General features: G+C 42.1%; 1 protein-coding gene and 2 long non-coding RNA genes across 4 annotated transcripts; 2 read left to right on the forward strand and 1 right to left on the reverse strand.

Annotated features, from left to right (window-relative positions):
• Positions 1–14299: 14299 nt before the first annotated feature.
• Positions 14300–20772, reverse strand: MAF (MAF bZIP transcription factor). 2 transcript variants are annotated; one of them, XM_033219095.1, is made up of 3 exons: positions 20099–20772; positions 18771–19918; positions 14300–14519 (listed from the first exon to the last, which is right to left on the reverse strand). In XM_033219095.1, the coding sequence occupies exons 2-3, from the start codon at positions 19880–19882 to the stop codon at positions 14426–14428; spliced, it is 1206 nt and encodes a 401-aa protein (XP_033074986.1). In that variant the 5' UTR covers positions 19883–19918; positions 20099–20772; the 3' UTR covers positions 14300–14425. The 2 variants fall into 2 exon arrangements, with proteins under 2 accessions (XP_033074986.1, XP_033074985.1); XM_033219094.1 differs by having other exon boundaries at positions 18771–20772.
• A 9526-nt stretch (positions 20773–30298) lies between these two features.
• Positions 30299–39417, forward strand: LOC117088091. Its single transcript, XR_004438994.1, has 2 exons — positions 30299–30449; positions 37971–39417. It is a non-coding gene; the product is annotated as an uncharacterized LOC117088091 (long non-coding RNA).
• Positions 39418–64634: 25217 nt separating this feature from the next.
• LOC117088092 lies at positions 64635–116172 on the forward strand. Its single transcript, XR_004438995.1, has 3 exons — positions 64635–64659; positions 114820–114925; positions 116106–116172. It is a non-coding gene; the product is annotated as an uncharacterized LOC117088092 (long non-coding RNA).
• The last annotated feature ends 24367 nt before the right edge of the window (positions 116173–140539 follow it).

The following is a 140539-nucleotide window of genomic DNA, read 5'->3' on the forward strand; positions in this document are numbered from 1 at the left end:
TTATTATTTCCCCCCTCTCTTGAACAGAGTGACATTTTGTCACGCCTCTGTAAAACCTCCTACTCTCAGGCAGAAACCAAGTGTATTTTTCTTCCAGGGCCAGGACCAAAACACTCCAACGCTAACCCTATCAGGCTGATTTGAGAACTGGGTCTATTATGTGGCCACAGATCTGCGGGGATGGTTTGCAGCACAGGTCATGTGCTATTTCATAACCACAGCCTTTGTTGCCCTTAGACTAGGGTCTCGTCAGGATGCTACCAAGTGATCGAAGATCAGAGCAAACAGATGGAGCATTTTAAATAACGAGGTTCCCCAAACTGCGCACGCTGACTAGAGTGCCTAGGACACACCAATGAACAACTTTATCACTGACAAATAAGATGAGGACAGGCTGAAAGCAGTTCTGAAAGTTCTGATTCTGTGGTTCTGGTGGATTAGAAAAACACCGAGGATGCCGAGGCAGTACGTTGGGGGAAAGAATGGGATGTCAGGCGGCTTCGAAGGTCTAATGAGTCTCCAGATGCTCCTTGGAGGGAGAACAGCTGAGAGCCCTCAACCTGGGCAGCCGAGCGGCCCCAGCTCCACGGCTTACAGAAATCCTGGCCCCATCACGAATTCTTTCTCCTCCCTTACTGTGACAGCTTCAAACCTCCAAATCTGCTTGGTAAAGCTCATGTAGCCTGTGCCCTTTTCACTTTCATTCTACCAGGCAATGGTGAGAAACTGTTCCAGGCTTTAAAAGGAGAAAAAGAAAAGAAGAAAAATTTAAAAATAAGAAGTCTGGAGAAAACCAATACCAAATAAACAAAACAGCCTTTGAGCACTGGGACAGAACTTCAAGTATGTGCTACCCACTGAAGCAAAGAATGAGAAAGCAGTTCTTAGTTTGGGTCAAATAGGTCAACACGGGTAAAGGAATTTCTGATCTCTCTTGGCTACCCTTACTGCTGAGAGAAGAGAGATGCCAAGCATCTCTTCCAGCAGACTCACACGCCTTCTAAAATGCAGTGCTTGATTTCAACACTATTAAATGTACAGTGAGTACATTAAGATTTTTTTTTAAGAATTCTAATCATTCCATTAAAAAGAGAGACGAGGAAAAGAAGTAATGGAAGTTAAACAGAAAATTCCATTCTGCTATTCAAAATTTTCAGCCCAGTAAGAGACCCTCATGTTCGCTTTCTCCCCCAATTCCTGTTCATCAGGAATGAACCTCCTTTTAAAATATAAACAAGCCAGAGGCACACCACAGCAGTATAGACTCAGCCCTTTAATTAACTACCACCAGTAACAAAAGGTCTCTATTTTGATTAACTTTGCAGAGGGGGGAGTCAATCCTTGCGTTAGAATCCCTTTAAATAATTACAAACCCCAACTCAACTCTGCTGCTGGCAGCACGCAGGAGCCAGGGAAGAAGAAAAGAAACTTTGTCTGTGGAACCCAATTTAAAGGAAGAGCGACCTCAGGGTCAATTTCTCGGAGCATTTCAGATCAATTCAATTCTCACCTCCACTGCCTACCTGCTAGCAAATGAACTTACTGTGCTTTTCAATAGACTGAGAGGACTAAAAAGAAATCGTCACCAGCTGCATGTGAAAAAAAACACATTATTAGATGATGCTTGCCGAGGGAAAATGGGAAAACAAAATCCTACCAACAAAAAAAATCTCCCTTCGCCTCTCTTTTTGGACTGTCATGCTCACCCTACTGATGATTAAGTTGTACAATGCGCCCCTGGATTGTTAATTACGTGTTAATATCATTCCGCAGGCTTACACCTGAGGTCACTGCGCGGCTGACACCTTGTCTCTATTGAATATACCTGTAAATCTCTCAGCTGGTTGGATTTTCCCACTGAGCACCTGACACTATATCCTTCCATCTGGTATTAGTTCCTATCTGAAATTTTATAAGTGCTAATAACTTGACTATATTTCCTATAGATACAGAAAAGAGAGGCGTACTGATTTTTACCACTGTCTTACTGTTGTGCTACCATTTTCCTAATAGTGCAAAACAGAGACCAAAAACCCACAAAACTCAACCCTGCTGCTTTAGCTCATTTATTGCTGATAACTTCATTAGGTGTCAGGAGAAGCCAAAACTGCAGACACAAAACAACAACTTTATAGTGATTTTTGGATGGGGGAAATAAAAGACTCAGCAAGCAGCAGGTGAAGGGGGTTTAAACATTGGCATCTGTGAACGGCAGCAGTAAATCGGAGATTTTGGCAGGTGACTGAATGTGAGCTTTTGGAATCAAAGCTCTACAGAAGCATCATTTTGTTTTAAGTAATGAGTGCTGCACTTTTGCAGAAATTCCTTTTTTTTTCTTAATGCTTAATGTTTCTTTAAGTTGGCTCCTTCAATAGTACCCCGGAGTTGACTGAAAATAATACAAGTTTATATGGCATAATTAGGCTAGTTACGCTGCACATGCTCTGCTATAATTAATTGATTAAATCGGCTCAGGAGTACGCCACTGCTCATAGAAAGAAAAACGTTAGCCAGCCTGTATGGAAAGGGGGTGCTGTGGTAGTTAGGGAGGAGTATCATCCAAATAAACAACAATAACAAAAAAATTAGGGTGAGTCCAAATAATAAAACACTTTAAATGAAATTGGCCTTGTTTTCTCAGTGCCAACAGATATACTGATGTAATTCGCTTGAGACATACTTGTGGAAGTTGGGATAGATGGGTTTCTGCTCCAAATCTGCAGCCGAGACAGCATTCTCCTTCCCTTGTTGTGGGTGGGGGATTTACTCTTAAAACCGAGTATTTACAAGCCCTGAGGGGCCTTCAGTGAAGATGGGGTCAAGACCAGCCACCTGGATTTTTCAAATAGAGGCACCAAGAAATCAGAGCTCACAGTGTTGGTTTTCACATGTCTTTTGTATGCGACCACGTGGTTCACAATTTCTGTTAAAATATGTTGATGGGTTCTGCAAGGGAAATTTGGTTATGGCTTCTTTACTTTTATATTTGAAAGAAGTAGCTACACACAGTGCACTAAGGCACCCGCACCAACACTCAGCATCAGGAAACCATATTTGCATTTTATTTCTGGATGATTACGGGCAACACAGAAGGACAGGTGTGCAAGATAGAAGCAAGATTTCTGAGTACTTTTCACTGTTTTTGTTTTGCTTTGTTTTTTCCCAGCTCACAAAATCATAAAGCCTTCCTTAAACGTTTGACAACTGTTTGAATTCATGTCACTGGATTAGGTGCAGTCAGGATAAAAGATGTCCACTCTGTCCACCGATTTTAAGACTAGAAAAAAATATGGATGGGTACTTAGGGCTCAGGAAGTGCTGTTTATACCAGTTCCATCAGTTTCTCCCTTAGATGACAGGAAAGCTACAAATGGGCCTCTCCCCTACGTAAGTGTCCCACCTGCCCTGCCCTGAGGCAGCTCTGTAAGGCTTGGTTGCATCCGGATAGATCTTAGCCAGTGTCAGGAACATCTGAAAGGGGCAGAGCATAGACATGAGCAGGCTAAGGTCCATCCCCACCTTCTGATTGGTTTTCCAGTGCATAAGATGCAAGAACATGTGTTGAACGCCTACTTTCCACCTTAGTGCAAACCATGGTTAGTTGTATTGTCTCCTTGTCACAACTCAAGATAGAAGACAGCCTCAAAGGCAGATTCAAAAGCCACCCTTAGTGGGAGGTTAAAACATCATCATCATCACCACGTGTTTCCCTGGCAAAGATGGTACCATGGAAAAATTTACATCAAATAGCCAAATCGGTTGAAAGGCATACAAGTAGTGTGCAATTGTTCTCTATTTAATCTTCATATTAGAAGCCCTGTTTTAAGAAGGCACAATCTTGGCGTAGCATGCATGCTGGTTGATTTGCGTATGTTAAGCTGTAACATGCCCTAATGAAAAATGTTAGTCAGGATCAAGGGATGCTACTGAAATAGAGATTTTAATCTTTTTGAGATACCACTCGGGATGAATATTTTGTAATATGTCCAAGAACCATAATATAATCTAAAATGCTTCTGAGAATACATAAAGGGTAATTAAATGACTCCCCAAATAGCTTAGGATTTAGTTTTTATATCCTAGCCTAGAAAATTGTCAGAAATAAGCCATGAAGCTGTACATGGTTGAAATTAGCCAGAGAGCAGAAAAGCTAGTGGTTCATCATTTTTGGCTTCCATGACTGAAATCCCTTAACCAAAGTGACATTCTGAAAATAAACTAAGTAACTCCCCCAAGAGTACCAAGTATTGAACTTTTCATATATCAGCTTATAATATCTAATATCACAGAGTAACTTCAAGGAATTGTCCTTCTCCTCCCCAAATTCCCCATCTGACCAAATGCCTTTGTCTTTCTTGCTCTCACCTGTCAATCATGTTCACAGCTGAAATTTGATTTCTTTCCCACCAGTAACCTTATATGAAATATTACCAGGGGGTAAGGACCAGTGTGAACCTTGCCTTTCAAGTTCATTAACTCTTTGCTCAAAATGGATGGTTTCAATGTCACGAAATCTGCCAGTGGACCTAGATCATCATATTTAATAGGTGGTTCTCACATTGTAATGATAAAGGCAGAGACAATAAAGGAATAAAGCATCGGAACTGCATGCATATACTCAGACACACAAATTAACCCCAAAGGTATACACTGAGTTTAAATCTATGTATGGGAACTATTAAAGAAAATGTTAATTTCATCTAAGACTAGAAAATAAACAATGAAATATTCACAATCCAGTTATTTAAAGTAAGACTCTCATGGTAGCACTGTGTAGAGGTAAGTAATCAGATACTATTTTTAAAAAGTGGGAAAAAAATGAAGCTATGTTTTCCCAACACTCTCAATTCACTGGATCCTTAACCTACCTCCTTTGCAAAGAGCAGCAATTTGAAAGTGTGATTTTTGGCCCCTCAGTTTCACTAAAACCCAAAAAAATATATTTCATGCAAATTTCTCAGCAAGCAAAATTTTTAATTAAAAAATCAAATGTTCCATGAGCCAGTAAGAGGTGATAAGAATAAATAAAAAAACTATGATACTAAGTAATTATTACTAAGTAATAATTGGTGTAAGAATGTTGGTCTAGCTTTCCAAATGAAGAGGGTTCATAATAAAATTCATGCTGGGACACTTGTCATTGAAAACCCATTTAAATAGCTCAATTCCATTATTTTGATTGATGAAAATCAGGTTTCAGCTTCCCATTCATCTCCTCCTTCCCCTTCTTTCTTGTATTGAAGTGGGGAGGGGATCCATAGTCACATTTGGACACAGAAGTGGGGACATACTGTGCTTTGAAATTACACTAAAATGTCCAAATGTGAGCATGAACGGAATTAGAAATGACTGTAAATTTGAAATGTTTATGAGGCCCCAGCAAAACTGGCTAAGAGCAATGAATACTAATTTCACAGATTCACCCAAATTATTTGACATTCAAGTACAAGAAGTAGCTCTTTGAGTGTCAATAGACTCACGTTGGATAAAGCTGAAGATCTGAGATCTACCCAAACTGGATTAGTAACTTGACATAACACATGGATGTAATGAAATAAATACAGAAAAAATAAATGCATGCTGGTTTTCACATCTATCTCCCATATCACTCCTCTTTGGCATCTAGCGTCACCATTTACATGACACGTGAAACCCAAGTACTAAAACTACTGAAACAGGAACTTTTCACATCTAAAAAGTTAGCAGCATTCCTTGTTTGCTTCCTTGCTTTTCCCTTCATTAAAAAAATAATAATAATAAAGAAAAAAAAAACTCAAGCACATGCAAATCAAAAGTCAAGATGTACCTCTTTGACTTCAGGCAACTGGATTTTTTCACATCACTGATGCAGAGGATTCCCTTGGGTACCTGATTTAGTAAATATATTAAAATAAACAAAGGGTAATTAATAACCACGAAGAATGTTTCAAGAACAGTATGCTACAGGCAGCCTAACTATCTATCAAAAGGGCAGAGTTACACCAAAAGAAGAGTGGTTTTTTTCCATTTGCTTTTGTGTAGTGACCTCAACCCTGCCAAGCCAGAGGAGGAGTTGATGTGGAAGGGAATGGCCTGCAATACAAGTTCACTCCCTCTGAATACTGCTCCCCAACCAGGAGGCTGAGATAGCCATAACCCACTGTCTGGCAGCCTGGATCAGCTTTGAAGCTGTCCTCAGTTCAAAGGGAGTGAAGAGATTCTGGGTTCAGAGCAGGGAAGGATTAGAATCATTTCTGATAGCTTCTCTCAGGTGCTCTCAGGCTGCTCAGCCCTCAAAGAACCACACTGGCCCAGCTTCCACTGGTGTGTGCTAGGGTTCCTTCTCTTCCATCTCCCCCAACCTCCTCTGTTGCTCTGCCTATTCTGCCAGCACCACTGACCTTAACTGCAAATGTTCTTTTAACAAATGGAACCACTTAGATACCGCCTCTTTATTTATTAACTTCTGCCCTGTTTAAATTAGTAGCAGGGAGTGCTTAGAACGGTGATATGAAAATGAGGTTGCTCAAAAAAAATCTTTTTGCTTCACAGTGAATAACAAAGCACAGTAATTCAAAGTAGTTAGCTTTCTATGGTTCAAAAAACCTTATTGCTATTAGCTGTACTAATGTAAGTGGCAAAATAATTATCATTTACTGTACAGAGTCCAATATTTTCCAGACAGCAGTTTAATAACAAAGCAGACCTGTCATTTCTTCCTATAGTTAGTCACACTATACAAGTTCAGACTGTCAAAATATATTTAAAATCTAATTTAAAAAATTCAACACGGTCACAGAAAATCTGTGTACAATAATGGCGATAAACTAGTAAGTCAATCTAATTCTTTTTCCAACATGGATATTCAGTTATTTTTCTTTAATCCCCCACACTTTTATTTGGATTACTTTACAATTGGTGTGAACAAATATGCTATGCTCATGCACCTGCTGAATTCTCTAGGCTGCTGTAACGGAACATATAATCTTTCTTTACTTACATTTTCATTCAAGTGTAACCCTCTAATTCCTTCAAATGCCCTTTATCTAAATGGTAAGACTATGCCCAAAGCACTCAGATAAATAAATTCTTACCCTTGTATCTGTCAAAGCTGCCCCAAATACATTATATGCATTTATTCACATTTTGTGTAGAAATGCTTTTCAAATCTTAAGGTAGAAACTACTCTCCTTCATGTATTGGTATACATTATTTTTTGCCAAATATATAATTTCTATGCAAAAAATAATAGGAAAGAAATAAGAAACAGACTGAAGTGATAAAACCTGGAAGTGTATCAGTATCAGTTGTTCTCCATTTGAAGTTCAGATGGCTAATCTCCTTTAAAAAAAAAAAAAACCTTCCCCCATAGGATTACTTTTTTTAATCTTTAGAAACAACAGATTCTTTTAGAAACGCAAGTAAATAGAGTTTAAAAGCTTAAGAGATTGTGGGGAGAATATTTTTGTAATTCCTTGGGGGCACTGCAAACATATGTTAAGCTTCGGCAAGGAATATTTACATGAGATCATATCCTTGTGAGGCATTTTTCAATTTTAGAAAATTATTACAAAGCAATAATTGGACGTAGGCTTTGCAAAATGCCCCCTTTGCCTTCCTGGCCATATCATTGATAGTCTCCGTTATTTTCGAAGAAAAAAAAACTAGGCCTCATTAAATGTGATATTTGGCATCTTGCCTGAAATCTCATAAAGTAGATGTCCTTTTTAGATCATTGGTGTCATTTTCTTCAAGATGACCTCTACTCTCTGGCCACCTGGGGAACCCATCCTGTTATCAAAGCAAAAGAAGGGAGGCGAGGTAGATTCTGTCTGCACACCTGAATAGCGTCCAAAAGCCATTGCAGTTTCTGTGTTCATATTACCTTCCTTCAGACCAGTTACTGGGGAAAGATGGTGGGGGAAAAAGAGGTCTCACATGGGGGTAAGAGAGGAGATTTTTGAGCTGGGCTGCGAAGAAGTAATCTAAGCCAGATGTCTACCAGCACATAGCTCTTATATTTGGATCTGTTTACCTAACAATTGAAGAGTTCTTTAAATAGCACAGGAGCGTGCACTGATATTCCAGGGAAGATTTTAAAAGGGCTCATTACCTGCACAGTGCAGTAAATTAACATGGGGATCGCAACCTGAAAATGTGTCGCGGGCTGTCAGCATGTGTCTCCACACTGCTCGGAGTCACAGAAAGTCGGGCAAAGGGAGCTTACCTGCCTTTTACGTGGGAAGATTGCCCTAAGACAGCAGTTTCAGCTCAGGTTCTGTGCATGCCTACCAAAGGACAGAGTTGACCGATGAACTCTGCCCTTCGAATCATTTTTATTTCATAAAGTGGGAACTGTAGATTTATCTCTTTTTTCTCTTTTCCTTTTTTTGAGATGGAGTCTTGCTGTTTTGCCCAGGCTTGAGTGCAGTGGCGCAATCTGGGCTCGCTGCAACCTCCGCCTCCCAGGTTCAAGCGATTCTCCTGCCTCAGCCTGCTGAGTAGCTGCGGTTACAGGCACGTGCCTCCACGCCCGGCTGATTGATGTATTTTTAGTAGAGACTGGGTTTCACCAGGTTGGCCAGGCTGGTCTCAAACTCCTGACCTCAGGTGATCCGCTCGCCTCGGCCTCCCACAGTGCTGGGATTACAAGCACGAGCCACCGCATGGGGCCAGATTTATCTTATAATAGCTTTCCCCCTCCCTAATGTGTTAAAGGGTTCCAGGAATGAATGAATGAATGAATGAATTTTTTTAAGGCAGATGAAAAAATACATTGGAGTGAATGCCTGAAGATGGAAAGACACAAACATCACGTTTTAACATATTTAATCTTAGAATGATTATCGAGGGTTTTTCCGTCTTCTATGAAAAACAAGATTTACACAAAAAGCTGACAGTGTAAAAAGCATCTCAGATACTGACATCTTTGTTTTAGTTTCAATATGTTTATCTGTTTTAGTTTCAATATATTTATTTATATAGAGAGATACTAATTTACATATAAATCCTTCCCTAAGAGAGAGGGAGAGAGTAAAAAGGAGTTTTTTTTTTTTTTTTAAGTTGTAATGATACTTGCCTAACTTAAGTATTCTCACAAACCGAGGGTCCCTCTAAGAAAAAGTTCCCTCATGGAAAAGATCCGTTCTGAAATTAGTGCTTTTAAAAGTTTGTCCTCTTGAGACAGTTCCTGGATGCCTGAGATGTGTCTAGAACTGTGTGAAATCCAAGAATGCAGGCAGGACCCTCATCCCGGCGCTATTGGAGCAATCTTCATAAAGTTTGCTTGACTGACTTTGTTTTATAACGTGCATCAAACTACACTACGGCAACCCCAAACCGTATCGAGATTTCCATAAAGATTTTTAAACACGCTATCTGGATTTCTCTCTTGCCTTTCTCTTTTTCCCTCTTACTCTGTCTCTAACCGAAGCAGGAAAAAAAAAAAAAAAGAAAGAAAGAAAGAAAGAAGGAAAAAGAAAAAAAAATCTGGAAAATGGGCCGGAAAACTAATAGAATAAAAATCAAATGATTTGGAGCCGATGTTCTTATTTACAGAGGGTTCCTGGGGCTGCTATCGGGAATCTCAAGGTGAAGGGCGGAGCCTTGCGGGGACCGAGTCTTCCTCCCTGCAGGCGCCCACCCAGGAGAGCGGCGCACCAGGGAGTTTTTATATCTCCGGAGCTCGCTCCGCTAGGGCAGTCCTCTTGACTTTTTAAACCAAATTTGAACACAATCCGAGCTCCTGCAGGGGTGCGGGAGCTTGGGTGGGCACGGGGCCCTGGAGCGCGCTGCGTGCGGCCATCACTAGCGCCCCCGGACGTCGGGCGGCGTCGTGGGCATCTCCGAGGGGCGCTGTGTTGCTGGCGTCTGAGCGCACTGGCTCCCTGGGCTCTGCCGCGGGTCTGGGACTGCAGGCCCTGCCCAGGACTGAGGGACGCGGTAGCTTCAGGCAATCTTCGGGACCCGCCCCCTCTCTCTGGGTTCCAGTCCCTGCGCACCTGCTGTACACCGCTCGGCACCCCAGAGGGTGGGGAGCACACCCAGCCCCACGCAGCTGCAGCCACCAGGCTCGGGCAGTGATGCCCAGAGCCACTGGGCCCCGTAGAACCCATGCATAAAGGACTGGAATGCGGTGTTCCTTTCTGGGGCCCGCGGGGGATGAAGGGTGCGGTGGAGGGGGATGCTGGAGGGGCATGGAGGGAGGGTTGTTCTTAGAAACTGGGAGAGGCGACAAACTCAGCATCCTCTCTGTCTTCATCTCCTTCATTCCAGGCTTCAAGACCATTGCACCAAAAGCTCTGGCCAGCTTTGACGATTGCAGCTGAGCTTCCAGTGCTGCTCCCCGGACGGACCTTCTCCCCATCCCTGTCTGTGTCTACACTTAAACAGGGGCGGAGGTGACTTATTGGGTCCCAGACCTCACCTTCCTCCACTTGTTGGCCTGAGGACAGTGCCTTCTGAGGCTCTTTCGTGGCCCTGGATGACCAGGCATGGGAGGAAAAGGTGTCAGAAATGATGGAAACAACTCTGAGATTGGACAGGAGTCAGGTGGCAAGGGTGCAGACCCTGGTGCTAAAGACCTCACTGTTGTTTCTAGGACTCTGTGGAGAGCTCACAACCTGTCAGTGGCTTGTCAGTCACACTGCAAACAGATCCTTCTTGGTGGAAGGTTTTGGGGGGACTCTGAGAATGACCCGGAGCTGACCCCTGGTGACTGGAGGTCATAAGTCAAGGTTGGCCTGTTAGTCCGGGCCATACTTTCCCAGCCTCTGCATGCAGGTCCCTTCCTCTCCTGTGCTCTCTGGGCCTAGTTTGGGGTTGCCTATTGTCTTGGGATCCTCCACCTGCTTTCCTTCTGCAGAATCCCTCCAACAAAGTCAGAAACCCACTTCTACAGGCCTCAAGAAGTGGTTGAGGTCATACAGAAAACCAGGACAACTATTGGTTGCAAAAAGGGACTCTGAACTCCTGACCTAATTTTTCAGGCCAGTGTTCCCTTTACACCTATCCTGGTTGGGGATTCTGGAAGGAGAGTGATTTTCACTCCTTCCCACCCAGTTCTATAAGGTTTCATCACTTCTCCTGTTCCCTAATGGAAAGCACCAACCACAAGGAAAAAATGGCTCTTTGGAATTTTCGCTTGGAAACAGTCAAGGCTGGTAATCAGAATATTTAGAATAGAGAAATTCAGAATGCGAATCACCGGTTTGCAGCTCACACCAAGGCCTGGGTTGGGGGGTGAGGGGCAGGTCGAGGAGTGCAGGGGAAAATACAGAAAACTATTTCCTCTCTTTTCACTCTTTTTCCCAAAGCTCAGCAGACACGACTCCTTCATCCTCCTTTCTTGCATTAGTGCTCCTTCTAATTGTCACTAAAGATCTATCTAAGGTGCATCTCTGTAGAAGGGAAGAATGTGATTTTGCAATCCACAGTTCTAATTGTTGGGAAAACTGTTATTTAATAAAAATGAAGGAAAAGAAAATTAATTGCGTTGAACAAGAGAAGAGGTGCTCAGTAAATGCTATGATTTGTGTAAGGAACTGTGCATTCCAGTCATAGTCGAGGAAAATGTGTTTTGTGAGTTTCTTAAAACTGTACGACTCTGATGAAAATTCATATAAAGATCTTATTTCTGTGTGTTGTTGGTTTGCTCTTCCCATCTCAGCCTTTTTCGTTTGGGCATACTTATGGAAAACACACAGAGCGCCTTCAAATTTAAACAATCAAATACTGTCATGATGTCATAAAACTATTGCAGTGACCGTTTAAATATTGGCACATTATGTCTGGCTGGTCCAAAATGTCACCATCATCAAAGCACAGACTGATAGATTGATAAATACTCAAATGTTAAGACATTAACGATTTCCTCAAATCTCTCCATTGGGGTTTGGTCCCCAAGATTGTTTTCAGAAAGGAAACATGTGAACCTATTTTAAAGAAATGGACAGCCGAGCCTAGTTTACTTCTGGCATACATGCACACTAGGTCTGACTTTAGCCACGGAGCAAGTGAAATTCACACTGGTAACAGGGATTATTCCTGGGCCTCCTGCTTTTAAAGTTCTCCTTTCTCTTGTTTCCCTCATTTCTCACCTCCTACAAATGGTGCAGGGGACAGGGAGCCCGAGATTTTATTTGCTACACCTTCATGCAAAGCAATTTGATTTGTTTGTTTAGTTTTGTTTTGTTCCTCTCTAAAGGGTAAAGATGCTCCAAATTTGTGGCAGGACTGTGTTTCTTTCTGCCCCAACAATCATGAGACAGCCTGGGAGACTGAAATTTTCTCACCCTGTCCCCTACCCCAGCTAGGGGAAGAAAAGCTAGACAGAGCTGGGTTTGTTCAGGAGCTGGGGCGGAGCAATGCCTGGAGAGAATTCCCCTTTTCTGGGGCTGTTTGATGTTTGAATTTTGAAGATTTGTATCAAAAGCGAGAAAAGCAGTGTTATGGGAAGGTAGGTTAAGGCTCTTGCTCTGCTTTTAAGCAAATGCTTCAAAACAAACAAATCCTGATTGAGGTGGCTGGACCTGGACCACCTCCTTTATCACTACTGTATGGCCTGCCTGAACTTGGGGTATCTTCTTTTAGATTTAGGGTGGGCTAAGAGTGAAACCAACTTCCAAGTTTCTCTTATTTTCCTCAAAACAACAAGGAAGGCACAGGCCCCAAATTATTCATTCAGCATCCTGACAAATAATCAGAGGAGATACAAACTGGAGCCTATCACTGCTGATAAAACTTCTCTAAAAAAAAAAACCAAAACAAAAGAACTAAGACATTTCTTCAAAGAGAGGAACAAAATTATTTTTGAAAAATCAAATGACAGAGAATCGTAGTGGGGAACCTTGCAAATCAGCAACGTGAAGCTGGTAAATCTCACTTCCTATCCCCTCTTAGTGAATGTTTATATTAGCAGCACCAAGAAGAGCTTGGTTGTGTGTTTTACTGGCATGGAAATCAGATGGCTGAAGGTTGTCACTCATGTACTCATGTATTTTAGTCTTCCAACCTATCTCAGTCTTTACTGGCAGGCAAAACAGAAAAAAACAAAGAGAGAGAGAGAGAAACAGAGAGAGATACAGAGAGAGAGAGAGAGACTCATGTGGCAATCAGACTTTTAAATAGATTGATTGGCTTATAGACTGGAGGAGTGTATTTCATAAAGCCAAGAGTATGTGAATACGGAAGTAAGTTGGCCTAAACAAAAACAACGGCCACAACAGCAAAAGACTCCCAATGTACTGTGCTTGGGAACCTTTGAACGTGTCATGGGCAACTCTAGATATTTAGACCAGGACATGCTGGGAATGCAGCTACCGAGACAGCTGTGTGCCATGTTTGTGCGGGTGACCATGATTTGCCTTCTGTCCACTGCTTTTAGCAGGAAAACTGGTGGTGTGGCAAGGGAGAGGTTCTACTTCAGAACAGAAGTATCTAGAATTGGTGTTGCTAAGTAAAAGTGACTGGGGTAAAGGCACAAGGGAGAAAGGATCAGAGCATGAGCATCCTGCATTCAGTAATGAACACCATTTCCCATCGGAGGGGTCTGTGTTGAAAGGCGCCCAGGTAGTTATGGCTTTGAAACAGAGAGGAAATGATGTCTCCATAGCAGATTTATCTGCTAGGCAAAAGTAGAATCCCCGCCTATTCGATGTCAATATATTAATGTGTCAGATACACTGTAAAAAATTATTACATGGTTTTTGAAAAGGGAAATGTGCAAGAAGCCAGGGAAATTTAAAGGAGGTGATTTTTTTTTTGAGAGTTTGTGAGCAAAAAAGGAAAGGGAGCAAAAAAAATCACACAGAGGGTGTGTACTTAACTAACTTTGTATTTTGCCACACATTGTTTTCATTTACAGCTATGTCTGACAAATGAGCAGGTTTGACATCACTGATAAGTGCAACCCTGTCTAGGGCCTACGAGAAAACCAGGGGGCTCGGCTCCACTGGAGCCTCTGCCCATGCATTTGTTTAGGGAAGAGGAGTCGAATATAAATTTTTCTTAGTAAAATTATCTGCCAGAGAAAAAATGAAGCATGAAAAAGTACTATTTAGAATGTGCATGCCTATATATGCTTTTAAAATGCTAATTGTTGCATTCTGGGAAGCTTTCCATTATATATATGCATATATATGTATCTTTGTAATTTCAGTGAATTTTTAAAACTAGTCTGGCAGGTTGAAACCATCGCACCTGTTCACTTGCACACACCATAAATCGAAAAGCAGGAGTGTGCTTTTCTACGGGTCTCTATGAAACCCCCAGACAAGAGGCATAGTTAATTACTATGGAAGTTATACATTTAATAGCCTTCTTCTCTAACACAGTAATTTTTATTTAAAAAGGAGACTAAACAGAAGTCAGGGGTAGGTGGTTCTCCATGACTGCAAATAATAATGATTTTTTTTTTTTTTTTTAATGTACAGCTCTCACACAAATTTCATTTTGTGAACACACTGGTAAGTACACGATGCTGGGGCTTCCAAAATGTGGCGTATCCCACTGATGGCTCCAACTTGCGAGTGGGCTCAGTTCTGTAATTGGAATGAAAGGAATTTTAACACTATTTAGACAAAGACTCAAACGCAGCATAAAGGGGAAAGCTAGATTTCCTCATATGTTTTTTTTTTTTAATTTAGAGACTTATTTGTAATGAACGGCACTTATTCGGGATTTAGGAGTTCTTTGTAAAAAAACAAAAAACAAAACAAAAAAACAACAAAAAAAAATGTATTTGTGTGCCACTCCCACTATATACTTCAAAGTTTTCAGTAATTGTTATTTCCAAAAATGCCTTTTACTAGGAGTTAACCTTCTCTTACAGCCAGCCGCTCAAACCTCATTTTTGCCAGCACCTCTGCACTTGCTTTTCTAAAGTTTATTATATTCAACCACCTTGTAAATTCCTACCAAAATGCTTAATTCTACGCAACTGTATTTTTCTCCCAATCCAGGCCTCATTCGTCATAAGGCAACTGCAATAACTACATCCAGAATATCACTCTTATTTTGAGAATGTGTTTGCCTAAAACCTTTCATCAGATGCTGAGATTTTTGTAAAAGCGTTCTCTCCATTTCTGCTTCTTCAGAGTTTGTGTATCTCTTAGTTGTGATTAGGGGGAAAAAAAAGGAAAGAAATATCTGGAGTCAAGAACACTGACTTCAAGCTCATGAGGGAAGGTTTACTAGTAAGACTTTTGATAAGCAAAATTAAGTGTGGATTCAGGAGCCTATCTAAAGTAGCACATAAAAGAAGGTCAAAATGTCGAGGTTATACACTGTCTTCATGTTCTGTGTAAAATAGGCAGGAAGGCCAGATGATAAACTGGCCAGAACTTAGCAGCACCAAACACAACCTGTTTTCTTCAAAATAAGTCTTTCAGTCAGACTTGCAATATTATCTTTTTTTAAGAACTGCAAAAAACAAAACAAAAGCCATCGTGTTTGGCTCTATTTTCAAAACAGTGCTGGCTTTGTCTAACATTCTATTAGTGTGCTAGGGGAAGTTGACTAAGAGTGCAAACTGCATGAATTTGTAACATTAGTTTCACAAATTTGTGTCATTTAAAAATAGGTCAATGCTTAGGAGTCCTGCTAGTGAAGGTAGTTTTGAGTCTTTCCAAGTGATCTTTAAGTCAGTTCCCATACACAGCCTATTTTGGGGTAAATACCAATATATGAAAACCCAGCCTATATTCCACACAGGTATTATGTTCTGCTTTTATTTCCGGGGATAGCATGATCTGAAATCATTACTAGCTCATCTAAGTAGAGAAGTTCTCCACTGAATATTCATGGCGAAATATGATTTGATAACACAGTTTAAACCAGATACGTACTTGGAACTATGAAGTAAGGAGTAGATTTTCTTTTTCCTATTTAAGACAAATGACCTTCAATGTTAAAGAGAAAAGCAAAACAAAACAAACAACTTTGATTTGTGTAAAGTGTTTATGTTAAATCTTGTCAGGCCTTGCTAACAAGAAAATCACGGTGTGTAAGAGAAGAAGGAAAAATAATCAACTTTAGTGAAAAGGCAAGCGCTGTTTCTCTTTACCGTTAAATGCCTATATGCCCAAGCCACCTCTGAGGTGCCATATTTGTCCGGTTCCTCTGTCTTTGGATGGGCTTGCTTCTGATCAGAAGCGTAGGGCCATGTTCAGGAAGCCTAGTTCTACTGTTTTGTTTTGTTTTGTTTTCCCACCAAGGGCAATTACAGCTCAACTCATTTGAAAACTGAAAACTTCGGGGAGAAAAAAAATGAGGTCATAATTTACATCTATATTAAATATTGCTAATCAATATATGGGGCCAGCCTCCTCACCTCAAAAAACAGCCTATAATTTCACCCTGAATTACTGCCTCCCTATTCCTCCATGAATCCTTCCACTGGAGAAAAGGATGCATTTTACACTTTTAATGAGGTTGTTGGGCCCAGTTAAACTGTACACTAAGAAACTGAGTACAGAATCAAAAAAAAAAATGCCGTTTATTATTGTAGATTATTCTTTTTCTTGATATAACCAGAATTGAAAATGAAAGAAAAGCACATAGGAACATCACGCGTGGTTAGTTAGTAACTCAAGATATAAAACAATTTTGCACAGCAAAATATGTAAAAGAAAAGTAACTGACAAGATTTTTTTATATTTATTGTGGTAAGATTTACTTTTCATTTCTTTTTAAAGACAGGATGTCAGTCCCTGAAAATAACATTTACTGATTATTGCCTTTAAAACTGTGGATTTTTTTTTTAAGTTACAGAAAATCCAGTTCTGCACCACAATACAACTGTAAAAAAATCTGCATCATCTTAAAACTGTGCAGTAATGCCATTTTTATAACTGCATAAATTTTATTAGCGTTCTAAACAGTTTTGCAATTTTTTTTGTATTATATGCTTGCAGGTTATATCTTAGTGCAATTCAGTCCCAAATACTTTAATTTTGAAAAAAAAAACAACATACATTTCTGAATGTAAAATACCCCTACAGATATAAACAGGGGCGTTTCCCCTTTTAATACTTTGGTTTTCAATACAGTCAGTGGTATAGCAAAGACTACACATACCCAACTTATATTTAAGTTGCAAGCACATGCTGTATAAGCTACTTTTTTTAAACAGTCCCCTTGCAAACTCTACCCCCCTTAACATCACAACAGTAAACAATTTAGTGCATCAATCTTTTAAAAAATCTACAGCTAAACAGACCTAACTCTTTCAAATTTATCTATAACATTCCTTTATCTGTAGCATACATTTTAACTGGGCTAACAGATTATAAAAACTAGAATTAAATTATATACTAGAAACCCATAGCATTCCACATTTGACAATGACCAAAAGCCAAAAAATATAAAATAAAAATAAAACAAACCAAAAATAATGGGGCAGATTTCTCTTTTTAAAAAATAAACTTTAGACTGCTTTTCGGCAATAGCACAATTTTAGTCTCCCAAATGGGGTGTCATTCTTATTAAAAAGAAAACATTAAGAGTTCTTCAATGTTTGCCAGGTTAAATTTGTAACCCATTCTGGTATCTTTCACAAGGAATGCCTTCAGTGCATTGGGAGGTTGAAGTTCTGAGTAACTCAAAGCAGTTTTGGAGCAGATGCAAAATTTCATGGGAAGAAGGCTCTATGGTTGCACTTTTTTGTTCTGAACTCAAAAAAGTCATGAGGCAATAAAACAAAAGTATGAATGCCATGCTATAAGTCTTCGAACGTCCATTTCCAAGCCAAAAAGAAAAAAAAAGGAAAAAATAATTATACCATACATGTCCAGCATGCAGGCTTTTTTTTTTTTATTAATATAATGTCTCTTTTCCATAAAGTCTTTGAAACAGTTATAGTTCATTGTTGCTAAGACAAAGTAGCAAGCATAATAATGCATGAGATGAGAATGAGTTTTTTTAATGGCAGACTAAACTCTCAGATTTGGCATCACAAGGCCAAAACTCACAAGTCACACCCAGAAGGTTGATGCAGGCTTGATTGTGGAAGGTTCATGAGGATTTTTTTTCTCTATTTTAGCATAACAATGCTAAAAAAAAAAAACCCGATGGAACTCGGCACGCTGCAAGTCTATAACATTTCACATTTTTTTTTTCCTTTGCAAGCTCAATCTCACATGAAGAACTCAGGAGAAGAAAAAAAAACTTTGCTTTTTTTTCTCTTTCATCTCGGAAGAGATGGTTTGAGAGGGAGTGAGGGTGGAGGTTGGAAAAAAGGTGGGCAACACAGCAAGCTCCAAAAGTAAAATAAAAAAAAAACCCAAACAAAATAAAACACACACACACACAGAAAATGAACACCAGTTCATGAACTGAAGGAGAAGAAGGAAAAAAAAATATGTGAATGATGCAGGCTTCAAAGGTGAGCAACGTTTCACATGAAGAACTCTGCTGAGATCTTTGAACATTGTGCAAGTCCGGGGGGTGGGGGTGGGGGTGTAAAAAAAAAAAAAAAACAAAAAACAAACTAGCAAGTTATGGAGAATTTCAGATTGGCAATCCATGAGCCAGACACCCATTCCCTCCCCAGTTTAAAACAGCCACCACCACCACAAACTCAAGCAGGGTGTGGGGTGTGTGTGTGTGTGTGTGTGTGTGTGGTGTGTGCATGCGTGTTTGTGTGTCTGTAGGGGGGCAAGGGGGCCAAACTCGGTGGGGGTGGGGGTGAGGTGGTGGCGAGCATGGCTCTGGAACTAGCAAGCCCACACCCGAGTCGGACCCCCGCGGAGCACTTATCAGGGTGGCTAGCTGGGATCGCGTGTCAGACTCACATGAAAAACTCGGGAGAGGACGGGTTGTCGCTGCTCGAGCCGTTTTCTCGGAAGCCGCTGCTCACCAACTTCTCGTATTTCTCCTTGTACGCGTCCCTCTCGCGCACCAGCCTGGAGATCTCCTGCTTGAGGTGGTCGACTTGCTGCAGCAGCTGGTTCTTCTCCGACTCCAGGACGTGTCTCTGCTGCACCCTCTTGAAGCGGCAGGACTGGGCATAGCCGCGGTTTTTCAGGGTCCGCCTCTTCTGCTTCAGCCGGATCACCTCCTCCTTGCTGACCCCGCGCAGCTGCCGGTTCAGCTCGCGCACCGACATGGTCACCAGCTGCTCGTCGGAGAAGCGGTCGTCGAAGTGCAGGCCGCCGGCGGCGTGGTGCGGGTGCAGGGCGCCCCCCGCCCCCGCCGCGCCCCCGCCGCCTCCGCCGCCGCCGCCGCCGCCCCCGGCGCTGGCCGGGCCACCGCCGCCCGCGCCCCCCGCGCCACCGGCCGAGGCGGACGCGCTGCCCGCTGCGCCGGGCGCGCCGGCCGTCGGGTGGTGGTGGTGGCCGGCGGCGTGGTGGTGGTGGTGGTGGTAGTGCGGGCCCGCGCCGCTCTGCGCGGCGGCTGCGGCGATCACGGCGGACACCACGGCGGCGGCGGGGCCCATCTCCTCGCCGCTGCCGCCCAGGGAGGCGCCGGCGCCGGCCCCGGCCGCCGCAGCCAGCTGCTGCGCCCCGCGCGCGTAGCCATCGAAGCCGCCCTGGAGCTGGTGGCTGTTGCTGATGAGCGCCTCGACCGCGTCCTCGGGGCTGAAGCCCAGCGCCTCGGGGTTCAGCTGCTGCGGGTAGCCGGTCATCCAGTAGTAGTCTTCCAGGTGCGCCTTCTGCTCGCTGCCCGAGCCCGGGCTGGGCGCCGAGAAGCTGGGGGAAGGGGGCACCGAGCTGCACGGCGTGCTCATGGGGGTGGAGGACAGCGAGCCCCCGGCGATGAGACGGCCGCACTGGCTGATGATGCGGTCGGTCTCCACCGGTTCCTTTTTCACTTCAAACTTCATCAGATCGAAGTCATTAACATATTCCATGGCCAGGGGACTGGTGGGCAGGTCGGAGTTGCTCATTGCCAGTTCTGATGCCATTCTCCTGCCGCCGCCGCCGCCGCTCCGCCAGATGGGCTGCAGGAGAGGGGCCAGCGGGCTGTGCTGGGTGGCCAGCGGGTGAGCCAGCTTGCCGGGCTGGGGCGCTTCTAGCTCGCGCGGCGGTGGCTGGCCCGAAACCTCCGAGCGCGCTCACACACACACCCCCCCCCGCCCTGCCCGCGCCCCCCGCGCCCGCCCTCCCTCCCCCCTGCTCACGCCAATGTGCTCCCTCGCTCGCCCCGGCCCCTCCTTGCTCGCTCGCCTCCTTGCGCGCAGAGCCGGCGGCTTCAGGCTCGGGAAGGTCCTCCGCGGGCTGCGGTGGCGGCGGCGGCGGCGGCGAAGCTGGAGGAGCCCGGCCCGGTGCGCGGCGTCCCCCGCTCGCCGCTCCGCTGCGCGCTTTGCATAAGGAAGGGCTCGCCTCGCCGGCCCGGGCTGCAGGCAGGGCGCGCGCGGCGGCCGCTCGGGGCTGGAGGCGCGGCGGGCGTCTGTCCGGGCGGCGCGGGCCTTGGCACCGGGGAGTTAACACTTCATGCTTCTCGCCTCCTCTTCTGCTTGGCTCTCTTTATTATTTTTTTTCTTTCCTTTCTCTCTCTTTCTCGCTCTCTCTCCCTCGCGCGCTCTCTCCCTCCGTGCAAAGTGCAAGGCAGAGGTGCAGCCCGACTAGAGGAGAGGGAGGGGGGAGTTTAGTTCTTTCTTGCCTTTTTTTAAAAAAAGCAAAATAGCGAAGTCCTGGGGAAAGACAAGGCAGGGAGCAAAGGGGGGAGGGGGAGGCCAAGCCGACAAGCAGCCCGAGCTATAGCTCGAAGATGAAAAAAGATTTTAAAGCCTCTGATCCAGCAAGAAGAGTTTAAAGCAATTGCTGAGTTTTATAGCACTCGTGACGTCAGGTCCAAATGAGAAATTGACTGGCACTCTGGGCCAATGGGAGGCGGCGAGAGCGGCCGCGATTAGCATAATAGTATAGAAACAAGGAAACTTTTCGGAGCTGTCAATCAGGGCCCAATCAGCTGACTGTCAGCTGGGACGGGCTGGCTTAACCCTTCCTGCGCCGCTGCCTACCCGGGAGGGAACGAGGCCCGGCGCAAAGTTTGGTGTAAGAGGGGAAGGAGTTTTTCCAGAGGGGCTTCGGCAACCCGGGCAGACTTGGAAGGACGGTTTGCTTTTCTTTGGAGCGCGAGACAGGCCTTCTATCCGGAGCCCCAGCTCGCCGGAGGCTCACTCGCCTGGGATTGGCCTGATTCCGCTCCCCTGCCTGCCCTCTACTCCCAGAATTATCAATTCGCCTCCCAGCTTTTCCTCCTCGCACCACCTCTGGCACCCAGGTGTCTGCCGGGGGACCTTCCTTCCCTGAGCCTGGCCGTGCCCGGCGCTCAAACTTGGCCCCAACTCTTTGTCCCTTTCTCGGGCGCCCAGGGAGGGGAAGGGACCGGGTAGTGAGGGATGCGCTGGGGTGTCCGGATCGGGGCTGCGGGCTGGACGCTGCCCGGCCGTGCGCTTGCCCGGAATGCTATGAGTCTGTGGAGAGAGAAAGCCCATTTTATCACTCTCTTTAAAAGGAGGTAAAATAAGTTGGTTAGAGGCCATTCTTCACGGGGACTGGCTGCCCGCTGGCGTCGCGTGCCCTTGGACGGACCCAGCGCCTATGCGAGATAACTCCAGGGAAGCTCAAAGTCAGGTCAGCCGGGCTCAGCCCTCCGGCTCCTGACTGGCCAGAGTTTGGCCTTTGAGACTCAGATTGCGCTCTCTCTCGCTCTCTCTCTCTCTCACCCATCCCCTTACGAAATCTGACCTCTGTTTATCAGGGTCAGGCGCGCCCTTTGCACTTTTACATTTCCTTTATTTATTTCGGACTTGATCGTGGCGGGGAGGAAGGGGGGAAAACAATACCCCAGCCCTCACCAGCTCCCCTCGAAGGGTTAAATTTTAAACGGCGGTTTCTGGAACTAGCCCGGAAACCCAGAGTAGGGGGGTGGGGTGGGGGAGGCTGTTCCCCCCACCCCAGTTGCAAATGCTAATAAGTAGTTCCATTTTCTAGATCGATTCTGTTAAAGTGTATGCAAAAAAGAAATAAAAAAGAAAGAAAAAGAAAAGAGAAAGAAGGAAACCAACAACTAACTCTGTTTCTAAGATTTTAAAGCGATAGGCAAGTCGAAGAAGCAGAGATTTATTTGGAGAGAAAGCTCCTGAAACCGACCCGGCATTTGGAAGACCAGTCCGCCTGCTTAGAAGTTGGGACTGTTGATTCCTTTAATTAATGAAATGCATTTGGTGTTGTTAATCGTATTTATTTTACTTTATGGGGGGGGAGACGCTAGGAGGGTGCATTAAAAAAAAAATTCTGAAAAGCCTGCAAAAAGATCGAAGAGTGGAAACTATTGTTGGAGCGAGTTGGTTTTTACCTCAACAGCGCCACCTTTCGGCAAAGGTCAGTTGAAATTGATCCGTGTCCAGTTTTGTCGATGAAGTGAAAAGCAGCTGGTTACCCAATGTGGAAGGAGGAAAGAGGCACAGAAAGTTAGTTTGACTGAAGTGGGACAACCCCACTCTATAGGAAAGGGGCCGAAGAAAGTGCTGGCAGATGCAGGGATCATTTTTGCCCCTCCTCTTCTTGACTGTTGACAAAGAGGCCCGGGGATACAGACACCCTCCGGGTGTAATTTCTGGCTGAGACCTTTGCAAGCGGATCCTCATGTAACAGGGCCCAAACCCTTTAAAAGTGCCAGGATGGATTTTCAACGGGCTTTATGGCAACATCAATAGAATTAAAGTTACTTGTAATTCAGTGATAAATGAGATGTCTCTAGTAAGATTAAGTGCAGTGCTATAAAGTTGTTTATCTGAAAAGTAATTCTCAGAAAACCTGACTTCTGACACTTAGTCATATATTAAGCCAGCGTCTTGAACATTGCACTTCAGAATGGTCTTCCCCACCCCGTAGCATACTTTGCTATTTATAACCTCAGGTGTCTCTCACTCGCTCCTTGCACCAGATTAGACCTGTGTTAATTTCTCTGATCCTAGTAGCCTTCAGTTTCAGCAAACCCAGGAATCCTTAATGGGAGACTTCCCAAAAGATTTGTAGGCACATCCTAATCTGAAAAGGGCAGCGCTGTCGGTGTTTTTCAGACAAGTAGTGTTTCTTTTCATCGAGACTGCAGAGAAGTTGTTTATAAGGGTAGTTTTGGTTTTATAGGAGCATTTTGTTGGGGGGAATAAACTATGTCTATTACCAGTTTGGGGAAGAAAGAGTGAAGATTATGTCAATAGTTATGCAACCTAGCAGAATTCCCTTGTTTTCCTTCTCTTTAACAATATTTTACCTAGTAATGAAGTTAAGGGATTATAGTTTATGTATTTAGAGGAAAATCCACACTTTCCATTACATAAGCATTATGTCATTTAACATTGCCCATAACAATAGTTTTCTAGGTTTTTTTAAGAGTCAGTAGTCACAAATGTCTGAAGTTTATATTTTTCATGTAAAATAGGAATTTAAGTATATTTAGAAAGAATTTATCTTTTGTTTATGATATATTTTTAATCCCTTTGCATCATATTTGTGTTAAAAGCTGTAAGGTATGATCACTGCCTCTGAAAGCAGTATTATAATAAATAATAATATTTTATACACAAAATTTGCTAATGGTGAAGACTATGCCGTACACATTCATGGCAGAGTATCTAATTGTTACATTGTTATATATCATTTCTAGAAATTAAAAGCCCATGTTTGGGCAGCTAAATACATTATTATCTGCACATTTTTATGGTTTATTTATGTACACTGCTGTCAAGACATGGTATTTTTATTTCTCTTATTGCAAGGTCTTTTATAGTCTCCCATTTTCTCCTGGAAAAAAAAAGAGAGGATCAGAATTATTTTTTTAGATGTGTAGCAGTAGTGCTCTCAGGCTTGCAACTTAATTCTCATTTTTATCCTTTTTACGTTATTATTTAGTGATTCACAGGGGTGTCTAAACATTTACAGTTCTCTGTTAGCAGCATTTCTTTGATAACAATTGAGCTCTCTCATTTTAATTAGTACTATTCAGGTTTTTGATTCTGTACAATTATAGTGGGCCACATTTCTTTAGACTTCTTTGCTAACATTGTTTGTTTCACTTCTATCCAAGCCAATCTAATCCAAATACAATGTGAACTGTGTTTTCTTACTGCTTAACATCTCCTTGCTATATATACTCTAGTAATCTCTGTAGAACAATATACAGTAATTTAGAAACCATGCATTTGTCATTACTGACCAATGCAGACCAGTCGTATTAAAGTTTCTGAAAGCAATGAATATTTATAGAAGATTTTTGAGGGGGAGGAGGGCATGGGTTGCACCGCATAGAATATTGTGACACAGTAACATCAGAAACACAATTATAGTTTCACGTCAGTACATACATAACGACTTCATGCAAAAGTGAAAAACAAAACCCCTGTACATGTCCAAATTACAAAGATTAAAAGCTGAAAGGAATATATTTTTCCCGATTGTGAGTTACAGCAACTCAAATACATCATGCTGGAATCAGACATCCATAACCTAAATAGAACGGGATGCATCAGGTATAGTGTCTGAAGTCTTTGTTTAGGAGCTGATTTTATGGGGCAGAACTAGCCAGTGTCCACTAAATTTCACTATGAAACCAACTAAATTGATTTGAGAAAGAGTTCTTCAGAGTAACTGAATGATAAGGCGTACCCTGTTCTTAGGTCTAGTGTTAGATAAATCCTTTTAACAGTCTTCAGTTAGCAGGGTAAGTAAATCACAAATCACTGTTAGCAGATTCATGGAAGAAAATTAATAGAATCAGACGAGATAATCTGATAAGGGTAAAATTGCTGAGGAAATAGTCTTGCCTCATATTGGAGGATGTGAAACAACAGTCTGATTACTAGGAGTCGTTATGAATAGGTGAATTATGTGCTAAATAATCATCAGAGTAATTCAGCATGTATTAATTCTTTTCTCTTTAAGCAATTCACAGTTGTAAGTTAAAGCCGCTCTCTCTTTCAAGACACATCTTTTATAATTTTTATTAGAGGTAATTTATTATTTGCATTACCTGTATTTACTTCATAATTGAACATTTTGCATTCAAATTTATGTAATGCATTATGCTTGAGAATATATTTCTGCCTGATTAGCATAAATAGTCACTTACCTCATGAATTACTAACAAAGTTTATCTTAAAATATAGGTTTTTTTATTAAGTGGAACACAAACGTATGTACAATAAATTCTGATTTTCCAGTGCAGTTAGAGAACAACTCACATTTGGTTACAGGGAGGCGAGGGAGGAAGCAAAATATAGATGAATGAGATGTGTAGGTTTCTTTCCAAGGGTATCATTTAGATGGGGGCGTATGTGTAGGGTGGGGTAGGGGGCAAAGTGAAGGAGAAGGCCCTAGGCTTTCTGTACACTGTTTGGATTGGATGATCTTGACATGAAATGTGTATTCTGGAAAAACCTGTAATTAGTGATCTCTGCCTTTGTAGAGAACCATGATAACAAGTAAACTAGCATTGGAAGAATTTGGGTTTTTTAAAATCATATTTTAGTTTCATTTATTTGCTTATCTGTTTTTGTCTCTGCAGGGTTCTTCCTTGGAAAACAATATACATCACTTAATGAAATCTGTTTGTTTTGCACAAGAGATATAAAAAATCCAAACGTTTTCTTCAGTGAGAATTCCTGGGAAGGTATACCAGCCTTCTTCTCTTTCTTCACCTGACAAAGACCCAACACAGCCGCGCAGACCGGAAGTGTTTAATACATAGTTTTGTGCACACCTGAACGTGGGAATGAAAGGGCTTCTTTGGTTTTAAACAATAGATAGAGCTATAAAATTATGACGGGGCCTGTTTTCCCCCACTCTTGTCATTTTCAGTCAATAGATTTCCCGGGTTTCTTTTTTTGTTTGTTTGTTTCCACTTTCCTTTTTCAGGGGATGGGCATCTCCTTAGATTTTTGTTTTCCTTCAGTTAGGGTCAGCTTTATGATTCATTCTTCCACTGTTATCTTTTTTCATCCTCTTCACAGCCTGTACCGGTGAGGGAATTTGTCTCAAAAGCATTCAGCCCTTCGAAGATTTTTATTGTGGTGGACTCAGAACTGATTAACAGGAAAGCAGAAACAGAAAAAGGGACCTGATATGAGGGCGATCTTGATGCGGGTTACGTCTCTCATGCATGGTAACTCCTCGGTAGTGCTATTTCTGTGAAGTTTTTCACCCTCCTTCCTAGCCCTGGGGGCGGGGTGATTCATAGCTCCTGTTCCAAAGGCATTCAGCAGCCATTTGACCTGGGAAAGAAACAGAGTTTTAGAAAATACAGACCAAATGTAGACACGCCTGTGATTACCAGGATGAGTATGTCAATGCAGGTGGCTTCTGAATTTCTGTTTCTGAGTTTGTTTGGCTGACACCTGAGTAAAGGGGTCCCTTACAGCCCTGTTTTATACCTTAGTTCTTGGTGGCAACGTGGATGTTGCTGATATCTCTGATGTGTTTTTCTGTGCATTGAAAACACCAGACATGCTCTGTGACATTCTCACAGCATCCCCCATCACAATGGAGTATTCCTAATCTGAGAAAGAATAGAATATTGGGCGAACCTCCCCATCCACTCAAAATAAAATTATAGTAAAATTTACAGACCTTCTGTTAATAGTTTTTATTTAGTACCTTTATAACAGTGATACATGCTCCTTGTTAAATATAAACATTTGAACAGGGCAGAAATAAGAGGATATCAAATAAAAGAACTGCTATTCCTCATCTCTACCCCAGTCTTTAAACCTTGGTCTCAGGGTTTACCATCTGTAATAGTTGGGGTATATGTGTGTAGTCTTTACAGAATGGCATCGAAGCATGTACATGGTTCTTTAACTTGTGCTCCCTTTAAAACACATTCATGTTAACAATCTCAAAAAGAGATTTTGGGCACTCCTGTCTTCTTTGGCAGAATTCATCTTATGGAACCTCAGACTGGAGGAAGTTTGGAGATCTGATCTTAACACCGTCCTTCCAACCAGTATAGGAGCTTGAATCTGGTTTAGGTGAGCTGGCTGCATTCAGGGACAACTTCTCCATGAGGCCCAACAGACACCTTTCTTGGAGCCCACAAGACTCTTGAGGGTCCACAAAAACGTTTTTAAAAAAACTTTAAAAATAGAAGTACAAGAGGAATGTAGTATAGCATGGATGATGTCTGTCATCATACCAACACAGTTGTAAAATATAATTTAAAATATTTTTTAATGGAAAAAAGGGTCCACAGAAGCCACGGTGCCCAGAGCCCACAAAACTCCACAATATGACTGTAACTCTATGTACCTGATCACCTCCAATGACAATGGCTGATCTCAATTTTACCTCCCATTATGTCCATCTGTATTCCCACAGTTCTTGAGATTGTGAAGAAAGCTCTTGTTTAACATGAAGTCATACTCCCTTCTTCTAGACCTTAGCCCTGACTTTACAGACTCATGAAGCCATGTATGATAAGTGCTTCTGTGCCATAGAGTCTTTGGGAGTTGGAGAGAGCCAATATGACACCCTTTCCCTACTTTTTGTTTTTCATTCAAAATACAGCCAGCGTCTTTAACTTTTCCACGTTTCGGTTTTAAGTGCCAACTCCTTCTGGTTACTAACTCCCAGGTGGGCGCACCTGGTTCTTGCTGCCCTCTGAGGGTTCAGGTCTCAGAACTGAACGCAGACACCCAGGTGTGAGCCTCCTATCATAGGGAGAGCACCTATGCTCCACCTCCTTAAGCTGCAGTTTGTCTGCTCCTAATACGGCCCACAATTTCACCAGCCTCTCTGGCAGACTCCTAACACTGGTGACTCATCATTCATGGACAGTGGACTCAAGCCCAGGCTTTTTCTTCTCACATTTCCCCCATCCTGGATTTGTGTGCTTGTTTTTGAACCCAAGCACAGAAATTCATAGCAATCCTCCATAAGCTCCATGTGCTTAGATTCAGTCTGTTCTGGGCTTGTCTAAATCGGTTTGGATCTAGAATGTGCCATCAGGTAGTTTTAATTTGTTTTTCAGCTCAGTGCCAGTGGCAAATGAAATTGATGGGCTTTTTATATGACCTAGCCTCACGGAGCCAGGTCTGTCATCTGCAAATTGGGTATTGTCAGGATTAAAGATTGTGCCTCTGGAGTGTTTCCTATGGTGTGGGCCACAGAGGAGCTCATAAATAGTTGGAAATTTTCTGAATTTCCTGCTCTTCCCCTGAGTTGCTGATAACAACATTGGAAGGGACAAAGACCTGTGGCATCTCAGTGCAGACTGTCCCTCCAAACTCCCAATGATTACACAAAGTGAACCACGAAATCATTCAAGTCCCCTAATGGACATTTTAAATGGACTGCCTAATTGGTAATTGGAGTTATTTTAAACTAAATGACCCCATCTGAAAGTCCTACATATATCTTTCTAATGAATTCTAAAATAACTTCACTTTTTTTTTTTTTTTTTTTTTTGGAGACAGAGTCTTGCTCTGTTGCCAAGGCTGGAGTGCAGTGGTGCAATCTTGGCTCACTGCAACCTCCGCCTGCTGGGTTCAAGCGATTCTCTTGCCTCAGCCTCCCGAGTAGCTGGGACTACAGGCACCCACCACCATGCCTGAATTTTTTTTTAAAAATATATTTTAGTAGAGATGAGGTTTCACCATATTGGCCAGGCTGGAATAACTTCACTGTTTTATGGTGTAGGCAAATCTTTCTGTTGGAGAAGACAGATGACTAGATAATTGTGTCACATTTCACACCTGCCTTTGTCTTTGTAAACCTTTGCCCTGTCAAAATACATAGTAGTTGTCCAAAGTTGGGATCTCAGAGACTAATAAAGAATAGATGTAACCTAGAAAAGCTAAGCGGAAGAGCTGTGTGTGTGTATACATACAAACATATTTGAGATCAGCTCTTTCCTCCCTGTTTTATCTCTGGTTTAGATCACCAACTTCCCTGCCATTTCCTGTCGCCAATTTTAAAGCCGGGGAGCTCAGAGGCATTTTCTTCAACAGAAGAGTTCAGAGTTTCAGTGTCCACCTTTGAGCTACAACTAGTCCCTCAGTGATGTAAATATGCAGGCTGTTGCAGAATCTCCTGTTCCAGGATGCCATCTCGACCCCTTTCAGAGAAATCTGAGAATGAGAGAAGGAACCAGCCCAGAAGTGGTTTATGACCTGCTGTCTGTGTCCTGCCTGAGGAAGCATGGCTCTGGCTGTTTCAAGCAGACTCAGCCTGGGATCCTCAGAGAATGGAAGGAGTGGTGGAGACCCGTCAGGGAAACATCACTGACCATTGACTCTCAGCTCAGCTTGAAGCTGCTGATGAGGGGCTAGGCTTGGTTGCTGTCACAGTGATGTGAGCTCAGGCAGTTGGGGTTGGGGAAGAGGGACCGACCAGGAGACACAGCATCTGAGGTCAGCACCCAGGTCTTCCTCTGACTCACCCTCTGACCTCCGCAAAGCCCTTCACTCTCTTCCTTCAACTCATTTTTCAGGCTGCAAATGGACTGAACTGCGTGAAGCAGTTAAAACAAACCTGCTTGCATGGGAGGAATGTTCCTAGCCATTTGAGGCTGAATATAGGGTAGATATAAATAGGGACCAGACTCCCATAGAGAGACGGAAGCTGGCATGTCGGGCTGCCATGGAGCATTGATGGGTCATGGTGGCAACTTTGGAACATCTTCAAGGTCCAAACAACAGATACAGCAAGGCAGGGTCAGAATGGCACAACCAACCCCTCCTGCATCTCCAGGCCAGAGGATGCTGTTGTTTTAGGTTGCCATTGTTTAGAGCCTTTGGTGGCAGCACAGTGAGGAGGATCACCGGGCAGGGAGACATACCCAGGAGGTGCCTGGTGCCAAAATGAGGATGTGAATCCTGCTCTGCCCCAAGTGTAAGACCTTAGGCAAACTAGCTGACCTCTCTGAACCCGTCTTTTTCTTAGTGAGAGGTAGACAAGGATTTTGTGATAATCCTTGTGATGAGCATGTATACCAAGTGTTTGGCAAGGTGCCTGCCCCGAGTGAATGCTCAAAAGAGCAGGCTCTGTTAAGATGTGTCAGGGACTCTGCCCACACTCTATACACGTCATTTCACAGTACGGGGCCAGGGCATGCTAGGAACTTGAGAAATAGAATAGTGTCCCCTCTTCTGTCTGCTCTGCTCCTGCCTTAAAGTTGTATTTACCTCATAACCTGGCCTCTTTCTCTCCTCTCCTAAGTCTTTGCACGATTTTGCTCCCCTTGTAAGGAGGGATTTTGCTCCCTCTTCCCGCTTCCCCTGACTTCTCTTTTATTTTCTGGCTAATTTTGACTCTTCTTCAGGTCTTGGGTTTCCTCTTAAAAGTCTTAATTGTGTTCTCTTTGCCCACTGGCCCCCAAGCCAGGCCAGGTGCCCACTCTGTCTGCTGGTTTGTGTCTGAGTCCTCACAGTGCCCCGGGAGTTACTACCCACCTGTGAACTGCTTAAAGACAGGGACACCGCCTCTCTTCTCTCCTTCTCCTTCGCCTGCTACAGAGCTCAGCATACAGTAAGCGCTCCATAAATGTTTCTTCAGTGGAAATGACCACACTGTCTGATTCCTTGCTTCTTTTTTGAAGCTCGAACCTACACAGAATGTCCTGCCAAATGTCCCAGAAAACATGACTTTGAAAGGGGCAGGGTGGCTGGCCGCTGTGTTGCAACACGGCACTTCTTACCTTCGCCTCTCACTAGTCTGACTGGCCCGTCCTTCAATTACCAGGACGCTTATCTTGCTCACTCATTAGCCTATATCCCTTAGCTGGAATTGAGTAGACAACATGGTTGAGATATACGAGCTCTGGAACTGAAGTGATCTGCAGTCAAATCTTGCTGGGATGGGTTTTTGGAGGAAGGGAGGCTTAAGATTAAGTGGCTGAGTGTAAGTGGGGCATCCTATTTCAGCACTGCCTGCTGCTGCTGGAGAGAGCTCTGGTGTAGCTTTGAGTCACAGCTGCTTTTCCCAGGGCTTCAAAGTGCACAGACACTATTTTGTAAGCTTCAGATAAGAATGCAAGGCCCACCCTCATTTCCACATGTACAAATCATGCCTATTCTTCAAGGCACAGCTCATATGTGATGTGGCGTTGCACCTGAAGCTCTGAGCAGAGTGTCTGGCATCCATTAGTAAAAGTTTGATGCTAATACTAAGCCCCCAGCTCCAGAAGCCCTCTTGCATTCCTGTATCCTCAGGGTTGTAGTTTGACCTCTCTTTGGGAGCCTCACAATGTATCCATTAGGTAGGGTATCACCTTGCTGATTGTGTGATCTTAGAAGAGTTTTTGATGTGCTTTTTGAGTCTCATTATCTTCATCTGTATAATGGAATGGCAATTCAGCCTCTTTGGGTTGCAAATGATCTTTGGGTTGCAAATGAACAACACTTGACTTGAATTTGTTTAAGCAAAAAGGATTCTCATTGGTTTGCATGGCCCAGAGGTCTAGGGACAGAGCTAGTTGGGGTCAGGGGTCATATAGTGTCACTGGAACTGGCTTCCTTCCATCTGTGTGGACTCCAGACCAGGGCTCTGCGTAAGAATGTGATAATTGTAGTAGTTCCAGCCTTTAATCTTCCTATGCTGAATTCATGGGAGCCAGTTGGAGGCCCCAGTAGAGCACTCAAAGTCACGGTTTGGGTTGCATGGGTCTAGTTCATTTGACTGCTTTTATGCCCACTCCTGAGCCAACCCCTGTGGCAAAGAGATGAAATATCTAATTGGCTCAGACGTGGGTTCAGAAATGGTACGGCACAGGGGCCTGGAGAATTCTCTGAGTCTGTCTGAGTGTGATGGAAAAGCCGTCACCCAGGGCGACACTGAGGGACCTGCCATTAAATGGGAGCATTACTAATAGCCAACTCAGACATGATACTCACCTGGGCCTTGCCCTTAGTTTTAACTTATCAGATTGTCACAGCAACCGTATCAGATATGTGCTGCTGTTATTTACATTTGACAGAGGATGATGCTAAGGTACCCCCTTAGCTTCCCTTTAGGCACGCGTTAGAGGGCTTTTCCAAGGCCACATGGCAGGTGTGGTACAAGATGTAAATCCAGGCATGGCTGCAAAGTTTGCACGCACAACTACTTTCCTTTATTATGTATTGTAGGAGGGAGCCAGTCAAGAAATGAAAGGTAACAAAATAGATAACTAACATATATTATGATGTAATGTAATATGATAAAGTATAGTATCATATAATATAGTATATTACTATAAAATATGGTAACATGTGTTGTATTAGATCATATGGTATCATGCCAAACACTGGTAAATGGTCCATCTTTGTATCTGTCAGTAAAACATCTGCTGTGAGTGTGTCTTAGGGAGGTGTTGAGTGCGTGTTGACCAGCTGACCAAGTGACTCATTTTATGTGCATAGTATGAATCCTTAGATCCAAGAAGCTTGCTTCTGTCATGGCAACATCATTATTATAACAATCTTGTTTGTTTTGATTTCACAAGAATAGCAAATTGTTAAAGAATGAAGTTCAAGGAAAAATCAGGTAAACCAATTTCTAGAAGTTTAGTTCTCTGGTTTCCAGTGGCGGTGGGTGTTTAAAGATGTTAGGCTGAACCTATGTCCTTAAGACTATCTTACTGGACAGACATTATTGGAAAGGACTGTTTCCAAAATCTTTCCACTGGTGAAAAAGATCTGAGCAAGTCTGTTTTACAGACAGGTGGAGTAGGAATGAGATGGCAAATGCAGATGATACAGAGCTTTTGAACTTATTACCAGCCCCCCACACCCCCACCCCTTAACCTTTTTAGAAAATGCCCTTAATTCTTTGGGAATTTCTCTCACTATCTCTAAATTGGTATTTGCTACACACATAAGCGGCGGTGTGTTTGAAGGTTGTTTGTGAGTGTTAAAGCACAGAGGGCAAGCTGAGAAGTAAAGATTTTGTGCTGCATTTGATGATCAAACATATGCCCTCTTTGGCCTTCTCAGGGCGCTGGCATTAAGGCTAGTAAATAACCTTGGGTTTCCTCGTGTCTCTCCAGCCTCCCATCTTGTAGCCCGGTATTACGTGAGGCACTTAATCAAAGCATAAAAGCAATTATAAAACGCCTCTGAAATTACATTCATATCTGTAATCAGAATTGCTAATATCTCCCCTCCCTCCACCATCCTGGTGTCATCTGATTTTCATTCCCTTGAGGTGACTAAGAGTCTAGTCATTAATGTAACACCCACCAACTTTATTGGAAGTTACCGTCAGAAAGGTCTGTTTCCAAAAGCTCTCTGAGCTGAATGCAATTACAGTGCTGGTTCTTCTTGGCCATTGCACAAGTCTGTGCATACTCTTTGTACTAGAGTCTCTTTCTAAACTTGAGCACCAATGTGAGTTTGCTGTCCATTTTCTATGTCACAGGGGAGTTTGCTGTTATGAAGCTTTAATTCAAATGGATAATTTGGGAACTTCCCTAAGACAAATGTTCTGGTTTCTTCAACAAACAAATGACCTGTAAAAGGGAGGGGGCAGAAGGGAGTTCTGTTATAGATGAAAACAGGCCTTCTTTTAGGTCTAAAAGGAGTGGTCTGAACCCAAGGAGGTAGCAGCAGAATGGTGGGAGAGCTGGCTTGCTGCGGCAGGGCTGGGGACACTGTCCACACTGCACTTTTCACCTGCCTCAAGGGTCATACTATCAACCCAGCCACAGTGCCTGTGGGTCTGGGCTGCCTGCAGCCTGGTGTGTCCTTTCCTCCTCCCCACCTTTTCAGCCTAGCTGACTCACATTGATAGCTGAGACTTCTCTCCTTCCTTGAGAGGCCCTTCTTTGACTACTACTTTCTCATCTAAGTGGGACAATGTATCTCCACTCTGCTCTCAGGGCCCACTGGCATGGCATTGGTGATTGTACATTGTAATTATATATGTATTTTAATTTTTTAAATTTTGGAGTAATTGTAGATTCACATGCAGTTGGAAGGAATAATACAGACGGATCCTGTGTACCCTTCACCCATTCTCTCCCAGCATTGACAGTTTGCAAAATGAGTACAATAGCACAACCAGGAAATTGATGTTGTTATGATGCAACCATCTTACACAGATTTTACCAGTTTTGCATGCACTTATGTGTGTATGATTTCATGCTGTGCAGTCTTATCACATGTAGATTCCTGGGATCACAATCAGCATTTTCACAGTCAAGATACAAGGCATTTCCATCACAAGGATTCCTTGTGCCACCCTTTTGTCACTGTCTTCTTACTTACCTATTTCTCTCATGATTCTGTGACTGTTTTGAAGTAGAAGCCTTATGTTTAATCTCTTTCTTGGTTCCAGCAAACTCAAACCAGCACCTGGCTCATAGGGGTCCTATAAATACCTGTGAAATCAATTAAAATTCTACCAGAGAAAAAGAGTAGGCAATCCGGGATACTTTCTAGAAAAGTTTTGGCTGAGAAGGAGAGAAAAACATTCCCAGGCACAAAGCACTAAGAAGACACAACGTTGCAGGACTTTTTCCTCTAGAGGACTGTGAAGATCCTGGTGATAACTATGGCTTTGTATTACCTTTAAAAACCACCTACTCATGCGACCCCCAGAGGGAGCAGATTTCTGTGCAAGACCAGGCACAAACGCCAGACTTTTATTTTGTGGTCTCAGTGTGGTTCCTTTTGTATCATCGTTCCATGTGTATGGGGACTCAGAGGTTATTGTATTTGGAAATCGAGACTTCATCACATACTATACCTGCATGAGGCTTCACCTGGTCAGAGGTCAGCCTCCCTTGTATCTGGCAATGATTAAGGACATGGGGACATATCAGGTCTGCAGGGGAGAGTGACTTGAGCAAGGAATTTGGGTGCTCAGACAGAGTATCAGGATTTTTCTTCTCTAGACCATCTCACGACAGACTTGGAAGGAAGAAGGCTTGCTTTCAGTGGTTGCTAGCCCCACTCCTGAATTTCAACCTACTAGTGGCAGAGTTTTCAGAAAATATCTTACAGTAGCAATGCTCTTAAAATTACCCCATATAATGGTCATGCTCTCATGAGACACATGAAACCATGCATGAGACATCAGAATCTCTAGGTTTTGACGAATGAACAGATACTAACATGTGTCAGATGCTGTTGAGTTTCCTCCAAGCCCAGGTCTTAAAAGGCCAGTGACCAGCTGACCTATTATTAAGATATGAGAGCTACATGTCTGTTCTTCACTTATTAGAAGCTTGTTGTAGGTCAGGCTTTGTAATAGTCTGGGGGATACAGGGATTTAAAAAATCCTCTTATTCATCCATATATCATTCCATATATTCATCCATCCATCCATCCATTTTTATGTACATAGTCCAACAACATTTTTTTTTCCTAGTCTCAAAGAACATGTAAAAGGACACTAAGACAAAGGTGGCTTTTTGAGCTTCTCTGCAATATCTTCCAGACACTAACATGTTTTTGCCTCTTAGACACACGGACCCTTTAGAATATATGTGGAGCAGCCTACTGGTGACAACAAGAACCAATGTTATTTGTTATTTTCTTTCTGCATTAAGTAGGAAACAAACGAGTATCTGAACAGAGAGTTAAGCTGTCGTTGTGGAGATGACCCTCCACCCTCTACCACATCACTAAACTTTCACAAGGCCTCATGGTGCTGGAACACATCTCACAGATAGGAATTGGGTCTATACTCTCATTCTCATTGGTCTCCCTGTTGTTTCATGAGAATCAACTCATTTGCATGGAATTGAATACTCTCTTCAGGGTCTAAAGGTGTATCTTGAGCTAGTTGAGGGACCCATGTGCTCATCTGAAATAACAGATCAGGGTGCTGAGCTGTGTTCTGAAGTTCACTGGGATGGAGTAGTTAAGGCTGGAGTTATGTACATATATCCTTACATAATGTGTAGGACTGAGGAATAATTCATGCCAATAAAATCAGAGATTGGGCTGTTCTTATTGTGTGAAGGGAGTCAATGCTGACCCTTAACCAGCACTTAATTTTTTATGTCTGTGTTTTCCGGAAAGAATACAAAAATGTTTTATTCATACTATATATGAATCTCACACATACATAATTATTTTTCACATATCATATATGTGTGTGTATATATATATTTTCTTCACTGGTATCTATTTAGATCTCTAGGGCCTTGTATCGTGTATGGAATGCACTATGATTATTCGGTTTCACGTGAGAAAGAATACAGTTTCTCCTAACCACTTCACTATGCATTCACAAGGCCTCATGGTGCTGGAACACATCTCACAGATAGGAGTTGGGTCCATGTTCTCATTCTCATTCGTCTCCCTGTTGTTGCATAACCAACTGATTTGCATGGAACTGAATACTCTCTTCAAGGTCTAAAGGTGTATCCTGAGCCAGTTGGGGGACCCATGTGCTCACCTGAAACAACAGAGTGTGTCAGGTGAGCTTCCAATGAACACTCCCATCATTCTGCACCATGGGGATCTCCTCCAGATATTAGAAATAAAATCTGACTGGCTGGTCACCCAGTTTCTTCAAATACAGGGATATGTCATAACTGAAAGTGTTCCTATTGCAAAATGCTTGTCTCTACAGCTTTTAGACAGGGTTCGTAGGTTATGGAACCAGAAGTCAAGAAGGGAGAAGGCACACTGAACCAATGAAAGAGCAGGAGCAAAGATTCAGGAGAAAATAAGGCCAGTGTTTAAAACTGTGCCCCTGCTGCTGTCTCCTAGGCACAGAGAGCAGGGACACTGAGATGGGTAGGAGGAATTGCAGCAGAGCTGATCAGGGTAATGAGCTGTGTTCTGAAGTTCAGATGAAGTGGTTAAGATTGGAGTTAAGTGCATAAATCCTTACATAACATATAGGGTTGAGGAATAATTCCTGCCAACATAGTCAGGGATTGGGCTGTTCTTATTGTGTGAAGGGAGTCAGTTCTTAGGTCTTGTCTTAACTAACCCTCAGATATTATGAGTCTCTCTAATGGATCTAAACTTCAAAGGATTTGGGGAGAATTGTTAACTCTGTAAGCTTCTCTTTTTTCATCTAGGCTACGTCAAGGAACACTGAACTTCCATCCTAAAAATCTGCAATTCTACCCATATCTTTTGAAGCCATTTTTATGAGCAAGCATGTTGGCAGCGCCTCACAGGCTGCCTAGCACATGGTAGCCACCAAGTGATGCTTGTGTGTGTTTTTTTTTTTTTTTTTTTTTTTTTTTTTTTGTGGTGGGAGGCCTCAACATACTTGCCGGAGTATCTTTCTTGTTGCAGAAATACTTAGTTTAAATTAAATCATCCACCAACATATATTTTATTGTTATAGCTACTCATTATTTTATATAGTGCTTGGAGATCTCCACTGAGAAAGAAAAAGTCTTGCCAAAGCTCTGATGTGTTTGGTAGGGCCAGGACAAGCTCTCTGCATTCCTGACCTCTGCCTATATTCTGTGCATTGCCCGTCTTCCTTATTCTCAATGGGACATAGGTTAGTTTTATAAGAAACAGCCTTCCCATGTTTTGGGGGGTGCTCCATGGCAGGCGAGATCTGTAGAGTCAGACACCTGTACTCAATAAATAGATACAGCTACTGCTATTATTACTAATCATTGGCTCACTGAGAGAATTCATAGAAATGTGTGACTTGGCTTGTTTTGCTTCTGAGAAATGGAGGTTCATGCTTGTTCCTTGCAGGAAGTTCTGTGGCTTAGAAAGAGACAGAAAATTATGTACCAAAGTGACCTTTTTCTCCAACTGTTGTGCAGTGCACAAAACTAATTAGCCAGGTTCTACTTGGGTTGAAGTCTGAGAGTAATGGAAAAGTTGCCCGGTGAAGATCACATAGTCCACAGGGTTCCCTATTTATTCTCTCTCGGTGACTTCTGTATTAAATTTGTTCAGTTTGCTAGTCACAAGCTGGTATTTCAGATGGAATGGCTTGGCAGCTAGCTCTTCTGGACCTCTAAGCTCAGCTGTGGTCTCCAGCCAGCAACCAGGAAGCTGGGAGGGGCTCTGGGATGGCAGGGGAGACCATGGCTTTGAGTTCCTATCTGATGCATGCACCCCATCTTTGCTCAAGCAGGGAGGTACAAAGCACAGATCCACTGTTAGGCAACCATGATGGGCCACCTGCCAAGGAGATGGGAGAACCAGGGCCTGGAAAAGAGGAACATCTGCGAAGCACAGCCTGAACCATGAAGACTCCCCAGGCGTCAAGTCACCCAGGGGGCTGTGGACTGTGGGGGAGTATTGTGGGGTGAGGAGCCTGGGGCTCAGACCAGCGTGTGGTGAGCATCCTCCTACGCCAAGGAGCCAAAATGACTGCACAGTGTGAGGGCGTCAGTGCAGGCTTGGAAAACAAAACCTGCCTCCTCTCTGTCTCCTCTGATGGGAAGCCAGGACCAGTGGAGGGGTCTGGTTCAGGGCCCAGAGCCACCAAAACCACTTGGCTCTTGAATGATCTGACTTGAGGGCTAACCCAAGCCTTGTGAAATCCCAAGAGAATAACTTCAGGTTCTGTAATTCTAGTGCAGACTGTAGATGCTGTTGGAAGAGAAGAAAAGGAAATAATGACCCAAGTCAGTAATTGTACTTTCCAGTAGTCCCAATGCATAGTTTATATGAGCATCCTATAAGAGGCCACTGGCATCTTAATAAAGGTAGTTAGTAGTACACATTGCTATTCAGTAACAGCCACACCTTGCACCCCTTTGGTAGAACCCCAAGGGTCAGAAGATGATCTACTGAATACGGCCCAGCAGGGTAACACGAACTGACGGGTCCTTGAAGACAGTGTTCAGCCAGGGCATCCAATCTAGAATCTCCCCTCACCTACAAATCTCTGAGTAAGATAAATATTTCATTTTGCAAGCTCTGTGTTTTGTTGCTTGCAGCTAAGAGCATTCTAACTCACATAATTTCTTCAGAGACACTTCTGTAATATGCCTAGTTCTGAATGAACTCATGCTTCCCACACTACCCTTTGAGTACTTCTTTTACAGAAGTTACCATTGCCTATTTGTCTTACCTCTGTTGTACATCTGTGAGCTCTTTGAAGACAGGGACAGTATCTTATCCTCTATCCATTCAAATCCCCGAATAAGTATATATAAATGGATAAATACATGTCGTCAATTACTTTGGAAATTAGATATTGTTGTGAGTATAATAGGATGTGTTTCTCGGGTGGCCCTTAAGGCCAACAGGGAGATTTCCTTGCCCCAGATTTCAATGAGGAAGGTCGACTTCTGCTCCAGCCTTGAAAACTCTTGTGAGGACAGAAGCATGTTCGTTATTTGTCAGTATACTTTAAACCAGATTAAGGTGCCACCTCCCCCAAAAAATGACACAAGGAAAGCTTGGTATCTAATGCTAATGAATTATGTGTTCCTGGGTCTTTTTTCCCCCCATCTTCATTTCTTATCTGCATAAAATAATGTTCTTTTTGTTTTTGATTGACTTTACCAGAAGTCACACTTGTATGGGTATAAAAAGCTAATAAAAGTGTCTATATCAAGGAAAGACCATGATTCTCTCTCCATGCATTAAATACTGCCTGGGGAAGCCATCAACCTTAAGTTGTACTCATCCTTTCCGTGCAAAACCCATTGAATGTTCAATGCTTTGTAGACCTGAGCTTGCTCCATCAGCATTCCTGGGGTTAAAGGTCACAGTCTTCTGGCAATTTGGAGTCAAAAAACTCATCAGAAAGAAAGTTTTTTGATTTATCTAAGGAAGCCATCCATAAGCCTTTTCCCCCTTACACTTCAATTAGAAGAAAGAGGCAGATTTTGAAAAAAGTCATCATGCATGCAAGTGATACCAAATATAGCTGTCAAGAGTAAGGACAGCCGCATCATGGAGAAACTAGGCAGGTGGTCTCCATTGCTCTTTCCCTCCTCTCTCATCCTCCCAGCCCCTAAGCTCTGCGGGTTACACCCTGAGCGTAGTTTTACCTATACTAGTGCATGCACCATCTTTTTAAAAAACAACTTTGTTGAGATATAATTCAGATACTATACAATTCTTTTGTCCTAGGTATACAATTCACTTTTTAAAAACATATCCACAGGGTTGTGCAGCCACCAGCACTATGGAAACCCAGAGCATTTCTATCACCCCCACCCAAATCTCCCTGCTGATTAGCAGTTATTCCTGTTTCACCTTCTTCCTGACCATGGGCAACCACCAATGTGATTTGTGTCTGTGGAGATATGCCAACTCAGGACTTTTCCTATAAATGAAAACAGGGATGGTATCTTATCTTCCATCCATTCAAATCCCTAAGTAAGTATATAAATGGATAAATACATGTAGTCAATTCTTTTCTATAAATGAATCATGCAATATGCAGTCCTTTGTGACTGGCCTCTTTCACTTAATATTATGTTTATCATGTTTTTGAGGTTCATTCATGTTGTAACTTACAATGGAACTTTATTTCTTTTTGTGACCAAGTAATATTCAATTGTATAGATGCAGCATATTTTGTTTATCCATTTATCTGTGGATGGACAGTTGGGTTGTTTATACCGTTTGGCTGTTTTGATGCTGCTATGAAAATTCACATATGAGCTTTTGTGTGGGGTGTATTTCCATTCCTCTTGGGTATAGCTGGGAGCAGAATTGCTGGGTCACATGGTAACTCTAGGTTGTCTTCTGTCTTTTCCATATTTGCCTGGAGACCATGCAATAGCCTTTTGATTGTTCTCTTTGCCTCCAGTGTTGTCCTTTCCTTCTGGTCAAGTCTTTTCACCACAGCATCAGGGAACAGAGTCTCTCACTCAACAGACACTTTCAGAGCTTACATGGTGAATAAGAAGAGGATGGTACTGTCTAGTAAGCTGGCATTAAAACATAAACTGGGTCATGTGACTCACTGTCTGAAATTGTTCATCACACCTGGAATAGAAGCTCAGCTTCTCACTGGGATCTACAAAGTCCAGAAGTCCTCTGCTTTGCCCTCCATTCTGATTATTTTTCAGTCACTCTGGTCTTCTTTGGACATTGCCTCTTTCCTGCATTAAACCCTTGTGCATATCAATTATTTTCTTTCCTCTGCCTAGATTGGAACACAGCATTTTTCCAAAAGCTGGTTAAATGAATGAGTGAATAAATTGAATTCAATATGCTCAGCGTATTAACCTGCTCAAGGCCACAGAACTGTTTGATAGCAGAGTCCCTACCAGATTCTTATATCAGAGGGTTTTTGGCTTGTTTTTAATCTTTGTTCTAGATGATTAGCTAATATATTATAGACCCTCTTCTACCTCTGTATGGCAGTTTCTCAACCTTAGCACCGTTGACGTTAAAGCTGGATGATTGTTTGTGGTGGGGGGACTGTTCGGTAAATTGTAGGGTGTTTAGCAGCATCTCTGGCCTCTACCCTGTGATTAGCAACCACTCTCCACATGTTGTGACAACCAAAAATGTGTTTAGACATTGCCAAATGTCCTTGGGGGACAAAATCACCCAATTGAGAACCACTGCTCTACAGCTATTGTCTTGTTCAATGAATATTGGTGTTAGAATAGCCCAGGGCATTTTCCAATCCCTGCTCACCAGAGAGAGACTTGTGTCTGATTACCCTTTAATAAGTTGGGAAATGAGACCAATATTAATTTAGAAGGAATTTTAACAGTATAGTCAAACATACAAAAGGGTTTTATGATTAATTTATAGTTAATGAGAGTATTTAGTCTATCAGATTCCCTGTTCTTCCAGAATTTTGGTCAATTACTATGAACTGAATGAGATTCTCAACCACACTGGGTCAGGCAGGTGGTGAGATCTTCCCCTTTAAGGACCCATTTCCTCAAAGTGTTTTTCTGGGCTGCTTGGGGCATCCATTCCCAGGATCAGAACCTCACGGCAGTCAGAGCAACAGGAAGGGTGAACAGAAAGAGACCCTATGACAAACGGGGTCCATTTTCAAGTATTTCATGTTCATTTCAGCAGCTTGTACCTCTCCCCATCCAGCCTTAGGACTCAACCCGAGAAGCAGAAATGAACACAATTGCACTGAGCCAGTGACTTTCCAGATCCACAGTGCTCCTTGGCTCCTGCAGTGCTGTTCAAACTTCGGAAGTGGGGTTGGAGGCTCCGTTAATAACTCCCGTGAAAATATGAGCGATCTTAGCTGGAGATGTCTAAGTACAAGATTCATCTTTTCCTTCTTGGCAGAATCAATAAATTTGCATGATGCATATTAAATGTTTAATTAAAGCCCAACGCTAAAGCGTTTTCAGGAAGTTATATAAGCCCTTTGGAGGGGGGTCTGGAATCCAGGGGTTCTTCCGAGTTTTCCAGGCGTGCCTCCATCCGTCAGACTCCAGTGTCCACCTTAGTTCTGTTTCTCTTTGGTGCCTGGGTTGTTTTGCAGGTATGGGAGCTGCTTGATGTACTGGTGCGACGACATTCAGATGACTGTTAGGATTTTAAACATTGGAGCCTTTAAGGGCAGAATCACCAAACTCCTTCCTGTCAGGATCCATGCTGGTGTCCACCTCTTGTCCCCTCCCACATTGGGAAGGGAGCTGGGTATTTAGGACAGATCCTGTGTTGGAGAAACACAAAGATCCTAAGAACAATTTGAAGCTTAAGGGGAGAAAGTGCTTAGAGACAGAATTTTGCTTTTTTGGCTCTAATTGCCAGCCAGACTGCCTGGGGTCTTGGCGTTGGATGTAGTCCCGAGCAGAGAAGCCAGGCTCAGATGACGTGCCCTAGGTGCCCTCACACTGCAGGATGAAAACTTATTTAGTAGCTGTATTAATTGAATCCTCACTTCGTGTGGATTGATGGAATTCATATCAGAATGGCCCCTTGCTGTTGGAGATGTCCCTCGATTATTTCCTCTGCCCTCCAAAACAGGAACTTTCATTGCTGAATGTTTTTTCTGTTTGCTTATTCATTCATACATTTGCTCCCCGTTCCACTCACTCACCCATTCCACAAAAGTCTATTTAGAACCCACTTTGGATTTTACAATGCATTTGTTCTAATAGTTGGCTGTTATAGAGCATCTACTAATGCCTGCCACTGCTGTAAACAATTTAATTACATCACCTTCTTGAATCGCCGTAAGGACCGCAGAAGGTGGGGAGGGTGGTCATTTCTCCCACTCTGCATCAATCTCTCTGCTTGCTTTTCTGTGTGCTTATGTTTTCCCAGTCGTCCTAGTTTCTTTCACCTCCTATTTCCTTTTGCTTTATCTTCCCTGTATCCTTAGCTGACCACATTTTAAAATGGTGGTTGTTACATTTTGAATGCACATTCTGTTATCTTTTCTTCTTACATTTAAAATCCAGTCCCTGACTCTGGCTCCAGCATCTGTTTGAGCCACACCCATGTAGCTGTCTGTTCCAGCCTTGCTAGTTTTCTTCTTCTGCCTCTCATGCTTGCCCCCATCTCAGAGACTTTTCACATTCTCTCTACTTCCTTCCATCATCATTTTCCTGAATCCTGTTTGCACTATTGACGTTGTTTTAGTACACCTTGTGAGCCAAGAACATTTTTTGTACTTTAAGGTTTTTTTTTTTTTTGTAGAAGAAGAAGGAGAAGGAGGAAAAAATGGAGAGGAACACCAGTAGTAGCGGCAACAAAGACTACAAGATAAATAAAGCTTAAAATAATTGCTATTTGTTTCTTTACAGAAAATGTTTGCTGTCTCAGTGGATGTCTCCATCATGAGACTGTGAGCTCCATATGGAGGGATATTTCTTGCTCACCATTTTTTCACATGTGCCTAGTGCAATGCCTAGAACATGGCAAGTCCTGAATGACCTGGTCAGATGGCAGAATACATGAATGAATGAATGAAGAGCTCTCTTCTCACCTTTAAATCTCCCAGTGCTTTGCTCTGAAGTCTATTTGATGTTCACAGCCACCTCTTAAGTGATGGACTTCTTTCTCAACTCTTACCCAGTGATACTGCCTCTCAACTCATCTCTGATCCATCCAATATCTCTCTCCAAATTTTCCCTCATCTGTAGCTTTTCTGGTCAAAAAACAAACAAACAAACAAAAAAAACAGAAACAAAAACGAAAAATGTTTGTAAAATGTGTTGTAAATTCACATTTTACAAAATCAAAAATATGTTGTAAAATGTAAACCTTATCTTGCCTCAGTCCCTCTTAAAATCTGTAGCTCTCATCATCTTCAGGGTCAAGCTCAAACCCCGTAACAGGCACACAGGGAGGCTCACAGTCAGGTCCCACCAGTACCTCCAATGGCTCTGCAGCCTTGCTCCCCTTCTGCAGCACATGGCTCCCAGCCCCTCAAATCCTTGCAGATCCCAGGGTGTGCCTTCTTTCTCTCACTTCTGTGCATTTTCATGTTGTTCCTTCTGCTTGTCCTTCTGGTGAACTGCACTGCACAATGGCCTTCAGGACACAGCTCCACTCTCACCTCCTCTGGGAATCTTTCTCTGACTCCTCAGGCCAAGCTGAATGTGCTTCCTTCCTGCCCAGACGCCTCCCTGACTTACATCTATCCAAACACTGACAGTCCCGGGCTGTAATTACTTGTTTGAGCATTTCTCTCTCCCTTTAGTCCGGGAATTTATTGAGGACAGGACGATGCCTAAATTCGTCTTGTGTTCTTTGCACCCTTGATGGTCTGTAGTCTATACTGAACGCTCAGAATTGCAGCTGACAAACTGATTGGACGAATAAATGAATGAATGATGACTAAGGTAGTTTCCCATTAACAAGGTGAGGATGGAATCACAGGTTTTTATTATTATTATTATTATATTTTTTAAATGTCTAAACTCATTTAGTCTTTGCAACATCAAAACACTGTTGGCAATTTCCTTTACAAGCCATGGCTAACTTACAGAAGGAAATTTTATAAAAATGTTTTCCTTCGTTCCCATGGATGGTCATGCTACCTGGGGGGCAGGTACTGAGGTAACAGCCATCTGGGTGGCTTTCAGAGGTCCCCAGCCTTCCTTTTGACTAGCTCCAAAGCACCATGGGAGGCTTCAAGAGTGGAAACCCTGCTGGCTCAGATTTCAAAGTTTGCTGCAAGTAAATTTCAAAGTTTTCAGTAAGGTGCAACCCTATCTACATGGACAAGCAGTAAATAACCCTAAAAAATTAATCCAGTCCAGGGTGGTGCAAGAATTGTGAGCTTGTTATCCATTCATTTTTCTGTTTTAATTTCTGGAACTATTATCATGATATTGTTTGGTCAAGAAATAAAATCAATATTTAGTGGTCAGAGGCATCTCTACTTGGATGCCTAGGTTGGAAATCAGTTGTGTGAGAAAGAATATTTTTCAGGCCAGTTTCTGAGAAGTTGGAGATATTGGTAAACACTTAATGAACATCTCTGGTTGTGGGGTAGTGTGCATCAAACAGGTGCTACAAGTAGAGTGGCTGAGAGTTTTAGTGGTCTGAGTTAGATGAGGATTCAAATTCAGCCTGCTAGAAACCAACTGTGTGATTTTGGACAAATGAACATGCTCTCCCTAGACCTTGGCTTCTTTGCTGAAAACTCAGTTGTGGCAAATGTTTAATGAGATAATGCATACACTATGCCCTGCACAGTGCCTGGCATGCAACAAGTGCTCAGTTTCTATCAGCTACTGTGGAAAGCAGGCTGGTCTGAAGCAGCCTGCTTCAGAAGTGTTAATGATCTGTTATCATCACTCATATCTTTATTGTCCTTTTCGTACTTTCTAAATTTTCTGTAATAAACAAAAAGTACTGTCATAATTAGAAAAAAAAGTAATAAATTTGATTTATACTGTTAGGGTCTTCAAGGGCCCCCAAATGAACTGATATCATGCACACACACCTACTGCAAGGGTCTCATGAACTCGCTCAAACTCTCAAAGTCATCCATGACTCAAGAAAAATTTTCTCACTGATGTAAAAAGAAGGCAGGAGAAGAAATGCATCTGGGCCATAGAAGAGAGTTCTGTTATGGTGACAGTGCCTGCTGTCATCTCCATAACTCACAAGGTACCTGGTCAGCTAAGTTCTATGATCTGTGGGGAATGCAGGACTAGAGTTCCTGAGAAAGGTCCCAGCTGGAGAACATAGACTCGGGGCCACAAGAGAAGAAGGAGGGAATGTGGGAATGGAGGTGCCATCAAAGGAGAAAATTTAGAAAAGATATGAAGGTCAGGAGGTTAGGAGATTCTAGTTTTCAACCTCTCTGCACAGTCAAAGACACATCCCCAAAGCTCAGAAGTGACAGCAGGCACTGTAATGGACCACACACTCTGAGTTTTTAGGAGAATAACCAACCCTTCACGTGGTCTTCTGATGCCACATCCACCTGGCTGTGTTCCTCACTGTTCCTTCCTTGGGGTCAGAGGTCATGCAGCAAAGTGAGTTTTCCTGTAACCACAATGCAGCTACCCTAACCTTTTTGGGGCAGATCCAACTGCATTTTGAAGAAATATTTTGCTAACAAAAAATGACCGGGATTCTAAAATTTGCCTTCTTTGGCATTTTTATAAATCAAATTTATTACTTCTTTTTCTGATTATGACAATACTTTTTGTTTATTACAGAAAATTTAGAAAGTACGAAAAGGACAATAAAGATATGAGTGATGATAACTTAGAAACAATGGTTATCCATAGAGTTTTCTTTCAAGTTATTTATTGGAATGCATACACAAACATATTTACACAAATATGCAAATGTCTAATTAAAAATATTTTTAAGAGAACTGAGATCAAATTGAGTATACCATTTATATCCCACTTCTATATGGCATTATATATCCTACTTTCTACTTCATGATATACCAACCCATACCTTTCTGAGTCATTAACTACTCTTTGAAAGCATGTCTTTATTGGACACATAAAATTTAATCACGTGATTATAAAAATAATGTATTTGATTATTTTGCTTATTTGGGGCCATTGAGATCCTTTCCAGTTTTTCAGTAATACACCAACTGCTTTGATCCATATCCGTACACACGGTTGCTGAATATCTGATCATTTCCCTAAGATAAATATGAAAACTTTGGGCAGCTAGGCAAAAAGGTATAAATATTTTAGGGATTTAATATGACAAAGTTATTTTATAAAAAACTTGCATCTGTTTTCTACACTGTTGCTAATGTAATGTGATGCACAGTTTTTAAAAATCTACATCAATTTGAAAAACAGTATCTCTCTTTTAATAGCATTTTAGCAGTCAGCCTTGGAATGTTTTCCCTTGACATCTCTGAATTCTTGTTCAAACCCAGGGGCACCCCCTAAAAGTCTCCCAAGTAGCAAATAAGGGACTAATTAGGCAACTCTGTAGACATATCTACATTTGTTTTTCTGGAAAGATAACCATATGCGTGTTCACCTAGTTACATAGTACATATGTCACATAAAGAACAACAAATGCCAAATCCAGTTCACTTCAAAAGAGAAGATGAAGGGCATCTTTTGAGAGTCCTGTTTAAATCGTTAGTTATATAAATTAACGACTCAGCCATAAGCTATGGTGTCTGGTCCACAGCCAAGAATAGCAGATCGTGTTTAGCTGAACCTCTTTCAAGAACAGAAGATAGAAAGAAACCTAAATTGACTGAGGACATACCAGATTCTGTATTGGGCTCCATTGTGTACATCCTTTCTTTATGCCTCACAAAGAATTCTTTCCTCTAGTTCTATGCATAGAGAAATCAATGTCAAGGCTAAGACTTGCCAGGGCCTGCAGCAAGGCCTCTAGGGCTTGCAATATGGAGACAGAAGATTTGAACTCTGGTCAGCCTGCTCCAAGTCACTGTGTTTTGTCACCAATTCCTCTAGAAGCTGTCCCTAAAACAGATCTCTGCCCACAGCAGCCACCTGGACAGCACATCCTTTTACTGACTTTTCCTTCTTGCTCTCTTAGAATCGCCACTCCTTCCTTTCTACTTCCTTGGTTCAACCCCCAGATAAACTACCTGAACATACATGCTTATTCATACTTTCCTTTTGGGGTCTCCAAACTAAGACATTTACTTAAAATACCCACAGCTGCAGAAGGACCCAGTGGGGCAAGGCACTGTTCAGGTGCAGGCTTTCATTTCCTTCTTAGGTCTTCAAGTTCCCCAGGGGCAATTTCACTGTGTCCTGCTGGGCTAAACCTCTCCTGGGAGCTACACCTGACCCGGAGGTTTCACCTTCTTCACCTTCCTCACAGCTGGGCCTACGCATGACCACGAGTGAGTCACAAGTGAAGAATGGAGACATTTCCCCTGGCTGCTGGGCTCCGGGTCCTCAAACCACACTTATGTTTTTATATATGTGTTGGGATGATTCAGCGGAAACTTCTGGTCAAACGGATCACCATAGCAACTTTCAATAGACATCCAGCATGCAAATTAGAGAGTGGAAAGAGACACTTTCTCAATAGCCCCAAACCACCATCCTCTGAACCCTTCATGGATTGAATAGTAGACACTTTGAAGGTTTAAACACAGTCAGCTTAAATGCAGGGTCAACACCTGGCTGGGTCTGCTGGTATCTTCAGATGCTAAAACAAGAAGAACCAACTGGCTCCTACACTGAATTGTGTGTCTAGCAGGGAAGACATCCCAGCAGAGTTGGGGACAGTTTCACATGTGCCCTGTGTCATTCATAAACCTCAAGATCTTGGCCAAATTATGAGTTTGTAGAGTAATTTGGCCACAAATATGGCCAAATTACTCTAAAACTCTCCAATTTGTATGCTTTCTTTCGCAAAACTCAGCAACTTGCATTTTCTGCTTATTTACCCCATGCCTGCGATTGTCTTGCTTTTGATTGCACAGTTCCTAGCTTGGAACGTTCCTGTTTCTCTAAGATCTAGGGCTTTACAAAGCTCCAGGCTTTGCAGACTTTCCTTTTGGGGTCTCCAATCTTACAATACCTGCAGCTAAACTTCTTTTAAATTTCTTTAGGGATATGGTGTGTCTGAAATAGTGATTAGAAAGTGTTTCGCATACGTTAGTCTCTCAATAAATGGTAGTTACTGCTAATATTTTCTTTGGAACTTCTAAAGTCTATTTTTTTCCTTTGGGCCTCAGTCTTTTATTGAATGTCAGTTGTATGAAAAATGTGATGTCGATATCCAGGGATACAAATACCAACATGGCGTCTGCCCTGAAGGAGCTCCAGGAGTGACTGAGAAGAATGGAAAGCAGTTATGGGTCTTAGGCATGATTGGGGTAACTTGGATTCGAATTAATCTAATGCAGGCCTCTCACTTAAAAGAACAGTCTATGGTACACAGATTTCAACTTACAAAGCAAATGGAGTGTTGGGGAAGATGAAGTTATTTCAACATCTTATTCACTGTGTTGGATAAGAACACCTATGGTTACAAGCAACAATCAATTAACAGTGGCTTAGACAAATAAAGATTAATGCCCCCCCCCAGCACACACACACACACACACACACACACACACACACACGTAAAAGTATTTGGCTGCTTGTGTTAATTCATTGGGTTAATAATATCAAAGCTAGCATCTAAGCAATTGTCATATCTTTTCCTTCTTGCTTATCACCTTACCTTCCCAGTGTGGCTGTTGAAGTTCCAGCCATCGTGTCTGCATTCCAGGTAATAGTAGAAAAAAAAGAGCACAAATTGATGGTAGCATTGAGCTGCTTACATTTTATTGGTGAGAACTGAGTCACATGACTATTCCTGGCTATAGTAGAATCTGGAAAAGTAATTGTTTTTTGGTGGAAACGCTTTGCGTACATCATAAGCTCCCAAATGCATGGACCTGGAGTAGATCCTATGGATGAACAGAGAACTAGGCACAAGCCATTCCTGACCTAAGGAACTCCTAGTCTAGCTGAGGAGGCTGGATGCCAATCAAACGAGAGCACATGCCTTGATTTAGAGCATGGCAAGTGTCAAATTGTCTTCATCTATCCTTCAAATCCTTGGACAGCCTGATGAGAAACCAGGCTTGGGCTATCAGTTTGACTTGACCAGTGATCCCTAGGAGAAAGCATGTGTGTGACCCAAATTGAAAGGGTGGGAAAGGAGCTATACCAGGTTTTGCCTACAAGCCTCCTGACTCTTAGTCCAGCGCTCCACCCTTTTGCACAGCTCAGCTCTGATGCAGGGGTTCAAGGGAAGTGGGTTGAATATGGAGGGAAGCAAGACCCCGATAGGCTGTTTATGACCCTGGCTTTGTCTCTCCCAGGAGGAGTAGAAAGATCATTCACGTTCTTCGGTACATGGGGTCCAAGGAGAGACATGAAGAACAACAAAGAGAGTCTACTCCATTTGGACCTCCAGGGCGCCCAAGGAGAACCAACTCCCTTGTGAGTCTATTTGGTCGACACATTTTGTATCGTTTGTGTCCTGACAGGAAGGAGTTCCCCCGGGTAATATGAGGAACATTTTGATCACGGGGATGTTGACAAAGGGTAGCCTCAAGTGTAAGAAAAACCTAAGGGAAAGTGTGATTTTCTAGGGCTACCATTTTCAGAGCACCTGAACCACCTCCTGCTGCTGGGGGAGGTAAGGAAAGGGAGGGAGTCCAAAATTCAGAGAGAAAATGAGAGGAGAGGAATTGAGAGAGAGTGAGAGAGAAAGAGAGAGAATGAGAGAGAGAAAGAGAATGCTGGCTAAGTTGACAGTGCAGCCCACCCTAGTTTCTGATCTCCTTCCAATGTCTCTTGTAGGTCTGACCCAAATGGAAACCCGGCCAAAGGGCCTGGGGAGGCCACTGATCACAAAGACGTGCCTCCTGGAGCACAGTGCTGGGTGGAGAAAGGCAGAGGTTAGCTCTGGAGAGAGGGACAAACAAAAGACATTCAACACAAATTTGCGTGAGAGCAAAAAGGTTGTGAACACACCCTCAGTCCTTTACGCCGTCACAATATCCCCACCAGTGAATGTTCCAGAAGCTTCCACAGAGCACTTGAAAGTGGGACTTAGGACAAAGCCCTTTTGCCATGGGGTGCTCTGCTTTTGAATGAGGCCTCTGATTGCCACTGTCCTCATGCAGCCCAAGGTCTCCACTCTAGGACAAAAGATAAGAAATACACTATGGTGTATTTCTCCTTTAATATCCTCCCGATAGTTATGCTTTGGTGATAGACACTCAGGGCCAGTTTTATCGCTGTATTCTTTTCATCCATAAATGATATAATTGAAACTGTAAGAACATACATTTCGCTAAGCGACTTGGGTTGAATGACAGACACTTTCCATACATTTTTAGGAAACTAGTTCAAGTCTTTCATCGTAGTGTAGCAAAGAACCACATGATTTGCAGAGTCAGCAGATGTTTAAAACAAAACATCTACAAGAGGAAGGAGAAAATGTATATGCATATCAATTATATATATGTATTATGTGTGTTGATACACATGTATGTATTCATTTACTGACTTGCCCTAATTGACCAATCAACTCAGTCAAAACAGAAGTTACAGTAGCCACATCCACAGGATTAATTTGTTTCTTTCACAATACCGGTGAAAAGTGGTGTCAGAAGCTTCTGTGCCATTCTCCAGAGCTGCGCCTGCCCTAAGGACTAGGTGTTGGTTTTTGCTGCTTGGGAAATACATTGTTAGGAGTGGTCAGGCGCACTCCCAGAGACACTTCAGGCTCCACTTTTCAGAGGATCATTGTTAATTCCGACACCAAGTTTCAGGTTTGGCAAGAGGTACATAAAAATATTCTCAAGGTATAATAATAGAAAAAAATCCAAGCTTCAAGGAGGATCAGCTTTGCCTCTCCCAACTTGCCTCTGCAGACATAAAAAGGGTGGGACTTTTTGGGAGAAGGCGTTGTGCTGGCAGGAGACACAAGGCACCAGATAGCATCATTTGAGATATTAACACAGTGGTAGAGGGAGAGAGAGAAAGAGACCAGTTTATGAGGAGATGTTTCCAGTGTGGCACACACCAGCGAATTGAGACGACATTCTACAGGAGCAAGTTCATTTATCTCATAAGCATTCACTGGGCACCTTCTATGTGTCAAGCTCCGTGTGGCATACCATTTCCTGCCCTCCAGGAGGTGTTAAACAGGTGGACAGACAGACACCAGCAAATCAGAGATCCCAGTGTGAGTCATCATGTAGCCTGTGATACAGGGAAGTGCAGGGCGCCCCAGAATCGGTGCCAGGTTGCATCACAGGCAGAAAGATCTGGGCTTCAGATATCGGCAAAGCATTTCTCCCTCCCCCCACTCCAAATAGCTCTGTAGACAGCAACTTAAAACACAAATCAAAGTCATTATCGTGGGAAAAGCTGAACTTCATTGGATTTTGTTTACTTCTCTTAAGTCTGATCTTGTTTCTATTTTTAATTACATGGAGGGTGACCATCTTTCATCTTCCAGTTCTTGGAGTCTCTAAAAGGCTGAATCCACCCACATTTGGAAGCACAGAATCCCCTCTGCCTCCAAACCTGGGGATTTGGGGAAGATACTAGAGAGCGGGTGATACCTGAAATGTATCATGCTCCAAAACAAGATAGACAGGGTATGCTGAGGGCAAGGAACAGTGATGGAGATGCCTGGGTATTAGCATCCTTGACTGACAATCCTAGGGTTTCCAAGCTCCCTCTTCCCATTTCACATCCAAGTGTCCTTTGGATAGGAAACAGGAGGTGACAGCTGTGGGTCAGTAGTGTTTCAGTTAGATGGCACTGTCTAGCCCTCAGCTTAAAGTCTGGCCTGGAGTGAGGGCTCTGGAAATGTACAATTATTGTTGCTGTTGCCGTTCATCTTCTTATTATTGATACTTATCTCTTGGAATAGAGAGCATCAACATTCCTGCTCCACATTTTAAGAGGCTGCGTGGTACCATCAGGATTCACGCTCACACACAGATTCACTCACTGAGCATTCACGCAATGAAAACTCCTTCCGTGGTGCTGGGTCTTGGAGCAGAGCCATGCTGTGGGCCTCACCTGGACTTCAGCCTTCTCCCTCCAGAGGAAGGCACTTAGGCAGAAGAGTCCGGGTGTTACTTTCGACATGGGACAAGACCTTGGAGAATGAAGATGCATAGGAGAATTTCACCAGCTACCCAGAAATTCCTTCACACAGCGAAGGAATCCCATGGTTGTCTAGCTACCTCGCAATAAAAATGCCCTCCACAAACTCTCCCAAATGAATCTTACCCTGAAACAAGCACATCATTTTTTTTGCTGTTTGCCAACTTGCTTTCAGGCACATTACTGATAGAACACTAGCAAATGCCGAGGAGTCAGACAGGGAAGTAACATTTATGGCATGTCTGTTATGTGCCAAACCCTGGCATTTCATATACATGATCACCCTTCATCTTTAAAACTCTAGGTGTTAGGTGGAATTGCCTCCTCAAATTATAGATGAAAAACTGATACCCAGAGAGGTTAATTCATTTCCCAGACATCACAGAGCACACAAGAGCCTTGTTAGAACTTAGCTCTGCCCTGCCTTATTTGGAGCTTTTCTTCTTCTCCTATGTGATGCAAAATTGGACCAGGAAAATTGCCCTGGACTTCTGCCAATGGACCTCTAAGAAACCACACAGGAAATAGGATATATGCTACCTCCATAAGCTAGCTGCTTTCCATGGGTTTTTAATGGCATCTATGTTATTATCGGGAGAATTGCAAGTATACTTTTAACCAGATAGACCTCAGACTTTAACCTAGCGGGTCTGGAGATTGTAGCAAGACCTTAGGTTGGCTGGGCCAGGGGAGGTGATAACACCAGGTAGGTGGATGATGCCAGAAGAAAGCCAAGTAAATATTTGCTAAGGCAAGTACTATATGAGGATGACTTAGAAGGTTCTAGTGGTCCTGGAGCAGTGGACTATATGACCAGTACATCATTACCCATTTCTGGATACCACAGATCCAACCAGATCGCCTTGGAAGGAAACCAGCCTGTGTTCAGAGTAAACAGTTAACTCTTCTGGGCTGGAAGAAATGATTATTCAAAAGTTGGTCCCCACATACAAATGCAAATGACATCCTGAGACACATGAATGCTAATTTCTCCAACGAAGTCTGTAGACAAATGCTAGTCATTAGAAACATTTCCGTGCATTTATATTAGGCTGTCCTCTAAAAGACTTTTTAGACAAATATGTCATCAAGATATTCAAAACCATGTAATCTTATCCAAAGTTTCATCTATCAACAGTACAGTCTTCATCTCTTGCAGCTGTGTGTCAGAATGCGTGGGGAGATTACTCAGCTGATGTGGCTGAGCCGGGGAGGGGCCGTAGATTTGGGGGTCCAGATAGCGCCCCAGCAGGAGGGTCTGGGTTTCCAGGTGGGCCAGGCCTTTTAGCCACAGGTGAGTGATCTGAGGTGGGTGAAGGATGACCCCTAACAGATAAAGAGAAGGATTCGGGGGAGAGTCCTTCTCGTGGGCATCTCTCCACCAGGCTGCCCTTGCCTATGAGTGCTACTGAGATGACAGATTAAATAAAGGCAGAGTAGCTGGGAGTTCCAGATCTTGTCTTCGCCACCTTCTGCAAGGCAAAACCTCAGGCTTGTAGACTGCTTCCAGGGAGGCTGGAGGTGAGGGGAGATGGTTAGACTGAAATGACAGCACTTTCAAGCACTCGATGGGAAGGCTGGGCTTTAGGTCATGTCTCTGTGTTTGTGCCTGTTTACTTCCCTCTCCTCTTCCCTTCTCTTCTGCCCTCTCCTCCCCTCTTCTGCTGCCTTCTCCCACCCTCTTCCCTTTCTTCCTCTTCCCTTTCCTCCCATCCTTCCTCTCTTCTTCTCAGGAAAGGGTGTTTGTTAAAACAGGTGCTCAGAGGAAGCCTTTGTGATATTCCTGGGGATTCAGATGTTACTCTTACTTGGTTGTTTCCTGAGGTTGGGTCACTTTATTTAGTGTGTGAATGGATGGTGGCTTTTGGTAGTGAAACAATAACATTTTTCTTAATTAATTATGTGATAATATAAACCCATCAAATAATTTATTTATCGGTTAATCCACTCATTCATCAACATGAATATTCATCTACTTATTTGAACATTTATCCATCCATCCATCCATTTATCCTCTACCTATCGATAATAATGTCTGAAGAATGCAAGAGTGTATGGCATTACTATTATCCCATTTTGTGGTTGAGGCATAGAGAGGTTAAAACATTGGACCAAGACTGCCCAACTAATAAGGGATGGTGCTGAGACTGACTCATCTGTTCTCTGGTTCACTGCATTTAATCCATTAACAACCATTTCTTGAATGTCTGCCTTACATCAGTTATGATGGGAGGGTAAAGTTTTCTCAGACTTGTCCCTGCCCTTGAGGAGTTCACAGTCATGAATCAGAGCCAAATATCATGACTCTGGCTATGAGGCTGGCAACGAGCTGCATGTCCTGAAAAGGTGTGGCCCAAATGCAATGGCAGCTGTAAGCTGGTGCAAAAATCCACCAGCTGAGGTGCCTGGAGTGGAAGTGACATTGTCAGGGGTGGCCAAGAGTCATGGTTCTCACCATCCAACTTCCATGGAAAAACCATCCCAAGGGTACCTTCTGGTTACAAACTCATGGCCTGTGAATCTCATCCTAACAGTTGCTGCTTTGCAAGGGGATTCAGGAAAGGACAGGCCTGGATGAGGCCCAGTTCCTCTGTAGATGGGCATTGTATAGCTACACTGTTCTTCAGAGAGCACTTCTTAGAGCTGAGGATATAATCTGTGACTGTTGGCTCGTGCCTGCCAAGGGCACGGATATGTCTAGAAAGCATCAGTAAATTGTGGAAGGCATCCTGAGTGGAGGAAACAGTTTCTTTGAAGACACACAGGCCTGAGTGATGATGGCATGATAGAGTAAGCTGGTTTCTGTTACTGACACAGGTAACATATGATGGGGTGGGTAATGGAGGGGCATGGGAAATATCCCATGGTTAAAGTTAGGCATCCCTTGTGAAGGGTTTTACATGTCAGCTGAAGAATTTAGAATTTAAAGAAGTCATAAAGGTATTTGGCCAGGGGAAATATATACCCAGATTGGCATTTCAGAAGGATTTCCCAGCAGTGGATAAGCACACTGGGTGGCAGGAGCACTACTTGTTAGTCGGTTGCTGTGATAGTAGAGGTGAGGTTCTATTGTAGACCCAAGGAGTAGGAATGTGATACTGACAGCAGATTCTCAACATGGTTGAAAAGTAGAATGGAAAAAATGTGTGATCGATTGGCATATTGGATAAAGGAGAGGGAAGAGCTAAGCTCGGCTTTCGGGTTTGTAGTATAGAAACTTCAGTGGATCTGAGGTCAAGACTAGTCTGGCTAACATGGTGAAACCCTGTATCTACTAAAAGTACAAAAATTAGCTGGGCATGGTGGCAGATGCCTGTGATCCTAGCTACGCAGGAGGCTGAGGCAGAAGAATCGCTTGAACCTGGGAGGCGGAGGTTGCAGTAAGCCAAGATTGTGCCATTGCACTCCAGCCTGGGCAACAAGAATGAAACTTTGTCTCAAAAATAAAAATAAAAAGAAAAAAGAAAGAAAAAGAAAAAAGAAAGGAAACTTGTGTGGATAGTTATTTGTCAAACCTGGTTAGGAATCATGAGAGAAGAGGCCAGCTTTGAGGAGTCTGAGATGCCCAAGAGACATTCTAGTGGTGACATCTAGTAGGTAGTTGAAAATCTGCCTCTGGAGAACAGAAGATAAAGTTCTGGCTACAGTGGAAATTGGGCAGTCATCAGCAAATAGGTAGCATACATGTCATTAATGGCTATTTCTACACCCATAGCAGATATCACTGATCGATCTTGGAATTTTATTGTCTCGTTGTGCCTGGCTGCTTAAGCACAATGATTCAGGCCTCTGTTACCAACAGACTGGAGCTGGCATGGCATTGAATTCTTTTTCATGGCTATTATAGAGGCAAGGACCGAAGCACTGAGGGACTGGGAGTGCCCTATGTGATGAGTGAAGTGCATTTAGGAGACACAGCTGGCTATGATAAAGGATGACCTGCGTTCACATTGCATTGTCATCACTTAGGGCCTATACTCTCTGGGTCTTATTTATTTGTAAAACATGGATAACAGAATAGTACCTCCTAAAATTTCGGGCAGGATTACAGTCACGTAAAGTGTTTAGAACAACACAACCCTCACTAAATACTCAATAAGAAGGGCAAAAGAAACTGAAAATTAAAAGGGTTCCTCAGAGACTATAGAAGTTCGACTTCCCTGGCACATCTGAACTCAGACAGCCTGATTTGAAATACTTCTCATCACAGGAGATCAGCCGGTACTGGGGAGAAGGCTAAATTCTTCTCCCATTCCACACTGGGTCCTCTGCATAGGATGGTTGCAGTTTCCATGGAAGTTTTGGTACCTTCTCAAATCCAAATATGGTTTGGGGGTCTGAATTCACGCATTTCTAGAACTTCACCTCCTAATTTTAACAGTGCCTCTGTGTGCAGTTTAGGAAAAGGGATGGATACCTTGATTTAGCATGGCGGCTGCTAGGTCTGAACTTTCTCTGCTCACCAAGAATGGCAGATGGACAGGTGTTCACTTCCACCCAGGAGGAAAATGAATAAGAGTTCAATTCTTTCAGATCAAGAGGTTACTTTTTATTTCAGGCTACCAAGCACATGTTACCATAGTGAGGCCTGGTGGCATGTCTAGAAAAGCATGTTACAAAAACAAATACATATAATTTATTTATTTCTCTGGTTTGCTATTTCCCAATCATTCTCCCCAATCTAAAGGCACAGTTCCAGTCCTTTGGGTATAGTACAGCATATAAAGTGTTTAAGAAAGAGCCCTCAAGTTTATGCAGCAAGTATCAAATTTATCTGGGTAAATAAATGATTATGTTTTCTGAACTGCGTCTCTGCCTGCTCAGCGAGCCTTTAATAATCTTGCCAAGAGCTGGGAACCACTTTCTATGGGCTCCAGAGCAAGAGTGGTTGGTTCTTTTTGGAGTAGAGGGGGTGAACTTTGAATGCTATTTTTCTCTGCAAATATGCATTACTCTGAATGCAAAGCATGACACGATTTCTTAGTTTGGACTCAGAATTTCTGGTGACCTTGCAGTGAGGACACCAAGCCCTCAAGTTGTGACAAATCACAAGAAATGCCGAGACCCTGGCAGGCCCGTTGATATTTCTGGTACGATCTGTGTCCTGGTGATCTCTTGTTGGATTTGCATGGGTTTTGTTTCTCAGAACATTGATTGAGTCAAGGCCATGTGTTTAGTCTTGACTTTGAATTCCCTGCTAGTGTGTTGGTGGGTATGAGTGTGTCTGTTTGTAAGAGTAGTGATGTTTGTGTTTCTGTGCTTGAGAATGTGTGCATATATTTTGGTGTGGACGGAAAGAGAGAAAAGGCTAGAAAGACAAACATGGAGAAATAAGAGAAGGTAAAGGAAAGAGGAGTAAAGGTCATGGTTTAAACATACCTGAAATGATGTTGCTTGGTGGACTGCAGTGTGGGATGGGCGTGTGTCTGCTCTCAAGTTGAAAATACGCAGTCAGGTTCTCTAGTTCAAAAACAGGGTGTGGGGAAGGGGTTGAATTTCCGAAAGCCAACTGTGAGGTTTCAGGGCCTGTGATACTTACAGCTGGATTTACAAGCAGGCATTTTCCATTTACAAACACTGTTATTTTGGTATTCAGTCTCTGCCTGCTCAGTGTGGAAGGAGGTGGACCAGTAAGATATTTAATACAATTAATCGTGTGGTCATACCTGAAATACGTTGAAGGCTATTTTCAGGATGGGGAAACCATTCAAAGTCCAGCACTTTCTGTCTGGCACTGTTGTAGGCTCTGGGAATACAGCGGTGACCCCAGTCCACAAAGTCCCTGGTTGCATGGGACTTTATCATCTTGTGAGGACACTATCATTAAATGAGTGATTCAATAAGGAAATTTCAGAAAAATTGGCTAGTCCAATTACGGATTAAAATACAGCTGCTTTCTTCTCAGATGGGTTGATTTGATCACACTCCAGGGGCCAGCTTCCATCTCTGAATATTCCTTCCTGGGGAATATTCATCTCTGGAATAAAATCTCTGTACAGAATGCCTACTCTTATCAGACAACTCCATTCCATTTGAAGTTTGTTTTCTTAAGTTCTCTATGTCAGTGGTTCCTAATCAGGGGTGATTTCGCCCCTCCAGGGGACAGTTGGTAATGTCCAGGGATACTTTTATTTTTCAGTTTTTAAAATTTTGAGACAGGATCTCGCTCTATCACCCAGCCTGGAGTTCAGCAGCATAATCATGACTCACTGCAGCCTTGGCTTCCCAGGTTCAACCAGTTCTCCTGCCTCAGCCTCTTAAGTAGCTGACACCACAAGCACAGGCCACCATGCCCAGGGGCACTTTTGGTTATCTAGACTGGGAGATGCTACTAGAATTCAGCAGAGGCCAGGGATGCCGCCAAACGTCCCCCCTGCCTGTGCACATCCTACCATGCCCATGACAGTCCCCTTTATCAAAGAATGAGCAAATTCCAAGCCTTCGTAGTATAGAGGCTGAGAAACCCTGGTGTGCATGTTTACTTTCTGTTTCCTCCACAGTAAGAAGCTATACTTTCTTGTCTCCTGTATCCATAGTATTGACACCTTGTAGCTGTTTCATAAATATTTGCTGGCTAGCAGTGCCTATACTAATGCTCAACACACAGAAAGTGGTATGACATGTTTGCTGAGTGAATATATGATCAGCTCGGTGACTTAATAGCCTTGTGACCCTGGTGAGTCATCTAACCTTTCTGAGCTCCCACAACAACCCCCATCACCCCCAACAAAGAATGATCAAGCCCAAATGTCAATAATGCCAAGATCGAGAAAGTCTGAACTGGAGGCTGAGCTGGGGCACTCATAACCCCAGGCTTGTTAGTGTGTGTTTATGTGTACATGTGTGTGAGATTTGCCAGGAAACCAGGAACTACCCCTTCGAGAAAAACCTTCAGCACAATGGTTTGTCTCTTTCCATAGGAAAACTGCCCCCTCTGGACAGTGAGTTTGGATCCCACACAACCTTTTCTGGGAGCCACAGGCAAAGGCTTTTGCCCAGTGGCTTGCAGAACCAAGGCTGTGAAGAACCAGTATCCTTGGAAACTTGGGGCTTACGTTGGTGATTAGTATTCTCAGAAAGCCCCACCCTTCCTGTCTTAGAGCATTTGTTCAAAACATATTTTCTAACAACATACAGGATCAGCCTGAAATTTATTCTGCCTATAAATTCTGCCCCCTGAAACCACTTCTCAACTCACTCATGAACTCCCTCAAAACAGGATAACAGCACACTCAGTACCTGAATGAGTTTACTATTAGAGCCGTCTGAGGCAAGGGGTGTTGGGAAGAAACACAGAAATGAAATATCTGGGAAATCTGAGACATTGTTTTAAAACAACAGTTTTTTAGGGTGTTTGATTTACTATTCAACTGTGCACAGCTGCCGCTCGGAAAATAGGATGCGTGCCAAGCCAAGATAGCTGGTGGAGAGGGTCGGGGAGGGGGAACAAAGGAACCCACAGTGTGTTTGCACACTTAACATGTTAACTTCACTCCAGAAAAATCATTGCAGCTGACCGTTCCTGGGAAGCCATCAGCTCGTGCCTTCATTGCTGTTCATCTGTGGAACTGCTATTTCCCCACTGCTGTTGTCTTCTTTGTCTTAATTAAAGAGATTTAGGGGACTGCCCTGCCCTCAGGGTGCAAATTTTTAATCAGTGCTTTGACAACTACTGACTTCTGTTTTCTTCATTCTGGCATCAAAATCACCTACACGTTGATTTGGGATTTCTTTTTAAATTGAAGTAAAATTAACATAACATAAAAGTGATCCTTTTAAAGTGTACAATTCAGTGGAATTTTGAACAGTCACAGTGTTGTGCCACCATCACGTCTATCTAGTTTCAAAATATTTTCATCATCCCATAAGAAACTCCATACAGTTTGGACATTAAGCAGCCACTCTTCATTTCCCCTTCTCAGTCCCTGGCAACCACCAATCTGCTTTCTGTTTTGTGGATTTGCCTATTCTGAATATTTCTTAGAAATGGAATCATATATGGGACTTTTTTGTTGTTGTTTTGAGACAGAGTTTTGCTCTTGTCGCCCAGGCTGGGGTGCAATGGCGCGATCTTGGCTCACTGCAACCTCCTTCTCCTGGGTTCAAGCGATTCTCCTGCCTCAACCTCCTGAGTAGCTGGGATTACAGACGCTCGCCACCACTCCCAGCTAATTATTGTATTTTTAGAGGAGATGAGGTTTGACCATGTTAGCCAGGCTGCTCTCAAACTCCGGACCTCAGGTGATCCACCTGCCTCAGCCTCCCAAAGTGCTGGGATTACAGGTGTAAGGCACCACGCCCGGCCATATGGGACCTTTTGTGTCTGACTTCCTTCATTTAGCTTAATATTTTTGAGGTTCATCTTCACGTTGTAGCACATGTCAGTGTTTCTTTCCTTTTCATATTTGAATAATATTCTATTGTATGGATAGACCACATTTTGTTTATCCGCTCATAGTTGATGATCCTTTGGGCTGATTTCACTTTTGACTATTGCGAATAGTGGTGTGTACAAGTATTTGTTTGGAGACTATTTTCAGTTCTTTTGCATATATACCTAGAAGAGGAATTGCTGGGTCCTGTGGTAATTATGTTTAATTTTTGGAGGTATTGGCTAGCATTGGTGTACAATCAGCTAACATGTCCGTCACCCACGACACGGCCAGAGTTAAAGCTGGGGCCACAGAGTGGGACAATGCTGGCTCTGTGCCCAGGAATAAGAACTGAAGGGACTCAGAGACCTCCACAGAGCTCCTACTTTTTAAAATGAAGAAACAGGGATTCAGAAAGGGTTAGCCACTTGCCCAAGGATACAGAGCTCAGAAGGAAGAAGTAATAAACCTTACGAGGTCTAAAAATCCATCTGTCTCCTTGAAATGTGCAATGGAAGCCGTTTTACCAAATTCAAAAGGCTGTTGGTTACCTGCCTAAGAAAGTAAAACCTTTCAAAAAGAAGTGCCCCCATCTCAAGGAGAAAAATCCCCTCCCTTTTAGGGGGAGCTTACTTGACCCAAGGTTGACTACAGGCAAGGGAAGATTTCCTGCAGCTTAGATGACACAGGAAACAGGAACTGGCTTTCTCTAAAAGATCATTTGGTGACCTGTGTTACTGGGAATGAACCTTTCTCTTAACAGTTACAAATTCATTGCCTGTGTCCATTCTCCTGGCCTACTGTTTTCCCTAGGGGGAAAGTAGCTACCTTTTCCTTCCGTAAGATATTCTCCATTTTAGAGAAAAAGTTGAAGCATGATAAGAAGCCAGCCATCTCTAAGCATTCACCATGCCTGATATAAATTCTTACAAGACTATTCACCCAGCATATCTGTGAGTTCAGTAGTGGTGTTATTTTCATTCTGATGGGGACCTGACATTTAGAGAGAGCAAGAAACTTGCACAAAAGTCTTCAACCAATAGGTGGAAGAGTCTAGGTTCAAACTGATAATTTGCTGAATCTAAAATCTATGAAATGCAGGCATTCCATCAGGCCGATCATTTATCAATCTCTTCTTATTATTGAATGCCCTAGCACCTTAGGCTCTGTGCTTTCCCATGTGGTCTCATTTCTTTTTAAAATTTAAGCTTATAGAAAAGGACCTTGAGGTTCAGTTAGGTCACACAGCCAATGAAACTGAAGACAATTATTGTAGGACCACCCAATTTCAAAGGCTGTTGAGTTGACCTTATTATATACTATCACTTTGTCCAATACGGTGCTGGGCTCATCCCAGGGTCACGGCCAGGAGAAATGGCCTCCAAGGAATCCTGCTGGTTGTATCATAAATGTCTGACAATTTCATCTTACCCTGACTCTAGCCACTCATTGGTTGTATAGTTAGCAGATTCTCATATTAGGATGGAGGTCTTGGAGGGATATGATTTTCTGAATAGTTTATGGTTAGTGTTTTTTTTCTAAGATAAATTAAAAAGAAAAATCTTTTGATGGGAGAGCAGTTTGTCTCAGCAAGAGGCAAGGTACAGTATCTCTGTATTACACCATGTAGGCAACAGGTATGTTTGCAAACATATATGTTGTCAAGCAGGTGGGTGCAAGTTTGCGCATGTGGACTCATTTGAGTGTTTGCCCAAGTATATTTGTGAGTACATGTGTAGCGGGTGGGACTGTTAGGGGAAGAGAGAGTAAAAGATGGATATCAGAAGCAGGTTCCCTACTACAGCTAATTCCTGCAGTCTTGGATTAGAAGAATCATCTCTGGGGTCTTTTGGGGGTGGGGTGAACCTCTATGTGTCCGCAGAGACTTTAAACCTGGATGCAAACAACAATTTCCTTGTGCCTGTGCCCTGGTTCCCTGGAAAGTGTCTCCATCTGGCCTCAGTTACTCCATGACTCGCTTGTCATTTGCAACATCAGCCCCTTTATGGGTTGGGAATTTGGCTGTGACCTTTCCAGCAACCCCAGAGCACTGGACCTCCAAACTCTGCAGCGTGCCTGGGAGCACCTTGACAAGTGTTGGAGTCTCTGTCTCCACTTGGAGAATCGGACTGAAATGATTTGGAACTGCATTTCAACAAGCTCCCTAGGTCGTTTGGAATGTATATGATGTGGATGGCACTTGGAGAATCTCTGGCTTAGAGAGTGTGCAAGGATTGACTGCCATGTGTCCTTTCTGAGCATCTATCTTCAAGAAGGCACCTCCAACATGTTCTATGATGGTCAGAGGGGAGGCACGCAGCTTGGAACTGGCAGTGACCTGGCTAAGTCTGAGAGTCATTCAGTGCAAAAACTGGATTCTATTTCCTCATTTAGCTGAGCAACTCTGGACACATTCTCAAATTATCAACCCATTTTGTAATAAACCCTCACCTTTCAGTAAAGAGATAGCAAATGGTTTAGTTGTATGTTTTTTCTCCGAAACCAATGAAATAGCAAAAAGCAGCAAAACATGTATTACAGATGACACTCAGCAAATCCCTTTTGTTCTGAAGAGTGTAGAATCCACTAAATTCAAGAATGCTTTCAGATTAAAATTCCATCTTGCCAAATGCAGACTATGGTCTTTTGCAGCAAGGGTTTGCAAACCACAGTGAATATCTCCTTATCCATGAGAGATGACCTTTTCAACTTCTTGTGTAGAATCTACTCTGACTGGAGAGGGTTTTTGTTGTTGCTTTGTGTTTTTTGTTTGTTTGTTCATTTTTGCTTCTTTTAACTTCTCTAAGTAGGTGAAGGGAGGCTGACTTGCCAAAACTACTTGGCAATCCTTGGCTTCATCCTCATCAAGCAAATTCTGATTTCATATGACATTGGAATGCAGCTCACAGCCCCTAAAAAAGGTGTGTGTGGGAGGGGGATGGGATGGAAGACTTACTTGACAATGTTACAAGGATTCAAGCTGGAAGCAAACATTTGACACTCCAGCCCTGGAATGCTGTAAAAATTTAATTAGGTGGATCCATTAGTCATGCCCACATGGAGGTTTCATACAGGGCTTAGCAAAAATGCAGGCTACTGAAGGAAAGTTTCAGACCTTCCTGTAAATGCCATTTTCCTCATTATTGGGAAATGCAGTCTCAGTGGGACCACTGAACCAGCCTTTGTATTTACAAAATATGGTTAGGACGAGATTAACATCATGTATTGAAGGAGGTTTTTGAATCCAAATAAGAGACTACTTTTTATAAGGGAGTTGGCCCAGCCAGGCTGCCTCTGAGTCAATTGGGCTGAGAGATAATTTGAATACCCACTGCCTGAGTCAAATTTTCAGGGTTAAACATACCTGAAATGATGCTGCTTAGTAGACTGCAGTGTGGGATGAGCGTGCGTCTGCTCCCAAGTTGAAAATACACAGGTAGGTTCTCTAGTTCTAAAACAGGGTGTGGGGAAGGGGTTGAATTTCAGAAAGCCAACTGTGAGATTTCAGGGCCTGCGATACTTACAGCTTGATTTACAAGCAGACATTTTCCATTTACAAACACTGTTATTTTGATTTTCAGTCTCTGCCTGCTCAGTGTGGTTGGAAGGAGGTGTACCAGCAAGATGTTTAATACAATTAATCATGTGGTGATATCTGAAATACATTGAAAATTAACTCAAGACTCATAGCTCTTAATGAGGTTGAATCATGTGATGTCACCCCACTGACCATGGACAATGTTTCTTCAGAAACATTCCATGTGTTTCAGGCTTATATGGTGCTCAATATTCAAATGAAAATGAAAGGGTTTCACATAGTATTATTATTGCAGGGCCACTGTTCCCTAGAGATTGGCCGTGAACTGTGTCTTCATCTGTATGCATTCATTCATTTATTCATGCTATTATTTCAATAAACATGTATTTTTTTTTTTTTTTTTTGAGAAGGGGTCTTGCTCGGCCGCCCAGACTGGAGTGCAATGGCCGGATCTTGGCTCACTGCAAGCCCCGCCTCCCGGGTTCACGCCATTCTCCTGCCTCAGCCTCCCGAGTAGCTGGGACGACAGGCGCCCGCCACGTCGCCCGGCTAGTTTTTTGTATTTTTTAGTAGAGACGAGGTTTCACTGTGTTAGCCAGGATGGTCTCGATCTCCTGACCTTGTGATCCGCCCATCTCGGCCTCCCAAAGTGCTGGGATTACAGGCTTGAGCCACCGCGCCCGGCCATAGACATGTATTTCTTAACACTCTGGATTGAAACATAAAATTTAATAAGGCACAGTCCCTCCCCTAGAGGAGCCCAGAGTCTAATGGGGAACATGGACTTATAAACAAGTAACCAGAGTACAATGCGATAATAATTACAGTGTTGCTGTTTATTGAGCAACATGACATTGTGCCCCATGTCATTTACATACATTAGTTCATATCTTTTTAGAAAACAACCCAAGACAAGACTTTTATTTTCTTTACGGTGGAAGAAACTGAGACCCAGAAAAGTTTAAGAACTTTCAAGATACATGGTTAAAGAATGGCAGAGCTGAGATTTGAGTCCATGATGGTCTAACTCCGTTAAGCTATGTTGCCCCACAGCCTCAGGTACGTGCAGAGAGGAGGTGAAATGCCGACCAAATCAGTAAGTGGAGATCTTCGAGGGGAAGAGTCAACATAGTTTTGGGGGCTCCAGAGGGAAGAATGGGAGCCCACAAATTAAGCGTGTAAAGTGGAGTCTCGCAGGGGAAACTCTGCCAGATTGAACCTGATATTTCTTTTTCTTTTTTTTGAGATGGAGTTTCACTCTTGTCGCCCAGGCTGGAGGGCAGTGGCGTAATCTGGGCTCATTGCAACCTCCGCCTCCCGGGTTCAAGCAATTCTCCTGCCTCCTCCTCCCGAGTAGCTGGGATTACAGGCACGTGCTGCCACATCGGCTATTTTTTGTGGGGTTTTGCCATGTTGCCTAGGCTGGTCTCGAACTCCTGACTTCACGTGATCCACCCACCTCGGGCTCCCAAAGTGCTAGGATTACAGGCGTGAGCCACCGCGCCCAGCCTGATTGTAACCAATGTTTCTTGGTCACTGCTATTTCTAATGAAACCTTAGTTTGAGATAAAATATCCCATTTTATATAACAAAAGATACCATGTCCCTAAAGATCCTTTGGCTTGGTCAATTTTTGGAATCCTCTGTTTTTCTCCAAATTTGTTGCACACATAAAGATTTCAAGCATCAGTCCACGACCCTGTCTAGATTGTTACATGAATTAGAGAAGCTCTTAGGTATCTGTGAGCAGGGAGAGTGCATAGTTTTGAGAAACCTGAACTCAATGGGAGGAAATTAGCGGGTAAAGCAGAAGTGAGGAACTGATACAAAGAATGCCTGTGAGCAAGGGCTGCAGGTATTCGGACAAAATGCATCATCCTGTTTGTGTTCTGGGTGTTCTGGGATCTGAAAAAGTCAGACTTCGAGTCTTGACCATAGAGATCTTTGGTGCAAAATCTAGTCACTCTCTTGGTTGAAAGCTCATTGTTTGGGGGAAGGAAGGGAAAGAATATATTGCAGCCCAGTTGGTCCAAGTTTCACTCTTCTATATTTCCTGAGAATTTTGTAAAGTGAAATATATTTTTCAGACGCCAGGGGGTAATTCTGATCTCAGTCTGTCACGCACATTCAGCCACATGGGACAAGGCTTCTTCAAGCAGATTTGCCAAAGCAAAGGAAGACTCCCATTGTGACCTTAATACTTAAGATTAGGGCCTTCCATTGCGTTCCACATCTACGAAATTCCAAAGAGTGCCTTCTCAGTAAAGATAAAACTGGATCTCCTCAAAAGGCAATTGTCACAATCCGGGACAAAACGACCCATTGTCCCCTGTCATTAGTGTCCATCTCTGGTGAACGAGTATTAATTCCCCCTTCCCTTCCTTCTAGGAAACCCAACCCTCTTACCCCATTCTTGAGGTTTGCATGAGTCTGACCTTCTAGAATCCCGGCTCCAGAGGTGACTCAACCCTGACCAAATACTTAGTCCACAATGCTTGGATACAGGGATAATCAGTGCACTGCTAATTCAAGCCAATGAGCTTCAAATCTAGGACTCTTTGGAACTATGTGAAAAAAGAAGCTTATTGTACAGGGAATGCTCATGGTACAGATGATTTATGGCTGGAGTTTCCAGTGGCCATACTTCTGTGTCAGGGGGATCCACAGAATGAAGGCAAACACAGAATTAGGAGAATTTTGGAGCCATAGAAGACCCTGGTAACTCAATTGATATGTCTGGATACAGCCAAGCCAAGACAGAAACCAGTGTTGCTATTGGACTTTTCAAAATGAGAACCAATGAATTATTTTGTTATGTTCTTAAGGCAGGTTGAATAGAGTGTCCTGTCACTTACAGCCAAGAATCTTGTTACCATCTCTATTTAGGGTGCCCCAGGTTTTCTCGAGATACCTTAAAACGTGTTATAAAATTCTCAAAATATACGTAAAACCTACCGGGAATTCATGTTAAAATAGGAATGTATTAAGGGAATAGCAATGCCATTAAATCCCAAAGTCAGTAACAGAACAGAGCAACTGATGAGAATGAGGAATCATTTATTTCACGCTGGCTAAATCACTAGAGCTTCGCTGTCTAGTACTGGAGCTCCAAGCCACCTGTGGCCACTGCCGCGGAGTGCAGGAACGGTGGTGGCTGGTCTGGATGCAGGTGTGCTGAAGATGTAAAGCACACATTAGGTTAGAACTGAGTACAAAAAGAAAATGAATGTAAACTCTCTCATTAATAATTTTAATACCGATCACATGTCAAAGAGACAGCATTTTGGAAGGATTAGGTTAAATAACAGGTATTATGAAAATTAATTTCACCTGTTTCTTTTCACTTTTTGTAATATGGCGGCTAGACAATTGTTATGTATGCCTCGTCTTATTTTTCTATTGAACAGTGCTGCACAAAAGCTGCAATTGTTACAAGATTCCACTTCATGTTGAGCCCAAACCTTTATCCCTGACACTCCTACCCCCGCTGCTGTCCCTATCTTGAACTACCATGGTCAAACTTGGAGAATAAAAATGTAATCAAATCCATTTTTCATGGTACAGTCCCTCAGCTATTTAATGGCAGCTCCCACATTCTTCCCATAACTTCTTTTTTTCTAGGCCAAATGCCCCACATTTTCTGACTCTTCTCTAGACACCTTTCGGTTTACCAAGGACCCCTTAAAATGTGATGCTTAGCATTCTTCCTGGCATGCCAGTGTAGTCTCTTGGTATTGAGGTTCTCACCTTCTTGGACTAGACACCCCATCTCTATTAATGTGACCTTGTTGCCATTAACATCTTTGAAAACTAAAGCTGATACCAGTGGTTTTCAAAAGTTGATGCCCAAACTAGCCCCTTCAACATCACCTGAGAAGTTGTTAGAAATGCAAATTCTCTGACTCCTCCCAAGATCTCCTGAATCACAAACACTGGGGTTGGTATCCAGCCATCTGTGCTTTAAGAAGCCCTCCAGAAGTTTCTCATGTGTGAATGAGTGTGAGATCCACTGATTTCCACTCAAAGCCTTTTAAAAGTCTTGCCTTTCAGCCAAGGGTTCCATTCTTTAATGGCTGGATTTATGGGAAGGCACATAGTGTAGTAGTTTGCATTTGATCTCGTTAGTGCATTGAAACTTTGGCCCATGGTTCTAGCTTGTATAAACCTCCTGAAATACATTTTTCTCTGTATTGCACCAAGTGTACATCGAATAATGCTGCCTTTAGTGTTTATCCACAGCACGGATATGTATGTTAAACAACACAGACCCCAAATCAGAATCACACTTCCCTCCTTGCCTTGGGTCTCATTGTTTTCTCCGCCTCAGATATGTTTCCAAGACCCTTCTCTCTCACCTTCCAAACTACTGCTTCTGCCTAGTTCTGCTAGGGCAAGTATTTCCGTTTAGACATCACTTCTACCAAGAAAACTGAGTTTGGGGCTGGTCCTCCAAGTTCCTTGTGCTGACAACTGTCCGTGTTTGATTAATGACTCTCCTCCTCTCCTGCAGTGGTCCTCAATTGCAGTGAGTTTGCCCCACAGGGGGCATTTGACAAATTTCTGGACACATTTTTCGTTGTCACCTCTTGGGGTACACTATTGGCATCTAGTAGCTAGAGACCAGGGAAGCTGATAAACATCCCTTCAGTGCTCAGAACAGGGTCCTCCAACAAAGAATGATCCAACCTGGAATGTCACCAGTGCTGAGTTTGATACACCCTGTCCTGAATTGTAAGTTCTGTCTCTTTCCATCACTGATTTTATTCCCAGCTTCAACAGAGTGCATGGCCCAAAGGAGGCGCTGAATACATTTATTTGTTGAATGACTAAGTGACATCTCTCTTGCTGGGAGGAAACATAAGAAAAACTAATCAAGATTACCTGCAGATTCATACTTTTCTGTTTAGGAAATACCTTGTCTGGGGGTTGATGTGATGAAGGACCTGTGGAAACAGTTTTTACCGAGCTGATCAGCTAGCTTTATAATTAGCATATGCATTGCCAGTTAATACATGTGCTTCTAAAGCACTGGCCACTAAAACATTTTTGCATCTCTAAGGTGAGCTGAGTCGTGCTCACCTTTTACTATCTTATCGTCCTACTTATTTGCTGTGTTAATTTTCTTTCTTTCTTTTTTTTTTTTTTTTTTTGAGACTGAGTCTTGTTCTGTCACCCAGGCTGGAGCTCAGTGGTGTGACCTTGGCGCACTGCAACCTCCGCCTCCCAGGTTCAAGCGATTCTGCTGCCTCAGCCTCCTGAGTAGCTGCTATTACAAGCACCCGCCACTACGTCTGGGTACTTTTTGTATTTTTAGTGGAGACGGGGTTTCACCATATTAGTCAGGCTGGTGTTGAACTCCTGACCTCAAGTGATCTGCCTGCCTCGGCCTCCCAAAGTGCTGGGATAACAGGCATGATACCTGTGCCTGTCGTTAGTATGATTTTTACTAGTTTTGTGAACTTGGACCACTTAAGTTCTCCAGGTTCAGATTTCTCAAAATGGCATAAAGATGCATGCAGTTTCTGGAGACCTGTGACGGAGATGATAAGGATGGAGTCAGATAATACTTGTAAGTTACTGAGAGCATTGCTTTGGCCTGTCTCCGTAGTCATCCTTTTCTTATTTACTCTTCATAACCATCCTCTGAAGTCAGTAGCAAGTATAATCTTGATATAATAGACTATGAGTTTGAAGCTGTTAGGATAACTAGTTGGATTTGTATCCAGTTTTTCATTGATGAGTTATGTTAACTTGTGTCAATAACTGATTCTGACTGCTCTGAAGAAAGAAATTTCTCTCCTGGATAAAGCTTTTCTGGAAGCTTCTAAAATATTGCAAAGGCTGTTTTGGACCCAACGTTAGTTTCTACACTTTTGCATTCAAATTTGGCCATGACTGAGAGATTTCCGGATGAGCGGGGTTGTGGAGGGGAATCACACTCACTTTTAAACTGATTATATTTGAACCCTTGAAGAAAGTCGTCACGCATGGACACAGGAATCCTGCAGGAGGGGTGAGGCTGAAAGACTCACACTTGAACCCTTCTCCACGTTAAGTTTGTAAGCTCACTGTGTAGCACCCACATCAGCCTGGAGCCAGATGGAGGCTGCCCTGCTGCTTTTCCGGGAGAAGGGCCTGGCTGAGTGTCTCCCAGAGTGAGGCAAGGCCTGGGAGCCAATGAGTCATTCTGTCTTGGCACGGACTCCCCAGGCTCTTGGGGGAACAAACAGACTTTGTTGAGAAGGAGCTCTCCTGCCTATGAATGGCCGCTAGTCAACTCTTCAGAGGAGCCCTGTAACCTGTGCCTGCCCGGTCTTCGCCCCTCTTGGCCTGGAGAAACCACAATGACTTGGAGGCGGGGGTGGATTTTGGAGCTCAGATCTTTGTCGTCAACATGGAACAAAGATGTCAGACCCTGGCTAGAGAGAAATTTCTTGGGATCCCATCTGGGGTGTGAGCTTCTGATTCTCACTTCAGCTGTCTTATCAATGCTTGAGCAAAAAAGAGTCTGTTTTGACACCCAATTCCTGAGTTCTTTCTTCATTTGATTCCGCATTTAGCAGCCAGGCATCTCAGGCATCTTTGTCTTCTTTTTTTTTTTTTTTTTTTTTGAAACAGAGTCTTACTCTGTTGCTCAGATTGAAGTGCAATGGCGCAATCTCGGCTCAATGCAACCTCTGCCTCCCAGGTTCAAGTGATTCTCCTGCCTCAACCTCCTGAGTAGCTGGAATTACAGGTGCCCGCCACCATGCCTGGCTAAGTTTTGTATTTTTAGTAGGGACTGAGTTTCACCACGTTGGCCAAGCTGACCTCGAACTCCTGACCTCAAGTGATCCTCCCACCTCAGCCTCCCAAAATGCTAGGATTACCATTGGTGCCACTGTGCCCAGCCAGGCATCTTCTTCATATTGAAAGTAGTCTCACTTCCAGAGCTCCCTTTTCTACGTTTATTCATCTTTGTCTGAGGAACTTCTCTGGTGAACATGCAGCTTTATGGTGTGATGTTTTAGAGGATATTTTATTTTCTTGGCAGCTGTTATGAGAATTTCTTAAGGGCAATCACACACTCTTGGGAGAGGAGAATATTAAAAAAGGTCTCTTTGGGAATGAGTGATGGTAGCCAGTCTTCCTCGGCCTGAATGTGTGAAAGCCCATGGAGAGGGAGAAAGAACTGGGAGTTACTCCCAAGAGGGAAGGAAGAAGAAGATGGGAGGTGAGTGCAGAATTGAAGCTGGTGGGACACAGGAAGACCAGCCCCAAGCCCCTGCGATGTACCCCTTCCTGTGATCACAAAGCTTTCAGTAAAGTCACTGAATTCAAAGTGTTTCAGACAAGTGGGTTTATTTTGGAAATTCTTTTAAGTAGTGGGTTTTTGTTCAGCTTGATGGGGATGGAATTTGAAGCCACTTGCAGGTGCATTCAGAGCTCCAAAGCTAAGAGACATGTGAGGAATAGGTGGAGGAGTTCACAGCAATTCTGGGGACAGCTTGGGATTATTGCAAGTCTGTGGAATTAGGTTTTGGACTAATTTTAACCAAATCTCCCAGGAGTGGGGGCCATGGAGAATATCTGGGTTACTTTATTAACATCCCTCTGACAGCTTGCCACACTGATGTCGCCATTTTTCTCCTTCTCTAGCAAGGAGTAGGGGCTTGGTCTATGTCTGTTGAGGCTTGCTGTGACTGAGGGTATGCAGTGGTCTCCAAGGAGGAGGCTGTGCAACCAATATGAGGTGTAACCTTGTTTATTAGCACCTTGGAGCAAGTCAATGAACTGGGACAACATGGTAGGCGCATGGTGAGTCTTCCACTCATTAACCCAGATGGAGGTCACAGCTCCATGTTGGCTGCTGCCAGGAAACAATAACTTGTCAAAACTTCAGGCAAAAGCACCAGGTTCCAGCTCATTGGAACCCAATTCCTAGATGAGCACAGGCAGAAGAGGAAGCTGTGTTTGAATAGCCCCAGATAGGCCAAGCAGATGTTGCGGGGGACTCCTTTCTGCAGAGCTGGAGAGCTGGCTGGGCTCAGCACCCAAACAGGGCCCCTGGGAGAGTGGCTGATGAGGGCCTCACAGTGCTAGGAGCTGCCAAGTGCTTGGCTCTGCCCCCCAACCCCGGAGATGGCTTGGCCTCCCGCCAGCTGAGTTTGAAAGGGAGGGATAAGGATAGGCAGTGAGTCTCACATGGGGAACTCTTGCAAAAGACCCAGCAATGCTTTTGGATAACATCCCATTGTCACAGGCTGCAGAGACTCCAGTGGGGCTGGGTTATAGGGAGAGATAGAAGCCTGGTGCAAGGAGAGGCTAAGGCACTCCTTTTCTGCACCACCCTTACTCACGGGGAGGGACGTAGATATGAACGGTGTAATCCAAAACAGGTCTCTGAGCTGCCCTGCCTGCTGTGGCTGGGAGAATAATCACAGCCTCCCTCAGGCCAAACAAGGGCCTGCCTGGAACCCAGACACATTCCAGAAAGAAATGAGAAGTCTGCATATGCATGATCAAGATGTGTGTGTGTGTGTGTGTGTGTGTGCGCGCGCGCACGCATGTGTGCACACGTGCACTTTGGCATGGTCCACTGTGGGTGCCCTCTGTAGGTGTATGTGGGCTTGTGCATGTAAATGTGTGAGTGTATGTTCAGTATGTGTGTGTGTGAGCATGGATATGTGTAATAAGTGGGAAGGTGTGCATGATTGGTATCCTGTGTGTACACATGGACAGTAAGGGTGTCCTTTCTTCATGTGCCTGTGTCTTTGGTGCCCATGGTGTGTGTTTTGTGATGGTGTGTGTGCCTGTATGCGCCCAGTCAGTGTGCACATTGAATATGCATGCTTGTGTGTGTGTCCTGTGTGTGTGTATGTTTGTCCACATGCTTAGTGTCATATTTGTTTTGGGCACATACATATGTGTCCCATATGTATGTGCTTCTGGATGCCTCCTGTGTGTGCTTGGACCATGAATGTGTATGTATACAAGATGTGGGCCCCAAATGCATCTGTCATCCTAGTAGGCAGGTTGTATGTACATCGGATAGATATACATGTCCCAGGTGTGTGGATTTATTGCCAAACCGCTGTATGTGTCTCATGTACATGTCAGTTTGTGTGAATGAATGAAAGAGAAAGAGCAGAGAATCAGAAACCATGCAGTGTTGGTGCTACTGATTTGAGGGATACCCAGCTTGTCAACCACCAACTTAAGCTATTAGAGCGCCTTAGCAGGGCACACAGGACCTGCTCAGTCACAAGCCCTCCTACCACTCCACTGCAGCCTTATCACCTGTCATGTCACAAACCCACCCCCCAACCCATTGTCCCCTTGGTTCTAATCCTATAAAACTGCCCACAGCTCCTTGAATGGGTTAGGTGGCTCCATGCTTCTGGGCCTTTGTTCATGCCCTTCCCTCTCCTGGAATGCCTCTTGCTTTCTCCCACCTTTCTGACACCTACTCATTCTTTAGAATTAGGCTCCAGTCTCCACACATCTGTGAAGTCTCCTTGAACCGGCCATTTCCTTCTTTGTCTTTCAACACGTTTTTCTCAATGCACCTCTAACATTTGAGGGTCTTGTTTGCCTATATGTCTCTTTTCCTATCCATGGTGGTAACCACTAGGGCAAAGACAATGCTATCACACTGCAGGGCTCCCACGAAGCATGCTCTCACCTCACAGTAGCCGCATTAGACAGGGAACTTTATCCTCACCTGAGAGATAAGCCAAACTTAGAAGCACAGAACTGCTAGGTAACTAGGCAAGAAATAAACTCTGTTTCTGACCCTGGGGCACATGTATGATATTGTCACACCATTTCTAGGCTGAAATTTATTCGTCTGATTGATTGATTCCATAAGTATTTATTGAGCACTTGCAGTATACCAGGTGCTGTTCTAAGCACTCAGAATATTGTTCAAAGCTGTCCTCATGGAGCTTACATGTTAGTTCTGGTCCACTCATGGGGGGTTGAAATGGTTGATGATGATGTTGATGATGATGATGATGATGATAATGATGATGATGGGGTGTGTGTGTGGTTTGGGGGGAGGCAGGAAAGTCTCAAGATCCAACATTACCTCAGAGAAATTGTTACTTGAAGTTTCATTTGTGCAACTTCCAACTTGAGGGGAGGAGATAAGAACCATTCTCAGAAGAGAAACTGGGCAATCAGAATAATGGCTCCCAAAGATGTCCACATCCTTTGGGAGGTTACACGGCCAAGGGGAATGAAGGTTGCAGATGAAATGAAGGTTGCTGAGCTAACTTTAAAATAGAGAGGTTCTCCTGGGTTATCTGGGTGGACCCCATGTAATCACATGGGATCTTAAAAATAGAAGGGAGGGCACAAGAAGAAAGAGTCATGTGATGCAATTTGAAAAGGACTTATCTACTATGGCTGACTCTGAAGATGGAGGACGAGGCCAGCTAACAGGCAGCTTCTAGAAGCTGAAAAAGGTAAGATATGGCTTCTCTTCTAGAGCCTGCAGAAGGAACGCAGCCCTGCCAACGTCTTGAGTTCCGCTCAGTAAAACCCACATTGATATTCGAACCTCCAGAATTGTAAGAGCATGCATTTGTGTTGTTCCAAGCTGCTAAATTTGAGGTTAATAGTTATAGCAGCAATCGGGAATGAACACAGGAGCCAAAGTCTCAGGGCAAGAGAAACTGGTTCTTGCATTAAAATAGAATCTAGATGGGGGCTTGATGGGATAAAGGCATAATAAAAGGTGAGGTCTGCTGAATGAGAGTCATCAATGAGCAAGTTCCAGCTATATACACTCAGGTTAACGGTCACAGTGCATGCACACTGGGCTTCTGGTTGGCCTCGACTGCAGTGACAGGTGCATTTCACCAAGATATAGGGAATTATTTAAAGGAACACCCTGGGCTAATATTCCTGCTGCTAATTTTAGGAAAAAAGCAAGACCACCAGGGACCAATGGAACAGTCACTGCTACTGAAAAACTGTCCCACAATGTGAACTTAATCCAGACCCAAACTCCCAGGATCTCTGCAGGCAAGGCTCTGGTGATGGTGAGCCCCAGGCCCTGTCCTGAAAGAAGGTCAGTCTGATTCCAGACAGACCCCCTCTGCTTGATTGTCATCCCTGCTGCCTGAAAGCCCTGGGTGGTGATGGCCAGTCAGCATTGGAGGCATCAATAGCTATAAAGTGAATAATTACATATTTCCCACTTAGGCTCCTAGTATGGGGCTGAGAGAAAGATCCACAAATAGGGCTGCTACTATGGAAGCTCATGAGGGAAACTGGCCTGAAGCTGAGGGACAAGGAGGGGTGGGTTCCATTACCGCAATTAGCTCACTGTGTAAACAGCACTTAAGGGCTCTATCTGGGAGTTTGCAGTAATCCATCTGAAATAGACAACTATTTTATGCAGGGAAGCATGAGGGGAATTCTTTCCAAGTCAATTGAATAGTCTAGTCTGCAAACAGTCCTCCTCCTCCTCCTTCAGGGTCTACCTTGCCTCCCCCTCCTCCATAACAGCTGTGTTCCCTTGAATGGTCAATCAAGCGCCCTAAGAACCTGGCATGTGGGAAACTTTCAGCATTGCCTGGGCTCTGTTTATCCCATGCTGGGGTTTTGCAGAACTTCTTTCTTCCTCGCTGACAATCGCAATGCTGTTTGTTCTGTCCGCTGTGGATTTGGGTGTTGCGGATACAAGGGGTAAGGGAGCTGTGTTTGCTGTAGAGGGAAGACGCCTCTGCACGGAGTTAAGAGGACCAGGGAGATTCCCACCCAAACCTTCCCTAGGTTTCTCATTCTTCCGAGGATCCGCAAGTTGTCTGTGTGCAGCTCCTGAATGTTTCTCTCTCTCTCTCGGGAATCATGGTTGAGGCCACCATTTTATCATCAGACGGGACTCTGGGTAAAGCAATTCTGCTCAGAACTAGGCAAATTCCAATTACTAAGTTTTAGAAATTGAAATATATTATACCTTTTCTAGCAACCTATTCTTGTATTTCTCCTGTTTTGGCTCTTTGGAAGGAAATAGCTAAAAATTGTCATGAAGAGATGTTAACCAGGTTAAAAAATATAACATTGACATAGTGACTCTAGCGGGCCATGGTTTACTTGCTTCCTTTCCCCTACATCTTGGTCTATATAATTTGAATTTATACACATTTTGTATAAAGATGTTGAAACAAAAATGAAGGTCTGAATCTTCACCGTTTAGTGACTTAAGGGAGTCACATTAAAGTGCCATATTTTTCTATAATGCCAAATGCCACGTAAAGAATGGTAAAGAAGGCCAGGCGTGGTGGCTCACTCCCGTAATCCTAGCACTATGGGAGGCCAAGGTCGGTAGATCACAAGGTCAGGAGTTTGAGACCAGTCTGACCAACATGGTGAAACCCCGTCTCTACTAAAAATACAAAAATTAGCCAGGCATGGTGGTATGAGCCTGTAGTCCCAGCTACTCGGGAGGCTGAGGCAGGAGAATTGCTTGAATCCAGGAGGTAGAGGTTGCAGCGAGCCGAGATTATGCCACTGCACTCCAGCCTTGATGACAGAGCAAGACTCCATCTCAAAAAAAAAAAAAACAAAACAGAATGATAAGGAAAGCACTTGTGACAAACATATATGTCCCCAAACATGGCCAAATGGTACCCTTGGTGGGTGGTGGTGCATAATGGCCCCTCATTGAAAGCAACTTTCTTAAATGAATGAATTTTTATAACTCTACAAGTTGGGGGTTTCACCTCAGAGAGGTGCAGTGTCTTGCCAGAGACCACCCAGGTACTGAGAGTCAGGGTTCAGGCCCCTTCCATAGCTCTGCAGCTGTGCCATGGATTGTTTCAGAGCATTCCTTGCGGCCTGCAGCAGGGGCGGACCTTTCTAAGTTCCATCTAGTGGACATAGTACAGTAGGCCTCCTTTCTCAGCATACAGAAGCTTTCTAGATCTGGCTGCGAAATGAACAACACAGTCTCTGTTATAAAGAAAACCACAGCTTGAAAAAAATTGTAGGGACACGGCTGATTCATCAGGGTGACTCATACCTGGGATCACGGCGCCTCAACTTGGCTTCCCATGGCCTGTCGTGGCTTGCGAAGGACCATGGCAACATGAAAAGACAGAACTTTCCCCTCGAGTGCTGGGGACGGATCCACCTGGCTGGGTACAGGGTGAGTTCCACGCAGACAGCCATCAGGATAACTCCATCAGGGACGCGGAATCAGATTTCAGAGAATACAGTGGACAGCCTTGGAAGGCACTTGGTAGTTTCCAGTCCTATCCCGGCCAGTTCAGTGCACCCCTTCATGAAGAGCTTATGGTCCTTGGGAGCAGTGGCCAGTTACAGTGTGCACAGGAAGTCATTTCAATAATCATTTAGCAAGTCAGAGCTGGTGCGGGAAGTGGGTCTTCGCATGCAGGCAGATAAGGGTGATAATTATCCTGGAAAATGCGTCACGTGAAGCTGCGGAGTTCATCTCTTTACATATAAACCCACAATGCCACCGTGATTACATCAGGCTTCTGGGAGGCCACGTGCATGGTCCTCTGTTATCTGTTGATAGATTACTCTGTAATTGCACTTACATCGTTTTCTTGGGGACAAGAGGGTGTACTTGTCTTGTTTTGTGTGTCTCACATTTCTTGTTGTGCACTTAATCCCCCTGATCTGGTTCGCCGAGATACTAAGTTTACAGAGACGTGGGTGAATTTCCACTACCCCCATTAGGGGTCTTTGTGCCCCTCGAGCATACGGTTGCCCGAATTCCACCCATTAGAAAAAAGAATGGGCTAATTAAGCCTGGCAGCCTAATTTTGTGCTTTCTAATTTTGCCCTTTAAATGCATCATAATTATCAGATGCAAAATACATTTTCAAATGCAGAGCCACTGACGGGTGTATTTTTAAATGTGCGGGACTAAGATGGGAGTTAGCAAAGAAGCAGGCAATATTTTTAACTTGTATCATCGGGCAGGAAAAGGCCATTGTTTCTCTGATTCCCACCGCTGCATTTGGAATGAAAATAACATTTATTCCATGTGTTACTGAAATGCGTGTTATTGTGTTGCTGCCACTGGAAACACTGCTGGGTGACACGTTCTTTGGGATGTGCTTGGACAAAGGAGGTGAGATCACAGCCTGAGACTCGTGGCTTCACGTTAAGGCATGGGGTACATGCCTCTACAGAGGCTGCAAGAAGTCAGGGTTGGTGTAGGTAGGAATTTGGGAGAGCCCTTGGTGACCACGTAACACAAGTCCTTTCTTCTTATTTTTAATAGCTCTTAAAATTATTGACAAAAGCATGTACCCAAAGCCTTTGATTACTGGAGCTTTTGGATATAACTGTTTTTACTTGTCCCCACCCCCCGCCCAGAGGTATTTTAATATTTTATTCAAAGTGAATGCTGAAAATAAAAAAAGTCATAATGACATATCATATTACATTTAAAATATGTGTGGATCTTGCTTAATGTGTGCAGTCCATATAAACTATATACCCCATATATCAATGTAGCATAATGCATTTCAGTGGGTCTAGCATCAAAAATAATCATGAAGGAGAAGTTAGCCTGAGACTTGGCTCCATGGAGTGGTTCCCTCTGCAAGTTTTTAGGTTTCTTCATTTCATGAAGCCCTTTGTTTTATAGACGGAGAATCTTCTCCCACTTCCCCTTTGGGAAAGAACAATGTCCTCTCTGCACATGAACCCACTGCTCCTTCTTGGACCCTGGGGTACATTCCAAAGGGGTGTCGACATCTCACCACAGAGACTTGGACTGTAAGAAGAGCAACTAGCTCACAGGCCTCTATGCCAGTAGAGCTCCCTGGAAGCCACTGGATCCTGTCTGGAATCCCTTCCAATTAGGTACAATAAAACGGATCACATAAATGTTCATAGCAGCATTATTCCCAAAGGCCAAAAGGTGAAAGCAACCCAAATGGTGACTGGATAAACATATTCATGTTATGGCCCATGATGGAATACTACTCAGTCTTAAAAAGGAGTGATGCCCTGATGAATGCTGCCACATGGAAGAACCTTGAAAACATGATAGGAAGTGAAATGAGCCAGACACAAAAGCCACATTTTGTATGATTCGGTTTCATTATTGGCTGATTTGAGAATCCATGTTTTTATGTATTCCCACACTGCCCAATTCCAAAAAGGGTTTGGAGGAGCTTACAAACATGCCCACACAAAGGGAGCCACAAAATAATGGCAAACTGACAATGGAATGGAGGATGAAGGAAGAAATGGTGAATATTAGATTTGTGGTGGACAACCTAACACGGCAGGCTCACTTGGGACAGTAGAAAAACCTGATGTGGCTGCGCCATTCTGTCTGATCCCATTTATATGGAATGCCAGAACAGGCAAATTCATAGACAGAGAAAGTAAATTCGTGGTTCCAGGGGCTGGGGGAAGGGGATCATGGGGAGTTACTACTTAATGGGCACAGGATATCCTTTTGGAGTGTGATGAAGATTCTCTGAAATTAGATGGTGGTGACGGTTGCACAACCCTGTGAATATACTAAAACCATTGAATTGTACATTTTTAAAGGGTGAATTTAAGGATATGTGAATTGTATCTCTGTAAAAATATTGGGTTACATTATAAAATTGAAAAAAAAAAAGAAAGATCAATGACCTCTTTACTTCTGTGTTTTCCCTTAGAAATGGAAACCAGATATTTGTTTCAATATCGATTTGGTGATGCTTGGTTTCTTTAAAGGAGACAAAAGTTCTGTGGATAAGTCACAAGGTGGCTTGAGAGGCTGTCCATGGGGCCAGCAGTATGGGGGAAGGAATCCCCCTATGGAGACAGCACCAGTGATTGTCCAGGCCTGAGAAAGGCAAAGGCTCTTGTTGAGCTCACAAAGGTCAGTGTAAGAAAATCAATGGGAGCAGGTACACATTACCCTTGGAACCAGACAACCTGGGTTCACATCCTGGCCAGACCACTAAGAGCTGTGTGACCTTAGGCAGATGGCCTAAACTCTCTGTGCTTAAATGACCTCATCGACAAGATGAGGACACTAATAGTACCTACCTTGATGCCTGCTTTTGGGGATTCAATGATGAATTGTCATCTGTAAAGAGACCCAGAGTTCTGTAAACTGCTATGTGTATTTTTATCAAACAAAGTAATCTAGTAATTGTTTTAATATCTTTTTCCTACTGTAACAAATTAGCACAAATTAAGCAGCTTAAAATCACTCAAATGTGTGATCTTAACTTTCTGGCAGTCAGAAGTTGGAAATGGGTCTCTGGGGCTAAGATCAAGGTGTCGACAGGACAGTGTTTGTTCTGGAAGCTACAGGGGAGAATCAGTTCCGTTCTTTTCCCAGTTTCCAGAGGTCACCCGAGTTCCTTGGCTTGTTGCCGCCCACCACACTGACCTTTGCCTCCGACGTGACTTCTCCTCCTCGGATTCTTACCCTATTGCCTTACTCTTATGCGGACCCTGTGAATATATCCGGCCCACCTAGGTAACTGAGGATGATTGCCCCATAAAAACCCTTCACTGAATCACACTTGCAAAATTCTTTTTACCATGGAATAAAACATATTCACAGGTTCTGGAGTTTAGGATGAGGAGATCTTTGGGGGACCTTTAGTCTGTCTACTACAGGAATCTATTAATTTATGGTCCAGACAGTTAGACCTACTTGCAGTTAGGTAGGGGCTTAGGAAGTAGTTGAGGCACTCTGAGACTTTTCTTTAATTCAAATACACCAAAGGGTCATGGGTCAGAGGAAAGCCAGGCTGGCATCCTAGACCTTTAGCCATCATCATTCTAGTCCCTTCTACATCAGCGGAGGAAAGAGACATCCTGCCTCCTGCAGATCCTTGAACAAAAGGTCATATAGCACTTTGCTCCCCGTTGTGTAGACATGTCGTCCACAGGCTCCCTGGCTTCCCATGCTAGCTCACATCATTTTATCAGTAAAGATTACCCAGGCCATCCTATTCAAAATCACCACACGGCCTCTATCTCAGCTCTTCCCATGCTACTTCTCTGCTGAATTTTTCTCCATCTTACCATCTAATGCTTCATATAATGCATGTGTATGTAAATAGGACCTGAAAATTAAGCTCCTGTTAGAGCAAAAACAGTGCCTTGCCTGAGAGAGGCTCTCAGCATGTATTTGTTGGGTGACTGAGTAAATGAATGAGTGAGCTTCTACGGGACATTTGCACGCTGTATTCCATTGTAGATGGAGACTTGTTTGTCTCCCTCACTGAACTGAAAACTTCTGGAAGGCAAGACCAAGTTCAAGTCTTCTCCCAAGGGTTCTTTGCAGAGGGTGTGACATACCAGGAGCACTGCTAATTGTTTGGTGAATGGCTGAAAGGGTCAGAAATTGGCATTTGGAGACAAAGGGCAGAATGCATGGCTGTCTTGAGGGCCCGTCATGTGTCTGGACGGGAACTCTGGGAAGATCGCATCACAGGCAGGGACCAAGGTCATTCTGTCCTAAGGTACAAAGGCAGCAGAGCCTCCTGTTCACATGATTTGTAACTTCCAACATTTCATTTACCTTAATTTGTATTTGCTTTGACTGAAGGGTTCATTCTCAGACGATTCCTTAGTAGATATGTCACTGCATAGAGTGCCTGTGCCCTGACCGGTAGCTTGCAGACCAACGGGATCTGGAATGTGCGGCCTTACCCGGCAGGGTGTGGTGCAAGGCAAGTGTGAGGCAAAACATCAACCCCACTGTTTAACACCGGGCTGGCTAGGTACATTTATGGGACCAGCACAGCCTTGGGAGGCATTCGCTTTTGCGAAATCTGGTAGAAGCTTAGAACTTCCATCAACACCTCCTGTAGTAAACCTTACAAGCAGCATCCACAGTAAACACTAACAAAAAAAATCACAGCACTGACCATACCCTCCTCTATCATCATGACAGATGAACATGCTGAGGCTCAGAAAAGGGGCTGATTAATCCTATACCACAGAAGAGCTAGTGGTAGAAAGGTGACGGGAGCTCCACTCACTTGGCTTTCAAACCAATGCTCCTACATAATTCCCAGTGAAAAGGCAGGGAATATTCTCATTCACTCATTGATTCATCGAATCATGAATTTAATTAGTCATCCAATTGATCACTCATCCTTTCTTTTCTCTCCAGCCCTATCTTGCCTCCTTGCTCCTCCCTGCCAGGCCACACTACTGTGCTCTTTCGTGTTCCAGCAGATACCATGGCTTCTCCTACTGCAGGATCTTCGCACGTGCTATTCCTTTTTTCCTGGAACACATTCCTCCCCACTGCTTGCCCAGCTGTTTCCTACTCACTCTTCTTCTCTCCTCAGGGAAGTCTTCCCTAACCTGTTTTGGTCGTATCTCAATATTCTGTACTCTCAGCACATCATCTCCCTCCCTCCCTATTTTACAGCACAACTTGATTACAGTCTACCTCACCCATTAGATTGTGAGAGAGTTCAGTGAGAACAGGGACTGACTATGTGCTCAATTAATACTTTTGAATGAATGAGTAAATTATTGAACAAATGGATTTAAAAATTGACAACACACAGGTGCTGGGGACAGAAAGAATTAAAATGAGAATGGAATGAGCAAGTAAGAGAGCTAGAGATAAGACGCATGTGTAAACAGTTATAATTCAACTTAGAAAGTGGTTTCCACTAGAAGTCACAATCCATACTGTGGATTTTGGAGCTAGAAGCTCACGTCTGGGGTTGTGGGGGAGGGCCTAGTTTTGGAAAGCTTCCCAGAGGAAGTCGGCTTTTAATCTATATTTATCCTAGGGAACCTCACAATCTAGCAGACAGGATACGGCAAACACCAGAGCCAGAGAAGTGCTGTGAGGCCTGGTGGCCTGCCATAGATTGTGCCCAATATGAATGTCTCTACCAGACAACTTTAGGGGCCCACGCCAAAGTCTATTCCTAGGGAGCTATCAAACCTGTGTGGGATGGGACTGTGGGCAGCCGAATTGGCAGGTGGGGCAGCTCCCACTCCCTCGCCATGTAAATCTGGAGACGCCCAGGTTTTCTCACATGCCAAGGTCCAGCAGCCTTCTAGGGTGGGGTAGGGTAGGTCCCTCCAGGGAATACTCCATCCCCTGACCATCTGGATGGCAAAGAACTTGGCACAATCCTTGCCTCCCCAGGGAGGCTTGACATCCAGTAAACCAACTGGTTTGACAAGCAATTAAACCTGCCTTAACACAATGAAAGGCATTAGTAGGACACTGTCTTACTTGGCCATAGCATTAAGGTTCATAGAAAGAATGGAGAATCATAGCACCCTGGAAGTGCACAGTATCTCTCATATCCAATTTATCTAGGAGTTTCTCCTGTAATGTATTTTGTTCAATGTGTTATTTATTTTCGACAAGGTCTCACTCTGTTGCCCAGGCTGGAGTGAAGTGGTGTGATCATGGTTCACTGCAGCCTTGACCCTCTGGGCTCGAGTGATCCTCCTGCCTCAGCCTCCCCAGTAGCTAGGACTACAGGCACTTGCCACCATGTCTGGCATTTTTTTTTTTTTTTTTCGTAGAAATGTGGTCTCACTATGTTGCCCAGACTGATCTTGAGCTCCTGGACTCAAGTGATCCTCCTACCTCAGCCTCTCAAAGTGCTGAGATTACAGGTGTGAGCCACCAGGCCTGGCCTTGGTCATTCAGTTTATGCTTAGAGACCTCTGAGGGTAGGACAGTTAACCTATTGTAGGTAGAAAGTTTCCGATTTTCAGAAATTTATTTCTTTATTTCCTTCTGATTCTGTCCCTATCATGGAATGTACTATTGAGCCAGTTTGGCAATTTCTCTCATACTAGGTCTGACTTTAAGGCTGGGCTGACCACGGAGGAGGAAGATAAGATGATCACCTCTGTTGCACTGGAACATCACCTTCTGTTAATACATCCCAAATCTGTATTAACTTCTTCATCAGCCAGATGTCACCTTTGCTTTATATTGACCATTCTTGTTGACTAGGACACTGCTGGCTTTTTTTTTTTTTTTTTTTTTTTTTAGCTTGTATATGTTCCTGCTTAGTCTTTTTTTCTCCAACCTATTTTGTGTTTTCAGTTTTTTCTTCTAAATCAAAGTGAGAGTGTTTTGTATCTATTTTTGAATCAGTTTTAATGAGATGTTGCCATTATTGCAGCCTGATAAATATGATCAAACCCTGGTCCTTTCATTGTTTTGATTGCCTTATGGTCTTCCTGCCATCCACGAATTTGTCTACCCGACACAACGCTGCCACCTTGGGGATCACATTTCAACATGAGTTTGGGTGGGAACCAACCATATATTCACACATAGCAATGGGTCACGTTTCAACTCCTTTTGGGGAATTGTGAAATTTGAGGTGGGTAAATGTAGAAACCAGATTAAGTAACTGAAGCCCCCATATGGAGAACCCACTCCTTGGGATAACCCAGAGCCTCCTTTCATGAGAAATTCCACCTGGCTGGGTAATGGACTCATCTAAGAACTAGCCAAGGGTGAGTGGGTTTTCTGTGCATTTGCTCCAGATGCTCACACCAGGTCTTTGGTGTAACTGTGAAGTGCATGGGAGGGGTATTTCAGACTCCTATCTTCTTTCCTCCAAAGTCAACCAGAGGGTGGGTTCAAAAGTTTACCCTAACCTAGGGGTCTACATGAGAGAAGCTTTTCAAGAGCCTTTGGAAGCAAGCCAAAGAGGAAGAGAGCCAAAGGGGCTCTTTCCTGCCTAAATCTATGCAAATTGGTGGTTTGCCCTCCAAACATGAGTGTTTATCTCAGTTTCCTTTTTCAACTGATTGAGAGATTGGAAAAAGCAGAGAAGTGGTGACCCCACCTGCACTCCACCCCTTTGAACTGCTTTGCTCCTCCAAAACCTGGAATTTTGACTCCATCACCTCTTTTCAAAGGAGGAACCCAAAAGCCCTGGTCTGCTTTGCTCCTTGCCCAATCCTGAGAATGCCCTCCCTGCACGCTGTTCCCAGACCTTTCTTTGCACTGAAGTTGACTTCCGGTAACCAACTTAAGTTCTCTTGGAAGTAAAAAGCAGAGGCCACTCTCCTTAATGCCTCTGGAAATGAAACGCAGCTAAATACATTGATGCTCACCTGAATTTTATTCCTATCATCGAAGGTGGGGAGCACAGAGTCAGAATGTTAACATTTGCAAAGTTCGGGTGAACACGAGGTGCAACTGTTTTGTTACAGACAAGAAACGGTCCAGAAGAGAACAAGGAATTTGCCTCGAATGATCTAGATGACCACTCAAAGGGCATATTTTGAAGGTTGCAGACTCATAAGAGTTGGAATAACCATTCCGAAGCTCAGAAAGCTTGCTGCACAGGCCAGATGATTGTGCAGCAGCTGCAGTGCATTCTAGCTTTCTCAGGCATTTTACATACGTTATCTCCATCTTCACAAAAATATCTAAGGCCACAGTGGTTTCTTATTCTCTCTTATTTTTTTAAAGAAGTTACTGACCTAGTTAACGAATCTGATGAAATCTAAAACTCTTTCCCTCATAACAATTCATATATATAGACAATTATATTCAATTTTAAGGGCACCTTAAGGTGCCTTTAAGGATCCATGGACTCCAGGCTACAAGTCCCTACTTTAAGTTCAGTATTATTATTTTTCATGTAGAAAATGAGCAAACTGAGGCTCAGAGAAGTTACATGCTATACCCATGCACAGTATGGCAATGTGTGCCCTGAAACAGATTGACTGGGCTTCAAAGAACAATTGCTTTCTTGCCCAGAATACACTGAGATGCAATGCCACAGATGCCAGAAGGCAAATGTTCATTCATTCTTTACTCGACTATATTTTTTTTAAAATACATCTACTAAGTGTCTGGCATTGTATAAGAAATAGCCCTTTGAAGCTTACACAATGTCTTACACAGCTGATAGCCGGGTTACCTATCTTTAAGAGACAGCTTTCAACTGGGAGCATATGGCCTGCCTTCCCACAATTTGTACCTTCAGTAAGAGTGGACGTACAGGAGTCCATAGTGAAGGAGATAGGGGTGGTTCCCCTACCAAGGACTTTATTGTCTGAAAAGAAGTAGCCAAGGAACAAAATCGGCCATTACCCAGAAGCATTCCTTCTAAGCTGACATGCAAGGAATTGAGATCACAGGGGGATGATTAACAACTGATTTTTTAAGAGTAAAAATTTAGGTTTTTGTCTCAGAGTAGTGTCATGGTTAAACAGTATCCCTTTTGTACCTTGGTGAGAGGTGATGGGTCTCGGGACCACATCTTACCTGGTTGATCCTTTCCTGCTACTCTCTGGGGTATCCAAGTGACATGTGGTTGAAGTAAAGAGCAAAGAGCCAGCAATGGGATTGGAGGTCCCCACAAGGAGCCTGAGTCTGGTAAGAGAGATACTGTCTAGAACAGAGCAAGTAACCCAGTCTGTTTTGTACAGATAATGGGACGGAATGGCCCGATTCCTCTCCTTGCTCCATTTCTTGCCCAACTCAGCGACCTCTGGCCAGTCTCTATAGCAGCCTGGACTTCTGTATCTGATCTTATTATATCTTTCCTGATTTCTGGTAACCAGGGTTTTCTCTACCTTTCTTCTGAGTCACTGAGTTTCTCTTTTGGGTCTCTGCATTGGCCCTAGGATGACCTAAAACCTAGAGCTCCTATATCTAGAGAGAATGCAACTCTAGTTTACTCTAGTTAGTTTAGCTCTGCCCTAGTATTCATGAAGATAAAGCTTAGGAAATCATCCACCTTGGTGAAATACCATAAGGAGTTGTGGAATGGTACGGAGCAGAGTAGGGGGTGGGTATAAGGGCACACTAGGACAATTAACTGATAATGTCTAAGCAAGGGGACTGTAGGGGTGAAGTACTGGATTGTTGCAATAGTGGTTGCGGTTCTGGCCATTACTTTCTTTTTTTTTTTTTTTTTTTTTTGAGGCGGAGTCTCGCTCTGTCGCCCGGACTGGAGTGCAGTGGCCAGATCTCAGCTCACTGCAAGCTCCGCCTCCCAGGTTTACGCCATTCTCCTGCCTCAGCCTCCCGAGTAGCTGGGACTACAGGCGCCTGCCACCTCGCCCGGCTAGTTTTTTGTATTTTTAGTAGAGACGGGGTTTCACCGTGTTAGCCAGGATGGTCTTGATCTCCTGACCTCGTGATCCGCCCGTCTCGGCCTCCCAAAGTGCTGGGATTACAGGCTTGAGCCACCGCGCCCGGCCCTGGCCATTACTTTCAACGGCAAAAACTGCAACTACTTTTGTACTAATGTAATAATTCCAAGTATTTCCATTCTAAGGGATCATTTGATGAGGTTCCAAACTTCTTGCACAGTAACGGCCTTGCATTCTCGTCCTGCCTCAGCCACTATGTCTGTGCAATATTGAACATGTCACTTCTCCATCTGGGGATTCAGTTTCTTCATCTACACCATGAGTGGGACCTTCGGATTTACTCAGCCTTCTTTCTGCCCTAAAAATCTAGACTTCTCTTTGAGACTTGAGAGACAAAGCATCCAAAATGACTTTCTTAGTTTGAGGTATAATTTGCATACAATGACATGCTGTTCAGTGTGCTGTTGACTCAAATTTCAACAAACACATATACTTGTGCAACCTCATTTACCAACCAGGACACAGAATGTTTCCCTCACCACAAAAAGTTCCCTTATGCCAATTTCCAGTCAGTTCTCCACCCCAGAAGTAACCACTGAATTGATTTCTATCACTGTAGGTGAGTCTTCTGTGAAATTCTAAAATTTTATATAATGACATTGTACACTATGTTCTTCTGTGTTGTCTGATTCTTTCACTCTGTATATCATTTCTGAAAGTCACATATATTGTTTTATGTATATAATTTATTCCTTTTTTGCAGATTAATATTCCATTGTATACATATATCACAGTTTGTCTGTCTATTTTTCTGTTGATGAACATTTGGCTTCTTTCCAATGTTTGCCTATTATGAGATAAGCTGCTATGAACATTCTTTCATAGAATGTTTCATAGAATGTTTTTTTAGACCTACATGTTTTCATTTCCCTTGGATAAATACCTGAGAGTAGAATTGCTGGGTCATTAGGTGGATATATGTTTAACTGTTTGAGAAACTACTCAGCAATTTTCCTAGGTGATTTTACCATTTTACACTCTCACTAACAATGTATGAGAGTTCTAGTGGCTCCATGTCTTCTCCATCATTTGATACTGTCATTAATTTTCTTTTTAACCATTCTAGTGATTTTCTCATGGTTCACGATAATTTCTATGTGCATTTGCATTTCTTCTGCTTCCATTTACTACTGAATCAAAAGCATATTAGTATCGAAATCATCTAAAAGAATCAAAGAGACTATAAACGCTTGTTGAATACTGCATTCTTTTGCCAATGTGTGGTGTGCCAAACTATGCCTCATTTAATGAATCCATTCATTCCAAATAATTCCACTCCATTTCTTTTCGCAAATATGTACTACTTGCCAAATATGTATAAGCTCTGGTACTAGATTCCTGTCAGGATGATAAGGAAAAGTAAGACTTGTTTTGTGCCTTTAAGAGCCTTGGAGAAGAGGTGGGCCCTAATATTAGGTTGGTGCAAAAGTAATTGCAGTTTTTATCATTAAAAGTAATTGTAAAAAACTGAAATGATTTTTGCATTGACCTTTAATATCAAAGATGTTGTATTGTGACTACAGTGAAACCTGAAGGGTGTTCTCCAATTAAAGAGGCGAGTATTGGGAGAGTTCTGAATGGGGGGAAAAGAATTCCTGCCACCACAATCAAGGAAAGAGACAGATGTGATTTTGAAAACTTGCATGTAAAGCAGTATTAGTGAATCCTGGTTTAGAGGCATCAGAAAAAGGGTAAACAGGGAGGTTAAAATCTGAATGCACCTCCCCATTTTCTCAACTTGGCATGCGGTGGGCATCCTTAAGACATGGCACACTTCATTTCACTAGTGGAGATTGGGGCAGCCAGTCCAGTGAGTTTCAGGATTGCACCAACAGGCTGGTGCCTGGGAGATGTGCAGGAGCTGGCTTGTAAAATGGGCAATGGTGTCCCAGGGGTTGAGTGCAGAACATGAAGAGACAGGAAGTGGTGGTGAGGCTTTCTCTCCAAAGCCTTGGCCTGAAAAGCACATTCACCATCTGCGGGAGGAATGCCTGGGCCTTCTTTGAGGCATACTTCGCAATACCCAATTGGAGGTTTCTGTTCTAGGTGAGGTCAGTGTTTTCCTAGGCCCCAGAAGAGTCATATTTTTTGGAGCACAGTGAAGAGCCCATCACAACTAGGGAAGTGCTAGATAAGGTTTCTTTCTCTGTCCTGGCTGGAGTCACCCTAGTAGAGAAACCTAACAGAGTGGGCCTTTCAGAAAGAACGGTACATTCTCTTCCTGTTTTCATGCTGACTGAGAATGGTGAGCAGAGGCAACCGCCTACTCCTTCGTTACCATCTTCACCTCTATTAAGTACTGTATGCAGTACATGTACGAACTGCTGGGGATATGGAGATGAAAGTTGTGGCCCTTAAGTTTAAAGTTTAATCATACAGAAAGGTAAAATGATTATTGGAATACAGGGAAAGAAAGCACTACAACATTGTATTAGGTCATTTTTGCACTGCTATGAGGAAATACCCAAGACTTGGCAATTTATAAAGGAAAGAGATTTAATTGACTTACAGTTCTGCATGGCTAGGGAGGCCTCAGGAAACTTATTATCATGGTGGAAGGGGAAGCAACACATCCTTCTTCACATGGCAGCAGGAGAGAAACAGCATGGGGGGACCACCGCCATCATCTAACCACCTCCCATGAGGTCCCTCCCCTAATACGTGGGAATTACAATTTGGATTACAATTCAAGATGAGATTTGGGTGGAGACACAGAGCCAGACCATACCACATATACTTGGAACTTGGGCAGGGACACCTAATCTAACTTGTAGGTATCAGGGAATATTTCTCTCAATAAATTCTTCTTAAACTTAGATGAGAAGATGGGAAAGATTAGCTGGTAAAGGGAGAAGTGCACGCCTATACTTGGAAGAAAAAGAAATCCTTGCATTCTCGGGGTATGAGCTAGAGTGGTTCACTGGGGCTAGAACATAGACTGTGAGGGGGATGCAGAAGTTTGCAAATCCTGATCCTTTGGAGCCACTGAGCTGGATAGTCACACTTGTCAGTTTCTCTGAGTTTCTTTCGGGATAGCTGTGTCTGTGTTACAATGCAGCTCAGTGTGTGTGTGTTGATTCTGTAAATTCTGCAGCTGCAGGCTCTAGCAGTTCTGAGTGAATGCAGTCCATTAAGTTTTGCTCCCCACAGCTCATGTTAAAGGTCTATTTTCTGCTGCTGGGCCACACCTAGTAGCTTTTTCTTTTGTGCAAAGTTTGAACTCACCTCTGAGGAGGAGGAGGAAAGCAAAAGACAAGGGATCGCACAGAAAGTCTAACACAATTATCTGGGTTGCTACAGGGTTAGGGAATGGGGGCAAGGATATTCTATTAGAAGTTTTGGTCGTCATTTTGGAGGTGTCCACCAAGCCAGCTCTCATTCATGCCAATAAGTAGAAAAGACTCCATGGGCTGAAATGTTGAGGGTCTTAAGAGCCTACAGAGAGCAGGGATTTAAACTCCCAGGATAGTACCATGCCAAAATGACTTCTATGCAGGCCAATCAGAAGTTAGCCCAAAAAGCTAGTCTGTTATAGGTAGACCAGTGGTAAAGCAAACTTCAAATGAAACCTTCATACATTATTTGAATAACAAGGCAGAATGTCAACGCATCAAGGTTAAAGGTAGCTTATTAAAAAGGAGGTGTTTGGTGCAACCTCCCATACTGGGAAATTATGACTCAACTGTCTAGAGACCATAGCACTTGGAAGCTGGAAGAAAACAGGTAGCACTGTAGGAGACAAAGTCTGGCTGTACAACCCTAGTTCGTCTGAGGATGAGGGTCATGTTTGGCTCTAGAGCTGCATTATGACCAACCACAAGAGTTGAGAGAAAACCTCTGCTTTAGTTCATGAAGTTCTGGACTTCTGAGGGAACAATGATGAATTGGGACTCCAGGAATGGACAGGAAATCAAGGTGTTAGCAGAGAGGAAGAGTATACTCCCTTTCAACTGTTCTACTTCTCCACACTTCAAAAACTCTACCCTTCGATGGAATGGTCTCAGGACCATCTTATGTCCCTACAGCCATATTATAAGAGTTACTGCAGTCCTCTCTCTCCTTCCCTTTTCACATCTAACCAATCCCCAATATTCCCAAGTCTTGCTGATTCAACCTCATAAGTAGTTTATGAATTCACTGTCTCAGTTATAGTGGCCACAACTCAAGCCCTCTGTTGCCTGGATCATTCCAGTGCTTCTCTAAATAGACTTCCTGTCTCCAATTTTGGACTCTTCCAGACTAACTCATGATCTAGAGTCAGATACTGTTCTAGAATTTGAATCCAATTCTGCCTCAACATGACTTAAACCCCTGACATGTGTAGAGGATACAGGTGAACCTCCATAGCTGCAGTCACAAGATCCTCTCTGATGGAACCTGGCCCACTGCTTCAATCACCCCAGTCACAGCTCCCAACCTCTCACAGCTTCTTCACCACACCAACTGCCAGCTGTTCCTCACAAGCTGTTCCTCATTTGCAACACTGGGGAAACCACTAAGTCTAATCCATCTTTGTGTTCTTATCATCTATCCTAGTCCCAGCGATGGGGTCAACATGTAATAAATAACTTTTGAATGAGGGAGTGACTGTGTGTGGAACTCATCCTTAACCTAAACTCATGTGGTTGTTAAAAGACTTTACAGACAGGAGTTCCAACTCCCTCCCTGTTACTTTACAGTGATGTGACCACCTTGTCAGCCTCAGTATCCTCATCTGTAAAATGGTGACAATAAATGGATTATTATGAGAATTACACAATAAAATGTCTGCAAGCTGTCACCATGGTGCTTCGAATGTGCTCAGTAAGCAGTCCCACTACTGTCATTGTTATGATCATTATCATTATTATTAATAATGATTAAGTATTATTAATAGCAGTACTCCTTCTTCAGTTTTATTATGGGAGCTATTCACTCCTGTTTTGGGCATTGATTTCCTCATCTTGGTATCAAGGATTTGAGTGGGGATAGCCCAATTCCTCATCATCAAACAATAGAAATGCACTACTCCCTGAGATCACATGTATGTCTGTCACTATTAAGGGGTGTGATTGATAGCAGGCATTTTGAGGGTGTGTGTGGAAACCAAAGGAAGAAAATAGAGCAAAATACGGACTCTAAGAAATACATAATATGTATTATCTGCTTTGTGTGTGTGTGTGTTTTCTGAATGTGTTACATCTAAGCTATAAAAGTCTGGCTTTGGTCTCTGGTTTAAATTGGGGCTATGACCTCATTATCTGAGGTTGCAGGCTCCAAAATAAACTTTACTCCATAATTTAGTGAAATTCAAGAAAAGATTATGTGTAAGAATCTCAGGAAGATCTCATTCTATTTCCATGTATTTCCACATCCAAAGCAAACACAGTAATGCCTCTGAACATCCCAGGTGTCCACCGGTGTGGGGGGACATTGGAAACTCAGAAGTTACTGTTGGCAGTTTCTATCAAGGCCAACTATACTTAACTTGTCAGGAGAAGTTGAAAGATTTACCCAATTTAAATCCCCTTCATGGCCTTCTGGTCTACTGTTGTTTTCTGACCTACCGCAGACCAAAACAGTCATTTCATTTGTCAAATTCATGTTTGGCTGTTGTGCAAGAAGAACCCGCATTATGCACCAAAGATCTCCAGAAATGATTATAGCAAATCCCCTGTTATTGTTGGTTGTCTCTTGTTTTTGCTCAAAGCCTATCTCAAACTTCTTCTCTCTCTTTTCTTTTAAGTTCTCACAGTGTCTGATCTAAAATAAGATGGACTTTTCTGGGTTTGTGAAACGATACAGGGGGGTTGGTTTAATTTTTTTTTTAAATGGAAGGAATAATCGTGGGATTCAACTTGTTGCCAGGGATTATGCTAGATACCTATTACGTTGTAGGAGTCTCACTTTATCATCATGATAACCCTGAAAGAATTTTACCTCAATGGAGAAACTGAGGTTCAGAGAAGTTATTTAACTTCATTAATATCACAAAAATAGTGAGCAGTGGAGATGGAATTAAAAACATTTCAGAGCTTAATCCAAATTCCACACATTGCATTACCCTGACATTTTTTTTTTCTTTAAATACCTCCTGGAATTTTGTTTCCTAGTCACAACTCTGAATTTTTCCACAGTGGAGAATATAGTCAGGGAAGAAGTTACGATGGTAAACGGGAAGAAGGTAGAAAGCACCCCCGTCTCTCTATAGGCTGGGAAGACATATTGGTGGGTCAGATATTAAACAGTATCTGCTCCTCATCAAAGAGAAGAGCTTTAAGATTGAATTAGAGAAAGCAGCCTGTAGACTTTCCTTTTGGGGTTGTAAAATTGAATGTTCTTTATCTTAAAAATATAAAATCCATTCAATTACAACACAGAAGGTAAAATTTCTTTCCAAGTGTACCCAGAGATTGTTGAAAGAGGAGAATCCTCTTAAAATCATCACACTTTGGCATTTTGCATAAGCACCCTTGTTCACCATAGGCGTCGTGGTGCCCCAAGACTTCTTTTGGGAACGTGAAGAGTCTCCCTTGAGTTTCAAGTTTGCTGCTGCCAAATCTGGGCCCCTCCTACCCAGAAAAGACCTCTCCCAGTTGGGATCAGTGTGGATGCTTCTGTGCCAAGAATTGCCGAGAGATTCGAATAGTTCCAGAATCTGGAATAGCTACAAATTAATTGCATTTAATTACACAAGGCTAGATCATCCAATATCTTCTAGGTAGTTTATGCTTTCTTTTGGGTACTGATGTATAATTTAAAGCATAAATAAAGTGAATTTCCCTTTTGGAAATATTAACTAGTGCAGTGTTCTACCTAATGGAGGTTACTATTTTATTGTTTGTGAAATTAAATTTTCCTATCTGCATTGAAGTTGTAGGTATCCAAAGAATCACTCTTGCATTAGTGGAAGGTATTTTGCCCCGAGGAATCTGAATAGTCAAACTATGAGCACAGCTACAAGTTCTAAAATATTCAAATATATATATAGCAATAATTCTTCCTCCCATTGGAGAAGGGAACTAGACCAAATAATTGTCTAGACTTAAACCTCCTTTTCTCCAAGTCATTTTGATGTTTACTCTGTTTACAGACCAGTGCTTAAGAACTGTCTTTCTCTATCAAGCTAGCCCAGACTCAGTATAACTTAAAAACAGTATGATTTGGGGTTTGCAAAATCCCCAAATCTATAAAGAGGATGGATCTGCTGAACAAATAGTATGGTTTAATGGAAGACTATGGGTTCTGTACCTCACTTGCCAATATTTGTTGAGGGGCCCTGGGTGGAACCCAGCATATCTCTAAATCTCACATTATCCTTTTATAAAAGTAGAGGATTGACCTACTTAATTTCTAAGGCTCCATTAGGGCTAAGGTTCATGTATCCATGGTGAAGTATAGAAGAACTCTGAACTGTTCCAAATATAATGGGCTTGGAGTAATGGAGAACTCCAAGGGCAGGAGGTAACCATTAGAGAGAAACATCATGTAGTGTGAGGAGGCAACATTTCACACTAGAGAGCCCTTGGTTCAAGCTTTGTCTCTGCCACCTACAGATTTTGCAACCCTGAGTAAGTTACTCTACCTCTCTAAACCTCCAGTTCTCTGATAAATATAAAGCCCTTGGTGCACTTTTGAGGCAGAATGAGCTCTTATTAATTGCTAAATGTAAATAAAAATTTAAAAGAAAAACTGGCGCATAGCTTATCCTAGATGTTTGTCTTCTGGGGTCTGTTTATTCTTTTTTTTTTTTTTGAGACGGAGTTTCGCTCTGTCGCCCAGGCTGGAGTGCAGTGGCCGGATCTCAGCTCACTGCAAGCTCCGCCTCCCGGGTTTACGCCATTCTCCTGCCTCAGCCTCCCGAGTAGCTGGGACTACAGGCGCCCGCCACCTCGCCCGGCTAGTTTTCTGTATTTTTTAGTAGAGATGGGGTTTCACCGTGTTAGCCAGGATGGTCTGGATCTCCTGACCTCGTGATCCGCCCGTCTCGGCCTCCCAAAGTGCTAGGATTACAGGCTTGAGCCACCGCGCCCGGCCCTGTTTATTCTTATGTCCTCTCTTCTTCTCACTCTTCTTTCACTTTTTCTGCTAAAAAGGTAAAATCTGCTTAGATTTCTGTTTTTTTGTCCACAAAGCAGTGCCATGTATTTGCTAATTCTTCCAAGTAGGGCTATCTAAGTTCAGAGCACATCTCTCCTTGGAAATTAATAGGGACACTTGTTTATTATTATTGTCTTCAAGCTGGTCTCCCCACTGCTTGTACCCATACTTTCCAGTCTATTGTACACACTGTAACCAGATGGTCATATCCCTTCATAGTGCAAATTCCTTAATAGCTTCCCCACTGATTTTATTTATTGATCAAGCCAAAATTCTTAACAGAGCCCTACTTATTATAGACCTTGCTAGTTTCATCAGACTCACTCTGTATCTTTGCTTTCCTCAATAAGGAGTTTTCTCATGTCATCTTAAATATTAGCGCCCTCCAAATATATCTTTGTTCACCATTCAAAGCCCACCTCAAAAGCTTCTTTGTCCTGGAAGCACTCCTTGATCTCTATTCTGACTCCATTCATCCAAGACAAGATCACGTTTTCTTGGTAAATGTTCACATAAGAAGCCTATGCTGTCCAATTCTTTTCATTTTTTTTTTTTTAACGATCATTACAATTAACATTTAAAAATTAGGCCCGGCACAGGTTCACATCTGTAATCCCAGTACTTTGCAAGGCTGAGGTGTTCCAATGGCTTTGAGCTCAGGAGTTCGGGACCAGCCTGGGCAACACGGTAAAACTCTGTCTCTATAAAACTTAGCTGGGCTTTCGTGGCATGTACCTGTAGTCTCAGCTACCTGGGAGGCTGAGGCTGGAGAATCACTCGAGCCCAGGAAGCAGAGGTTGCGGTGAGCAGAGATCACGCCACTGGGTGATCTCTGGTACTCCAACCTGGGTGACAAAGTGAGAGCCTGTCTCAGAAAAAAAAAAAAAGAACAACTATTGGTACAACCCATAAGTTGATGTTTAGTCTCTCTTCCTCCCCATGTAAGCTTCAGGTCTAGGTTGTGACTATCTTTTCCACTATTATATCCACACTGCTCAATATAGTTAGTGCCTGGCACATAGTACATGTCCAGTAATATTTAATGAATAAATAACTGGCTCTTTGAATGACAACATACACATCTAAAATGAAGACAGTTCATCCTGGAATTGTAAGATGTGGAGTTCAATGCTCATAAATTATTTAAAAAGTTAGATATTTGACAGGAACAAAATGATCCTGAGATCCTGAGAGGCTCCAGGATGTACAGTTGTTGAAATGTCACCTTTAACTCGTGAGTATTGATTTACAGTTTGCTTTCTTGGGTACATAGGATTCTGTACTAGCAGGGGAAAAATCAAATTTCTGCATCTCAGTGAAGGAGAAGTCTAAGTCACATTTGGTATCATCTATCTGAAGGTTGTGGCGTGCGTGTGTGTGTGTGTGTGTGCGCGCGTATTTAAGGGTTTTACATTGGCATTCTTGGTGGTAAGAAGAAAAAAGACTTAAGTCATACATTTTTTTCATCAGATATTAGTTTTGCCTATTTCAAAACTTCAGTTCAATGGGATCGTACAGAGTACTGCTTCATATCTGGCTTCTTCTATTCAGTATTATGTTTTTGAGGTGGATTCATGTTGTGGCACGTTTCATAGTTTGTTACATGTTATTGTTATATGGTATTCCATTGTATGTATATGTCACTAATTGTTTATTCATTTCCTTTTGATGGACATCTGAACTCTGTATAGTTATTTATTATTGTTGGTGAAGCTTCCATAAATATTCTTGTACAAACCTTTTTATGTACATATGCTTTCATCCCTTTCGGGTGCACATTAAAAGTGGTATTGCTGGGTCCTGGTGTAGGCGTATGTTTACTTTTATGATATTGCTGGACTGGTTTCCCACTGATCCTACCATTTCGCACTCCTGCAACATCTGGTGCCTTCAATATCTTTTGTTTTAGCCATTCTAGTCAGTGCATGATATTATCTCATGGTTTTATTTATATTTTCCTGATGACTAATGTTGAACAATTTTTTGTGTGCTTTTGACCATTTGAGTATTTTTAAAATTAAGTTCCGGTTGAGTTTCCTGTTCATTAAAATAATTGAGTCATTTATCTTTCAAATATTGAGGTTTAAGGGTTGTGTATACATTTATATATTTTGAGTATCAGTCTTTTTTTTTTTTGAGACAGTGTCTCATTCTGTTGCCCAGGCTGGAGTGCAGTGGCGCCATCTCGGCTCACTGCAACCTCCACCTCCTGGGGTTAAGCAATTCTCCTACCTCAGCCTCCCAAGCAGCTGGGATTACAGGTACCTGCCATCGTGCCCAGCTAATTTTCATAGTTTTAGTAGAGATGGAGTTTCATCATGTTGGCCAGGCTGGCCTCAAACTCCTGACCTCAGGTGATCCACCTGCCTAGGCCTCGCAAAGTGCTGGGATTACAGGCATGAGTCACTATGCCTTGCCTCAGTCTTTTGACTATTTTCTCAACGTTTATGTCTTAATATGCACTTCATAATGTTGTGTTTTGAAAGGCAGGTATGCTTAATTTTAATAAAGTCCATTTTGCCATGTTATTTTTCCTTTATGATTGGCACTTTTTGTGTCCTAAGAAACTTTTGATCACTTTAATGTTGTGAAAAAATTCTCTGAGATTCAGTATAGAAGATTGTTAGTTTTATATTTTACTTTGAGGTCCTTGGACCATCTGAAATTAATTTTTGTATATGGTGTGAGATATAAATCAAGTTTCATCTATTTTATATATAGATAAATTCCTTCCCCAATAAATTGCTTTGGTCCATTGTTGAAAAAATCAACTAACCATTTTAAGTCTGGGTCTATTTCTGAATTTTCTTTTCTGTTATATTGATATCTTTTTCCAATGTTACACTAACACGACACACTATTGTGATTATGTTCAGCTTTCTACTGTCATAAAATCGACTAATAGAATTTCTTCAACTTTGAATCTCTTCCTTTTCAAAATTGTTCCAGCTATTTAAAGTCTTTTGCTGCTGGATGTGGTGGCTTATGCCTGTAATCCCAGCATTTTGGGAGGAGGGGTGGGTGGATTATTGGAGGTCAGGAGTTCAAGACCAGCCTGGCTAACATGGTAAAACCCCATCTCTACTAAAAATAGAAAAATTAGCCAGGCATGTTGGTATGTGCCTGTAATCCCAGCTATTTGAGAGGCTGAGGCAGGAGCATTGCTTGAACCCGGGAGGCAGAGGTTGCAGTGAGCCAAGATGGTACCACTGCACTCCAGCCAGTCTGGGCGATGGAGTGAGACTCCATCTCAAAAAAATAAAAATAAATAATAATAAAGTCTTTTGTATTTTCACATAAATTTTAAAATCTAATTGTCAATTTCTACAAAAGTGGCAGCTAGAATTTTGATTGAGGTTGAACTGCATTTAGAAAACAATTTTCAAAGTATTACCATCCTAACTGTACTTTTACAATCCAAAAATGATTTACTCTTCATTTATTTAAATTTTTACTTCTCTCCAAAAAGTTTTATAGTTTTTTAGCATAGAAGCCTAGTACATATTTAAATAAATGTATATCTAAGTATTTTATATTTTGTGGTATTATTTATATTTTTGTGTGTTATTGAAAAAATTTTAAAAACATTATTTTAAGACTGACTTCTGTAAACATATGGAAACACAATTTATTTTTATATGTTGACTGTATCCTGTGACCTCAATAAATTGATTTATGCACTCTGGTAGCACTTTGTTACATTCTTCACAATTTTCTACATACATGATGATGTCATCAGCTAATAAAGGTGGTTCTACTTCTTCCTTCCTAATATATTTGGCTTCTATTTTTCTTGTCTTATTGCACTGTCTAGGACCTGCAGTGAAATGTTGAATAAAATTTTTGAGGAAAGACATCTTTACCTTATTCCCGATCTTGGGGAAGAAGTGCTTAGTGTTTTATCTTAAGCACAATGTTAACTATACTGTTTTCCATAGATTCCTTTTATTAGATCGAGAACATTTCCTTCAACTCCTACTATGCTAAGAATTTCTATCATGAACAGGTTTTACACATTGTCAAAGTGTTCATTCACTGAGATAACTATATACTTTTTCTCTTATATTCTGTTAGTATGGTGTATTGTATTTGTAAGTATTAAACCTACCTTACCTTCTTAAAACAAATCGAAGTTGATCATAATATATTATCCTCTTTGTCGCCAAAATATCTTAAGTTCTATTTCCTGGTATGCTGTTAAAGGTTTTTCGACCTGTGTTAATGAGGATTTTTTTTTTTTTCTTGTAATGTCTTTGTCTGGTTTTGCTATCAGGGTTATGTTGTCTTCATAAAATGACGTAAAAATAGTTCCTTCTTCCTGTTTTCTGAAAGCATTTATGTAGGAGCAGCATTATTTCTTCCTTGCAAGCCTAATAAAATTTAACAAGGAAGCTCTGAAACTGAATTTTCTTTTGTGATAGGTGTTTATGAATTAAAACTCTTTAATAGATGTGGAATATTTGAAACTTCTGTTTCTTCTATCAGTTTTAATAATTTGTGTGTTTTAAGAAATAGGTCTTGGTATTGGTAAAAAAAACTCTTTACAATATTCCTTTGTTATCTTTTTAATGTTGGTAGTGTTTATAGTGTTTTCATTCTTTATATTGCTAGTAAATGATTACTTTTTCTTTCCTGACTAGTGTAATTAGGGGTTTATGAATTATATTAATATTTTCAAGGAATCAATCTTTTGCTTCCTTGATTTTTCTCTTTTGTTTATCCATTTTCTTTTTCATTTATTTCCACTCTTTCTATTATTGCCTTTTTTCTGTATACTTTAGACATAATTTGCTATTATTTTTCTAGTTTCTTATAGTGGAAATTTAGGTCCACACTTTTAAATCTTTCTTTTATGTTATTATAAATACTTAAAGCTATAAATTTCCTCCTATACTATGCTGCCATAAAAACAAATGAGATATTATTTTTCACAGCACCATAGACGGAGCTGGAGACCATTCCGCTACATGAACCAAAGCAGGAACAGAAACCAAACACGTCATGTTCTCACTTATAAGCAGGAGTTAAACATTGGGTACACATGGACGTAAAGATGGGAATAATAGCCACCAGCCCTACTTGAGGTTGGAAAATGGAAGGTGGGTGAGGATCAAATAACTACGCTTGTTTGGGTCCTACGCTTATTACCTGGGGACAAATAATGTGTACACAAAACCCCCGCGACAGGCAGTTTATTTGTAGAACAAACGTGCACATGTATACGTGAAACTAAAATAAAAGTTTAAAAAATTTCTTCTCGCGCCTGTAATCCCAGCACTTTGGGAGGCCGAGGCAGGCAGATCACGAGGTCAGGAGACTGAGACCATCCCAGCCAACATGGTGAAATCTCGTTTCTACTAAAAAGACAAAAAATTAGCCAGGCAAGGTGGCGGACGCCTGTAGTCCCAGCTACTTGGGAGGCTGAGGCAGGAGAATGGCGTAGACCCGGGAGGCGGAGCTTGCAGTGAGCTGAGATTGCGCCACTGCGCTCCAGCCTGGGCGACAGAGCGAGACTCCGTCTCAAAAACAAACAAACAAACAAACAACAAACAAACAAGACCGTTTTAGTTGCATCCCACAAATTTTGATGGGTTGTGATCTCTTTTTGTTCAGTTATAATTATTTTCTGATGTCCCTTTTGTTTCCTTTTTGACCTATGCATTATTTTGAAGAGTGTTGTTTGATTTCAAAATATTTGTGGATTTTCCAGAGTTTTTGGTAATTGACTTCTAGTTTAATTCCTTGTGGCCAGAGAAATACCCTGTAAGATTTTAATTTTAAAAAATTCATTGAGACTTGTTTTGTGCCCCAGCACACGTACCTACTATTAGAACTATTCCATGCCTACTTGAATATAATGCATATTTTGAAGTTGTTGGATACAGTGTTCTATAAACATGAAGTCGATTTCACTGATAGGCTAGACTGATTTTTCTGCCTACATGCCTTTATTAGTCTTCATCTCTAATTGTGAATTTATCCATTTCACAATGAGTGCTGTCATTTTTGCTTCAAGTATTTTGAAACTCTGTCATTAGGAGCACACAGATTTAGGATCGTTATGTCTTCTTAGTAAACTGACCTATTGATGAACATAAAATATCTTTCTTCATGTTTGGAAAAATTTCTTGTCCTACCATCTACTTAGTCTCACATCAGTATAGGCACTCCAGCTTTCTTACGATTTGTAGCTGTATTATTTTTATTATTTAACATGTTTATGTCGTTATATATAAAATGTATCTTTAGTGAAAAAACATATAGTTGTGTCTTTCTTTTCCATCTAGTCTATTAAATTCTGTTTTTCATTTGGAGTGCTGAACCCATTTACATTCTATGTAAAATTGGTACGCTTCTGTTTAAGCCTACCACCTTGATATTTGCTTCTATTTGTTTCTTTCCTTCTCTTTTTTGTCCTTCTTTGGATAAAATGAGTACTTTTTATCCAAAGTTTTTTTATTTTAGTATTCTACCTTTTATTCTGTATTGATTTATTACCTACATCTCAGTGTTTATTACTTTCCATGTGTATGTATGTAGACATATATATAGTGTGTGTGCATATATATATTTATTTATTGAAGTTCCTGTTCTTATATTTACAGTACACATGTCTAATTTATCATTGTATACCTTCAAATACTATGAAAAAACTTGATGTAAATGTAAGAACTGTAGCACGGTTTATTTCCATTATCCCCTTCTGCTATTTCTTATTATTGTCATATGTTTCACTTCTAAAGCTATGATAATACTGAAATATACTGTTATGAATTTTAAGCCTTAAATTACATTAAAAACAATAAAAGTATTTTATTTATATCTACTTATAGAGTCACACTCTTCATTCCTTTATGCGTCACTGAGTTCCTATCTAATGTTACTTTCCTTTAGCCTGAAACATTTTCATCAATATTCTCAGAGTGCAGGCCTGATGAAAAATTATCTGAGTTTGCATTTGTCTGAAATTTGTGTTGTTGTCATTTCCTTAATTGTTAATGAGTATTTTAACTGAATACGGAATTCTAAGTTGAAATTTTTTTTTCTTTCAGCCTTTTAATGACATCATTATTTTACCTTTTAGTTTGCGTTTCTTTACAAAGACTTTGGATATTCTTATTGTTTTTCTTATATAATGTGTATTTTCATTGTTTAACTCTTCCTCTTCTGGTGCTTTGAAAATTTTCTTTGTATCATGGATTTTAGCAATTTGATTATGATATGTCTTGGTTACGGTGTGTGTGTCTTTGGCTATCCTGCTTACAGTTTAGTGAACTTCAAAAAATTTGAAAAACTTCCATCATTATTTCTCCATATATTTTCTGCTCCCGTCTCTTCTCTCCTGCTGCTGCTTTAGTCACATGTATATTAGACTGCATGATACCGTACCGCAAGTCACTGAAAATTTGTTCCATTTTGTTTTCAGCTTTGTTTCCTCTTGTCCTTGTGTTGGATAGTTTATATTGTTCTGTGTTAAAGTTTCTCATCATTTTTTCTGCAGTGTTTAGTCTGTTATTAAGCCATCTGGCAATTTAACTAGGAAATTTAGATACTGTATTTTCACATTCTAGATTTTTAGATACTGTACTTTCAAATTCTAGATACTGTATTTTCAAATTCTAGATACTGTACTTTCAAATTCTAGATACTGTATTTTCAAATTCTAGAATTTCTATTTGTTTCTTTTCTTATAGCCTCTATTTCTTCTCTTTCTCCTTCTCCTTCTTCTTTTTGACAAGATCTCACTCTATTGCCCAGGCTGGAGTGCAGTGTCATGATCTTGGCTCACAACCAACTCGACCTCCTGGTTCAGATGATCCTGGTTCAGCCTCTCAAGTGGCTGGGACTGCAGGTCACAGGTGCACACCGCTTTGCCTGGCTAATTTATTTTTTCGTAGAGATGAAGTTTCACCTGTTGCCCAGGTTGGTGTTGAACTCCTGGGCTCAAGCAATTCACCCACCTCAGTCTCCCAAAGTGCTAGGATTACAGGTGTGAGTCATGGCGCCCAGCCCACTTCTTTCTTGAGATTCCTTATGTTTCGTCTACATTATTCTTTCCCTTTATACTCGTGAACATTGTGATCGCTAATGCGATGTGTCAATTTTTTTTTTTTTTTTTTTGAGATGGAGTCTCAATCTGTTGCACAGGCTGGAGTGCAGAGGTATGATCTCAGTTCACTGCATCCTCCTTCTCCCAGGTTCAAGCAATTCTCCTGCTTCAGCCTCCTGAGTAGCTGGGATGACAGGTGCATGCCACCACACCTGGCTAATTTTTTTGTATTTTCATTAGAAACGGGGTTTCACCATGTTGGCCAGGCTGATCTTGAACTCCTGGCCTCAAGTGATCTGCCTGCCTCAGTCTCCCACAGTGCTGGGATTACAGGTGTGAGCCACCACGCATGGCCATGTCAATTTGACTCAGCCAAAGAATGCCCAGTTGACTGGTAAAACATTTTTGTACGTGTCTGTCAGTGTATTTCTGAAAGATATTAGCATCTGAATCAGTCAACTGAATAAAGAAGATTGACATCATAATACAGTTGGGCATCGCTCAGTCTGTTGAGAGCCTGAGTAGAAAGTCAGAGGAAAGGTGAATTTGCTCTTTATTTCTGAGCTGGGACATCCATCTTCTCCTGCCCTTAGACACTGAAGCGCCTGGTTCTTCAGCCTCTGGACTCTGGCTGGGACTTACACTGTTGGTTCCTCTGGTTCTCAGGCCTTCACGTTTGGACTGAAACTAGACCATCAGGCTTTCATGGGGCTCCAGCTTGCAGATGGCAGATTGTGGGGCTTCTCAACCTTCCTAATCATGTGAGCCAATCCATCATAATAAATCTTTATGCTGTTGGTTCTGTTTCTCTGGGGAATCCTGAATACAAACATATTTATAGTGACTCTTTTGAATTCTTCTTTTGCTAATTTTATTATCTCTGTCATTTTGTTGGAGTCTGTTTCCATGGACTGAATATTCTCCTAGATATGGACCACATATTTCTGGTTCTTCAAATGTCTAGTAATTTTTGGTTGGATATTGGATTGTATGGATACTAAATTTTGAGCGTCTGAATTTCCTAGTCATTCTTAATAAAATCTTAATAAAGTGTTGAATTTTGTCTTATTGGGCAGTTAACTTACTTTCAGATCAGTACAATACTTTCAACCCTTCTTTTAAACTCCGTTAGGGGTCTAGAATAACCTTGACTCTAGGGAAGCCCTTGTCAAATACTTTTGTCTTGTGGCCCTTCAAGTGCATTGTATTTATCTATATTTAAAATATTATAAGTTAAAAGTACAATTTGTAAATGTTTATTAAGTGATTTAAAATGGCAATGATGAACCCCATTTCACATAAAAATATGTTTTTATGAAAAGCAACTATATCATCAAAAAATTTGTGAGATTAGTTGCAATGCAGAATGTGAAACCATATCAATAAACTTTTCATACTACGTCATGTTAAAATACATTGGTCTATCTTGAATCCAGAATAAATATCTAATTTATACACAATTTTGTAACATCATGTTACAAAAACAACATCATGACCCCAAACTCTCATCTCAGTCTCCCCAACTGAGCTGGATTGTGCTGTTCTAGATCCTTCTCCCTAGTTTACATTACAAAAAAGTGTGTCCAGGTGGAAAGCCAATGGAATCCTGCACTGTTTCTTTTAACAGTGCTTGGGGATAATTATTTCATATATTTTTTGTCTACTGTTATAGTTGCTTCTAGTGGGAGGGCTTCTCCCATCTTCTCCAGACTCAATATATTTTTCAGTAAGAGATATGGATACCTACAGAGAAGTGAGAAAATATTTCTTCCCACCTCTACCATGGGTTCTCTTCTTTTAAAAGAACAAATCCCTAGAATGTAGTGCTCTACAGTTTACAAAAGGCTTTTTGTAATTTTTCTCTTATTCTGTTTGTATCACGTGGTTTCCATTTTAAGCCTTAGAGTGCAGTGGCGGGCTGAGGTCACAGAGCTAGGTCAGACCTGCGGTATGGAGTGGAGGAAGCTAGTTGTGTATCACTGCTCAAGAATAGATATTTCCTATGCTCTCACCAAAATAAGTTTGTAGGTCAGCCTTCTTTTTTTTTTTTTTTTTTTTTTTTTTTTTTGTTGTTGTTGTTGTTGAGACGGAGTCTCGCTCTGTCGCCCAGGCTGGAGTGTAGTGGCCGGATCTCAGCTCACTGCAAGCTCCGCCTCCCGGGTTGACGCCATTCTCTCGCCTCAGCCTCCCGAGTAGCTGGGACTACAGGCGCCCGCCATCTCGCCCGGGTCAGCCTTCTTTATAAACAGCTGAATAGGGAGGGAAGAGCAAGGTTGACAAGAATCGATTGAGCTCTGCCCCAAGCCAGTTGCAGTGCTGGGCCCAATGATACAGAGACGAAGAAGATAAATATGACCAGGATCTCAGGTTGGTGGAGCACTGGTGAAATAATTTTGATTCATACAGACTTCTTTACTCAATCGACATATTTACATTTGGACTAGAGAACTGTTTCGTCATCAGTAAAAAGGGCATTAATAATCTCTTATTCCAGCGAGATGCTGGGGTTGGCTTGTACTGGAATGTCAGAGCTGATTATTAAATTTTTGGAAAATGTTCAGGTCAATTATTAAGCACAGTCATAATTAAGGACTAAATTATACAAATTTATCATCAAATCAATCACATTAAAACAAAGGTAATAAATCCTCAAGTCTCAAAACTTTCTAATTATTTTACATGTACCTATATTATTTGGTTTATTTACATCTGTTATATCTGTATAGTAGAAATATTGTGTAATAGGGAGCAGCTGTGCATCTTTTCTTGCCTCCACGTTCAGTGACATCAGGTTAGGAGCTTGAAATCAGTGGTGACGGAAATATTTACACCATGGGAATAGGCAAATCAGAGCTTAATTTATTGTTATTTTGATTCTCTAGACTTAAGCATGTGTTAGAAATGATGTTAATGATGCATATTAACCATAAAATTGTACAGTGTCTGCAACTATTACATTAAGAATATAATATTTCAAATAACAACTTGAGCAAATATTATTTTAGCATTTCATCGCTATTATCTAAGCTAGCAAAGAATTCACTCATGTCATTAATAAATAAGTGAAGTTCCAGCATTTCACATTTCACTTTCATCTTACTCACTAATGAAAACAAAAATATCAACAAATGTTTATGTTGGAATTATCCTCACCTGTCCTTTACAACCACAGTTTGGCTATAGATATAATTATTTGACCAAAAAACAACAAAATATTCTTTAAGAATTGAGGGGCTATATGGAATTTACAAAAAGGATTATTGAATATTTAAGTGGGCTTTGTGTCCTTTATATCAACCACAGTTACAATAAATGTATGTATGCAAATATATGCATGTACTATCTCCCTCCCTTGCCCCAAGAACCAGCTGTTAAACATTTAGCAGCACACGGCTACCTAACTCACATCATTGTTAAGATTAGATTAAGAGTGCCTTCAGAGTGCTTATCTTCACAGGCAGCTACGCTAAACTGAGGATTACCGTTAGTTAATGTTCCAGGTTTTGACTTGTAGGAGAAAAGGAAAATCCTGTGGAGGAGGGTCTCTGATGGCTTTGAAGGAGGCAGTGAATGGCCACATGTCCCCTGAGGACAGCCCAGGCTAAAGGCTCAGCTTGAAGAAAGGCACAGAGGTGGCAAGGCCAGCTTGGAATTGGTTCTCCCCCTAGGTTGGACAGAGTGAAGGTGGGAGAAAAAGCAGGGAAAGTTAGATTGAAATAATTCTTTCAATAGCCTTTAATTCCAAATTGCAGAGTTTGTACTTGCATCAGCAGGTGGTGGGGAGCCACTGAAGGTCTTTGAGCTGTGTTTTGTGACAGTTAATATGGCAGTCTGGGTAAGATGGGTTGAAGAAGAAAGAAACTGGAGTTGGGAGAAGATTGTTATAAGAATGCAGAAGAAAACAAGTGACATGAGCCCAACTAAGTTAGTGGTCATCAGAACAGAAAGGATGTTCGTAATGGAAGAAATATTTCCATGGTAGAATGAACAGCCCTTAGAAAAATAATCATACTTATTTTTATTAATTTTTTTAATTTTCAGTGTTTTTTTTTTGTAGAGGTTTGAGTATGTGGGGAGATATCAGTGGATCAGAAAAGTATGAAATAAAGAGACTGCGGGAGAGCTCTGGAGTATTTATGCCAAGTCCCAACTCCCCACTTCTTTCATTTGCAGGATTTGGGGTTACTGGAGATTTTTTTTTTTGTCAAGCAAATACTTATTTATTTTAATTAATGTACATTTTATTTACTATTTACTTTTTCATTTATTTACTATTTTCTTTCTAGTGGCTTGTTAGTTTAAAAAAAGAAATAAGGTTTTTCTTTTGTTTTTTTCTTGAACTAGAAATATTTAAAGAATGCTCTCTGTTTGTCTTTCAGTATATTCTGGCGAGGTGACTTTAGGTCGTAAAGACTTGTATGTTTGGATCATGTCCCACCACAGGGCTTTCAGGCTTTGACTTGTTTATTTGGAATATGGAGGAGACATTGTAGAGACCACTTAATTCTCAGGAGCTATTCGAAAGCAAACAAACCCATTTTAAGGAAAAAAAAAAACTGTATTCTTAAAAAAAAAAAAAGATTTCTTTTTAGGGACTGTAAATCATTAGAATATTCAAGAAGTTTTAGAAGTTTGTCTATGGGCAAAAGGTCCTAAAGGGAACGTTCCCATAGGCTGTATATAGACCACAGGCTCAACTCCACAGCTGGTAAACCGACACTGCAGCTAAGTTGGTCAAAGAGAGGATATATCTCTTCCTTTAAAGATCAAGATTAAGTTATTTTCAGCAATATTTTTGTGTGTGTGATTACAAAAGACATGACTTTATGTTGTCAAATAAATCAAACAATACACAGGTAGACAGTATAATACAGGCATTTGGAGGACAAGTTATAGTGTCAGGATACCTGGGTTTCCATCTCTGCAACTGTCTTGTTCTGTGGCCCTGGGCACACAATTTCTCCAAGCTTTTTTCCTTACAGTAACATAAGAAAGGAAACAGAAATTAACTCATAGGATTGTGATCATTAAGTGAGAGGACATATGTAAACTCATGGAAACTTGTCCAACACACCTTATTTTGTTGTTGTTCTATTGTGTTTCATTTTCAGCTTTTAGCAGGCTGAAGCCAAGTTTTTTAGTTTCTGTCTCTAGCAATAAATGGAAAAGTGGGATGGGTCAGCAATAAAAAAAAAAAAAGCCAAGCTATCCAATTTGAAAATTCACAAAATATATGAATAAACATTTCACTGAAGAGGGTGTATGGATGGCAAATAAACACATGAAAAGATGTTGAACATCAATAGCCCTTGAGTAAGCACAAATTTAAACCACAGTGAAATATCATCGCACACCCATCAGAATGGCTAAGATAAAAAATAGGGACAACACCAGAAGCTCGTGAGCACGAAGAGAAACTGGATCACTGATACATTTCTGGTGGGAATGTAACATGACCATGCCATTCTGAAAAGCAGTTTGGGAATTTCTTATACAACTTACTATGCAGTTGTCATATGACCCTGCCATTATTCTCTGGGATATTTATACCAGAAAAATAAAAATGTATGTTTACACAAAAACCTAACACATGAATATTCAAAACAACTTTATTCAAAATAGCCCCAAACCAGAAGTAACCCAGATGTTCTTCAGCAAGTGAATGGTTAAACAAACTGTGGTATGTCCATAGTATGGAGTACTACCCAGCAATAAAAAGGTATGAGCTATGGAGACACGCAACAACTCGGATGAATCCAGATAATGATGCTAAGTGAAAAAGTAGTCAATTCTGAAATAATACATATTCTACAATTCCACTGATGTAGAATACTTAAAGTAAGAAAATTATAGAAATAGAAAACAGATTAATGGTTGGCAGGGGTTAGGGATGGGTCAGGGAGGAGGGTTACAAAAAGGCACCCAAGGCATTCTTGTGGTGATGGAACTCTACTCTACCTTGACCATGGTGCTGGATGCTGGAACCTACCTGTAAGATAAAATTGCATAAAACAAATGAGCTAAACAAGGGATATCTGGGAATCAATGAATTGCATCAATGTCTATATCCTGCTGTGATATGACCTGATAATTTTGCAAGATGTTACCATTGGGGAAAATGAGGTAAACTCTACAAGGAATCTCTTTGCACTATTTCTTACAACTGCTTGTGAATCTACAGTTTTCTCAAAATAAAAAAGTCTTTAATTTAAAAAAGTAATATTGTAAGTTGTTAACAAAACTGAATGGGTTAACCAAGAGTTTGACTCAGTTCAACTTACTGCACTATTTGTTTATTTAGATGCTCACTAGCCAAGCACTGATTGGCCAAATTCCACCTCCTTTCTTATGAATGAGTCCAGTGAGTTGTTCAGTGGCAACACAGCCTAAATGTAGGAGATAGAAATGGTATGTGAGGAAACAGAGTTAAAGGTCTGGGCCAGAGTTGTGCACTCAGCAAGTTTATTTATTAGGGACCTCTTTGCACCTCCATCGGGAACGGTAATCAAGTATGAAGACTTAGTCTTTAGTACCTTCTTCGGGAACATCACTCTGGGTTCTGGATGGCCTTTACAAGAATAGTCAAGACTTGAGCAACTCACATCTGCTTGGGAAATTCAAGCTTATTACCTCTAACTGGGGAGGCAGTAATGAGTGTCATGGAAGAAGGAGACCTCAATTTAAGCAAACAGCTGTCTTTCCTTGACTACAGAAGGGTAAACAGGGCTCAAGTTGGCCCTTAGCGTACTGATCCATGGAAACATAGCTTAAACAGATTCTCTTATTGAGCACAGTGAGAAAAACACTCCGCGGCAGTTTCTGACCCTGTGCAGGTAACGCACGGAGGCAAAGAAATTCATTTTGTTTTGCTGGGGCCAGGCAAGACAAAGAGGCCCCATGCTTTAGTACACTTTAGTACCTTTAGCCCTTTCCCAGGGGCTGCCTATGCACGGCTGCTCTCTCTTTTTAGGAAAGCTATTTGGAGCCCCGTCCTGGCAGGGTTTGTGGTTTGTCCAGAGGAATCGCCTGTATCCTGTTCTTACCCAATTATCTGCTACTCAACTGGTGGACCCTCCAGTCAATTTCCCTTGGCACTGTGGGGTGGCTTGGTATTAAAATTCCACAGATTTTTCTCCTGGCCTTTGCAGTGGGGAGGACTCGATTGCAGCACTGCAGGGCTGTGCAAGCTCGCTCACTGGCGACAGTCAGCTGTGATTTTCCATCAGCTGCATCTCATTATCCCGTCAGGGCTCCCTCCTGCCTATCGATGAGAAACAATGTGTAATCACTCCCAACTGATTGCAAATCACTCTGCACTCCTGTGTGAACCTTGGCCCACGACCACATGGCTCAGCCTGCCAAATGGTCCCTGGGCTGGGTCTGTGGAGCCCGCACTGCTTTCACAGAGGGGGCTCCAGGAGCTTGGATCACAAAGGCCATATTTTCTTCTTGGGATGGAGTGGGAGAGAAGGGGCTGTGTTAAAGAGGGGTATTGGCTAGTCACAAACCCCAGAGAACTACAGGGTCAGATTCAGAATAGCTATCTCACGGAACTAATTTTCAAGATGGAGAAATGGCCATATCTCTTCCTTTTATGGAGTCTAAAATCAACCAGTTGTTGGTGGTATAGACTTGAATTTTTCTGAGAGAAACAGTAAAGCATACTGGCTATAGAACTCAGACACTGAAGGCACACTGAAGATCCAATTCAAGTCCTGATTCTGATAGTTACTGCCTGACACTGGACCAGTTACTTAATCTCTGTGTCTGAGCTTTGGTTTTCCTATCCCTAAAATGGGAAAAATATCAGTACCGTGCATTTAGAGATGTTTTAAGGATTAAATTAGATAATAAATGCAAAATCTTTAGGACCCACTGAATACCAGTTGTTGATGTTAGTAATACAATTTAAAATTGTGGAAGATGCTTATTACCTAGTAACAGATATCAGCACCCATTCTGTATCCTCTTTCTACCGAAAGCATTGGGGTAACAATAAAGATTCAAAGGCTCTTAGGGTTCCAGTTGTCTGTTGATGCTTTCCAGGGAAGAGTGGCTAGGTCTTTGGGGAAGTTCCTGTAATGAACAATCAATGTCCGGACAAAAGTCCCCTTAAGTAGTGAAGTCATTAATGAAGACAACGGAATCGGAAAGTCATGATAATGCAGTGTAGACAGTAAGTCGTGTGGATGGTTGGAGCAGATTCAGTGCTCAGTGTCCAGGCTGTTTGTTGGGTAGATGGCTTTGTTTCTCATTTTGTATTTATCCTTATCATAACAAGGGAGAATTTTGTTTGGGGCTCTAATCTCCTGAAATGTTTGTACTTCTCCTGAAAAGCCCTTTGATTTTGCCTGTTGGATGTTGCAAATCTTGGGATTGGCCATGCTTGCCTCTTTGTTTTGACTTCAGGGAAGTTCACAGCCACATCTCACTGAGCAAGCATGGGTCACACCATGGTACATTTTGCATTTTTATCTCTTACCTGGTGCATGTTGGTTTTGCTGGTCATGGTTCAAATGTTTTTGTTTTGTGTTTGGTTGTGGTGGTGTTGGGTGAAATTCAGAGTGCATGGATGCCTGTGGCTCCAGGTTTCTCCACATCATGGTACCTAGTACAAATGGCTTGACACTTAACACAAGAAAACTCCAGAGGATATCAGCCAGTCAAGAAGAAAAACTCAACTGTTCCATTTAGCAGTTCCCTCCCTGGGAAGTTGCTCCTCTCCCAGACTCCCTTCCCTTCCCTCCCTTCCTTCCCTTCCTTCCTTCCCTTCCCTTCCCTTCCCTCCCTTCCCTTCCCTCTTCCCTTCCTTCCCTTCCCTTCCCTTCCCTTCCCTTCCCTTCCCTTCCCTTCCCTTCCTTCCCTTCCCTTCCCTTCCTTCCCTTCCCTTCCCTTCCCTTCCCTCCCTTCCCTTCCCTTCCCTTCCCTTCCCTTCCCTTCCCTTCCCTTCCCTTCCTCCCTTCCCTTCCCTTCCTTCCCTTCCCTTCCCTTCCCTTCCTTCCCTTCCCTTCCCTTCCCTTCCCTTCCCTTCCCTTCCCTTCCCTTCCCTTTTCCCTCCCTTCCCTTCCCTTCCTTCCCTTCCCTTCCCTTCCCTTCCCTTCCCTTCCCTTCCCTTCCCTTCCCTTCCCTCCCTTCCCTTCCCTTCCCTTCCTTCCCTTCCCTTCCCTTCCCTTCCCTCCCTTCCCTTCCCTTCCCTTCCCTCCTTCCCTTCCTTCCCTTCCCTTTCTCGCCCTCTCTCCTCTCCTCTCCTTCTTTCTTTTCTTTCTTTCTTCTTTCTTCTTTCTTCTTCTTTCTTTCTTTCTTTTCTTTCTTTTTCTTTCTTTCTTTCTTTTCTTCTTTCTTTCTTTTCTTTCTTTCTTTCTTCTTCTTTCTTCACCATGTGCTTTTCATTTGGCATATTTGTAAACAAGGGTTTTATTCCTTTAACTGCAATTGCAACAGGCATTTGTCTGATCTTTAAAAATATTTGTCATATTATGAAATCTTTAAAGTATAGAGAAAATGCAGAGAATGATATAACTTTGCCAGCACATTCATCACTCAACTTTGTTAAAATGTTTTACTCTGCCATATTCACATTCATTTTTTTCCTAAATGATGCATTATTATAAAGACAGTTGAAATCCACTGAATTTCCCTCATTCCATTTTTCTCAGTCTCTTCTCAGAAGCAACTATGCTGAATTTGCTGATTATTAATCTAAGTCATAATTTCATACTTTTACTCAATGTAGAAATACCCAGAAACAGCATAAGAGTATTGTTTTTATATTTGAAATTTTATGTAACCAACAACTTACTGCAGTTTTCTTTTTCTGTGTAGTATTTTGTTTGGCAGATCAATTCATTTTGATAGGTATGTATTTCTCGTTGATTTATTTTATTTGCTGAGGAGTATTTCACTGCATAAATATGCAATTCATTTATCTATTCTCCTATTGATGGACATCTGCAGGGCTTTCCACTTGTGGCTATTATGAACATCCTAGGTTATAGCACTACACATTCCAGTACCTGCACATCATACACATGTACAAAGCCTTCTCCAGGGCATATTCCTAGGAGTAAAATTGCTGGGTCTCAGTTATGCCTATCTTCAATTTTGCTAGATTTTGCAAAACTACACTCCCAAATGATTATAAAAATTTACACACCCAACAAGAAAGTATGAGAATTTGCTTTGTTCTGCATTCTTGCCAACACTTGGTATTGTTAGACTTTTCAATTCTAAACTATCTTATGTGTGTGGAATGGTATCTTAGTGTTTATTTTCTTTATCATTAGTGAGACTGGTCATCTTTTCACTCACTCATTGGTCTTTTGGGTTTTCTGTTCTAATACTTGTACATTCATAAATTTTGTTCATTTTATTATTGCCTTCTATGCATTTCTTAATTAATTGTAAGATATTCTGCATATCATCCCTTTCATAGATAGTGTGTTGCTAATATCTTCTCTGAGGCGTTTTGGCTTTGTTTTAAAGTATTTTGTTGTATAGAATTTTCAAGTTTTAATAAAGGCAAAGTTATCATTAATTTTCTTTAAAGAAATAATAATGCATTTGAGCAATGGTTGAGAAATCTACTATTACAAGGCATAAAGATAATAGTCTTCTATATATTCCACTAAATTTTTAGGTCTGCTTTTCACATTTAGGTTTTAATCCATTTGGAATAATTCTTTGTGCATGGAGTGAGAAAGTGATTGGTTCTATTATCTTCTTTTGGAAAACCAGCTGTGCCAGGACTATTGATTACGTAGTTCACTTTCCCTTTGCTGATTTCTATGGCCATTATATTCTATATTACGCTTCCATAGATGCTTGGATCTGTTTTGGAGTTTCCTATTCAATCCCGTTGGTCTGTATTTTCACCTTATAATGATGTCACAATTGCTATGGATTTCTAATAAACCTTGATACCTGGTAAGTCCCTTGGTTTTTTCTACTTATTCAAAATTTTCTTTATTACTGCCTCTTTTATCTCTCATATGAAATTTCAGTATTATCTTCTGAAGCTCCTTGTTGGGATTTTATAGGAATTACTTTGAATTTAAATATAGATTCATTTGGGAAAAACTGTCGGTTTCTAATCTGATCACCCATAACTATAATCTATATCTTCAGATATACATTTTGTAATTATGTGATGTCAGATAAATAAGAACACAATTGATTTTTGTATGGCACCCTCCTATTAGTTTCAATAGTTTGTATCTAAAATGCTGTCAAACATGTGAGTGGAATAGGGATATGCCAAAATGTCAAATTAGTTGCTTCTAGGTGAAGTGATTATGGGTGATTTTCTATTTGATTCTTTACACTTTTCAATACCTTAATTTATGTACAATAGGTATCATCTCTTTAATAATTGAGAAAAAATGAAAATTAACGATAGTAAAGATAATAGCCATCATTTAATTGGCATCCAAAACTTGTCAAGCATGTGCTAAATGCTTCATACACATAATTTAATTTTAATCCTGACAATAATTTTGCATAGAAGGTGTTGTATGGCACATTTTCAAATGGGGAAGCTGAGGCACAGAGCAACTTACCTAAATATTGCCCAGTGAATCAAATGGTTCAGCTGTGTTTCATGGTAATATTTTGTACTCTGGTCCAACTCACAAGGACACATTCTCATAGTAAATTCTTCTTTGCTGCACTCAGTCTGTAAAGGTCTAGATGGTCCCCAGAGAAACAGTTTTCCAGAGAATTCATGGTGCCTCCTCTGCAAGTGGAGAGGGGAGGCCAGGCTTGGCGGTGACTACTTGGACTAAGGATTTTGAAAATGAAAATTTAAAAAGTGCCAAAGGATGAGAGATGCCCAGGAAGGCCAGAGCTTTTATAAGTTCCTTAACTTACAACCGTCCCTTACTTAGGAAAAGAAGCATTGACCCAGAAATTTACAATATTAGAAAAAATGAAGTCTATTCTTCTGAGGGTGAAGATTTTCCTTTGTCTTCAGCTCCCCTAAAGTTTAAAGATCATAAATATGACTTAAAGGGTTCAGGTAATCTAAGGCCACAACTGTGCTACAATACAGACCAGGAAACATGGGACGAGTTAAAGTAACTTATTGCTTTTGTTACTATTTCCCCAGTGCATTAATGATCACCAGAAAGTTAAAATACAACTTTCAGTAATGGTATCCAAGTCTCCGAACCAGGTTCTCTAACCGGATAATCATCTAGAAGCTACTACCACTGGAAGAATCTTCAGCAACCATTATTACCAAGCACAGAATCTCACAATCTTACCGTATTTCCCTTCCAGCTTTTCTTCTTTTGTTGTCCCCACTTCCCTCCTTTCTTCTCCTATCCCCTTTCCTCCTTCCTGAGACTGTTACTACTTTTGTAGGCCCTGGACACTTTTATGGGCCACTTTCTCCATTAAATAAATTTTAAAACTACATTTTATGACTGCATTGGTATGTGAATAAATATGATCCCCTCAGAATTCAATAGTATATATTTGTTGTTATATTTGCTTTTTTCTTCTGATTTTAAAGAAAAATAAAGTCATTGTGGACCCCTAAAAGTATCACAGTCCCTAAATATTGGGCCTCTCCTACCTAATGGAGAAGGTAGCTCCACTTCTTCCCTCTCTCCCTCCTTTCCTCCTCCCTTTCTTCCTGCCTAATTTTTTCCCTGTCCTTTTCTTCTTTCTTCCCTGCCTCCCTACCTTTTTTCCTTTTCCTTCCTTCCCTTTTCCTTCCTTCCTCCCTCCCTCCCTCCTTCTCTCTCTTTCTCTTTCTTTCTTTTTCTTTCTTTCCCTCTTTCTCCTTCCTTCCTCTTTCTTCTTCCTTTCTTTCCTTCCTTCCTTCCTTTCTTTTCTTCTTTCTTTCTTCCTTTCTTTTCTTTTTCCTTCCTTCTTTCTTCCTTCCTTCCTTCCTTCCTCCCTCCCTCCTTCTCTCTCTTTCTCTTTCTTTCCTTTTTCTTTCTTTCCTTCTTTCTCCTTCCTTCCTCTTTTTCTTTCTTCCTTCCTTCCTTCCTTTCTTTTTCTTTCTTTCTTTCTCTTTCTTTCTTTTTTCTTTCTTTCCCTCTTTCTCCTCCTTCCTCTTTCTCTTCCTTTCTTCCTTCCTTCCTTCCTTTCTTCTCTTTCTTTCTTTCTTCCTTTCTTTCTTTTTCCTTCCTTCCTTCTTTCCTTCCTTCCTTCCTTCCTCCCTCCCTCCTTCTCTCTCTTTCTCTTTCTTTCCTTTTTTCTTTCTTTCCTTCTTTCTCCTTCCTTCCTCTTTCTTCTTTCTTTCCTTCCTTCCTTCCTTTCTTTTCTTTCTTTCTTTCTCTTCCTTTCTTTTTCCTTCCTTCCTTCCTTCCATCCTTCCTGTCTTCCCTTCTTCTTTCTTTCCTTTCTTCTTTCTTTCTTTCTTTTTCTTTCTTTCTCTTTCTTGCTTGCTCTCACTTCCCTCTCCTCTCCTCTCCTCTCCTCTCTTTTCCTTTCCTTTCTTCCCTTCCTTTCTTGCCAACAGTTGACATACTCACTAAGCAAAACATGTTTTCAGTTTCTTCTATATCTTGCTTGCAATCATTTCTGTTCTCAGAAATGAAGAAGACATTTTCTTTCATATTTCTTTGAAAAAATAAAATCTAACTATGAAGGTTTTTTTCTGGAATCTTAAAAGATTTTTTGTTGTGGTTCTATCGTGGGTAGTTTGGATTATCTGTTTTTCTTTTTTTCAGCATCATCTGTGCACTCCAATATTTATGAGAAACCCACAAAGATCCTTTGCCAGTATTCCTAACACTGGCTCAACTTCTGGGCGCACTGAGCTGTCCTTTAGAGTTTAGATTGCCAGGGCTTCTGCTGGTGCAGCGGATGACATGGAATTTTAAAAAATGAGAAGCACATACACTATCTTATCATTCAAAAAACAAAAGCCACTTGAGATACGTGGCTACCAAAGGCAGCCCATGCAAGCCTGGCGGTTTCCCTCTTACTACTCAGAGCAGCAGCTGGATTCCACAGCTGTTTTCCATTGCCCTTGGAGCATTGCACATGCATTTGGAAATGACCCTTAGGAGTCAAGGGGCCTTCTTTTTATTTGCTTGTCTAGAAGATAACTTTCCCAATATAGCACTGGAATCAAAAGGAGGAATTCAGGGTTGGAAACTCAGTCTATACAATGGCTCGAAGGCCTTGGGCCATTCAAATTGCAAAACTGTGAATCTTCTGGGTCTGGTAGGGGGGCCAGGGAGGGTTGAGCTTTGCTGTCCTTGGTCATGGGCTGGTGGTATGCAACATAACCTCAGAATGTACTCCAGGCTTGAGTGAACAGACAATTTAATATTGATTGTGACAGGCCTTCCTCTATGACACCTTCCAGCCTCATAAAGAAAGGACAATGGTTTTCAGTATACCTGACCCTGCATGCCAAGCACCTGCAGAATGAGACCTAAAATAAACTGTGAGCTGAAACCTTAGAGTGTGTTTTATTTATATAATGCAGTGTCTCACTATGTTTAACGTCTTTTCATATCATGCAGGGGGGTGCTAGATAAGGAGAATCAAAATAGTCATCTTTTTAAGGACTAATGAGTGGAATGGTTCAGTAAATAATTTGGTAAAAATGTCCTTCACCATTTTAATGATGCCCTCTTTATTCTTTGGTCCTTGTATTAACAGAGACTCTTTATTGAGCAACTACAAAGATCCAGACAGCATGCTAAGTCAGAGCTGCATGAGCACTGGACTTTAGAGAGCTGCAAAAATATTTACAAGTAGGCATCACTGGGCGCAGTGGTTCATGTCTACAATCTCAGCACTTTAGGAAGCTCAGGGTGTGTGGGTCATGATCACTTGAGCCCAGGAGTTTGAGACAACCTGGGCAACATAGTGAGACATTGTCTCTACAAAAAAAAAATGGCCAGGTGCGATTGCGACCACCTGTAGTCCCACCTACTAGGGAGGCTGAGGCAGGAGGATCACTTGATCCTGGGAGGTTGAGGCTGTAGTGGGCCATGATTGCACCACTAAACTCCAGCCTGGGTCACAGAGTGAGGCCCTGTCTCAAACTAATAAGCAAAAAACCCAGTAGTTTTCATTATCTTAACTCATTGTGAAAAATCTGAGTCTCACAGAAGAATTCATGAAAGACAGAGAAAGAAACATCTAGTTGATTGTTCACCTTAAATCTGTGAGATTGCACGATTTCTAAATAAAATATTTAGGGATCAGAAAAATTAAAGATATTTCCACTTCAGGGGGGACTTAAATAATCATCTTCCTTTTTACCTGGGTGAGAAAATTCTCTCCTAGAAAACTGCTAAAGAATATGTACTTCTCCTTTTACTCAACGCAAACTCCACTGGGCTTGGAATTGAGAAGGTGGGGTAGGCATCCTGAATTTGTTTATTATGACCTGGTGTAGCTGTAGGTCAGAAGAATACTAAGAAACAGAACTCACCTCTTCTTCCCAGGACTGTAAAGATTGCCTTGTTCATCCTCCCAGCAATGCTAGGAGGTTGGTATTATTGCCGTCTATTTAACAAATGAAGATTTTTGACTAAAGGGACTGAATAGCTTCTCTAGGCTCACAAAGGCCATGAAAAAGGGGCCCAGGATTTGAAGAATACCAACATTGTCCATTTCCAAAACTCCTGAACCCTCCCATCTGATACCTTACCTGGCACAAGTTACTTTTTGAGCCTCCTCCTCTTTGCCTGTGAAGTAGGAATGGCAATATCTCCTTCGTCCTGTTGTTGTGCTATTATGTGTGTTAAATACAGTATTCTACACAAAGATTCTCAGTGAAGTACTTGACACACAGCCAGTGAGTGATACATACTAATTGCTTTGAAATCAAAGTTTCATTTGCAAGCTGCTTTTGAATCTTTTGTCTCCAACAAGGCTTCTTGAATCAAATGCAGACTTAACTAAAAACTGAGTACATTTTGATTGGAAAGATATATATATATGTGTGTGTGTATATATATATATATTTGAAATGGAGTCTCACTCTGTTGTCCAGGCTGGAGTGCAGTGGTGAGACCTCACCTCACTGCAACCTCCGCCTCCTGGGTTCAATCATTTCTCCTGCCTCAGCCTCCCAAGTAGCTGGGACTACAGCTGCACGCCACCATGCCTGGCTAATTTTTTGTATTTTAGTAGAGGCAGAGTTTTACCATGTTGCCCAGGCTGGTCTCGAACTCCTGAGCTCAGGCAATCCTGATGCCTTGGCCTCCCAAAGTGCTGGGATTACAGGTGTGAGCCACTGTGCCTGGCTTGACTGTATATTTTTAAAACAGAGACGGCCATAATGGAGAGCACCTTGGGCAACACTGCCAAAACGTGTGCTGCATGTCTCCAATCAAAGTCTAGCTTTGTTGGTCCAAAGAAAATATTGCTTTCTAAATAACATGAATTTGATTTCCTTAAATGAACATTTTAAATGATGTCTGCATTTTGAAAACATCAAGGAGCTGTTCTTTGCATTTTCTAACTGAGCAATGTTTTTTTTTTTTTTTCTTTAAAAGAAAAAAAAAAAACAAGTTCGACTTTCCTTGAGATTCAGAGGGTCCATGTGCAGGTTTGTTTTCTGGTTATATTGCATGATGTCAGGATTTAGGATAGAATTGATCTCGTCACCCAGATAGTGAGGATAATACTCTATAGTGAGTTTTTCAACCCTTGCCTCCTCCTTTCCTTCCTCCTCTAGTGGTCCCCAGTGTCCATCGTTCTTATCTTTATGTCCATGAGTACCCAGTGCTTAGCCCCCAACTAAAAGTGGCAACATGTGATATTTATTTTTCTGTTTCTGCATTAATTTGCTTAGGATAATGGCCTCTGACTACAACCATATTGCTGTAAAGGACATGATTTCATTCTTTCTTATGGTTACATAGTATTCCATATGTTACATACCATATTTTCTTTTTCTAGTACACCACTGAGGGGCACCTAGGTTGATTCCACATCTTTGCTATTTTCAATAGTGTTGTGATGAACATACACGTGCATGTGTATTTTTGGTAGAATATTTTATTTTCTTTTGGCTATCTACTCAGTAATGAGATTGCTGGGTTGAGTTGTAATTCTGTTTTACATTCTTTGAGAAATCTCACTGAGCAATTTTTGATCTGAGCCAACAGAAATGTTGCTTATCTCTCTGTTCCCAACATCTGGGCAGCCCCTAACCCCTGTCCAACCCAGAGACAATTAGGGAGATTTTAGGGAAAATTTTAAAAGATGGTTGCCAAACCCTAGGCCAAGAACTTTACAATTTTATTGGTTTAAAATAGTTAATAAAAACGACTGTTTTTGAGGTTCTTCAGGTAATGTATACAGCCAGAAATGAGAGCCATTCTACTAAACTGGTTTTTTTATAGCTCTGCAAAATTGCCATTTTTCCTCAGGGTCTTTGTGCACACTGTTTGCTCTTCCCAGAACTCTGTTCCCTCTAGGCTTCACCTAGCTAGATCATATTCATCTATCAGTCCCAAAGAAATACTGCTTTCAATGAAAAATCTTCCCTTCCTGTGGTGAGCAGACCTTAGGGTGGTCCTGTGATTCCAGCCCTCATATTCAGAGTCTGCGTAATCCCCTCTTCTTGAGTTGGGTGAGACCTGTACTTTGCCTCTGGCCAACAGAATACAGCAAAGGGGAAAGGTTTTGCAGATATAATTAAGCTCCAAAATAAGTCAATTTTTAGTTAATTAAAAGACTATCCTGCCATCCTGGGCCTGACTAAATCAGGTAAAAGTCTTTGAGAGAGACACTGGGTCTTCCTAAAGAGAGACTTTCCTTGTGGTCTTAACGATGTAAGTGGCCATAGTCATGATGGAGAAGTCCCTGGGGACAAGGAACTGTGGGCTGCCCTGGGAGCCTATGGGTTCCCTCCAGTCAATGGCCAAAAAAGGCCAATACCTCCAATTTTACCACCGCAAGAATATCGATTCTGCCAACAATCCAAAAGAGCTTGGAAGTGAAAATTTCCCCCATTTAAGCCTTCAGATGAGAATGCAGCTCAATGGACACCTTGTTTGCCACCTTGTGAAACCTGAGCAGAGGACCCAGTTAAGCTGTACTTGGACTCTCAACCTACAGACACTAGGAGATAATAAATGTGTGTTATTTTAAGACATTAACTTCATGGTAATTTATTATGCTGTGATAGACAACTAATATTGCTCCTTTATTCTCCCTCACATATGTTTTCCTGGACTCCTGGAACTGTTCACAGCACTTAGCACAGTTTTTTGGTGTTTGTTTGTTTGTTTTTGAGATGGAGTCTCACTCTGTCACCCAGGCTGGAGTGTAGTGGAGCAATCTTGGCTCACTGCAAGCTCCACCTCCTGGGTTCACGCCATTCTCCTGCCTCTGCCTCCCAAATAGCTGGGACTACAGCCACCCACAACCATGCCTGGCTAATTTTTTATATTTTTAGTAGAGATGGGGTTTCACCGTGTTAGCCAGGATGGTCTCGATCTCCTGACCTTGTGCTCTGCCCACCTCGGCCTCCCAAAGTACTGGGGTTACAGGCATGAGCCACTGCATCTGGCCAGCGCAGTTTTAAATGTTGATTCAAAGTTTGTTTTTCCTGATAGATAGTAAGCGTGGTGAGCACTGGGTCCTTTGCTGTCTTTCTCACTACTCTGACCCTAGCACTTCACTGAGTACCTGACACCTACATAGTAGGTTCTCAATAATTGTCATTGCATGAATGAACACATGAACCAATGAACCATGCTATCTTTCTGCTTCACTCTTCCCACCAAGTCCTATCCAAATTCCCCTTTTGGTCTTCCTTCTGGCATCTTCCCTTGCATTAGAGCAGGGGCTACTATGCTACGATCCTCAGACCAAATCTAGCCTCACACCTAACACTTAAAAATTTGACCTATGAATGAATCATTGCTTTTGCATTTTTAAATGATTAAACATTTTTAAAAAGAATATAATTTCATGACAGGAAAATATTCTATGAAATTCAAGTTTCAAAGTCTGGGAATAAAGTTGTTCTGTTTCTTAATCTTTTGAGACAGGGTCTCACTATGTTGCTCAAGCTGTTCTTGAACTTCTGGACTCATACAGTCCTCCCTCTTCAATCTCCTGAGTAGCTAGGAATACAGGCATCCACCACTGTGCCCAGCTTATAAATCAAGTTTTATTGGAACACATTCGTGAGCATTTTTGTATGTATTGCCTGTGCTAACTTTCTTGCTACAATGGCAGAGTTAAATAACTGAAACAGAAACCGTGTAGTGCACACAGACAGAAATATCTGTCCCTTTAGAGTAAAAAATACTTGTCAGTTTCTGATATAGAGCTCAAGAATTATGGATGAAGACAGTAGAGTCAGAATCAGAGTTTTTGTTTTGTTTTGTTTTGTTTTTCTACCAGCTGGCCCAGGCAGTGAAGCATGAGAGCTTTGGGACATAAAGTAGTGTGGCATCTCAGGGCCTACCTGCCCCAGGAGCAGCTGGAGGAGGCAGCATTGGTGCAGACATGAGCATGAATAGGCAACAACATTGTGGGTTAGATGCCATCTTCCAATGTCTTTCTGGACAAAAATCATCAACAGCATTTAGGCAGAGTCCCAAGGACAACTTGATGATCCCATAGGACATCCCCTGAAGCCTCTCGGAAATTACTGGGGCAAATTCTAGAAAGGTTTAGGGTCTCTATGATATGTCAATAGAGATGAAAGATCAAAAGTTTATGTCAAGATCAATGTGATTTTATTCAAACCCACTGTAAGTTGAGAATAGGGAAAACTCCCCTGTGACTAGAACTAATACACCAACTTTCTGATAGGTCTTACTAGCTGCCAATTTAATGGTGTGTTTACTGCCCAACTAACTAAACTGTATCTTGTGGCCAAGACTGTTTATTATTTATATCACACTACCTGGCACACAATATTAAACAAATAACATCACTAATAATAGTGGTTTTCATATTTTATTGATGGAAATAGGGGCTTTTGGTTGAGACCACTAGGTTTTTTGGAGAAATCATCAAAGGTACTTACATCTTCCCACACACATGCTTGTCCCTCTGCCAGAAAAACTCCCTTTATGCACAGTTGTCCTTTGCCTGGTTAACAGTGGCTTATCCTGTGGGTCTGTATTTAAAACTTCCCTGTGAGTAGAACCAAAAGATGTCCTGCTGGCTGGTGAGACTCCACAGTACAGACACGGGCCCATAACAGCATGCCCCAGATAGATCCGAACGAAGAAGCAATTTTCAGAAACGTGAAGTCCAAAGATATCTGAATAAATAGGATTTTAGTGGTTCAGTCTACATTTATTTTTGGATGTGTAACTTATTACAAATTTTTGTAGCTAATATAAATAACAAATAAATAAATCAGAAATAATATCTGTCTTTGTGCATGTTCTCAGTATTTTAACTTGGGTACACGTGGCCACCCTGGCCACAAAGCATTATCTAGTTCCCAATCCCAATAAGATGGTAATATTGAGAGCCATCACTGTAGATGTAATTTTTGATGGCTGCTTATAATTCTATGGTTTGAAAGGTTTTTGTTTTGTTTGTTTGTTTGTTTTTGAGACAGAATTTCACTCTGTCCCCCAGGCTGGAGTGCAGTGTTGGGATCTCAGTTCACTGCAACCTCCGCCTTCTGTGTTCAAGCAATTATCCTGTCTCAGCCTCCCAAGTAGCTGGGACTACAGGTGTGCACCACCATGCCTGGCTACTTTTTGTATTTTTAGTACAGATGGGATTTCACCATATTGGCCAGGCTGGTCTCGAACTCCTGATCTCATGATCCACCCACCTCGGTCAAAAATATTTTATTTAGTTAAACACCAGCCGTCTGTTGTTAGATGTGTATAAATTATTACAAATTTTTGTAGCTAATATAAATAACACCTAAATAAATCAGAAATAATGTCTATCTTTGTGCAAGTTTTCAGTATTTTAACTTGTTTCCTTTCCATGTTCTTCCTGTTTATTGAAATCATATGCAGTTATTGTAGAATCTTCAGAACATTACAAAATATTCAGAACATTTATAGAAACACAAGTGATTATCATTTCACCACTTGGAAGCAGCTATTTTTAAGCTTTTGGGCCATTTCCTTCCAGTCCTTTCTGTGTCACTAAGTTTTTCATTTTCTTCTATCCTTTTTCCCCGTTCTTTTCTCTTTTCCTCATCCTCCTTCTACTATTATTTTCTATAGAGAAGATCATACTCTATGCCTAGTTTTCATTTTTTTTTTTTGTTTTTCTTGCCTATGCTAGTGTATGTAATTTCTAGGATGATCCAAAATTTTCTGTGGACCAATAAGTCTCTACAAGGGGGCAATTTTATCCCCCAGGGGACATTTGACAATGTGTGTAGACATTTTAAATTGTCACAGTTAGTGACAACTAATTGGGGGGAGTGAGTAGGGGTTTTGCTTTTGACATCTAGTGGTTCAAGAACAGGGATACTGCTGAATAACCAATGATACACAAGACATCCCCTGCTACAAAGAATGATCCAGTTCCCAGGGTCAGTAAAACATCAGTGTTGGAGATCTCACAGGACATGTAATTTCTGACGGCTACATACTGTTCTACGGTTTGAAAGTTTTTCACTCGTTAAACACCAGTTCTCTATTGTTGGGTGTGTAAATTATTATAAATTTTTGTGGCTAATACAAATAACATTGAACACATTTAAGTGTTTCAAATTAACACAAAACATTAATATTCCTCTCTTTTTCTGTAACCACTGAGCCAAATGAAAGCCATGGGTATTGTAAATGCCAAAATGATCATGGCTTTTCAGTAGGATAAGCCCCTCAATGCAGAGCCAGTAGTAATTCTTTATACTCACAAGGTTTATTACATGTTCTCAACAAAAGATGATTGTCTAATGGTTAGTTATGTGAATAAACGCTTGTTGGCAGTGAAGGTTATTCATTTTTTCTCAACAAGTTTCCCTTTTCCCCAACTTTCCCTTTAGTCTCTTTTCATGAGCTCTGTTGGCCCCTGAGACCAGGAATTAGAAAGCAGATGCCGAGTCACATCGTCACTCCCTGGTACTCTGCCAACGTTATGGGGATGTCAGCGACATTAGCATTAGTGTATCATTCATTATAATAGATCAACAACTGGACTGGGTGTGGTGGCTCACGTCTGTAATCCCAGCACTTTGAGAGGCTGAGGCGAGAGGGTCACTTGAGATCAAGGAGTTCGAGACCAGCCTGGTCAACATGGTGACAACCCCACCTCTACTAAAAATACAAAAATTAGCCAGGCATGGTGGCGCACACCTGTACTCCCAGCTACTTGGGAGGCTGAGGCAGGAGAATCACTTGAACCTGGGAGGCAGAGGTTGCAGTGCGCTGAGATCATGCCCCTGCACTCCAGCCTAGACGACAGAGTGAGACTCTGAAAAAAAAAAAAAAAAAAAAGAAGAGAAGGAAAGAAAGAAGAAAGAAAAAGAAGAGAGAAAGGAAGAAAAGAAAGAAAAAAAGAAAGAATGAAAGAATGAAACAAAAAAGATCAGCAATCATAGGACAGAAAGACATCTGAATAAATAGGATTTGAGTGGTTTATTTTACAGATGAGAATGGTAAGGGCCAGGGAGAAAATGCCTCCACGAGAGTCACAGAGCTGATAAGAGAGAATCATTCCTCTGTGGCCAGGACTCTATGTCTTCCAAGTGAGTAACCCTGCAGAGGCCTCCTGGGGCTTTTCTCTGCGGAAGCTGGAGAAGCTGTGGACATCTGTATAGAGGCCTTTAGATACCACCTGGTATAGCTTGAACTGCAGACCTGGTCCCCAAAGCCCAGGATTCTCCTAGAGTCAGCCCTGCCTCCCCTGAGCCAAGGATAGGCCAAAGTTTCGTTTCTCAAAGTGTGGTCTTGAGTTATCTACATCAAAATCCCTAAGACTTTTATTACTTTCAGATTCCTAAGTCCTACTCTAAATGCACCAACCATTTTATATCAGTTCCCTAGCAGATTCTCAGGCACACTAAAATCTGAGAAGTATTGGGTTACAAAAGTGGTTGACACATTATTTTTTTTCTCCAAAGGGCTAGATAGTAAATACTTCAGGCTTTGTGGACTGTATACTCTCTGTTGTAAAGACTCAACTGGACACTGCAACTTGAAAGCAGCTACGGGCAATACATAGATGGTCGTGTCTAGATTTGGCCTGTGAGACATAGTTTACCAACCAGTGGTAACCAAAATAGCTTGAAGCCTGAATTCTTATGTCCGCCTCCTTTATTCTCATTTGACAGAAGGTGACGCTCTTTGAGACACAGGGTACACATTGGGAGATCTGGGAATGATTGCAGAATTGGCTCAGATCTAACTGTATGGACTTGGCAACTCCATTCCATTACTAAGACTCAGTTTCTCTATCTTATAACAGTTGACCTCTCAGCCCTCAGTCAGCCTCAGCTGGTAGGCATGTCTCTTGACTTTCTCCTGCAATTGATGGCATCTTAGAGCCTCAGGAGCATTTGTCTACTGCCTGTCCCTGCGTGTTGGATGGAAAAGGAGGGCAGAGGTGGCTTTGGCCAGCCCAGGCCTCACTTCCCAGCAGCTTCCCTGAGCACCTCCTGGCTTCTCGGCAAAGGCTAGAGCTCAAAAGGCCAAGAGTGAGTCACAGGGAGGGGGTGCCAGGACTTGCTTTGCTCACTCCCTCTCTGCAGGCTCTGCCTTCCAAGGCACTGGGCTGGAGGCCCTGGCAGCGTGGGAGGAAGGGGCAGCCCTCTTCCCAGCCCCACCTGTATGCCACCTTCATGGCTCTCAACAGGCGGAGTCTGCTGGGCTCCACCCATAATCCTAAGTCCTCTTCTCTATTCTCATCTGCCTGTCCGTGTTCATCATGCCCAGTAACCATGGGTAAACACCCGTATGGACCACAGGGATCAGATCTCAGCTTTCTCTCCCAAACCCTTCTCCCTGTACCTATCTTCCCTGTACAGAAAATTCCTGCTTATTTTTCATGTGCCGCCACTTCCAAGAAGCCTTCCTGGGTTGCTGAAGAGGCTTACTCCATTCCTCTATGATGCTTTGGTTACCCTTACACAATCCACCCTTTGACCACTTCTCAGCACATGGACTGTTGATGTTGTTGTTGCTACTGCTATTGTGAATCTCTCACATAGGCAATGGGTACTTCCACAGCAGGGACTGAATCTTACTAATTTTTATATCCCTTGACCTCAGCGCAACTTTCACACACTAGGAGCTTAATCAATGCATGTCAAACTTATTTCATAAAGGTAGATTTCATTTGGTGCTCAAAAGAAAATTAAATAAGCCTTTCTCTACCAGGTAGCAAACTTATGAAGCTTATTACCCCCAAGAAGTGGACCAATACAACTATTAATGCATTACAGAAAAAGTGAGATACTGAACGCCGAGAAGATCCAAATGGATTGTGATCAGTTTTAGCCACTTTTGCGTTCACTTTACTTCTCTTTCTTCATTACATGCCTCTTTTTCCTAGTGGTGGACATCATCCAAATTCTTTATCTTGAGTCCTCCCTTGCTTTGATTTCTTTGTCTTTATAATTGAAAGCCTCAAATTTGAGAAAGTCTCAGAATCTCTTAGCTTGGTAAAAGTTCATATTTCAAGGTCTACCCTGAGAGAGTGGGAAGTAGTAGGGCTTGGGTGGGTCCTAGAGATGCATTTATAATAAGCTCCCAAGGGTACCTGCAGGCAGGTGGTCTGTGCATCACTCTATGTGTCCCTTCCTCGTTGATTAACATTTTTCTTTTTTTTTTCAGTGCCAGTTCTATGCCCATTACTGCTGTAGGAACTGAAAATAGAGTGGAGACCCAAAGAATGGTCCTCCCTTCATGAGGAACGCATGCTGCCCTTCCCTCCATTGGATCTTCCACGACATCATTTGAAGATCTCCGTAGTTAGGCTGTCCTGGAAATTCCTACTCAACGTGTTCAAAAGGCCATTTCTTATTCTCTCTCGACATATCAGCTGCCCTCCACCCTACACTGTCCTTGACTTTCCTGCGTCCATCATGGTCCTGGCATTCTTCTTCTTCCTTCTTCCAGTTGCCCACTCTCTGTGTTGTCTGTGCATTATCTACTCTAATCGTGCAGGTATCATGCCTTTTTGATTCTTCATTCACATCACTTGTCTCTTCTCATGTCTCTCATTAATCACAAACAAGATCCTTAGAAGGTCATGCTAAAAGCCTGCAGAAGACACTTCATTTGCTTCCCTGTCTGCCGTCTTTTCTTATTTTAGTTTATTCAAATTGATCTTCGAGTGCTGTGTTTCTGAAACTATGACAAGCACTAGAATTATCTGGAAGTCCTGTGAAAATGAGATTCCCTGTTCATTGCTCTGCAGGGTCACCTGAGGCTCAGCAATCTCACATGCTGAGGCTGGTGGTTCATGGCGGTCACTTTGAGAGGCAGGTCCTAGAACACTCTGTTTTTACTTTGTAAGTCTCCTTCCTTTTTCTCCTTTGGCTGTCACCCATCAGCTTCAACCCTGAAATTTAGAGTGGCATTTAAAGCTTAAACCTGGCAGGGGTCTTCTCATTGAATTTTTTTCTCCTCCTTCTTAGATTCCTTTCTTTGCTTCACAGTTCTCCTTCCAGCGCAATTCCCCCATTTTTGCTTTTGCTACCTTTCACAACAGAAATGTTGTCATCTTTCCCTCGATTCTTTTAATCTTTACCTAACTGATATGGTTTGGCTGTGTCCCCACCCAAATCTCATCTTGAATTGTAGTTCTCATAATCCCCAGGTGTCATGGGAGGGACCCGGTGGGAGGTAATTTAATCATGTAGGCGGCTAGTCTTATGCAGTTCTCGTGATAGTGAGTGAGTTCTCATGAGATCTGATGGTTTTATAAGGGGCTTTTTTCCCTTTCGCTTTGCACTTCTTCCTGCCACCACATGAAGGAGAATTTACTTGCTTCCTTTTTTACCATGATTGTAAGTTTCCTGAGGCCTTCCTAGCCATGCTGAACTGTGAGTCAATTAAACCTCTTTCCTTTATAAATTACCCAGTCTTTGGTATGTCCTTATTAGCAGTGTGAGAACAAACTAATACACCAACTTTCAAGTTAAACTAAAGCTCTATCTCCTCTACTTCCCCAGGCTATAAGTATCTAGCCAGTCTCCAAATTCCCAACACACCCACTTCCTGGTGCATTCCTCTGATATATCTTCCTAGCTGCCAATTTAACGGTGTGTTTACTGCCCAACTAACTAGACTGAGTATCTTGTGGCCAAGACTTCATATTATTTATATCACACATCCTGGCACACAATTAATATTAAACAAATAACACCACTAAAAATAGTTGTTTTCATATTTTATCGATGGAAATCAGGGCTTTTGGTTGAGACCACTAATTTTTTTGGAGAAATCATCAAAGGTACTTACATTTTCCCATAGAGGGACACATGCTTGTCCCTCTGCCAGAAATACTCCCTTTATACACAATTGTCCTTTGCCTGGTTAACAATGGCTTATCCTCTGGGTCTAAGTTTAAAACTCCCTTCTTCAGAGATGTCTCTGACCATCCAGATTAATCTATTTCTCTCTGATATCATTTGCATAGCACACTATACTCTCTCATAATATGAATCACACCTGAAATTAGTAATTTTACTATCTTCTCCAACTATTTGTATTGTAAGAGGATCATATATCCTTGCCTGTTATCATATGACCTACAGTTCTTTTCTGTGGGAAGAGTGTATTTCCCCACTCCATTTATGTTGGTTCTGGCCATGGGACCTTATTTAGCCAATGACAAAACACAGTGAAATGCACCATTTTTAGCCATCTCTAGTTAAACACCTTACTGGAGGAGTAAATTCTATACCAGTGAGTCTCAACTAGGGCTTGATTTTTCTTCCCATGGGACAATTGGCAATATCTGGAGATCTTTTTGGTTGTCATGTCTGGGGGTAATGCTGCTGGCATTAGTGAGTAGAGGCCAGGGATGCTGCTAAACATCCTACAATATGCAGAATAGCTCCCCACAAAAAAGAAGTATCCAGCCCTCAATGTGAATGGTACCAAGGCTGAGAAACTGGGCTATACACCAATGTCATCTGAGAAAAACTCTACTCCAAGTGGGAAAATGAGCTTTGAAATAAACATTCATTAGCTAGGTTAGTGTCCTGGATTTTACAATCTTTCTGAACCTTAGTTTTTTTAATCATTTGAGAAGTGTGTATGATAACTCTACCCTCAAGAAGATGGTGTAGAGATTAAAGAAAATATTGTAAGTAACGTGACCAGCATATTGGTCTTCAAGAATGCTAGGTCTGTCTCCTGTCCTCATTGATGTTATGTCAAGATTTATTACACACAATCAAGTTTTTTTTCAGAGTCTTGCTCTGTTGCCAGGCCTGAGTGCAGTGGTGCGATCCCAGCTCACTGCAACCTCTGCCTCTCCCCAGGTTCAAGTGATTCTCCTGCCTCAGCCTCCTGAGTAGCTGGAACAACAATTGCGTATCAGCACGCCCAGAGTAGCTGGAACAACAGGTGCATGACAGCACGCCCAGCTAATTTTTGTATTTGTAGTAGAGACGGGGTTTCACCATGTTGGCCAGGATAGTCTTGATCTCCTGACCTCATGATTCGCCTGCCTTGGCCTCCCAAAGTGCTGGGATCACAGGCGTGAGCCACCATGCCCAGCCCAATCAAGTTTTTAATCCTCTAAATAACATTAGGATTTGTGCTAGTATCTTTAAAATATTACTCAGACCAGGGCAGCAGGGATTGGGGGTAGGGTTTCTATTATTTGTGCTGCCTGACTAATTCTGGAGTCTTGGACCCAGACTTTGGTGGGTTGAATCCAAAGGTCCAGAGCCTTTGTTTGTGTTCCCCAAGAGGGCAGGCAGCAGAGCCCATGTGTTCTTTAACTAACTGTGTCTTTCTGTTTGCAATGGCAATGGGAAACAGGGAAAATTCATAATAATTCTTACAATGATTATGTGCTGCGATCTTTAGCTGGAATGATCCCTTGGAATGAAAAGCTGATACTATTATGCCTTTGCTTACATCCCCCTTCAGTGGCTTGTTTTCCTTGGAGCCTGTAAAATCAAAGTCCAAATCCTTCCCGTGACTTAGAATGGTCACAGTCTGTCTCTTGTCCTCCCTACTCTAGTGTCCCCATATCATCCACGGATCTCAGAATGTGTCATGCCTTCTCTAGTCTCAGGGTCTTTGCACAGGAAGTTCCCATGTGATAAAATGCTTTTCCCCCTTCTTTTCACCTTTATAGCCTCTACTTATCTTCCTGTTTTATGCTATAGTCTCTGTCAGAGAAGACTTTCTCAAATCCTCTAAACAAGTCAGGTCATTTCACCCTGTACAGTGCGATTGTACAGTGTGGTAGGACTAGGGTAGGAAACTGGACGGCATGGAGACTTCTGTGTTAAAACACAGGAGAACCCTTAACGGTAAAACCTCAAGCTTCCGGAGCATGTCAGCGGGAGGGACTTAACCGCGGAACCCAACATCCCCGGGTGCCGTTTTCCAGCCGGAGTCGGGGTCAGAGGTAGCCTTTCCTAATGCGCAGGCTCAATGCTACTTACCCATACTGGAAGCAACGTGGCTCTTGTGTGTGGCGGCGGCGGTCGTGGCGTGAGGCTTCCTCTGGGTTTGGGACTCCTCAGAACGAGTGAAGAGTCGGGAGCAGGGAAGACGGCTGGGAGCCGAAAGCCGGACCCTCCTGGCCATAGCGCACCCTGACGATGAAACCATGTTTTTTGCTCCCACAGTGCTAGGCTTGGCCCGCCTAAGGCACTGGGTGTGCCTGCTCTGCTTCTCTGCAGGTAGGAGGCCATAGGAGAGGCGATGGGAGCCGGGGCTGTGAAAGGGATTTAAGTGCTAACCGATCTCAGTCGCCTTCTTCTCGAAGAGTTTTCCGTAGGGAGCTAAGTGAATACACCGAAGGTCTTACACGATCATAGCTGTTACACAGAGAATGTGGTTTCGTTTTTCCTCACTCCCTCTTACTCGGGGAAACTAGCTGGCTCTTTATGTACTGCCCTGTGGAGAGGCACACATGTCAAGAAACTGAGGGAATGCCTTCCAGCCAACAGCCAGCCAGGAACTAAGGTGCTTAGTACAGCAGCCTCCACAAGACTGAATAATGCCAACAGCTATGATTGTGCTTGGAAGAAGATCACCATTTAGTTGAACCTTCAGATGAGACTGCAGCCCTGGCCAGCAAACAGATTGCAGCCTGTGGAAAGACCTTAAGGCAGAGGCACCCAACTGAACCACCCAAGGGCTCTGACTTACAGAAACTGTGAGCAGTAAGTGCCTATTTTTTTTAAACCACTACGCTTTGGGGATGGATTGTTACACAGCTATTGATAACTAATAGAGTTTGTTATGTTAGTATTTTAGTCTGCTTTTTTGGCTGCAAGATAAAACTAACCCCTTCACATAAACAGTTAGATTTCAACTCTACAGGTTCAGTTTTGACTTTATAGTTAGCTACTAATGAATCTACACATAAATAGTCAGGTTCCCCTAACATAGAAGAGAGGCCTACTATGTACAGGATTATGAATTGTGAATTTCTAGATATAAAGACTTTGTCTCATTCATCTCTGTACCCCAGGGCCTAGACCAAGCTTTATCCTATCATAGCTATTTAATATCTATGGGTCGATTTAAATGATCTAGTTACCGGATAGCTATTATGACCCACGTTTTACTGATAAAATAAGAGAAGTAGCTAGAGCTTAAGTGATTCAGAGAAGGTCATGTGAGTGGAGTCAGGGCTTTCACCCAAGTTCTCAGGCTGCCATCTGTGTATCCCAGAGCTTCCATAGTGGGTAAAATAACCCATTACAGACTAGAATGGCAATGTTTTCCTTCCATCACAACATACTAGCTCAAAATAAGCAGATGGCTTTTTTTTTTTTTTAAAGAAAAACAATGTTTTATTAAAGGATTGTATTCCAAAAAGGCTTCGTTACTCCTTTTTTTCCCTTTAAGTGTAGTGAAATGGCCTCTACCTTATTTTGAATGGATTTCTGGGATAAAATTCTTCAGTGATAACATGTTTGAAGCAAGTAACAATTAAGTTATCTTAGTCCTCACTAATAACGTTCATGGAGGAATTGGTGTTTCTTTCTGAGTTAATAAGAAACATTTGCAGCCAAACCATAGGACTCTGAAGATAAAGCAATTGGCAAGAAATGGTATGTTTAAATACCAGAAAATAGCCCATATCCAAACAGGTGTGCGATAAAACAGTATAAATAAACTGCTCTGTATGCAGTTTAGCCCAAGCAGAATTGTATAGGAAACTTTCCTCCTATTCTGGAAAAAATATAACCAAACCAGGCTGCTTGTATCCTCCTTAGACTGCACAGCTGGAAAAACAGTTCTTGTTCAAACAGCCGAAAGTAAAAGTTGTTTTAATTTTTTTTTTAATGGCCAGATAAACAAAACCTTGCTAGAGGAATGACTATACTTGTGCAAATATGGCCTTGAGCTAGCATCTTGTGAAAGACTCACCTCTTTTCAACCTTTAAGAAATATGCCTGCTTCTTTGAATTCGCAATGGTCACTTCATGTTGTGTTAGGATATTTTTAAAAAATGTTTCTGTTGGTACAGTTGTCTTAACCATCTGGGCACTTGACTTAGGGCATTAAGAATATAGATGCCTAAAAGAAGTGCTTGGTTTCTGTAAGATCTGCTATGTGCACAGGAAACATGGTTTAGAGCTCAAAGGGGTTACAAAAACTGTCCATCTTTTTATGCCATTTCTTTCTGGCCAGGAACAAAGGTAAGACAAGAGGTTGGTCCATGCCAGAAAGTCTGAAAGTATGTGGGTTAAATGTTTCCAACTGGGCTGTTTGGTGTTTGGGATCATTTGTTCTTTGCCAACCTGTGCCTAGGAGGGGAAAAAGCAAAAACAATGGAGACATACCATAAGGTTCCTAGAGATATCTGGTATTTGACATGCCTCAGTGGTGAGGAGCATTTATGGTGTAGTGAAAAGTAAGTGGTCCTCTGCATTCCACAGTCCATACCCTGGCTAAATCTGACTAATAGGACAGTTACTGCTTCTGAGCCTCAGTTTTCCATCTCTAAAATGGCCTTCTATACATAGTTATGAGACTATATGCAAATATATAACTTGTTAGAGGCAATAACATGTGAAGATTACATGTAGTAATACACATGTAATAAGATAAATTATCTTATGACGATTACGTGCAGTAGCATGCAGCGGCTGTCACACACTGTGTGCTCCATAGATGGTGTCTTTTATTTGAACGGTTGTTGCTGCTGTCCTCAAGGAGTTTCTCTTTTGAATACATCCCTCCCTCAACACACACATGCCTAGATCTTTCTGTCTTTGCCGTGGAATGATTATCTATAGATACTGTGTGCAAAGTGAAATTATACCAAGTGCTATAGAAATAAAAATAGAGGTCACTTGGTGTGGAAGTTAGGAGCATAGATTCTGGGCCGGGTACAGTGGCTCATGCCTATAATCCCAGAACTTTGGGAGGCCAGGGCAGAAGGATAGTTTGAGCTCAGGAGTTAAAGACCAGCCTGGACAACATGGCAAAACCCTGTCTCCACACACACACACACACACACACACACACACACAAGCTAGCTGGGCAGCTGGGCAGGGTGATGTATGCTTATAGTCCCAGTCACTTGGGCGGCTGAGGTGGGAGAATCACTTGAGCCCAGGAAGTCAAGGCTTAAGTGAGCTCTGGTAAGTGCATTAGGCTGGTGCAAAATTAATTGCAGTTTCAGGCTCTAGTTTTAAATGGCAAAGACCGCAATTACTTTTGTACCAACATAATACCACTGAACTCCAGCCTGGGTGACGAAGTAAGACCCTGTCTCAAAAAAAAAAAAAAAAAAGGTGTAGATTCTAAGCTCAGGCCTGCTTGAAATTCTGGCTCAATTTCTTTCTATCCAGGTAGCCTTGTTGAGTCTCAATTTCCCTATCTGTAAAATGACAATAATAGCAGTATATTCTTTATTCTGTTTAAAATGAAGAGCTCAAGTGCTAGTGTGTACTCACGTGCTTTCTTTGCGAGTTCAAGCACTCAGACTTCAAATGGTATCTTCCGGAGCTTCTTCAGCTGGATTCTGTCCTCTTCCTCATTTGTCACTCTGCTGGCTGCTTCAGGTCGTTCCAATCTATAAATAACCATTTCAGAGCCAGACATCACTGACTAATATCTCAATCTCTAGGAACAAAGATTTTGACTTGTGTCACACTCAGTGGTTCAGAATGATTGTAACCCAATTCCGGCTACATCCAGAATGAGATGGAAATCCAGCACTCTACTTGGGAGCAGGATTTTCTCTAAGAAACTATGGTGGATCAGGATAAAAGTTCTCTTTTCTGTTATTCATAAAAGGCAGGGAAAGAGAGTCAGAGTTAAGGCTTATGGTATCGCAATAATGTTTAGTATCATTTTAAGGATCTCTCTCATTCTCTCTTTTTCTTGCTCTCACTCTTGTTCTCGCTCTTGCTGTTTCTCTTCCCTTTCCCTCCCTGTGGCAAGTATTATAAATAGGCCTCCTTCTTATCTGATCCTCCCCTAAAAGTTTTTCATTTGAAAACCACAGTTAATTTTAGATAAATGTTGGAGATAATCTCAAATTTGTGTGTAATACAGGCCCTAGTTCTAAGAAAAACATGACATGTCTGGAAGACCTTGTTTTGGCCTTTGTTCCTCTGCTAGTACCACAGCCAACATCTCTGACTTCCCGCCCTTTATCTGATACTAGGTTGTATCTTAAGTCTCCTAACCCCCTTTTCCAGAAGCAGAGAAACTGCCACCTTCTGAAGGGCTCCTTTCTAATCCAATAGTTTCCCAGGAAAGATTTTAAAGCTGGAAAAGGGCTCAGGGGAGTGAGGGGTGAGTTCACCAACACTGCCCGCCTGAGCAATTTGCAGGACGAAGTGCCCTCTGTCTTCTGATTCTCACAGGCCAGGCCCCCTCCAGATCCATGTGTAGATAACTGCAGTCGTAAATGTTGTGCAAAGGCTGCTGTACAACCCTTTTAAATAAGAGGCTGTTTTTCAGAACCTGGGCCACATTTGTCCTGGCCTGAGTTAAGAGGTAAAGAACATTCCAGTTGTGAGCTTGGATGGAAAAAAATATATTTGAAGTTTTTTCTGCTAACAAGGTATGCAGAGGACTCAAATTCCAGTAAATGAAGGTTAAAGACGGGCTGATTTGCAGAATACGGTCATCACCCCCACCCCTTAATTTTCCATAAAGTGCCATAAAAAGCCACTGCACTAACAAACATTTTAGGAAGGGAACAAGCTCCAGGCCAAGAAGCCACAAGTTTAAATGGGGGGAAATCTGAGCCCTGAGGCACAGTTTCCTGAGCAGAGTCATTACTCAAGAAGGGATCAGGCATTAACAGAACTATCCCAACCCAGCACCAAAGCTAAGGCTTCTCTGGGTGCCCTGGGACAGTGCTGGTCCAGAGAAGAGCGCCAGTGTCCCTCACTGGAGTTACACCCTTCACTTTGACTTACAATGTGAAATGAGAGCATGTCTCCAAGACTCAGCTTACACCTGAAAAACACCTGAAGAAAAACGTCTTGTTTTATTTAAAGGATGAAAAGAAAACGCAACGCAATGCAAATGCAAAAAAAAAAAAACTCCAGCTGGACATGTTTTAAAAAATTTATTGTTGTGGAACACAGAAAAATTAATGCTAAAATGGATACAGAAGAGTAAAGTCCCCCAAGAGAGCTAGGCCAACTATGAAGAAGAGGAATATGGAGGAGGGGCTTATCCTACAAAATGTTGACCTCCTACAAAATCATCATCGTAAAATTGGTCTGCTTCTGGCTTGAGAACAGAGACCAGTGAACAGAATAGAGGCCTAGGAGACAGGCCTCTTTATAAATGAGGACTTGAAATATGTTTAACATGGTTTAAAAATCATAGGGAATGGTTAGATTATTTAGTAGATGGTATTGAGAAACTGGTTCACCATATGGAGAAGAATAACATCTATATTTTTTTCTTTCTTTTTTTTTTTTTGAGACGGAGTCGCGCTCTGTCGCCCAGGCTGGAATGTAGTGGTGCTATCTCGGCTCATTGCAAGCTCCGCCTCCCAGGTTCACGCCATTCTTCTGCCTCAGTCTCCTGAGTAGCTGGGACTACAGGCGCCTGCCACCATGCCCGGGTAATTTTTTTGTAGTTTTAGTAGAGACGGGGTTTCACGGTGTTAGCCAGGATGGTCTTGATCTCCTGAGCTGTGATCTGCCCACCTCGGGCTCCCAAAGTGCTGGGATTACAGGCGTGAACCACCGCGCCCGGCCCAATAACATCTATATTTCTATAGTACACAAAGGTGGACTCCAGATGCATATGATATACAGTATGAGAGGAAAGCTTATATGGTTAACAAAAGAAAATTTAGAAGAGTGTTTTTACAATGTAGAGGTGGGGAGAAACTTTCTAAGGAAGACCTAAAATTACCAAATATAAAGAAAAAAAAAAAAAATGAAGTGTTAGATGACACAAAAGTTGAGGATTTCTTTTTAATGAAAAATTGTAAAGACGAAGCTAAAAATTAAAAAATTGAAACACAATATGTGCAACATTTACAATGAGTAACAACCAATATAGGATATATGAGGGTAACCTGTAAGTTAACAAGAAAAGAATCGTAAAATCCATCAGAAATGGGGTAAAGGGCTGGGTATGGCAGTTCATACCTGCAATCCTAGCACTTCAGGAGGCCAAGGTGGGAGGATTACTTGAGGCCAGGAGGTCAGGATCAGCCTGAGCTACACAGTGAGATCCAGTCTCTACAAAAATAAAAATAAAAAGATTAGCCAGGTGTAGTGGTGTGCACCTGTAGTCGAAGCTACTTGAGGAGGCTGAGGTTGGAGGATCGCTTGAGCCCAGGAGTTCAAGGCTACAGTGAACTAGCATCACACCATACACTCCAGCCAGGGCAGCAGAGTAAAACCCTGTCTCTTTAAAACAAAACAAAACAAAACAAAAAAAGGGCTGGGCTCAGTGGCTCACATCTGTACTCCCAGGCCGAGGCGGGCGGATCACCTGAGGTCAGGAGTTTGAGATCAACCTGGCCAACATGGTGAAATCCCATCTCTACTAAAAATACAAAAATTAGCTGGGCGTGGTGGTGGGTGCCTATAGTTCCAGCTACTCAGGAGGCTGAGGCAGGAGAACTGCCTAAACCCGGGAGGCGGAGGTTGCAGTGAGCCAGGATCACACCACTGCACTCCAGCCTAGGCGTCAGAACGAGAATCCGTCTCAAAAATAAAAACAAAAGTAAAAAAAGAAACAAATAAGCAAAAATAAACAGAGGCAAAGAATATGACAGGTAAATCACAGAGGTAAAAATCCAAATGGTTCACATAATAATACAAAGCTCAAAATCAGGGAAAAGCAAACCAAATTCAATGAGTTATAAGTTTATACTCATCAGACTGGTAAAAATGGGAAAGCTGGATAATGCCAGGTCTAAGATGTGAGAACACATGACTCTTCATGTCCAGTTCTTAGGATTATAGAAGTGAAACCGATCTAAAGAATAAACTCACAAAAATTGAGCATCTATATACATTAGAATCAGTAGTTCCCTTTCAGAATATCCCAAAGAATCCCCACTTGGGTCCAGAAGAGGGAATCTAAGAGGATTTCATGCAGCCAAGACCTGTGATTGCTGGGCCAGAGAGGCAACCAGGGGGTCCTTAGCTGCAGAAATGGGAAAGTAAATTAAAGAGGTGCCCTTTATGGATTACCATGCAGTAGTTAGAAACAATTATCTGGAATCATTAATTAGCAGTATGTGAAGTTTTTTGAAAATGCAGTACTGGGTGAAAAAATAAGAAAAGGCAAGCAATCAGGGTTGCTTGGAGAATTAAATGGCAATAAAACCTTTGATGTAGCAACTGGTACAAAGAAGACTTTAGATTCTATCCACAGGTAGGTGGGGAATTAAAAGCGTCAATCCACCCTGACAAAAGACTCAAGACCGTAGAGATGGGAGTGAAATTTGAAACTATTTGAAAGAGACTTTGTGGACAATCTGCTAATAAATTTTCTTTCCTGCATCCTTTCTTTCTCACTGGGTAGTGGAATCTAGACTTTCATAAGAAAGAAAACTCAGAACATGAAACACATTGCATGTGTTTCATGCTAACAGTCTAACAGTCTGGCTAACAGTCTACCTGTTCTGGTGTTCCTTAGGAGATTCGAGAATTGCCCTAGCCAGGTGCTGCATTTGCTAAAGTTGATTCTAAGAAGTTTGTTTATGTGGGTTCAGAATTCTTCACTGTCTCCCTTGACTCCCCCATATGTAGTCTGTGCTAAGTTACCATGGATGGAATTGTACTGAAAGTTCTTTCACCGTGGTTTGTTTAACAAAATCTACTGAATAACACTTCATATAGGGTATGGAGGAGCCAAATGTGATTGGATAGAATGATATTTTTTCCCTTTCTTCTTCTTACCACATATATACTTTTAGGAGTACCCATTATTGCTAATATCTGCTACCAAAATGTCGGTGACCAAACTGTAGAAATGAAGAAGGAAAACAGACAGCTTGTCTAACATTCTTGCTCTGAAA

This window comes from Trachypithecus francoisi, unplaced genomic scaffold (genome assembly GCF_009764315.1).
Source record: "Trachypithecus francoisi isolate TF-2019V2 unplaced genomic scaffold, Tfra_2.0 Lachesis_group10, whole genome shotgun sequence".
Classification (NCBI taxonomy): Eukaryota; Metazoa; Chordata; class Mammalia; order Primates; family Cercopithecidae; genus Trachypithecus; species Trachypithecus francoisi.

What these genes read in the sequence shown, in the direction of transcription:
- MAF (XM_033219095.1), bottom strand. Translation starts at nt 19,882, where the DNA reads ATGGCATCAGAACTGGCAATGAGCAACTCCGACCTGCCCACCAGTCCC. An exon ending in TCCTCTCCCGAGTTTTTCAT is followed by an intron (nt 14,520 to 18,770) that starts GTGAGTCTGACA and finishes TTCCAATTACAG; the next exon opens with AACTGAGCCCACTCGCAAGT.